Source organism: Euprymna scolopes, chromosome 17, assembly GCF_053919585.1.
Source record: "Euprymna scolopes isolate OS-2025 chromosome 17, ASM5391958v1, whole genome shotgun sequence".
NCBI classification, from domain to species: domain Eukaryota; kingdom Metazoa; phylum Mollusca; class Cephalopoda; order Sepiida; family Sepiolidae; genus Euprymna; species Euprymna scolopes.
Window position 1 is genome coordinate 73,751,888 of NC_136498.1, and position 144,179 is coordinate 73,896,066.

At 33.7% G+C, this 144,179-nt stretch overlaps 5 protein-coding genes across 12 annotated transcripts in view; 3 read left to right on the forward strand and 2 right to left on the reverse strand.

Annotated features, from left to right (window-relative positions):
* Positions 1 to 18,135: 18,135 nt before the first annotated feature.
* Positions 18,136 to 65,029, forward strand: LOC145296794 (T-complex protein 1 subunit beta-like). The gene is made up of 16 exons (XM_080142861.1): positions 18,136 to 18,296; positions 34,276 to 34,353; positions 36,193 to 36,258; positions 37,134 to 37,245; positions 41,892 to 41,968; positions 43,926 to 44,038; positions 46,066 to 46,192; positions 47,283 to 47,358; positions 48,087 to 48,187; positions 49,543 to 49,670; positions 55,032 to 55,135; positions 56,114 to 56,221; positions 59,180 to 59,320; positions 61,797 to 61,900; positions 63,209 to 63,308; positions 64,679 to 65,029. The coding sequence occupies exons 1-16, from the start codon at positions 18,294 to 18,296 to the stop codon at positions 64,849 to 64,851; spliced, it is 1,611 nt and encodes a 536-aa protein (XP_079998987.1). The 5' UTR covers positions 18,136 to 18,293; the 3' UTR covers positions 64,852 to 65,029.
* A 17,678-nt stretch (positions 65,030 to 82,707) lies between these two features.
* On the reverse strand, positions 82,708 to 91,780 carry LOC145296797 (mitochondrial inner membrane protease subunit 1-like). 4 transcript variants are annotated; one of them, XM_080142866.1, is made up of 2 exons: positions 91,753 to 91,780; positions 82,708 to 85,014 (listed from the first exon to the last, which is right to left on the reverse strand). In XM_080142866.1, exon 2 carries the CDS (start codon positions 85,012 to 85,014, stop codon positions 84,541 to 84,543), a length of 474 nt encoding a protein of 157 aa, XP_079998992.1. In that variant the 5' UTR covers positions 91,753 to 91,780; the 3' UTR covers positions 82,708 to 84,540. The 4 variants fall into 4 exon arrangements, with proteins under 4 accessions (XP_079998992.1, XP_079998991.1, XP_079998989.1 ...); XM_080142865.1 differs by lacking the exon at positions 91,753 to 91,780 and adding an exon at positions 89,846 to 89,976; XM_080142863.1 differs by lacking the exon at positions 91,753 to 91,780 and adding an exon at positions 89,595 to 89,795.
* On the forward strand, positions 90,807 to 110,536 carry LOC145296796 (superoxide dismutase [Mn], mitochondrial-like). The gene is made up of 4 exons (XM_080142862.1): positions 90,807 to 91,115; positions 99,265 to 99,485; positions 107,656 to 107,952; positions 110,031 to 110,536. The coding sequence occupies exons 1-4, from the start codon at positions 91,075 to 91,077 to the stop codon at positions 110,174 to 110,176; spliced, it is 705 nt and encodes a 234-aa protein (XP_079998988.1). The 5' UTR covers positions 90,807 to 91,074; the 3' UTR covers positions 110,177 to 110,536.
* A 7,598-nt stretch (positions 110,537 to 118,134) lies between these two features.
* On the reverse strand, positions 118,135 to 137,686 carry LOC145296800 (guanine nucleotide-binding protein subunit beta-like protein 1). 4 transcript variants are annotated; one of them, XM_080142871.1, is made up of 4 exons: positions 127,830 to 127,957; positions 127,123 to 127,191; positions 121,739 to 122,065; positions 118,135 to 121,087 (listed from the first exon to the last, which is right to left on the reverse strand). In XM_080142871.1, exons 3-4 carry the CDS (start codon positions 122,040 to 122,042, stop codon positions 120,423 to 120,425), a joined length of 969 nt encoding a protein of 322 aa, XP_079998997.1. In that variant the 5' UTR covers positions 122,043 to 122,065; positions 127,123 to 127,191; positions 127,830 to 127,957; the 3' UTR covers positions 118,135 to 120,422. The 4 variants fall into 4 exon arrangements, with proteins under 4 accessions (XP_079998997.1, XP_079998998.1, XP_079998999.1 ...); XM_080142872.1 differs by lacking the exons at positions 127,123 to 127,191; positions 127,830 to 127,957 and adding an exon at positions 137,211 to 137,686; XM_080142873.1 differs by lacking the exons at positions 127,123 to 127,191; positions 127,830 to 127,957 and adding an exon at positions 127,968 to 128,056.
* Positions 135,448 to 144,179, forward strand: part of LOC145296799 (uncharacterized) — a 60,817-nt gene continuing 52,085 nt past the window's right edge. Inside the window, exon 1 of one of the 2 annotated variants that reach the window (XM_080142868.1) lies at positions 135,448 to 135,593. In XM_080142868.1, the coding sequence (XP_079998994.1) occupies positions 135,578 to 135,593 (16 nt within the window). In that variant the 5' untranslated portion in view covers positions 135,448 to 135,577. Of the gene's footprint in view, positions 135,594 to 136,517; positions 136,558 to 144,179 lie in introns of those variants that run through there. The other variant, XM_080142867.1, reaches the window with a different exon arrangement.

Below are 144,179 nucleotides of genomic sequence, written 5' to 3' on the forward strand. Positions count from 1 at the left end.
ACAACATCTTTCTTTCTGATCTTCTCTGAGCACCCTTGGAACAAACTTCACACAAATCATCCACATCTTCAGTTCCTTCACAAATAATTGTATGTATAGTTCCCACACTGACGTCAAACTGTGCACTTTTTGTCTCTATAGACACACAACGGTCCTTATCCATGAAATTATTTGGCCAATCAACTGACTTCCTTACCCACACCTCTTATCATCCCTTACAGACTCCTTGCCTTCCTCTGCATCTTCAGTTCCTTCTGAATAATTGTGTAGTTCCCACACTGATCAAACTGTGCACTTATTGTCTCTATGGACACACGACGGTCCTTATCCATGAAATTCTTTCTTTGGCCAATCAACTCTCGTATTCTGACTTCCTTATTCCCCCCACACCCCCACACCTCTCATCATCCCTCACAGACTCTCTGCCTTCCTTGAATCTTTTATGCCACTCAAAAACTGGTGCTCAACTCATGTAAGATGGTCCAAAAGCAGTCTGAAGCATTCCATACATTTCTGTGGCTTTTTTTCCCAAGTTTAAAATTGAATTTTATTGCATATCGTTCTTCTAAACTGTCCACACATCCAAATTGCATTTTTGAAATTCACCAGCTGTGACAATCAGGCTTTAGTCAAGTGTATTCCAATTCCTGCTGTAGCTGTTCATTTGGACCTGAAATCATAAACATTGCAGACGATAGAGATGGATAAGAACTCAGATATGGAGAAAGTGTATTTGGATGGTGAAGCTACTGAGATTGTTCAGAAGTTTGGTTACTTTGTGGCATAATGAAGAAACTCCCTCTTGGGGGAGTTGGGGTTTGCTGTGTTAATAAACCTTGTGCTTGTTGGGTGGCGAAAAAGAAAGACCTTATTATTGAAAAAACATGACGGATGCGGTAACTATTTTCAATCAGATATGATTCAAGCCAAGAGTGACAATTCTTTATAAAACTCAACCAAGTTAAAGCCTTCAGAGAATGCAGGTAGTCAATAATAGTTAAAATTGTCTGACAGCAGAATTGAAAACCACAGTGGCATTCGACTTGCTTTGTTTTTTTTTTTAATGTGTGCATGTTCTCTCTTTCTCTCCCTCCCTCTTTCTTTCATTCTTCTCTCTTATTACTCTATTTCTCTCTCTTTAAAACACAGAAGAATTATATTGAACAGTTGAATCCAGATAGTGGACAAGACAGGTCGCATGCCTTGGTGCTCTTCGTTGTTTCAAAGTTAAAATGCTCCTTAACAGTTAATAATAAAATAATTTTATTTTTATAAAAAAGATGTCTTTGTTCCCTGTTTTGTACAAACGTTCAATTTCAGCAAGTGGTCCCTGCCATCAATGACAATAGAATGCTGCCCGTAAAGATGAGCAGACCCACACCAGTAGATAAAGCTGACGTCAAGTCAATACTAGTGATTCATCTTTGATATTTTCATTGTCCATGTGCCTATTGTTTATTTCCCTCAAAGAGCTAGTTGCTGTTCTCAAGACGTAACAACAGTTAAAGAAACGTCCCCATGACAAACCAAGTAACTCTTCCCGGGTTCACGACCTATTGTTTTCCCTGTTGTTAGAACATGGGGAGCTGGTGCCGTGCCAGGACAGGACAATCATTTCCCCGGAAAATGATTGGGTCATATTGATGCCATGGAATACTGCTGCCATATCTGGGCAGGAGCTGCTAAAAACAGCCTATCCTGCCTTGACAGAGTACAAAATAGACTTTGTGGCTTAGTAGGGGATGCCCTTCCCTCTACCCTGAAACCTCTCTCTCACAGAAGAGACGTTGCGAGCCTATCCTTGTTTTATCGTTATTTCCATAGCAGGTGCTCGTCTGAACTCTGATCCCCCCTCACCAATCTTTCACAAAAAACACCCGTCTAGCTGAATTCACTGTGAAAAATTTCCCCCACTCTTTATCTGTGCCTAAATCAAAATGTGGATTCCATGAACAAAGCTTCTTTCTTAGAACTGCACGCCTGTGGAACTCTGTTCCGTATGCCTGCTTCCCACCTGACTACAACTTGGATGTCTTCAAGTCCAACGTTAACAAATTCCTAATGAACTGCCCCCTTAAGTAAACACTTCATCAAATCTCCACACTAACGTAATGTACTTGCAATAACCCTTATCCCTGTGTGGCTTCCAGGCCATGTAAAAAAAAAAAAAAAAAAAAAAATTGAAACCAGGATACACCCTGGGTTATCACAAAACACAACAGCAGTCCTAACCACTAAATGATTACGAACTATGGTATTACAACCTTGATTATACCATTGGAGCACAGGGTGGGGCAGGTGTCAGGGTGATAGCAAGAGTTAGAAGTGGATGGAATAAGTTCAGGAAATTTCTCCCATAGTTTTTGATGGGGACAATCTTAAACTATTCTCATGTAGTGTTAGTAACACTTCTTCCCATACACTGTTAAGCTCCATGGTTGTATTGATGCCGACATATAGGTCATCGGCCAATTTTATCACTGACCCTTTAATCATCAAGTCGCCGAATACTTTGGACATTAATTGTTCTAAAGCGGATTTAGAGCCTGGGAGACCCATTACCGCTCTTGTATAGACATATACTCCACGGAATGGTGTGCAAATACCAACATATTTCATTGATGATTTGGCCAAGGGTATCTGAAAATATGCTTGTTTCAAATCACATTTGATAATGTATTTGAACTGAGTGATATGTTTGGTGATATCATCAACTTTAGGCATGAGAGCAGGTTGCGGTTTGATATATTGGCCCGATTCAGTAAATGCAGTAACTAGTCGATGGCCTCCTGAAGATTTTGCAACGAGGAATGAAGGACTTACATATTCTGCGGTGATGTTTATGTCTTCTGGTCGCACGAAGATACCTTGCTCATATAGTTTATCAATTTTCGTTTGAAGGAGTTCTAGTTTCGCTCGGTTGTACATAGGGATGCGCCACTTTCTTTGTGGTGGTAGTGGTGTACTCATATTAATTCTATGTTGAAATTTACCAGATTTTCCATTGTAGCATCCTAGTGATGGTGAAAACACCTGGCTATACTTTTTATTTGTCTTGTGGAAGGTGAACTTTTCATCTTGATTGAGGATGTTTAAGGGGCCACAGAAATTTCTGCTGATCTGTCCGATTGCTCAGAGGCCAGAATCAGTGGAGGTGGCTTTGACGTATCACATGTGAGAGGCATCTGAGTAGTATAGCGTATCTGGCATATTTGTTCATGCCGCTTGATAAGTACAGGTATGATTAAATTGTTTGTGAGGATTATTTTGTCGTATTCTGTTTTGGTTATTTTACATTGGATCAAGTCATTATGGTTATCAGTGTGTCTGGGCTCCACCGAAATTGTTTCACTTCGGTATTCTGGTGTTATTGTTAAAGCTATATCTGAACCAGGTAATAAACAGGTTTGACGTGGGATGCGTAATATGGTTGCTGCTCTAACATTAGCGCATCTTTTTATGCTTATGTATTTGAAATTACAGCAATCTCCAAGGTATACAAAATTTGTGTTTGCACGAAGATAAATATCATTTCTGTCCATGAATGGTATACTGCCCAAAATTGTACAATTTAAATCTTTTACCATAAGCTCATCGAAACGAAAGGAGTGTGTTTGTTTTGTGATTGGACATTTTCTGGAAATATTAAAGTGAACCTCACCTGTTATTTCCATAGGAGAGACACCATCTGCCATGTTGGTTTTGTGGGTGGTAGGTAAGATATTCAGTTTGAGACGTCTTGCTTCATTCTTTCTAATTAGGTTACTTTCTGCGCCGGTGTCTAGTGTAACGTCCGCATCCTCTTTGTTTATTTCTACCTCCATACACGGTGACGATATGATGTCTACTCTGTTGATTTTGGGACTCTCGGGTCTTTTGATTTGAATTATCCTATTATCGGAACTATAACACTTTAAGTCTTTGTCATCTTCCTCAGTTTCTGATAAGATTTTGATATCTCCAATTATAGACCAAAGTAACTTTCTGTCTGAGGTTGGCATAAAAAGGCAGTTTTGGAAATAGTGGGTTTCTGCTCCTGATCTATTGGCAGCATAGCAGAGGCAACATTTAGGCCTGTTTCCCAGGCGACTTCTCCGATTTCCTAGCTTTATCGGTCCTTTCCTTCTATAGCTGGAACTAGAGTATGATATGCTGCCCTCTCTATCACCTATTTCTTGTAACAGGGACGGGGCTGCATCACTGATTTCCGTCCTAATGGAATATAGTGTAGAATCTCTTAAGGTGATGGCAAATCTTTGCTTAACAATGGAGGGTAGGTCTCAGTGGATTGCATCAAGCCAAATCATCACTGTGATATTCTGTAAAGTTGAAGTTGGGTGTTCATCATTCTCTAGCTTTGCTCCATAATGTTTGATAGCTGAAGCTTTCGTAATTAGACTATCCTCCATGAACAAATAGCACCTTTCCCAGAGAGCCTCTCTTGTTTCAATGACGCCACATTTGAAACTGAACATGTTCATCGTATTCGAGTCTGTCAAATATTTCGTCTATACTATGTGCCTCTTCTTTAATGAAGGCACTACTAATAACTGGAGCATGAATGCTTATGAAGCCAAGTAGCACTTTTAAGTTAATGGCCTTTTTTTCTGCTGAGAATTTTTTTCCATTGACTTCTTGTTCATCAGCAATGAAGCCTCTATTCGGTGTGCCACTTGCTACACCGCTCCAGGTTTTACGGTCCTCCAAATAACGTTCAAATTTATCTTCATTTGAGATATGATAGATTAATTGTTCATACCACGCTTCGAGGGAACCTCTCGATTCTTGTTCAGTGAGGATTCTCTGTTTAGTACTGAAGGCAGACATGTTTGTTTAAATAGATTAATTGTTTTGGAGGAAAAACTTATAAGATATATTTGTTTTCACTTACTGCATGGTTCCCGTAAGTATTTTTTCTTTTTTGACTTCAGTAAAGGTCTATTTGGTCCGGTTCAGATTCTGTAGCAGCACGTTAATTTCAATAATAGATTAAAACAAACTAATGTGTGCCACGTAGATACGAGAATACACATAAATGTACTAATATAAAATTGTCATGTGATTGTCGTGTCCCTGTATCGCAGTAAAACAACTACAGAAAACTGGTTATATTGTCACTTTCAAAGGGAACTGTTGGTTTAAACCTGCATACAGTTTCTTACTTCTAAATTAGCAAGAAAAGGAACAAATGATTCTCTTTACATTTTAGTCTAGGGATATTGATGGCTATAATTCGAATATTTTATATTGTTTTTTTCCTTCGTTACGACAATCCACCACGTTCACGTTGTTTTCTGATTTGAATATAATGTTTGTTTGCAACTTACTGCGTGGCTCTCGCAAGCAAGTGATTTTTTTTTTGTTTTTTACTGTGCGGTTTGCATAAGTGAATAATATATTTAGTACTTTTTTTTCTTGAAGGTACGTATAATTTTTTTAACCCCTCGCGTTTATTTCTGGCTTAAGCCATCTCCACTCATAGTTAGAAACGGTTTGTAGGAGTACAATGTTCATTTATTACTTTTTTTTTTTCTTATCAGTTATTTTTTGAAAATCGTCTCTTCTCGTCGTTTTTGTAGTGACTCGAAATCTTAAATTACGATGCGGTATTTGTCGTAATTCTTTCAGGGAACAAGTTCCACATTCCGACATGCAATATAATGCGACTTGTAATCCTCATACTTTTAACTTAATATTTCCGGGAAAACTTTTGCGTATCCTTAGTCAATGAGTATGACTGTTTTCATTTGTAGAATGTATTATCGTCGAAGGCTGAATTCTTTTGAATGTTTGCCGCTGCCACCACGTGTGTGGCTTTAAGGTGCTTTTTCTGGGAAAAGCAGATGACAACAATAATCCACATGAGAAAATGATCCCGTCAGAGACAAAGTGCCGAATAGTTAGCAGACTTGAATGAAACACTGCTTGTAGGTAGTGTTGACGGCCTTATATAAGTATGTAGTTCGTATGTAACCGGAGAGCATCTCAACAGGATACATATGCCTATGCTGAATGGTCACTAAGCAGTTATGTAGCAACTATTTTTACTGGGTAAAAAAAACATTAAAAAAATGCCCCACAAAAAAATGCAATCATTTAAGCCATCTTGCACTGTTTTGTGACCTTCCGTCTTGGAGGAGATACAGTTTTAAAAAAATGTAGACAGACAGACAGACATAGCAAGTTTTATAAATGAGATAACTGCTTGTCTAATGCAATTTTTAACTTAGATATAATAAACATCGTCACTTTCTCCTCTGATGGGTTGTTCCATGAAGCAAAAACAGACAGAAATTGCTGGCTTTCTTCTAATGCAGTCGTTTCCAATTGCTGTGCCGCAACATAGTAGTGTGCTGCAGAATGATTACCGATGTGTCGCAAAGAGGTGAGAGTTAGAAACTATTTAATTTCATTTTGTTTAATAAAGACATTATTTAATTTCTTTATAATGATGACATCACTCAATTCAAAATCACCGTATTTCTGGAATCTAACCTTTTCGCATATACTAATTGGTAAGATTTTTATGGTTTATATTAGTGATGGGACGATTAATCAGAATATCAGGAGTTTTTCAAATTATTAAGAATTGGCATCGGAGCTGAATAATTTAATTCAGACCCGATTTCGATAGCAAAACGATTCCTAAATACACAGGTTGTAAGACAAAAATTAATTTTCAAGCTAATCTAACTTTGTGCAGTAGCAGTATTTTCCAAATGTATTTTAACTCTTGCTAATGGTGTGAACTGTGAAAAAAAAAAAAAATTAAAGAATGATCATTTGTAGTTTTAAAATTCAGAAATTAACTGCTTGCTGAATCTTGTAAAATCTCTCAAATGCGTTGTTACCAAGCATATTGTAAGTGATTTATTGCGAAAAGAGTACAAAATATTTAATTTTTGTGATAAGTGTGTCGCGAAAATTACAAAACCTCAGTCGTGTGCTATAATGTAAAAGAGGTTGGGGACTACTGTTCTAATGAGATGACAACACCTTGGTACTTATGCAGTTTACAACCCATGCTGAAGCACATTCATGGGGAGGGGGTGGAGGCTTTTTAACTATTCTGTACTTTCACCTAACAATTTAATAAACAAAAGATACTGTCAAAATTGAATTTAACTTGAAAATTCTATCTAAAAAAAAGTATGGTCCATAAACTGCATAAGCAACGGTATATCTTTCATTGGATTTTCTGAAAACAACAAACTGGTGTTGTGGTGGAAAATTTCTTGAAAACTACATGTAAATTCCTATTCATGCTTTTCATTAGAATCTCATACATCCACATCCCCTGTTGCTTAAATAATGGATAATTATTCAAAGATCAGTGCCAATGATGCATTCAGCATCACCTTGAACGTTTTGAACATCTGCAGACTGATCACAACTTCTGGCAGTTTGTTCCATGGAGCATCGACCCAAACCACAAAAGAAACTGGTCGTTTCAGGTGCAACGTCATTGAATTTCCACAAAGTCCTCTCTGCAGAACTGGTGTAAAGAACAAGAGGCATATTGTAATTGCTGTGTATGATGCTAAAGGTGACGATGAGGTTCCCATGCATCTGCCTATACTCCAGAGGGTACAGGTTTAAGGGCCTTCACCATGTGATTTGTGTAAAGCGTGTGAACTTGCTCCAGTTGTTGGAGAGGGTAAGTAATAGTGAGAGTATAATTCCAATATTTTCCCCAATTCCAATACGATTATTGATTTTGTTCTAAATTCCTGGCTCTGATACAATTACCGATTCCAATTTCAATTTTGATTCTCAAATCGCCTAAAAAGGTAGAATTTCATTTTTTTTTTTAATCTACTGTTAAATGTAGATATTTTCTTTTTAATTTGACAAATTTCTTAATGTTTTCTTAATGTTTAACTGCATGGGTATTATGATATATTTGTGCAGAATCAAGATTAATACATGTAGACATACCTTGGCATCAAAAATATGATTCAACATAAGTTCTCATTTTGATCACTTCTTGATAGGATGTTATCCTGTATTCGTCTTTGTACAATGAGTAGTCAACTTCAATGAAAGTCCATGATAAAGCGTTTATTTATCAACAAAAACAAACCTACTGAACAATTCTTGTTGTTTCTATTTTCCCTTGAATAAAAGTTTATACTTATTTAGTTGTGAAGATGTTGTGTTATCCTTTTCTTGTTCAATATTCTATTTCAGTTAGATGCAACCAGATAGAACTAACCTTTTTTTCTCAATCAACCACATAACCTTTCCAAAAAGATTTTTTTTTCAGTCAGATGCAACTAGGTACACATGACCCTACTTCATCCTGATGTTTTTCCTAACCAACTAACCACATACCTTCTCCATCAAAAGCCTAAACATAATTCAAAGTGTGGTATTTTTGTTTTAATTCAGCCTGCTCCTTTTGGGGGGGCTATATTTTCCCAACATTCAAAATCGACCATGTTTCTTAGTCTGCCCTAATATGGAGGTCATTTCAAAAGCTAAGTCTAGCTATTCTCAAAGGATTTGTGACAAAAGGTTGACTCTCATGATTTTTGGAGAATTTATAATAGTATTATTAATAGTGGCAAGTCTGCTATTCCCCCTTTCTGTTAATGGTCACTAAGGCCAGAGACCACACCACAAAAGTTCACATTAATTTTTTAACATGTATAAAATTTATCTTTTAATGTACAACTGGCTTTCTGTACACCACACTGTTGTTTTAAAATGGATGAGACCAATTTATGATTTAAAATGGATTAGACCAATTTATAAGCTGGGATCATGTGTACGAACGCCCCCCCCTCCCCTATTTTTTATTTTCATCTTTTCAAGTTTTTCAGCAGATTACTAATCTACCAGATCATCAGAATAAATGCAAAAAAGAACATAAATCAATATTTAAAGATTTGTAGACGGTGCTCATTTTCTAATGCAACAGTCTAGTAAATCGATCACCCATTTTAGAACAATTCAACATTTTTAGACCAAATTTTGTGAATTTAGCCTTTTTTTAAAAGTAGTTTGGCCTGTTTGGCCTTTTTTTTTTTAAATTTGACTTGAAATTTGCTCTTTTCCGATTGTTTATTTAAATATAGTTATTTTTAAGTTTCATCATCCAACATTTACAAAGGTTTTGCTCAGACAAATCTTTTTTCTTTTTCTTTTCTCAAATTTGTTTTTGTTTTAAAAAGCAATCTTCAAGTTTCATCACCTGACATTTCCAATTTTTAAATTAACAGGAAAACTCTTTGGTATACTTATGTGTGTGCACAGTTTCTAATACAATAAATCGATCCCCCATGTTGGGATCACTTGACGAGAACTCATAGACCCCTCTTATATAAAAGATTTTTCATTTATCAATCTAAAGGCAATAATTAATGGTTAACGTGCGACAGAGTACCAACTAAAGACTTACTTTTAAAAAGTTGATTCTTAATCATCTTTGTTCCATTACAAAACATCATAAAGATTTCTTCTGTATTTTTTTCTTTTTTTTTTTTACAAGGGAGTCACCACTTACCACGGACTGAAGGCCACTTGAGGATAAGAGTTAATGAATGTAATGTGGTAGTGTAGTAATCATTAATGGTGTAAGTTGAGTAGAATTTGATTATTAAAGGGGAGGGGTCAACACGAATTTGTTTGCATTGGACTTGAAGACTGATATTGTAGTTGGTTGGGAAACAGGCCAATGGAGCAGTGTTCTATAGGTGGGCAGTTCTAGGGAAGAAGATTTATTCATGCAATCTGCATTTAGAATTAGCCACAGATAGAGAGTAGAGGAAATTGTTGATAGTGGTTGTAGCTAGATGAGTGTTTTTTTGTGAAAGTTTGGCAAGATTGGAGCTCAGACAAGTACTTGCCATGGAGATACTGATAGAGCAGAGACAGGCTTGCAACGTCTCTTCTGTAGAAAAGAGGTTGCAGGGAAGAGAAAGGGGCATCACTTACTAGGTTTCGAAGCTGGTTTTGAACTTTATCAAGGCAGGATGGGTGTGTTGAGCAACTCCTGCCTAGATGTGGCAACAGTACTTCATTTTATGATGTACTTGGCTCTTTTTAACTAAGTATAATTAATTCTAAATAAGCAACATGGGTTCTTATTTAGAATTCAACTTAATCAAAGAAAATAAAAATACAGAAAATACCTCATCACGGAACGAAGATGTCATATTCCAAAAATTATGTAAATTGATTGGGTATTTATTTTTATATATAGAAAAACATTTTTTAACGATTTTTAGCGCTTTTCAGATCCATTAAAAGTCTTATTTTAATCTCGATAGTTCGAATTAAGTTGTCTCCCTCTTATTTATAAATAATGGCAAATCAAAAAATAATACCTTGCTTCATAATGAAATATGATTTTTTTAGTTAAAAAAAATACTTTGTTTACATTCTTCATTAGAAACAATTGGTACAGCAAAGACAATTCCAACAACAACAACAACTGGAACAACAAAAACAACACCAACAACAATTATAATTCAAGTTATTTTCGTGATTTTTGGAATATGGCATTTCCATTCTGTGGTGGGTATGTACACCATAAAGATTTTTTTCTGGATTTTTAAAAAAATTAAGTTGTATTCCAAATATGAACCCAAAAGTTTAACATTTATACAGACATATTGGTATTTCTGCAGTTTACTGGCTGTGTTGAAATAAAACATTATTATTTAGAAACCCATTCTTAACATGAGAAGGATGACTTTGTTAAATATTTTGTACTTTGACATAGCAATTTAGTAAACAAAAGATACCATAAAAAATTTTCTTTCTTTTTTTTTTAATTACATTTTCATCCCAAACAAGGCACATTGCCACTTTGATGTAGGGGGCTACTATCAGGGTCATAAGCTACAGGGGTACTATGTGGGGAATTGGGCAGCAAGATGTCGGTTCACGTTACACTTGAACTTCTGCATATCAGTACAGTTGGGGAAGCAGGAAGGGAATGCCAAAGTCTAGGGGTTCTGGGGAAAAAACTACTGGAGTAGAAGGCTTTCTTACATCTAGGGATTTCTACTGTGAAGGGGTGGGATTTTGCTGCTTCTCGGGTTTGTCGAGGGTATTTACGTCGAGGGGGTACAAGTGCTTGCAGTTCGTCAGAGCATTCACCGTTAAAGTACTTGTAGAACAGGCAATGGGATGCTACATTTTGTCGATGAAACAGAGGCTGAAGCTTAGATGACAGTTCAGGACCTATCAGGTTGACAACTCTCTTTTGAACCTTGTCTAGGAGCGAGAGACTAGTAGCAGATGCACCAGCCCAAATATGACAACAATACTTCATACATGGGCGAATGGTGGCCTTATAGAGGTACAGGACACTTTTAGGCGTTAGTAGCTTTCTAGCACGGTAGAGAGAACTTACTTTTTTCACAGCAATCCTGGCAATGCTCTCAATGTAATTTTTCCAACTCATGTTTCCTGTGAACATTAGGCCGAGGAGTTTAAAAGATGTACTTTCAGATAAAGAGTCTTTGACCATTGCTATTGGTGGTAGAGAAGGTTTCTTGTAGTTATTGGAGGAAACAAGTTTAGTCTTGGCAGCATTGAATGTGACCATCCATTTTTGTCCCCATTCCACTACAGATTGGAGGTCATCCTCTAGTGTTTCTGCCATTTCTTTAGATATGTGTTCATTTGCTTTCCTGTCATGTCTGTTATAGAGCGTGGTGTCATCAGCATATATACCCATCTCACAGACAATTTTGTCAGGGAGGTCATTTATGAACATTAGGAATAATAGAGGTCCGAGGATAGACCCGTGAGGCACTCCCGCATTTATATCATATTGTTTAGATGTACAACCTGGATTTTTCTTTTATCTAAGAAGGATTTAATTATGTTAAGTATTCTTCCAGTGATACCGTATGATTTGATTTTCCTGAGAAGACCTTCATGCCATACCCTGTCAAAAGCCTTAGATATATCTAGAGCTACCACTCTACCCTCCTCTGCTTTGTCCAGTGAATGGTATATACGCTCAGAGATTACAGTTAGGATGTCTGCTGTGGAACGGGCTTGTCTAAATCCATATTGTTGGTTGGTCAGAAGTTTAGCATCTGTAAGGTGATGGTTAATTATGGACTCAAATATTTTGGTGAAAAGTGGGAGGAGGCTAATGGGGCGGTAATTTACTGGGTCAGTTCTTTCGCCAGAATTCTTGAAAACTGGCACCACAGAAGCAGTGTTCCAGCAGGCAGGAAAGCAAGCAATGGAATTTAACTTGAAAATTATATCTAAATATAGTAAGGTCCGTTAACTACAAAAGTATTGTATTTTTTCCGAAAGAGTTCAGTGAAAAAAAAAAAATAAATAAAATTCCACCGTGTGTTCTGTTACTTACTATGCATTACATTTAAGTCTACACAAATGCATAACACGTTAGTGAAGTCTTACGATTAAAATCAAGTTCTGCCCATCTTTGTTTACATTCTTTGTCAGATACAACTGGAACAACAAAAACAACCCTGACAACAACAATAATTGGAACAACAAAAACAACCCCAACAACAACAATAATTGGAACAACAAAAACAACCCCAACAACAACAATAATTGGAACAACAAAAACAACCCTGACAACAACAATAATTGGAACAACAAAAACAACCCCAACAACAACAATAATTGGAACAACAAAAACAACCCTAACAACAACAATAATTGGAACAACAAAAACAACCCCAACAACAACAATAATTGGAACAACAAAAACAACCCCAACAACAACAATAATTGGAACAACAAAAACAACCCCAACAACAACAATAATTGGAACAACAAAAACAACCCCGACACCAACAATAATTGAAACAACAAAAACAGCCCCAACAACAATAATAATTGGAACAACAAAAACAACCCGACAACAACAATAATTGGAACAACAAAAACAACCCTGACAACAGCAATAATTGGAACAAAAAAAACAACCCTGACAACAACAATAACAACAATAATTGGAACAACAAAAACAACCCTGACAACAACAATAATTGGAACAACAAAAACAACGCAACAACAATAATTGGAACAACAAAAACAATCCCAACAACAACAATAATTGGAACAACAAAAACAGCCCCAACAACAACAATAATTGGAACAACAAAAATACCCCACAACAACAATAATTGGAACAACAAAAACAACCCTGACAACAACAATAATTGGAACAATAAAAACAACCCCAACAACAACAATAATTGGAACAACAAAAACAACCCTAACAACAACAATAATTGGAACAACAAAAACAACCCCAACAACAACAATAATTGGAACAACAAAAACAACCCCGACACCAACAATAATTGGAACAACAAAAACAACCCTAACAACAACAATAATTGGAACAACAAAAACAACCCAACAACAACAATAATTGGAACAACAAAAACAACCCGACAACAACAATAATTGGAACAACAAAAACAACCCCAACAACAACAATAATTGGAACAACAAAAACAACCCCAACAACAACAATAATTGGAACAACAAAAACAGCCCCAACAACAACAATAATTGGAACAACAAAAACAACCCTGACACCAACAATAATTGGAACAACAAGAACAGCCCCAACAACAATAATAATTGGAACAACAAAAACAACCCGACAACAACAATAATTGGAACAACAAAAACAACCCCAACAACAGCAATAATTGGAACAAAAAAACAACCCTGACAACAACAATAACAACAATAATTGGAACAACAAAAACAACCCTGACAACAACAATAATTGGAACAACAAAAACAACCCTAACAACAACAATAATTGGAACAACAAAAACAATCCCAACAACAACAATAATTGGAACAACAAAAACAACCCCAACAACAACAATAATTGGAACAACAAAAACAACCCAACAACAACAATAATTGGAACAACAAAAACAACCCTGACGACAACAACAATAATTGGAACAACAAAAACCACCCCAACAACAATAATAATTGGAACAACAAAAACAACCCCAACAACAACAATAATTGGAACAACAAAAACAACGCAACAACAATAATTGGAACAACAAAAACAACCCAACAACAACAATAATTGGAACAACAAAAACAACCCCGACAACAACAATAATTGGAACAACAAAAACAACCCGACAACAACAATAATTGGAACAACAAAAACAACCCCAACAACAACAATAATTGGAACAACAAAAACAACCCCAACAACAACAATAATTGGAACAACAAAAACAGCCCCAACAACAACAATAATTGGAACAACAAAAACAACCCTGACAACAACAATAATTGGAACAACAAAAATAACCCCAACAACAACAATAATTGGAACAACAAAAACAACCCCGACAACAGCAATAATTGGAACAAAAACAACTCCAACAACAACAACAACAACAGTTGAAACAACAACAACAACAATAAAGGTTTGAAAAGTTATTCAAACAACAGGCAAAAGAAAATAAATCTCTTTTGGAAGACGTATTATCAAGGACCATAAAATCATCAGGTTCGTGGACTTTTTCAGCTGAAGGAACTGAAAATTTGTCTCGGAATTTAAATATGACCTGGATATTGATTCAACATTTCCAGCTTGTTGTTTTAGGTTTGAAACCATATTAATGAAAAGATGAAAATAATAGTCTGACGAAGAAACAATCATGCTATTATTACAAAAGTTGGGAACAGAAAAAATACTAAATACGGGAATTTAATCTGTCCAAAAAAAGAAAAAAAAGTAGAGGGCATGTCATTTTGCGAAACAATACAAATTTTATTGAAAATTTTCAATAAAAATGATAGTCTATTTCATACGCGATATAAGTGTTTAAATATCGTAAAAGATGAGGACGATAATTTTGTCACATATGCTGATATAGTTAATGCATAATGGAAGCATTTGAATTAACGTAATTATTGAGCAACTCAAGTATCTTATTTTTGTCCGAGGTCTAACAACACCAAAGGAAAAAAAATTAGATCAAGAGTTCTTAGTATAATGGAACAGGACCAAATGTTATGTTGCAAAAAGGATGACAGCGTCTAATAAATATTAAAAATGATAATACTCAGATTGAAGAGAAAAGCATATCACAGATACAGGCTGTAAGACAAAAATCGAATTCAAGTAAAGAAAACAATGTTATATGTAATGTGTCTGGTGGAAAACATATAAAAAAGGACTGTTTATTTAAGGATAAAATATGCTTTAATTTACATTGTAAGAAAGCATCACAGGTTTTTACATGGAAGAGAGTTTATTCTGCAAACAGACCACAGACCGTCAGTAACAATTTTTGGTTTGAAAAAAGGTATACCAACTCACATGGCAAATTGACTACAATGTTGGGGTGTAATTCTATTGAATTATAATTTTAAAATAGAATAAATATCTTCAAAGAAGATAAGTCATGCCGATGGGTTATCAAGATTAATATCTAAATATATGGATCCACTGGGAGAAACAGTAACAGTAATGCTAAGAGACGAAAGTGAATCAACGAATCTGTTATTAAATACTATTAGAGAACGTCCTGTTATGCTAGAAAATGTGAAAAAAAGCAATGGAGAAAGCTTCTCCTGCTTTTTGCCAAAATATTTGAGTCGTTTATTAACTAAGCTCTAATCCATCACCTTACAGCTACTAAATTTCTGACCAACCAAAACCATGGATTTAGGCAAGCCCGTTCTACAGCAGATATCTTAACTGTAATTTCTGAACATATATACCATTCATTGGGGACGAGGTAGAGCAGTAGCCCTAGATATATCTAAGGCTTTTGACAGGGTACGGCATAATGATCTTCTCGAGAAAATCAGATCATACGGTATCACTCGACGAATACTTAACATAATTAAATCCTTCTTAAGTAAGAGAAGAATCCAGGTTGTCCTCGACAGTCATACATCAAAACATTATGGTATAAATGCAGGAGTACCTCAGGGGTCTATCCTTGGACCTTTATTATTCCTGATATTCATAAATTACCTCCCTGATAAAATAGTCTTTGAGATGGGTATATTTGCTGATGACGCCACTCTGTACAGCAGGCATGAGTTGAAAACAAATGAACACATATCTAAGGAAGACCTCTAGTGAATGGGAACAAAAATGGATGGTCACATTCAATGCTGCCAAGACTAAGCTTGTTTCCTTCAATAATTACAAGAAATCTTCTCAACCAATAATAGCTATGGCTAAGGATACATTACCTGAAAGTACTCGGCCTAACGTTCACAAGGAACAAGAGTGGGCTCCTTCTACTGAGTTAGAAAGCTACTTATACTTGAAAATATCCTGTACCTCTATAAGGCTACCATTCGCCCATGTATGGAGTATTGTTGTCACATTTGGGCTGGTGCATCTGTTGCTAGTCTCTCACTCCTGGACAGGGCTCAAAAGAGAGTTGCCAAACTGATAGTTGTGGGAGCCTTTTCTAGTCTCACACAAAAACACGCGTTCACATCTCAAGCTATATTACTTGTCATATACATACGCGCACACAAACATACGTGCGCACGTACATATATTCACGTTCGCGTATATACACTCACATTCACGTGTATACACACACATGCTAATGTACGCACATGTATGCACAGATGGACAATGTCACTTCCCTTTCAAAGGAAATCTACACATGCGCAAAAGACCACCGGAAACAATTATAAAAGCAAGAGACAAGCTATTTCCAGCCCTTTTTTGGACCAGCTCTCAAGCTGAGAGGCTCGGCTAACCAGCTGCCTCCTGAAAGGGAGGCACATGCTCACGCGCATCACGTCCCCTGCGACTATGTATGGGGCACGAGCTAACAGAAAGTATGTACACTTTATACGTTTTCCATCTCCATGGCCTGGATTGACTTTTTCTCATTTTATCATTCTCTCTCTATACTACAATACACTTTCCTCCTCACCAGCTAACGGCGAGAGACGCACACCAAACTGGATTGACTTTCTTTCTTTCTCTCTCTACAACAATAGACTTTCTCCTTCTCACCAGTAAACAGCGAGAGACGAACGCCAAACTAAACACGTGTTTTACCCTTTTCTTTCACTTGTTTCTTCACGAAATAAATCCCAGTTCGTTTAATTCAATTTAACACATACTTTGTCTCTTTCTCAATTCATTTTTCCTTTCCTAATTCAAATCATTTTTCCTATTTTATACGACTGGGGGATATATATAATATATCCACCAGTCCACAACATAGTCGTGTCAGCTTCAACCTCTGTCTCACCGACAAAATGTTGCATCTCTCTGCCTGTTCTACAAGTATTTTAGTGGTGAATGCTCTGATGAACTACAAGCACTTGTACCCCCACAACGTAAATACCCCGACATACCTGACAAGCAGCAACATCCCACCCCTACACAATAAAGATCCCTAGATGTAAGAAATCCTTCTACTCCAATAGTTTTTTCCCCAGAACTGCTAGAATTTGGAACTCCCTTCCGGGAATCTGATTTCCTAACTCTTTACATAGTATCCTTGCAACTTATATCTCTGATAGTAGCCCCTACATCAAAGTGACAACTGTGCCTTTTTTGGGGTGAAAATGGGGGAGAAAAAAAAGAAGGAATACCAAAAACCTTGTCGAGTAGTGGGAGGAATTGTTTTAGAATTTAAAGTGGGGATCAGTCAGTTTTGTATATAAATTTAACATAAAATGATTTCCCATTCCAGGCCATTCTAACGCTTTAAGGTATTAACTAGAACGTTTTACCACTAAGTCCGCCTGAGGCGCCCCTATGAAACTTAGGAAATGCCGAAAAGTCTGATCACGGCAAATTTTGTAACGATCGAAGAGTACGCCGCCCCACTTTTTTTTAGTGGATCTTGAAACCTCTAATAAACTGAGATTGTGTTTAATGTTGCAATCGGTGTAGGGATAAACAGACTCGATAGAATTATCGTAAAAATCTGTTTTGTCAGTAGAGAGCGATTTTTTTTTTTTTTAGAATAATATTTTTTTTAATACCTTGATTCCAATAATTTCACCATAAATATAAAGATATCTTTATTTACAAAAAATAACTAAAATTGTGCTATCCTAGATAATTTAAATCTACATTTAATTAAAACAAATTTGAAAGCATGTGCTTTTTTTTTTTTTTTAATACCGTCAATTTCTTATGTTGTTTCGTTCCGACTACCTTTTGATTTCGTTCCGTTTTTTTTTTTATGAAACCGTTTTCTTTATTACTAAGTGATTTTCAGAAGCCGGTTTCTTCGAGAAAGTTCAGTAACAAATTTACGCATTTAGATTGATACTGCCGGTAAAAACGTTCCATCATGGTAAGTAAAACCAATAAGAATGATTAGATGCTTTTGCTTGGATGTTATTCTGATTAAATGTTAAATATATTAATTTAAATAAACCATTTTGGACTTGCATTAATGACTCAGCTACATTTTTTCTTGTTGGTCACGTTTTATAAATGTACACTAGTATAATATTTGAATAACAACTTTTTTCTTTTTTTTTTTTAGATTTTTGTATGTATTTATTTTTGGTTTTATATTTAAATAAAATTTAATTTTGTTAATTGAGACAATGTGCGATTAGTTTCTTAACTGCGGTCCCATCCTTATATAGCTTTTATCACTTTCCAACGTTTATGTACGTTTTCAGCGTCCTAAATTCTCTCTTCAATTCATACGATTATTCGATTTGTAGATTTTAAAATGACATTGTATTTCAAAAAGTACTAACAAATTCATTAAGATTTATTATCGATTCCTTTTTTAAGAGAAATTGTTATTTTTAGATTTGAAAAAATCCATGAGAAAAAAAAGATGCTTAAATTAACCCTAACACTGAAGTAACAGATACAGAACACTAAATTTCATTTTTTTTTGTCCGTCATCGCTTAGCAACGTATAAATCCTTCTAGACCGAGGAAATTTAAAAACTACAATTCGAATAATCCTATCTTTGAGAAGAAAATTTGGGAGGCTGAAAACGTACTTCGTGCGAAATCGGGAAAAAGCGATCTTGGTAAAAATTAAACTTTTTTTTTTTTTTTTTCCAATCTTTTTAACAAATTAAACATTTCTTGTCATATTTTGTCTATCATTGTTTATTTGTTAAAAAAAAAAAAAAAAAAAAAAAATCCGAATTGTCAATCCTTTGAATATCTTAATAAAAAAGGATTTCCTTTTAATAAAAGCCTTTTTATGCTTGCCATGCCATTTCCAACGCACATTTTTGAAATGAACCTACGTTTAACAGATCATTTAAGTACAAAAATACCATTAATTTTTACAAAAATATTTTTATTTTTGGAAAATGTATATTTTTATATGGCCACCATATATAACGGATAAATATATATCGTCGTTACATGTGCATATTATTATTGCAATCCATTGCATTTACACCCCCCCCATTATGGCTGCCTTAAAGGCCGCATGGTTTTAGTGCTTATAAATTACAATTAGAATTACTAAATTAATGCAATATTTTATTTTAAAAATGTTAAAATTACACAATATCAAGAATAATGTTAAAAAAAAAAAAAAGGAAAAATTCGGCAATGTTATACAACACCTATGCAGTTTACATCTCCACGTGATTCTGTTACTAGACAAAATTACGATTTACGAAAGCAAGGGGGTTCCCAATCCTCTTTTTTTATCCTTTGTATTTAAATCAAATTTCATACACATTCAAAATAAATGAATATAAAAAGAACTTCAGATTCCTAGTCGTATTAAACGTTTCTGTTAACCTTATAAAATCGTTTTCAATCACCTGAGCTTTATTGGAAAGGGGATGCTTGTAAAATTTTATGCTTTGCCCCCACGATGTTAAATGACAAAAGAAGTATTCTATTTTTGGAATTTACTCAGAATACAGACCTTATTTTCAGGTTTTATTTTACAATAAACAGACGTACAAAAATGTGGTAACAAGACAAAAAAAACAAAAAAAAACATAGCGTTCAACAACTTTCGTCGCCCCCTATCTGTGCCCCAAAACTAAACGAAAATTCCATGAGCAGAGTTTCTTTCCTAGAACTGTCAGTTTGTGGAGCGAACGCAATACTGTTTGTTTGCTTTCCGGCTGACTATAACATGATCGTCTTCAAGTCTAATGTGAATAAATTCCTATTGAGTTGACTATTCAGAAAATCTAGCCCTATTCAAGTTCCACCGTGATTGTTCTTGTCTCGCTACCTAATATCTACTTAACGCTTACCCCTGAGTGGCTTCTGGGCCTTGATAAGTGCTGACCCTCCAAGTAAAAAAAAAAATTAAAACAAATATGTAACAAATATCATCAAAGGCTACCTAAAAGGATAAATGTCAACATTTGTTAGGTGGGTTTCTAACTTTTTTATTTTTAAGTCATTATCGAGACTTAAAGATGTAAGACTCAACTCGCGGTCATTTTTTTTTTTCTTGTTCTCTAAACACGTCTTGTTTTTCAAACCGAATAAACATTTTAAAGTAAGTAAAAACACTAAAAACTAAGGTATGGCATAAAGGTCTACTTCACAACATCTCCAGTTATACCATAGCTGGAAATGTCTTAATTATTAAATCATTTCTCTCTGATAGGTTCATGAGAGTAGTGGTTTGATGGGCAGAAATCAAAAGCTCTCAGTATTAATGTTGGAGTTTCTCAGGGGTCCATCCTGAGCCCAACTCTCTTCCTGATCTACATAAATGATCTTCCAAATCACATCCTTACATCATTTATAGACATTTATGTTGACAACACTACAATCTATGGTAGCACATCAAAGACTGTAAATGACCAAGTTCTCTCTGATCTTGAGCATGTGGTACAGTGGGGAAAGAGGTGGCTGGTTACTTCTAATGCATCTAAAACCAAGCTTCATCTCTACACCATCTACGCTCTCATGCCAATCTGGCATCGGTTGAAATGAATGGCTCTTGTCTTGGAGACTTCATGTTTTGACAAGCTTCTGGGCTTGACCTATACTCCTGACCTGAAATGGAACACTTATATCAAATCCATTGCCAAGGCCGCTGGAAAAATGGTGGGATCCTTCTACCGCTCCTGTAGATATCTCACAATTCTCTACCTATATAAAAGCCAGGTACGGCCAATGATAGAGTACTGTTGTTACATCTGGGCAAGAGCTGCTAGAAGCAGCTTATCCCGTCTTGACAGAGTTCAAAATAGACTTTGTAGCTTTGTGGGGGATGCCCTTTTCTCTTCCCTGCAATCTATTTCCCACAAAACAGACGTTGTGAGCCTCTGCTTTATCGTTATTTGCATGGCAAATGCTCAGCTGAGCTTCAATCTATGGTTCCCCCTCGCTAAACTTTCACGAAAAACTCTCATCTAGCCAAAACCGCTATCAATAATTTCACGCACTCTTTATCTGTGCCTAAACCTAAATGCAGATTCCATGAACAAAGCTCTGTGGAACTCTCTTCCGATTGTCTGCTTTCCAACTGACTGCAATCTGATTGTCTTCAAGTCCAATGTAAACAAGTTCTTGATGAACCGTCCCCTAAGTAATCCAATTTACGAAATTCCCACTACTTATGTTTACTACACTATAATCACATTAACTAATGTATACCCATTAACTCTTATCTTCGAGTGGCCACCGAACCTTGATAAGTGATGATCCCTGTATAAAAAAACAAAAAACAAATTTATCCATTTAGAAAGGAGTAAGTTTTCTTGCCTTTGGTAATATTTATTTGTTATATATTTGCTTCTTGACCACTTTTTCGTACCTCTGTCTATTGTAAAACAAACCTCTATATAAATATAATGAAAAATGATAGCCCACTTCCTGAGTAGAAAGTGCTATTGTTCACTTAATTCTTGATCGCATAGTGTAGCACACAACCGGTAACCATTTTTTGTATTTCCGAAATTGAAGCCATCCTATGTTGAAAATTTAATTCCGACCAGAGTTGGGCTGGATGGTCCGAGAAAAGGCCGGTATCAAGGTTGCGAAATGATTGTTTCACAACCCCAACCCGGGAGTCAGTTAACTAGATGAAGAAATATGACGCATTGACTCTGTGGTGAGTTGTTAGACAAGCTCTGAATGGAACCAATGACACTCACATCCTGCAGAGGCCCCTGTCCACAGCATACCTCATTATCACGCCCAAACTTGGAATGGTGCATATACGTCGGCAACCAACTGGTAACAGATAAAGTGCTCACCGAGGTACTATTAGCAACCTACCGTGTCACGTAATACCAATAGATGCAATATATGAAACTACTGGGCAGACAGGGAACACTACAGAACACGGACGACATCTGCACCCCTCAGAATCAATGAAGTGGCGTGCACCAATGATCCGACCACCTCTGGCCCAAGGCATGTTCAATCTATGTCCAAATGCCAGCTCCTACCAGTAACAACATAAAATGGCAGTCAAAGGCGCCTTAGGGTAGAACCAACCTTCTCGGACCTCCACCCCTCCTTGGCATTGGTCCTTCCCTTATTTTTTTTCTACACCTATAAATAAACAAATTGGGTTATCTTTCAGATGCAAGGTTCCTTGTTTACTTGCGATTGTAACGATGTAAGATTCCGTTGTACGGAAGACCAAATCGGCCATAATTTAAATATTTAAATTTATTTACTGAATTTAAATATTTAAATTGATATACTGTTTAAATGATAATATACGTCTAGGATGTTTTTATTGGCGCTTTTCTTCGTATTTTTTAATAACATTTTTTTGCACCATTTACAAGTTTTTTTTTACAAATATTTTTTTTAATACTGTAATAGTAAAATTATTTTAGTAAAATTCTATATTGGATACGTTTTTTTATGAAGTTTAAGTAAAAAAAGTTCACTTTTTTATTATTAAAAATACATTTCATGAAAACACTTATTATAAAATGTTCACGTTGTTTAATTAAAAGTTCTTAATTATAATCTAATAGTTTTATAATTTTGTTATTTTGTTACAAATTTCTAATAAAGATTATTTTAATTTTAACGGTAATTTGGTTTTCATTATAAACTCCGTCATGTTAAAGGCTTGAAAATCACTTTAAATCAATTTTAATATTAAAAAAAAAAGAAAAATCAACAGGAAAAAAATATCGTGTGAAAACATTACGAGATACTTATTCCGTATAATTAATAAATGTATCTTTATTTTACTATTACAGTATTAAAAAATTATTTGTAAAAAGAACTTGTAAATGGTGCAAAAAAATGTTATTAAAAATACGAAGAAAAGCGCCAATAAAAACATCATAGACATTTTGGCCGATTTGGTCTTCCGTACAACGGAATCTTACATCATTAAAACCGCAAGTAAACAATGAACCTTGCATCTGAAAGATAACCACAAAATGGTTACTCGTTATTTCCATGTAGTCAAAAGGGGGCACAAGGGCATTTTCTTTTAATTTCAAATTATAGCGTATAAATAGATGAAAACAACTTCAGTTTTATTTTCTGGCAAATCAGAAGAGTCCTCAACAGTGTTGGCACTTCTACACTATCAGAACGATTTTCGGAAATCATATTACTGAATTTTATATAAAAACAATGGTATCTACGTATTCCTCATATTTTTAAATTAAATTACTAAAATCAATAAGGTCGAAAATTATTTATTATAGAAAATAGAATTTGAAGAAAACAATTGTATTGTCTTATGTAAGACAGAAGAATTCAAAAGGGAGGTAATTTTTCGTTTTGATTTAAACAAAATGATTAACACGATTAAAGTTGTTTTTTTAATAATTCAGTAATATTCAGTTAATTTTGACTGCATAATTTGGAAGCTAACATCGTGTTACAAAGTTGAGTGCAAGATCTCATTTCAATTTGTGAAGCTTTCTTGCAAAGAAAACAAATTAGCAGGAGCAGCAAATAGATTATGGAATTAGAATGGACAGCTCCAACTATGACAAGTAATAGCAGCAGCAGCTAAAACAACAATATTTACAAATCTTTACAAAATACCAAAATAGTCAACTCTAGTTAATTTCCAACAATTTGTCTATCTAACTTTGACCAATCAGAAAAGATTTGCCAAGGGAGCTGGACACCTGCTAAATTTACGTTTAAATAGAGAGGAGCCAAGCTGATCAGGAGACCGGCTTGATAGAGCTTGGCACACGCCGCACAAACCCCTGTCAGGTAAGAACCCAACTTCAAAACCAAGGAGAGCAACCATGTAGAAATGGTATCTTCCTCGCTTGTTCCAATGCACTGAGTAACCGTCTTGTAACGTCACCTGTTTACCGTTTGTACAGCGAAACTCACCCACTCCGCCAAGCGATCTGCTTTTATATTACATTCACCCATGTGAATCTCGCGTGACCTCGCAAGATCACATGAGACCGTTTCTGTTAAATATCGCAGATACCATCTTAGTTTCTCTTTTTTTCTGTCCAATGCGCATGACAGGCAGACATGTGGACATTTCACAGATAGGTTGTTTGTATTTTCGTTTCTATCCCCCCCCCAATCTCAGATAAAAGATGCCAGGGAGGTGGCTGGCGCTCTCTTCCATTGGATGCTTCTTCGAAGGGGCACTGTGCAGGCCTCTTTTTTACTTGCGCTTTCATCCGCAGTATGAGGTTGAAGAACACTGCCTCCTCTGAGAGGCTACTAATATCGGATTCACTGCTTGATGAGGATGGTGCGAACCAGAGCAGTGGTCCACTGGCCTCAGACCCAGAGTCGCTCCCCTCATCCAGTGGTGGTTGCAACTGTGTTGCCAGCCTCGGATCCCTAACATGACGGGGCACACCGTCAACCATGACTGACTGCTGACTCACCACGTAGGTCACTCAGCTCTGTTTATATCTGTCAATGCATTGGCTTCCCGGTGGTTTCACCCAGACAGGATCCCCTGGTGCATATGACCCCCGTCCTTTCTCTTGGTGACTTCTCTATTAGGGTAAATTCCCTTTTCTTGGACTCAATATTGGTAGATTGCATTTGCAGGCGCTGTTCCTGGAGAGACACCATCCTTCGGTGTGATGTTGTACCAATATACAGCTTCTGAGACTGTGCACTGCTTCCTGGCCACAATTCTTTTGACACTGCGATGGCTCCTCTCAGCAATACCGTTGCCGGCTGGCACATCGCAGTTGCAGCCGCACTCCCCACTCCTTCAGGAACTGCCTGACCTGCCAGCTGCAGAAGGCTGGGTCATTGTCCGTCAGCACCTCTTCGGGCGTGCCTTTTTCAAAGAACACAGATGACAACTGGCAAATAATGTAGGAGGAGTGCTGGTGCCGAGTGGTCTCCAGACCATGAAGCGCATAGGTCCACAATCGATGAGGGTGGGGAAGTGATTGCCACTGTAATGTGTGATATCCATGCCCACTCTCTGCCACGTGCCACTCACTCCCAATTGCCCTTTTTCCCACTGTATCGGAGCCGGGTGGATTGATTGATATGCCTCGCAACTTTTCACTGCTCTCTTGACATCTGCCTTTCTTACTTCTGGGTCCACCATCTCTGCAAAATATAGTGTCCGCTTAACCCCTGGGTGTCCGCATTGCCGATGAATCTCACTGATACAATCTGCATCCATATTACATGCGATAGCTGCACATGGCCGTTGCAGCAGCTCAACCTCTCCGGGTATCAGCCAGCAGCCACTGTTGTGGTACTCGTGTCAGCACATCTGTTGCTTGCAGACTTGATCAACGTTACGTCTACATCAGGTTGTACTCTTTGATCGTATTGACCAGGGTGGCGAGCCGCCTTCGTATCACCATCTCATTTGCTGCCCCTGTGATTAGCCGTGCTCTTCCAGTCAATGCATCAGTTATCCACTGATGAGTGCATGCAGAGTCCGTGATAATATGTAGTACCCTGGCTTGCCACTGAAGTGTACCGGTAACTCACTTCAATGTGGCATCAAATTCAGCCAGTTTTATGTACCTAGAATCATTCTCTGGGCAAAGCCAACAGGCATCTTCAATAATGTCATCATCAACCGAATAGTAATTCCAAGGGCTAGTGAACTAGCATCCACCCAGACCATGAATTCGTTCCCGTTAACGCACCAGTTCCCTCGCACAGGGTCATCACGAGTCACCCTGGCCACAGTTTCTGTCAGCATACTCATGAGCGTGGCATCCTTGACTTTATCATCCCATCCCAATGATACGGATGTGGTATGACATTTTATGGCCGCCCCTGCCAACCACACACAGGGAAGTGGCTCACCAGCTTTCCACAAACAGAAAAAACGCTCTGACGAGTGATGTTGGATGGGACTTCCGGAACATCACCACCTCTCCTCCAGTAGAGCCCCTCTTTGGTACCGCTCATACACAGGCCAAGTACTTTTGCCCCGTCTCGCCGATGCTCCAGTTCCTTGAATGTTAGTCTGAAGTTCTCAAAGTGCTCTTTGACCGACTAAACAGACATTAGATACTCATTTACAAAGATATCGTCGATGTAAGATGATGTTGCCTGGCACACAGCCTCATCCTGTTGCCGGATCGTGGGCATAATTGCCGTCATAATGCCTGGTGCCATGTTAAAACCGAACCCTAGCCTGGTTAGACAATAATAAGTTCCTTTAACTTTCACAATCTGAAATGGCCACAGCGCTTTTTCAATGCGTATCTGCAGGTAGGCCCTGCACAGCTCCAGAATTGCCACATCCGACCCTTGCTACCCCCACACCCTTAATTTGAGTGCACAAACATCCACCCTGCCGTGTATGGGTCGACATGTTCATTAAGCTCACGGTAGTCTATGACGGGTTGGACCTTCTGTTTTCTATCTTATGAGACAGCCATCAGGGAAATCAGTCCTTGGCGGGGCCCGAGCTCATCCTCCGGGTATGGAAGCAACCAGCCATTGTTGATCCAAGATTGTAGTTCTTCTTCATACTGCCCCTTGAGCCTCATTGGAGAGGGGATACTCTAATAGTCAGTTCGGTAAGGATATTAGTGGTTGATCGCCAAACCACTTCCAAGATGCTGTCCATGCGTTGGTTTCCCTGTCGTACTCCGCATGAAAGTCAGGCTTGTCCAGGGCAAACGCGTTGCTCATGTCGGGAGAACTGTATCTTGCTGGTACAGATCACAGTGATTCCATCCAGCTGTGTAATCAAATCCATCCCTAGAAGTAAGTCCACGTCCACCACCAGGGCTCGCACGGCTACTGCAGGCCTATCGCCAATGCTTGTGCTAATGAAGCTCACCCTGCAAAATGCCAGTGACCCTCCACCCATGGTTAGCACCGAAATTCTCTCTTTGTACCAAGTGTCGCAACATGCCTAGCACATCAGGGTCTGGGTGCACATAATGTCTACAAAGGCGAGGCATTCATGTCCATTAACACGCACGTTCACTGCGGGCAGCACCTTGTTCAGTAATGATCTGGGGAGAAGACTGGCGCTGTAGCTTCCTCCCCTTGCCCGTTTCCCAGACAGGCACGGGCCAGCATGTGTCCCTGGTTTTTACACTTGTAGCACTGACGCCCGCTAAGCCTTTGAGTCAGTGAGCGCGACGAGAAACAATCACAGGCCAAATGGTTGGGCCCACCACATTTGTAACAGCTTGTAACTGTGCCCAGGTCCTGAGATCCACCCTGTGATGGCTGCACGGCCCTTGTCTAACATTCCTCTGAACAGGACCGCAAGCTTCTTCATTTCTGCCAGATAAACATCAACTGTCTCCCTGGAATGTAACTTGTGTGCCATAAACTCCTTCCATGCAGCAACCAGATCTAGTGCAAATGCTGTGTAGAGGGTGTTTTTGATGCAGCATATGTGCTCCTAGCGAGGCGCATTGAGACCACGCATTCCAGAAGCTTCACACCGCTGAGCTGGCATATCAATTCTGCCTTTTCCACCCGTTCCTGTATTGACTGCTCAGAGCTGCCATCAAACAGTGGAATCTGCTTGGGATCAAATCCTGACGTCATGCCGAAAATAGCTTGTAGAAATGGAACCTTCTTCACTCGTTCCAATGCACTGAGTAACGTCACCTGTTTACCGTCTGTACAGCGAAACTCCCCCACTCCTCCCAGCAACCTGCTTTTATATTACATTCACCCATGTGAATCTTGCGTGACCTTGTAAGATCACAAGACCATTTCTGTTAAATATCACAGGTGCCATCTTGGTTTCTCTTTTTCTGTCCAACGCGCATGACAGACAAACATGTGGTGCTTCACAGGTAGGTCATTTGTATTTTCGTTTCTATTTTCCCCACAAACCGACTTTAACCCTGGCCAGTTTGGCCACGGGTCTCAACTAAAACCAAGAGATAAGTACTACAACTTCACCGGTCTACCACCGGCTAATACTGACTTCTACACCAGACTACTGGTCAAATCTCCAGACAAGGATCAACAAAGCTATCGAAGGTGCTACTACATACACCAGGAGACAGCTTGCCCGAGAGATGAGACGGCTGCAGACAGTCGATATCGCTAACTGGCAGACGACAAATCTGTAACATGTTAGGATCTATAAAGCTGTGAAGCACAGTTGAATAAAGGTCCCATCTAAATGAGATGAAGAACATTTTTAATAACTAGACAACAAATCTTATTCTCTGAGATTGTTATCAAAACCACCCAGCACAAAGAACACATATTGACGTATTTTATCAACAAAATTATTTATGCTAAGTTGTCTTTGAACATTTTTCATTGAAAAGCAAGCTCTTATTCTTCGATATTGTTATCAAAACACCACAAGGAATAACTTCCCCATCTAAATGTAAGAGGAACAACATTTTCATAACAAGTAGACGACAAATCTGCTGTGTTGCTCACCTTAGACTTTTCTTATTGAAAAACAAACTCTTCTCCTTCGATATTTTTATCAAAAACAACACCACAAGTAATAACAATTATTGACATGTTTTATCAACAAAGAAAGACGTGAATCGCCGATAAAGACTATACTGAAATGAATAACCTTAAACAGCAGGGTTAAACTGTTGTTGAACTGAAGAATACTTTATTTTATTTTGCTTTTCTTAAGTTTGTTTTTAAAATAAACGATTGAGTAATCAATCGCTTAAAATTAAAAAATTATATTGTTTGGTTCTTTCTTGCCACCATACGCTTATTCATATGATAATTGTAATTTATTAGAATTGACAAAAAAAAATCAGTAGAAACCATTGTTTTTTAGCTGAAAACTCCAATTATCAACTACAAAATTGTTTTGATAGTGTAGAAGTAAGAGACATTTATCTCACCTGTTTTTGCTCGAAGACAGTGGCAAAAAATTAATAATTACGACAAAGCATATCTTTAAAATTCAACAAATTTTATTCGTTCTATGTTGCAAAAAAGGAAATGCCTAATTTGCCTCTGAAATAGGTTATAGTTTATCTTTAGCAGGAACTGGTAACGGGTATAGCACTGTTCGAAGATGGATCAATTGCAGCTGTTTGAAGGGGGCTGGTATGATGCCTTTTTATGAAAAGATTCAGTTCTCGTCTTGAGTCAACATTACAGAAGTTCATAATGTTCATTTGAAGGAAAAGTCCTTGCTAACAGATCGACAATTCAGACCTTAAAAAGTCTCTCGGAGACTCATAACTTTGCCTAATCACTTAAGCTTAATAAAGTCTCAACGAGATACATATAATAACTTAGACTAATCATTTAGGCTTAAAGTTAAAATTAAGGAGACGAAGGGTAGAAGCACCCAAATGCCTCATATCCATAAAGTTGAGTTCCGTCTTTAATTCTTGCTAGCATGCCTGGAAACTGAAAAAGAAGCATTCAACTTCCTGCCAAGCGCATTGCTCTGCGGTTAAAATGATAACCAATATGATTGGTCTAAACAAAGACAATGGGTGGCCAAATCTGCCAATGAGGCGGTTGCCTATAATTGTAGAATTTTTCGCAGAAACACTGCAGTGTCTGATATTAAACTTCATCCGTAATATAACTTCCAACAAGATGTTCAGTTTCACAAATTATAAGTGGGTAATGTCCAAGATCAGTGCTAGGAAAAATCAAGCTACTGGAGTTATGGAATCAAGATATGAAAAACGAAACCATGTATGTGTTATGAAACAAAAAAATGACTTTTAAACAAACAAAAAAAACACACTTCTGTATTATCAATTAATAAAACAAATATTTTATTAAAAAATTAGTTTTAACACATTTTATGACAAAACAAAAAAACAATATCAAAGAGACTTTCTAATATTCATAATTTATATAATTAAATAAAACTTTATAATATATAATTTTTTTTTGTCATAAAACAAGTGTTAAAACTAAATTAATTTTTTTTAATAAAATGTTTTATTATTTGAGAATACAAAGTTTTTTTGTTTTTTTTTTTCATTAACACAAGAAGTGTTAAAACTAAAGTAATTTTTTTAAATATATGGTTTCGTTTTTTTTTTTGTGTGTGTGTCTTGACTCCGTTCTGTTCTATAATCAATCGGGTAGCTTGATTCCCCCCCCCCAGCACTGATCTTGGACATTACCATTAAGTGAAGGTATAAAATAGTTAACAAAGCACCCCTTCTCCATCTTAAGAATGGCTTTCTAAATAATGTTATTTCAGGATAGTCAGTCTTAACCTGCGATGGTTGGAGGGCTTTGTTAACTAATCTGTACTTTCACTTTATAATTAATAAATAAAAATACAAAACTTGGCAAACCACAACAATAAGTGATCCTAAAACAGGAACTTAGTCTGACTGGGCATTGTTTGCTGTGAATTTTGAGTTAAGGATTCTTTTGGTTTGCCCATTTTCTTTAGACAGCATGGAGGGGGTGGGGCAAGAGGTAACATTTTACCCTTGCACTTTCGTCCGTTAGTTCATATTTTCTTGTCTCTTCATCAAGGCAGAAAAATATAAGGATAGTTTTATATGTGGACCATCTCTGCAGAATGTGTTGCTCTGGATTAAAAAATGCATCTGTGTAGACGGATTTTTTCTTCCTTTGGCTGAGGACTGAACTAACACTAAACTTTATATGATTCGCAAAAAAAGGTATGTAAGGCCTTCAAAAGTGAAGAGTGTAAGGGTCATTGGTCATCCTTAATAGGATACCTACTCTTTCGACTCCTTCATCCAAGTGTTATTGCCTCTATCATCATTTGTCGATCACTTCCACTTCAGCAGTTACTATAAAATCACATTTACTCTATCGCATCCGTTGGACAGCTTTTACTACTAAAAATACTCCCACCCACTCCCATTTTAAATCGGTTTTATTTACAACTAGTAGTTCAGTCTGGCTTTGCTCGGGCTCTATGTACTGTTTATAACTTTATGTGCATATATATATATATATATATATATATATATATTAAAAAGTTTGACTCATGTCCAGGTAACCTACATCCAACATTTCAAGTGTTTAGAGCCAAAATTGGTGGAGGAGGAGTTTGGTAAAATCTGCAGTGATCAAGTCTTTCAACTTTGACCTCTTGGCAGCTAAATTTTCACCCAAAAACTGATTACAAAGCTTTCTGCATGTCTGAATACCCTTTATGTAAAATTTTACATGTTTAGAACTAAAATTGGCTGAATACTATAAACTGCAAAGATAAAAATCTTTTGAACTTTGACCCTTTGGCAACCAAATTTTTGGTCAAAGATTGATTAAAAAGCTTGCCTTATGTCTGAATACACTTTATGTAAAATTTCAAATGTTTAGACCAAAAATTGGCTGAGTAATTTGGTAGAGACCACAGATCAAATTTTTTTAACTTTGATCCCAATTTTGACCCTTTAATATTTGTTTTGGGCTCAAATTAAATTAAAAAGGTTGATCCATGTCTAAGTTACCTACATCTAAAATTTCAAGTGTTTAGACCCAAAATTGGCGGAGTAGTTTTGTAGAGTCTTCAAAGGTCAAAATGTTGAAATTTGACCTCTTGACAGCCAAATTTCTAGCCAAAAACCGATTAAAAATATTTTCCCAAATCTCAGTACTCCTTTTGACAAATCTTGTGTCTGTAAATTGAAAATGCACAGAGTAGTTTGGTAAGGAAATGTACACACACACACGAAATTTTCTAGATATAGATTTCACTGGAACTATCAAAATACACTCAATAAAATCAATGGCAAATAGTAAGATTCTCTCAAACCTTTTTAAGACTAAACTGCCTACTGTTTTCTATTAGGTAATGTCGTTTTTGTGATGTTCCACTTGCATATAAAACACATTTTTTTTGCACCTGATAATTTGTTCAAAATTGCCAACAAGCAGGTCAATCTCTTATGATGCAATGGTGATTAAATGTGAGCAAAAAAAGGTAGTAAAATAAGTAGTGGATGTTTGTTGTATGGCATTCACGCTAGCCAGGTTGAACCAGCTACCGCTGATGGAGGAAGTATCAAGGGAATATTAAATTCACAAGCAGTTCCCCGTCGTTTGTATAGTGCCTGGATCGTGTCTTAAAAAAACAAAAACAATTTGAGGAAGACAAATGCAAAAATAAAAGTAGGAACGTAACATTGCACGGATGCAAGTATGTAAATGCATGCAAAGTGACGTCACTGGTGGGAGAAAAAAAGGGCTATGAAAAAGAACGATCACAAGGGAGACAAGATAATGTTCAAGATCTTGTGAGAGATGTGGAGAACGTTCTAGATCACTTGGATGATGTCACAGCTGTACCAATGAAGAAATATTGTTGCTACAAAGAACAAATGAGTTGGAGTTTTTTTTGTCTTGGTCTTCTTTGTAACTGAAACTACACGTATGTTGGTCCACAGGCATTAAAGGAGGTGATCATATTGGAAGATCTTTATTACCAAAAAAAAAAAATGACACTTTTAATTAGCCAAGAGGCTATTTTAACCAGGGTGAGTCCCAGAAGGCCCCAGAACTATGTCATGTTCAAGCAAGAAAAATACCTGACTTCCTTTTTGTACATGCAAGTTCACAACATGTACCCACATTTTTTTGAATTTCATAATTGTAATTTTTTTTCTATCACCTCTAATCTTAAACTTTAGTGGATGTTTGCAGAATAAAACCCGATCCTGATGAAAATTAAACCCCATGAAATATCTTTGGATGTGTAGTCCAGACCACCATTCTAGCTATGGTGAGAATTGCAAGAAACAACATTTGTTTCTTTTGAGTTTACAGCAAGTCAACGTCGTCAATCATATTCACAAATTTCAACAGTACTGCTTGTGAATCTATACAAGTTGTCATCTCGTTGACAGTGAAATTTTATGCTATCAGTTCAAAAGGGAATACAATATTTAGGGATAGGAAAACCTCTTTGCATTTCAAAGCCAAATTCTCTCATCAGAAGAGGTGAGTAAAGACACATTATACAGAGAAGAAATTTTTTAAGATAGGAAAAACAAGAAAAAGCTATAAAGGGCTATAGTAGCATGGGTTGCTTCTTATTGATTTAGGCCTGTTCCCCCCCCCCCCCCGGATAAGATTGTAATTCCAAATCGATCCTGAACTAATCCAATTGCCAAATTCCGTTTGATTCAGGAACTGGATGGATAACTTTCAGATTACAATCCAATTGTTATCCAATGTAATCCAGTGATATCACTCAAAGACAAAATTTTCATTGATCCTGTGTGACATCACAACCAAAACGAAAACAGCTGTCCAGACAGAATTATCAGGGATCCGATGAACTGAAATATCTTGAAGTAGAAGCATTGCAGTACAGTACAAAATATGATAATCTCCAAAAATAAAAGCAAAACCAGACAAAAACTAAATTGTGCAACTGGTAAAACCAAACAGGAAAACCATGTAAAAAAAAAAAAAAAAAAAAAAAAATTTTTGTTAATAGATAAAATTTCAATCACTTATTTGCACCATATTTTACAAAATGTGAGGTCAGTAGCTCTCTAAATGATTTAAGCATTGGTTATAGGAGGGAAATTATAATTTTTCACAAACTTTAGGATTGTTTTTGAAAATGTCATAAATTGCTATAACTATTTCAGGAAACTGAATTTAAAAATAAAAAACTTTTGACTCCTAAAAATTTCTTATCTAAAATGTGTCTGACATTATTTTCCATCTTGTCTCTCCTAACTCCCATTTCCACATTCATCTGTTTATTTTTTAATACCTCTTAACCCCTTCTAAGAGTTTCATCGTTGAACAACCTAAAAAATCGCCCACATAACAAAACTACCTAAGTTACCCATTTTAACATATTACAATAATAAAAATATTTTGCAAATATCTTTAAAAAAATTGTTTTTTTTTTTTTTTTCATTAAATTTTGCACAAAATCAGTAAAAAAAAATTATGATTGGAAATGTAAGCAGAAGTCAGGACATGGAGAAAACCTTGTACTTTACTGTTTTATTTTTTTTGTTTGTTTTTTACAGGCTTTTATAAACCCACTTAATCCAGTCCAGATATTTAATGCTGGTGCTGAAGAGGAAAAATCAGAAATTGCTCGTTTGGTAAGAATGTTTAAAAATTCTTTAAATATTTTAAATTATTGCATTTTTATTCGTCATGTCCATTAATAAAGAAGAATGCAGCTTGCTTGTAAATTAAAATGGAAAAATACAAATGAAGTAGGTTTTCTAAAGAAAAAGTGATCGATCATAGTTGAAGGCAACATGAAGACTTCCTTTTCATTGATTATTACATTGAGATGTAAGAGAGGGTTTCACTCCTTTTTCTAGGATTACTCCACTTACCCTTGATTCTAATCTTATAATGCTGAGTGTTTGGCAAGGGAGACTATAGTACCATTTTATTTATTTATTTTATTTTTTTTTCCAGTTTAGTATTACTCTGTCGAGGACTGAACTCTGGTCTTCCAGATCATTAGCAAATGCTAAATCATTATGCCAAATCCTTGTAAAAATCAGATATGAAAAAATAGCTTTTCTTTTTAATTATGCAAATCATTTGGGGGGGGGGGCGTAGATTTAAAATAAAATAAAAAGACAGGGCATTAGTTACTATCTTTTCAGGTTAAGCTGAAGACTGATTGATAACTGCAAAGCACTGGAATATTAGAAGAAAATCACCTGTATCATGATTCATACCAGATTAAAAAATTTGGAAATCTTAGCTTTATCTCATTTCTCCTTGCATACAATAATCTGAAGAATTGCAATGGGGATGTGGAAGCAATGGCTAGCAAGAAGAATCATAGATTGGCAGCATAAGAAAATTCAGGTTTGTATTACTGTACACATATTCGAAAAAAGTTGTCAAAAAACAAATATGTAACAAATGTTATCAAAGACAAGATAAGTTACTTTTCTCCCTAACGGGATAATTTTTTGTGTTTTTATTTAATGTAACATGTTTATTCAGCTCGAAAACCATACTGTGTTTACTGATGTATTGGAAAATTCAAAATGGCGCCCGACTCTCTTGTTAACACGGTAAGTTTGGGAAAGGTGCTATAAATATAAAACTAGACAAAATACTGTTAGAAACTTGCTCAATATATGTTACCGTGACATAGGTTGACATATATTCGGTGGGTTTTTAATAGTATTTTGTTTGGTTTATTATTTGTAACACCTTTTCCCAAACTTACCGTGTTAACGAGAGTTGGGCGCCATCTTGAATTTTCCAATACATTGATAAACACAGTGTGGTTTTCGAGCTGAATAAACATGTTACATTAAATAAAAACACAAAAAATTATCCTGTTAGGTAGAAAAGTAACTTATCTTGCCTTTGATAACATTTATTTGTTATATATTTGTTTTTTGACAACTTTTTCGAATCTGTACAGTAAAACAAACCCGAAAATTCTTTGAGAAACTGCAGAAAAAGATGTAAGATCTAGACAAGGTAATGCAAACTTTGGCAAAAGAATGGGTGCCAGAGTAACAGTTAGGAAGAAAGCGCTGAATGAGGAGCTTCGGTACCCCTCATGCAAGTGTTGCAAGGGCCAATTACTCCTTGCCAAGATGTTGGAGAACTGCCTTACGAAAACCCAGAAGCTCTTTAATAGAATCAAACACCCAGTCAAACCAGGGATGCTCTGATTTTTCTCAAGACTGATTAAAGAACAACAGGTATCTAGCATACTGTCTGCACAAAACCTCTCACGTGAAAACCAAGTTCCTTCAAACTAGTGTTTCTAAAAAAGGCCACATCATATCAGTCAAGAATGTGGGGCAGCAGATGAAGGCCCTAAATATGCCAAATAATTTATTTAAAAAAAAACTTGTAAAAGATGTTTTAATATTTGAAAGATTTTTTTTCTCTATCTCACTTTCTTCCTCCAAACAGTTAAGTAAAATAATGAAGTGTGATTTTCTTTGTAGTCTTGTTTTGCCGGCGCCATCACAATTGGTGATCTCATCAAGAGTACTCTTGGACCAAAAGGGATGGTAAGTAATATGCTCGCTTTTCTTTTCAATGTGTATGAAACAAGTAGTTTTTTGAAAACGAAAATGTATTGAGACAATTGTCTGGATAGGAATTTGAAATGATAAAAACAGTCTGCATGTTGTATTTTGTAAAGATGTGATTTTGTTTCATATGGTCATTTTTTTACATAATCTTTGTTAATATTAATGGCAGATCATTGCTAAAATTTAGGATCAAAATATAAAACAATCTTTGATTGTGTACTTTGGGTGGGAAGAAAAAAAAATAACTTTGCACATCACATAAAAACATACAGGCCTTTGGGGGGGGGGGCTTAAATATCTTCAGTATGATTATTATTTTTTTTTTTTTTTTAATTTTGTATAAAAACTTTCAAAAATTGTAATAAAATTAAACAAGTAAATCTTTAAAAATGAAATAGTTTCATATCGCCATTATTTTAAGAAATGTGTTTAGCCTGTTCTTGATCTGCCAGTCATATGGGACATCTGATCTAATTGATAAAAGAATAAAACTCTCTTTCCCTTTGTTCTGTTTTAATTTTAATAAGAGAATATTTTTGTGTCTACATTAAAAGTAAAAAAAATCTTGATTAAATTTGCTTACATGATTATTGAAACGAACGTGATGCATGCACGTTCATTTTTATTATATAAATAACATTGAGAATGTATAAATTCTGAAATGCTTGTTTTTGACTGAAACTTAAAATTATATCTCCACATTATTTAATTTCTAATGTTATATATTTTTAATTTGCGAGCACATTTGTTCATATAAATTTAAAAAAAAGTTTTATTACAAAATCTTATGAAGAAATTTAATATACAAGATTTTTATTTAAACTAATTAACTTTCCTAATTTTCTTTTAAGGATAAAATCTTATTAAAACAAGGCCGTATGGAATCCATTGAAGTTACTAATGATGGTGCTACAATTTTGAAATCATTGGGTGTTGACAATCCAGCTGCAAAAGTATTAGTTGGTATGTATAGATTGTTGTTCATTTTTGCTGTTCATCTCAAAATCCATGCCCCACCCTCTTCCTTAAGAAAATTCTAACATTTTAGAATTTAAATGACAGGAAAGCTTATTTGATTTCTTTAGCTTATTTTTTTATAAGATCTTCTAAAGTCATTTGTCCATTTTGTTTCCATTTTTCTTTTCCAATCCAATTTTATTAAATTTTCCTAGTGTGAATGTGATATGTGCTGGGGAATATATATACACAAAGTATAGAGTATGTATCATGGTGACTGTAGGGAGGCATGGAAGGTCCCAATCAATGGGTTACATGCTATCATTTTAGTACTGGGGAAAATCTTTACTGTTCATTTGATCTCTTTATGAGGATATATAGACATACTTTTCAGACTGATATGAGAATAGGTATGTCGCGCACGCACAAACATTCATCAATAACACACTGGCTATTTACTCTTGTTGTGGTTTCTCATTTATTCAACAGGTGGCATCTCTTACTTCCTGTTCCACATTCTCTATTCACTTCCGTTCTCTATCTCTCTCTTTAGCTCGAATCGTTGATGTAGCTAGATGTATATTCCGTTCATTTCGACAGGTGTAACCTTCGTAAGACGACTCCTGTATACATTCACAAACTTATGTGAACGCAGGAGACACGCACACACAATGAACTTATCGAAACTCTTCCTGTTCATACATATACATGCAACAAACATTACAAGTTAAAAGGCATGCTTATGCGTGTACTCACACACTCGTGTGTACACCAAACACATTTTCTTGTTGTTTTTACCTTGTTTGTTTAATATAATATATTCTTTGTATATACTGTAACTCGGCTTTAACGTCCTCCATTTTAATGTCTCTCCTTTAAATGCGCCTCTCCTTAATGTTTCTTTTTATATGGAGTCATAGGAACATGTATATTTGGCGTGTACAAGTTCGGTGACAAATATCTCTCTCCTCAACATGCTTATCACCTTCTACTAACAGCCTACGCTACAGCAAAATCACCAGATTTAACCTTTTGTGATTTTTTTTTTTTTTTTTTTTTTTTTTTTTTCCCCCAACATCAGCTACAAAGTGTTGAAGATTTAAAGAAAAAAGTTGGAAAATTTTATAATGTTTAGTTTGAATGAACTCTGTATATACAAATATGAGCATATACTCCTACCTAACTTTTTTTCATTCATTTTTGTATGCCCCATCCAGTGTTAACTATTCGTACTAACTCTACATTCCAACAAGAAGCTATGAATGCCTTTAATGTGATGAAATTTCAAATGTTTTTAATTTCAAAATTGTTTGTAATACAAATCTAACGATCAGGATTTCACAATAAATTTAATGAAGGAATACCTGAAAATTCTGAAAAGAATTTTCAGGGAGTCATGTGTGGTCCTCTGGATTTCAAATGGAATAACCGATCTGCATGTTTATTCTTATAGCAAAGTCATAGATTTAAATTTAGAAGTGTGTTCAAAGATATTTTTCAACTGCTCCCTCTGCACTTTTCTTTTTTTTTTTAAATTAAATTTTCTCTTTTTAGTTTGGATTAATTTTAAGCTTTGTTCATATGTCATTCTAGTACATTATTTTTCTTTCATACTATTTTGTTAAAAGATCTTGATGAATGAAAAAAAAATAGAAATGAAAAAGACTTTTGTACAGTATCTTTTTTGGCAGTAATCCATTTTAAAAAATGTTTTATCCAAAAAGATATTTTGGAAAAAGGACAAAGGGTTATCTGAAATATTAAAAATTATATCGACACCTATAAATTACATGGTAAAATGCTTTCCAGATATATATAAATATATACACATAATGCCATAATTAGGTTGACACACTGGTTCTCATTAAGTGATGTAGATGTAAATGTGTCACTCGGTAGAAAAAATACATGAAATGTAATTGAAAATAAAAATCAAATGCATTCAAAATTTGTGAACAATTTGTCAGCTTTAGCAAAAAGTATTTTTGATATTTAAATAAGTGGGCAAAAAATACTTGATACTTTTCCAAATGTCATGTTTTCTATTTAAATAATATCACTTGTTTTAAATGAAATTTATTTTGTCTGTTTGTCGTAATTCTTGTAAAGCTTCACACCTCATTTACATAAGTTTACATATTTAAAAATAATTTGATGTTCGAAATCTATGCCATAAGATTTTTAAAAGCCAATAATTATGAACCACTAACTATAAATATTTGTGTCAAACACCCTCTTGATAAAAAAAACAAAAAATTCTACCTCTAACATCAAGTATGAATGGCTAGCATCCTCCTCCTAAAACTCGGTAAGCTACATGTAAGCGTCTAAAAATTTAAAAAAAAAAAAAAAAAAAAAAAACAGCAAAAAAACAAATCTTTCCTTAAAGAAAAGTGCACATGATTTATCTTCCATAAAAAATTGATCTACTGTCCTAAAACACTAGAATGGTCTCAAAATTAAATTTGTGAAACCAACCCCACTCTAAATTCTAAAAAATTTTTTTTTTTTTTTTTTTTTTATCGTTTTCAGGATGTTTACACATAATTTCCCTTATCCCTATCATTAACCCAAAATCAGAGTTGCAACTTCCTCACTCTCTTATAATTGCACAAAGACCCTCTTAAAACCACACCATAATCGTCTTTAGGAAAAAAAAAAAAAAAAAAAAAAAAAAAAAAAACGCTCAGGATTTATCTCCCATAGAAAAAAAATGCTAGCATGACTCTAAATGGGGAATCATTTTACATTAAATTCTAAAATAATTTTTGTTTATCTTTCATTCAAGTTGTTCACATGTAATTGTCTACAAAAGTAGAATCACATATTTTGGAGAGGTGGTTAAATCGGGGTTAACAGAATGTATTAATCTACAATAATTCCAAAGAAATATTGCAGTATATTCATTTTTAAACAGTCCTAGATTTAGATTTTAGTTTTTTTGTATATAAAATGCATTACAATTCAGCTTTGAATTCACTAACTTTTCTTTTAATGGATACATGGCATTTTTAAGGAATTGTAGCATATTTATGTGCATTTACTACAGATTATTTGGAAACCATTAATTTCTGAAGATTTGCAGTAGCATATTCTGATTCTTCGCACAAAAATACACTTATATGACAAATTTCATTGCTTAATCTTCTGTTTTAACAAAGATATAGCATGTTTACTGAAAAAGTAGTGTAAAAAAATGTGATGAAATGCATATGATCTTAAAGAGGGAAAAATATCCAAACGTGCAAGGCACAAAAATAGTCATAACTTGCTTAATTTTAATTGGATTTAAAAAATTTAAAAACATTCTTTCTTCGCTCATCAAGTTCTTTCTAATATGTTTAGGCATTTCAATTTTTTCATGTGTATTGCTAATTTGAAAAACTGGAAAGGAATTTAAAGTTTTAAGAAATCCAAAACAAAAGAAAGTCATTTTGCATGGATCAAATGAAGAAATTACAATAACAAAATTGTTTATTAGATTAATTTAATAGTTAACTTAATTTTAAATAAGTATTAATTACCCCCCCCCCTTTTTTTTTTAGTGCCCCATATAAGATATAAATATATCAATAACATGAAAAAAATCAACTTCTAGAGTCGGAACAGATTCAATCCAAACAAGTAGATCTTGCTCAAATATAGAGCTCAATATCCTTTCAAATAGAGCTGTAATTAAGAGGCAGTTCTTGTCCAGAATTTCCTCTATATTAAGACAAAAAATAAAGAAAAGTTTCTATGATGTACATATCCATAATAGAAAGAAAATATTGTATACTAAAATCATATAAATTGATCAAGTATTATTTTTAAATAAAAATAAAATTTTATGAGCAACGGAGAAGTGATTGTCTTGCATGTCATTTTGAAAACACTCATGAAATAAAGAAGATAACTCAACAATAATTCAAACTTGCAAGATTTTTATTATAATGCCTACGAATTCTCATTAATCACTTAAAAATGATTTTCTTTATAAAACTTGATCGAGTTACATAATTTTTGAAACATGATATTTTTGTTTTGTCACAAGTGCATATATCATTCAGATTTTTTTCTTATTTTTGTTTTTTAATATGGAGGTAATTCTAACAAGAATTATTTTAATATGGAGGTAATTCTAACAAGAATTATTTTAATATGGAGGTAATTCTAACAAGAATTATTTTAATATGGAGGTAATTCTAACAAGAATTATTTTAATATGGAGGTAATTCTAACAAGAATTATTTTAATATGGAGGTAATTCTAACAAGAATTATTTTAATATGGAGGTAATTCTAACAAGAATTATTTTAATATGGAGGTAATTCTAACAAGAATTATTTTAATATGGAGGTAATTCTAACCAGAACCAAAGGGCTTATCTTAACATTTTACAGTTTTAGGGTAAATCTGATCATCAGAAGTTCTTCTATTGCACATCTCTGAACTCACATTAAAATTTACAGATGTCAGATAAAAATATTTTTCTGAAATCCGGTTTACTATGAAACTTGTAAAAAGTTAAAATAAACATTTTTATCGTTTGTATATAGGACATATTTTAATTGTGTCCAGCAGGATGTTATATGCCCTTTAGAAATTTTTAAATAGTAATCGAAACCTTTTTAATCTTAATTATAATTTTATTTTTGTTTTCTATTTTCTAGATATTTCTAAAGTTCAAGATGACGAAGTTGGTGATGGAACCACATCAGTTGTTGTTTTGGCATGTGAATTATTGAAGGTACAAATGCTACAATTAAATGGATTTATAATTTTTTTTTTTATATCAATTTCGTAAAAATATTATTTTATTACCTGTTTACTAGTTTTTGCCGTTATTTATAATAAATACTACTAAGCGTGTTTTATAAAATTCATACTGTTTTGTCTTTTTTTTAATTATATAATATTAAGTGATTTGAAATATGACTTGTAACTTTGTATTTGAACTTCTAAATATTTGAACTTATATTTAAATAAAAAAAAATAAAATTGTCATGTGAATTTAAAATAAAAACTTTCACTAAAAGCTATAATACTTAGTGATAGGATATCCAAAAATAATTAAAATAAAACTGATAAAATACTGCTTTAAAAAACTAATTACAGAAGTTATTAAAGAATAAAATATGCCAATAAAAAACAAAATGGCATGAAATGAAGTAGATTGAATGCAACATTATTTAAAATACAAATGACTGAATCTTTTTTTTTTTTTTTTTTTGTTACATTGGGAAGATACGTGCATTTTGGTATTAAAAAAAACAAAGTTTTATTTATCTTTGTTTTATGCATTTATTAAATTGAAAACAAAAAAGTAAAACTAAAAACTATCAATAGATTAATTTTGTTTTTTAATGTTTGAATAAGGATTACAAAATTAAAACAAATATGGATTATTTGAATACAAACTACTGTTCTCATCTTATTATTTTCATAAATGTTTTGGCTGATGTAACTTGGCATAACAAATAAAATACTAGGTAAAACTTTTTTGTAATTGACACTCTTCTGTAAGTTAGTTTCATTTAATGTTAAGATATCCAGGGGTTTACTAGGAGGAAAGAATCTACATCATCTAGATTATTTTCTAAGCCCACAGATATTTTTGAACATGAGCATCAAGGGAGGAGCTAAATTGGTTTCGTTTGAGTAGTTGTTTGGTCATGATTTTTGTTTGGGTATCATTATCTATGATAGTTTCAGTTTGGGGGTGGAGTGTTGGGAAAAATGAGTTAGTTTTGATGCCAAATATGAACACACACAATAGACTCTTAGCAGAATCTTATCTAGATGGTTGTGGCCTCAAGAGTATCTTCTTTCAATAGAACCACCATTTGCCCATGCTTGGAGTATTGTTGTCACATCTGGTTAGGGCATCCACCAGTCTTGGACAGGTACCAAAAAAAAAAAAGTCTCAAATCTAATAAGTCTTGCACTGTCAACTAAGCTCCAACCCATTGCCACAGTGTTGCATGGATTTGCCCGTTTTACAAATATTTTAATGAAATGTGCAGTGATGAACTCTCTGCACTTGTATCCCCCACCATCGAAGTACACACCCAAAATTGAGAATTTTGGCTACAAAATCCCACCCCCTTACTATAGAGGTCCCTAGATGCTGGAAAGCCTTCTACTTTAATAGTTTCTTCCCTCAGATTCCTAGACATAGGACCCCGCTCGCGTTACCTGCTTCTCTAATTATTAACCTATAGAAGTTTAAAATTTAATGTAAACCAATATCTCACTAATCTTACATAGTTCTCTGTAAATATGGTCCGAAATAGTAGTCCCTTATGTCCAAATGGCAATATGCCTTTTTTTGGGATGCACATGTGTAAAAAAATAAAAAAAAAAATAAAATAATAATAATTTTGTTCAAAATTCTGTGTAAATTCCTGAGTTTGACAAGTTACATTGGTTAAAACGTTGTGAAAATAACACTCAAGAAGAGAATAGTAGTCAGAATAATCCAAATTATCAATCCTCATTTCAAAAATTCATAAACAAAATATAAATATATTAGTTTTTTTATGCTTTTGATCAATAAAGTTTTAATTGGGTGTGGACGACATCATCTAGACTCAAGACTACATAAGCCCATAAAATTGGAAGAATTATCTTAAATAAAATAGAGAAGAATTGGAAATAACAAGGTTTGATTTCTAGATATGTTTATATTTTCAATCTCTTTAAAGGAAGCAGAGAATCTTGTCCGAATGAAAATTCATCCACAAACCATCATTGCTGGTTGGAGAAAAGCAGTAGCTGTAGCTCGTGAAGCTTTAGAAAAATCTGCCGTTGATAATGGGTGAGTCGTATTTCTCTATAAAAATGCTTCTACTTTCTACTTTTCTGCTTGCTAGATCTACATAACATGGTATTTATTAAACTTTGGAAATCTTTTAGTTTAGTAAAGAATGTCATGTTCACTTTAAAAAAAAAAATTTGAGGGGAAAAGTATTGCATTGTTAAAATAATGGCTTATAATACAAAAATTTATTCAAAAATAACTATTCAATCATTGCTAATGTCCTGCAATGCTTTAATTTTGATCAACGTAACCCTCCTGGTTTGAATCCAAAAATTTGGAACAGACTTCTTAAACTTCACTGAAATACTCAAATTGAGAACAATTCATAAATTGGTGCATTGATCAGAATAAATCATAGTCAGGTGGAGCAATGGTTGTGACTCTGGGCTGAATGCCTCAAAACTTCTACACCATCCAATTATTTTAATGCAAACGTTTTTTTATCAACCTAATATATGAAAATATAGATCAAATTCTCTAAATATTTCCCTGGTGCTACCAGATCAGACTCTCTGAAAATACTGGGCTTCCTGACCTAAAATGCATCAAACGTTAATATTTTTTCCTTTCCAAAACTCAATCATGTTCTGTAGTCAAAAACAAAAATTTTGCTCTACGAAACAACCAAACTCGATGAATAAATATTTTAAGATATAAAGAGCTTGAAGCATAAAAACTTTTTTCAAAATTACTTGATTGAATAATCCGAAAAGTGTTGATATGCCATAAAACAAACCAAATTTTTTCAATCTAAATCATCATTTCTGAATTCATCTCATTTATTATGATGAATAGCATAATAGCTGTTCGCAAGCTTAATTTAATTTAATCGTGACCAATGCATTTTGGAGGTTCAATGCTTATTATCTGTACTCCTATAAATTTTTTTTTTTTTGTATTGATACTTGATATTAATATTAAAACCCCTTTTTTTTAATTTATTTCAAAAGAAAATACACTTTATTATATATGGGTCATGGAATTGCATTTATCTGCAAAAGATCTAGCTATATTGCATATTCTTTTAAACTTTCATTTTAATTAATTCCCTATTAGTTTTTTACGGTTTTCTTATGGGATGATCATCTTAACTATCACATGTAATTATATTCATGCAGATATTCTATATTATTTATACTTGCGTATAATGTTTAAAATGGTAGGAAACGGATATGAAGAGAATATTTCAAAAAGTGGGGGATCACCTTTACATATTAATTTAATGTAAAATGAACATAGCTCGGGCATTAACATCAAAGGAAAAAGTAAATCATAAACTAAACATTTTGGTTTCGATTCTTGGTGGTAATGCACGAGCCTTTTTTATTTTTTTTATAAACTTTTTCAATCATTACTATATATTGGGTCCAATATAATATGATAATAAATACAAAATCTGCAGTAATCAAAATATCATATTTAAGCGGATTTTACGGCTGGGCAATCTGCTAGTGTTGTATAAGCATGTTTTTAAATTCCTCATGATTCATCCAGCATGAAAAATTTGATATCATTTTATTTAATCATTTTGGAGCTTATAAGTGTTTGTTTTAGCAGCACTAGCATGAGTGTTTTACTCCCCCTCCTCCATAAATGATATGCTGGCACCTCAAGGATGCTTCATACTAAATTTTGATGTCAAGTAGTTTTGGAACCTATAAGCGAACAATAGGAAAATGCTGAATTATAAATTTCTTATGTATTTCTGATTCAAAGTTGAACTTAGTCATGGTTCTCATATTTATATTGAAAAAAAAAAACAATTTGTTTAATTATCTTAAATGTGCATCTTCAGTAATATCTGAAATTTGAGAATTACATTCCCTTACAATTCATTATGAAATAGTTTGTGCACAAGAATGAATATTTGTTTAGTGATGAAAATCCCATTTTCAAATTGAAGTGTGACTGACAAAATAACCCAGAAAAGCATTACTCATCAGTTGTGTGCATCTTAATATCTGTTTTATATTTTGATTATAGCTTGGTTTATTTAAAAAAAATTGTTTTTTTTTTAAAATCAGAAATGATCCTGAAAAGTTCAGCCAAGACCTTAAAAACATTGCCCAAACAACTCTAGGTTCAAAGATTCTTGTTCAGCATCGTGAACAATTCTCTAATCTTGCTGTAGACGCCATCCTCAAATTGAAGGTATGTATATTGAGCTTTTTATTGTACAGACATCGATATTAAAAGCCCATTTCTCTATTATAAAAATAAAATCAACTTCCTAATATATTCAGGAATACAGTTGCTAGATCTGAAAATCTGAGGGTGGGTAATAAGGACTATATTTAGTTTTATGTAAAGAGGGTTGAAGGGGGTTGTTACAATTAAGATACCTTCAATTTTTGTGAAATTCTTTAAATTTCAGTTTCTTCAGAGTATTTTAATCCTTTGGACCCTAACCCAATTAAGCAATAATTAGCCAAAAAACAATAGGTGATTAGCAAAAATTATTTGATAACGTATTATTAGGTCAAAATATTAGCTGCGTAGTCTTTTTAGCTATGTTGGTAGGGCCGGTATATTAGCCGTGTAGGGGTTAGAAAAGTGAAATGAGTTTTAGGGGGATAACTTTGGATAATTCAATAGTATTCCTCATCTTTCAGTTCATTAACCCTTATCTTCAAGAGGCTATTGTCCCTGATAAGTGGTTACTCAGTAATAAAAAAAATAAATTTAACTAATGAATAAAGAAAGATGTTTAAATACTAATGTTATTTCTGTCATGACATTCAGTTCAACATCCATTTTAGATGCTGGCATTTTTTGAACGGTTTTTAAAAAAATTTACTTCCAAACTAACTTTAGTCAGGTTTTTGGCCCTCGTTTTCTCAAATCTATTCGTATCACCTCCTCCCATGTTTTTCTTGATCTTCTCTGAAATGATCCTACTATTGCAATAACTTTACATCTACTGACTCTAGAACTCTTAGCCATTCATTCAACCATAGCACATACCAACAAAGTTCTGCACACAGTCCCTATACTCTCTATATTGAATATTTCAGGTGTTCAAGTGGAACTTATTTTGCATTCAAAGTTTCCTTCAACTTATGACATTTTGTTTTTATAGTATACTATCAAATAAATGTATAAGAATTCAATGAAATTTGTAAAAAAAAAAAAACTTGTACTAACTTGTGATTTTGTGTAATTTCTGTGTTTTTTGAGGTTGTTTAAAAATGGCCTCATCTTCTGACAATATTTGATTTTGTTTTTGTTTCCATTTATTTAGGGCAATGCTGACATAAGTGCCATCCAAATCATCAAAAAATTGGGTGGTGGAATGGCTGATTCTTATTTAGACCAAGGTATGAGTTGCTTTTATTTTTTAATAACGGAAATGTTTAAATAGTTTTAAAAGAAATATAATAATATTTGTATTGGGGGAAATGAAAGAGAAATTTTTGTGTGTGAAAATTAAATAATTCAGACACCATTTAAACTTTTGCTTTTCTATAAATATATTGATATATCTACCTATGATTAATATGATCCTGCTTGAATCAATAAAAATAGTCTATTATATAAAGGGCAAATCTTTGTGTATGTCCGCTAAAAACTTTCATCAACCACATCGAAGCGGCACAAACCTCATACTGTTAGAAAGAGTGATCTCTTGGACACGGTATTGAGAAATTAGAAAAAAATTGTCAATTATTTCATGTAGAAACGTTTTGTTTGAAAAGGGGTTCATGTAAAACTCATGATTTCAACGCTGTTTGTAAATCACGCATGCGCCAATGGTGAATTCGTTTTTTCGTTTTTAAAAAGCTAAATTTGTGACATACTATGTGTGTGTCATGATCTGGTCGATAATGTGTTCGTTTATGAACTTAACTTTTGCAAGTTCGCATCCACCATACTGCTTTTTTTTTTTTTGCTTACAAAAGTTTGCTTTCAGTTTCACATGCAAGTCTTGTTTTTTGCTTTTTTATTTAACTGTATTTTATGCTTCATTCTCTTCTGACTTTAATGGTCCTCTCAGTCGAGAAAGGGCACAAGTATGATATCTAATCTCATTTTTTCTTTCTTTCAGGTTATCTTCTTGATAAAAAGATTGGTGTTAATCAACCAAAAAGAATAGAGAATTGTAAGATTTTAGTTGCAAACACACCAATGGATGCGGATAAAATCAAGGTTAGTTTCTTTTGGTGCATTAACTTCAAATTTATCATTTCAAATCTGAGGAATATTAAGGCTACCATAAAATTTTTAATTTTGTTACAAATTTTAGATATTTTAGTTTTCTATTGGTGTTATCTGTTTTAAAAATGTTATGTCAATTCTCCATATATTCTACAGTAGACCTAATGGAGTTAAAAATTTATTGGTATATCCTTATAGTGGGATCATAAAAAAGCTAGGTATCTCTTGTAAACAATCCTCAATTCTAATTTTGTTATACAGATAATTAAAATAATTCTCTGTATATTCTGTGCTCTCAACTAGTTTTAAATACTTATTTTCTGTTTGAATGTCCATACAAGGAAAAACAAAGTAAATGATCATCTGCAAATTCAGGTGAACAGAAAAGCAGTAAATGAGGAAAGTATGGGACATAAAAAGCAACAAAACTACCAAAATGTTAGAAAAGATTTTCTAAATAAAGAGTAACAACTGGGAGCGAGTTGAAGTGAACGTTAAAAAATATTTCATTGACAATTATTTTTATGATAAGAAGAGCATATTTAAATTGTTACAACTTTCAATAAATAAAACTTGATTTATTGTAACAGTTTTAATCATTTTACAATAGTCTCTGACTATAAAAATAATTTCCAGCAAAATATTCTTTCAGTAAATTTGATTGTAACAATTAAATCCATATTGAAATAAAAACTAATGCAGGCATAAGCTTTTAAACTTTGTCAACACTTCAAAATTCAGTTTTGGAACAATTAATTTTAAAATGGATAGACTAAATTATTTATTTGGCTCTTTGTCTAGGATTCACCCATATTTAAAAACAAAAATAAAGAAAAATTTGTATAATGTATGTACTCGTTATGGAATGGAAATATATTTAAAAAATGATGTAAATTGATCAAGTTTTATTTTTAAATAAAAAAATTACAAATTTTATGATCATTCAAAAAGTGACCATGTCGCCATTTTTAAAAACACTCAACAAAGGGAAATAACTCGTCAGATTTTTGTAATATTTATGAATTCCCATTAATCTCTTGAAAATAATTTTTATAAAACCTATCTGCTCAATTTATGTAATTTTTGGAATGTGATATTTTCATTGCATCATGAGTACAGGTATTTTTGTTTTTTAATATAGAGGAAAATTTTGACAAAAACCATTTATTTTAACAACATAAGTTAATTTTTAATTACCTTTGTATTTTCAGATTATCTCATTTTTAAGAAATAGTTCTAGAACTAACATATAAACATTAATAAGCATATTATTATACAAATCTACATAATTTTTCTTTTTTTAGGATTATTTGATTGAAAAATTTTTTAATCTTTTTTCTTTTAAGGTATTTGGTTCTCGAGTAAAGGTAGATGCCCTCTCTAAAGTAGCCGATCTTGAAGTTGCAGAAAGAGAAAAGATGAAGGATAAAGTGAACAAAATTTTGAAACATGGCTGTAATGTCTTTATCAATAGGTATGTATAGATTGTATTATATATTAATGGGGTGGGAAGAGGCTGACCCATTGAGTTTGATTGAATTTGTTTGAATCAGTAAAAATGAAGTTTGCAAAATCAATTAAATTTACAAGAAAAAATCCCAACTGAAGTTTTTTTACTGCTTGCTAAATATCTTTCTCGCTTTTCTTCTGTATCTACTGGTTAAATACTATTACTGCTTGTGATATTTCCTTCTGTTTACGATGGATAATTCAAATCTATGATTGGCTAACCTTAAAGTAAAGAGTGATGGAGGTGAGTGTGATAGAAACCATATAAAATCAGATTGGTCGATTAAACAACAAACAGTGAAGAGAGTAAGAATGATAGACAGAAATGTCAATGAGTTACAAATAACAGGTAATTAGAAAAATTAAAATGGAATTTCTATCAAACATAACTCAATTTCAAAGCTAAACTATTTTAGCATGAATTTATGATTGAAAAAAAAAATATGAAGAACGCCTTATGGAAATGTTGAAATGTGTAAGAATAGATAATTTACAGCAGCCAGTGTAGTATGACCTTCTGTGCGAATAGGCGATCTTTTGTGTTTTAGTATCACTTATCTATGCTTGTATGAAGCATTATACACTTATTGGAAACTATGACTCTAACCTGAACTCGGCTTCTATTTTTCTGCTGATGAACCCACTCAGATGCTGAGGTTCATGTATAAAAAAAATGGTTTATTATAAAAGGAAGAATCACAGAAAATATCAGAAAGAGGTTACTTTCATACATGTGAGAGAGAAAGATGGATAGAAAGCTCATCCTGCTACTCCTAGTTATATTGTGTATCATGGCACTGTCAGGCATGCCTTGTGGAGTAAGAGCCAGAAAATCTTCATCTGGAAGTCGCATGGTTTCATCAATTTCTGTCTTGTGTCACTTCTAACCTTTAAAGCATCATTTAAACTTTTTGATTCAAACAATGCAGTCTCTTTAAATAACATTTGAGGATGATGAGAATGAAACAGAAACATCAGATACAGATTTCAAAACTTTACTAGAATAACGGGAATTGTTTGGTGAATCTTGAAACAATTTTGACGTTAAAAATGTTTATAATTGCAAGTTGTCCTCACCTGATCATATTTGTATTTTAAATTGTGATTAAAAAAAAAAAATAAATAAAATAATAAAATTAATATAAATTTTTCTTAATAGACTACCCAATATTTTTTTTTTAATTGTCATTAGAGCCATTTCATTGGTGAAGAGTAATATAAAACAATGTTTTGGTTTTTATGTGGAATTCTGTATTTTTATATTTTAGCATATAGGAGATATAAGTGAAGGTTTGGAATTGAAAGAGCAAAGAAGCTGAAGAAATAAAACTTGAAGATTAAGTAGATCTTCATTCAGTCAATTAGTACAAAAGATTAATATTATAACAAATATCAATCAATACATGGTGTGAACTAAAAAAATTTTTTTTTTTTTTTTTTTACATAGGCATCACCATTTATCAAAGCCAAGAGGCCACTCAAGGATAAAGGTTAAAGAGTGTACAGTAGACATTGAACAATATAGTAATCATTAGTAATGAAAATTTGGTAAATTTGATAACTTATATAGAACGGCTCATCAAGAACTTATTTACGTTAGACTTGAACACAACCATATTGTAGTCAGCAGGAAAACGGAAGACAATTCTACAGGCGTGCAGTTCTAAGAAAGAAGCTTTGTTCATGAAATCTACGTTTAGGTTTAGGCACAGATAAAGAGTGGGGGGAATTATTGATAGTGTTTACAGCTAGACGAGTGTTTCTTGTGAAAGTTTGATGAGGGGGGACCATAGATTGAAGCTCAGTTGAACACCTTCCATGAAAATAACGATACATCAGAGACAAACTCGCAACATCTCTTCTGTGAGATAGAGGTTGCAAGGAAGAGAAAAGGATATCTCCTACGAGGCTACAAAGTCTATTTTGAACTCTATCAAGGCAGGACAAGTCCTTTCTAGCAGCTCCATCTTTACTAAAAATGTAATTTAATGAGCAGTTTTTAATACATCTTTACTAAAAATGTAATTAAATAAGCAGTTTTTAAAGGTATTTTTTTTTTTTTAAATCTTTTTGAAGTTTCAACATATTACAACTGATGTTCAGCTTTAATTTATATATGTACTAATTTCACTAAGATGTAATTTTGTTAAAGTTTTTTCCGATTGAAATTTAACATTTGAAGTTGAGATATCACCAGAATCCACCTTTTTTTTATGTTAAACTCCCCTAGTGAAGTTTCAAATGAGGTGCTCCGAGCCAGACAGGCAAAGACGCCAAAAACAGTTAGAATGTGGTTTGCTAGTAAGCACATGTTCATTTCATCATGTTATTTCAAGGGACAATTGTACCAGAGTGGCGAAGTGATATCACTTAGTCGACCAGCTCAAAAGATAGAGCAGGGATAGGAGAACGAAGTACCAAAGAAAACGGATATTCAAGTCACTGACTGCTTTTCCTCTGGCACTAAGCACCTCATAAAATTAATACTTAAATATCAATACAACAACAAATACTTAAAGAAAGAAGCCATCATTATTGACAGCATGGTTACATTACTATAATAATCTGTAATTAAAGTTTCGATTTTTTAGCATATGAGCAATATAATCAAAGGCTTACAATTGAAACAGAAATTAAGCTGAAAGAAAGAAAATCTGAAAATCAAAAAGCTCTCCACAAAGTCAAATTTACCAACTAAAATGAAAGAAAAAAATCATAAAGCAGCAAAAATGAAAACTATCAGAAGTTTAGTAGCTCAAATTTTATTAAAGTTATTAATCTTCATTTTTAGTTTGTTATATATGTACTGATTTCACAAAAGTTTTTTTTTTTTTTTTTTTTTTTTTTTGCAATTAGAATTTGAAAAATTTGAAGATCAGATATCATCAGGACCCACTGCACAGCATTGTAGCAATCCTTAATAAATTTTTACATTATCACCATTTTGATATCAATATAAAATATTTTCAGCATTTGTTTTTTTTTTTAATTGTCACTTTCATCTATGAAAGCAAAAGTATTAGCATCTATGTCTTACATTTCTACAAAAATGAGAAACATAACAATGACCAAATAACTGATTCAACTCTTTGTGATATCTGTACTTGGTATAGTTTTAATGGATAATCTAGTTGTTACAAAAAACTTGCACTAGAAAATATGAAATTACTACCTGACCGAAGACATTAAAGCAGATAATCAGACCTGTACATCGAACACATATACTTAAAGTGAAAACTGCAGCTCATTATGGTCAACTGGTATTTTAAACTAGCGGCTGCGCTGTGTTGGCACACACAATGCCAAATCAAACACAAAATTGAGTACAATCAACATCATCGTACCATCAACGCTTACCTTGTGAACTCAGAGTATGGGAAATTCCCATATGCACAAAACAAAATCGCTGAAAAACAAAAATTTCCTAACTAAGGGTAAGGATAATGAGTAAACATTGGATAAAATGATGGTTAAAATTATTACAAACTTGTCAGAATTCGAACCTGAAATCTTCTGATCCATAGTCAGACACATTATCCATTGCACAAGTCCTGTCCGTATGCCGAAAGATGTTACCACAACTGTATACAGACAGTGCTAAATTCCGTTGACATGGGCAGGTAACTTTTTCAGCAATTGCACGAAACCGACCAAAAACCTTATTTCTGGCTTTTTGTGTGACTCTGCGTTATTCGTTATGAACCATATATAGATAAGGACAATCTAGGGACTCGCACCTTTTGGTGGGGAAAAAGAATTTTTCAATTCGGTGCATCCATTTGAAAGTTTTATTGGTGTACACACACACACACATAAAGAAACACTATGAATTTTATATAGTATAGATAAATATAGGAATATTCACAATAAATACATATAGTATTTAATCATAATATAATTTATTATAGTACAATAATCCACATAAGTGCATTATTTATATAATAAATAATCCATTTATAGTGGATTATTTATTATATAAATAATGCATGTATATATTATTTTTATATAAATAAAATATACATACATGCATTTTGAAATAATTCCAGCTTCTGTAGGAGAAACCAATGATACAGTTAAATAACATCCAAAATAAGATTTTAAAAAGTAAGTTAGTCAAAACTGCATACTTTTGCTTGACAATATAAAGGATGGGGCTTACTTTTTCATACTTTTTCAAGGTTATCCTATGAAAAACATTAACATAAAAACAATCTGATTAGTGTTATTAAAGAGCCTTAGATCCAAAGTCAAATTTGGATAGTGCTTCCAATCAAGCTGTTTGAAGATATTGGCTTCTTGACCTAAAATGCACCAAACATTGATCTTGCTGCTTTTTCCCCTTTGCAAAACTCAATCATGTTCTGCAAAGTCAAAAACAATTTCCTCTTCAAAACAACCAAACCAAACACCATAAATATTTGAAGATATTAATAACTTGAAGCATAAAAACTTTTTTCAAATTACTGCATTCACTATTAACCCGAAATGGGTTGGTATGCCATAAAACAAAACAACCAAACCGATTAAATTTTGTAAAAATTGGAAATTAAAATTCCATCAAAATTTCACAGAAGGAAGACATGGGTTCATATCTTATCGCAAGTTATTAGTGAAACAACTGCAGTACGACTATTCTATACATTGTATGACACGTAATGACTTTAGGTTTGGTTTGGTTGTTTTACGGCATATCAACCATTTTCTGGTTATTTCATGCCAAATCCAATTATTTTGGAAATAGTATTCATGTTGCATCCAGTTATTTTGTAGGAGATTTTTCAAGTTCTTTGTATCTTCAATTGCTAGTTTTGCAGTGTTTGGTTGTTTTTATAGTGGATTTTATCTTTTTTTGTTCCCTACTCTGCAGAACATGAATTTGCAATGGGAGACGGAAAAGGGTTACAGTATTAATGTTTGGTACATTTTAACTTAAGAAACCTGTCAGGAAGTGGGGGAGATAGAAAGAGAAAGGGGAAATTGGAAGAAGGAAAAGGTGGGTTGTTGTTTTTGTTTTTTGCAGAACATAATTAAGTTTTGCAAAAGGAAGTAGAAAACCAAAAAGCATCAATCAATATCTTCAAATAGCCTGATCTGGTAGCACCAGAATGAGTTTAGGAATGGCTGCACTGTGTGGTTGTGTTATACACAACGATATAATTTATAGTCATTTCTCAACTTCAGAAAGATGGGTTGAACATAAGTTTTTAGGGGTTTTTTGCTTTCTTTTTAAATGAAATTTAAATTTATTAAGAAATAAAATATGAAGAATAATTTTGAACATTTTTGATGTATTAAAAAAAAAAAAAAACTCTAAATTTAATTTCAGGCAACTTATCTACAATTATCCTGAGCAGTTATTCTCTGATGCTGGAGTCATGGCTATTGAACATGCTGATTTTGAAGGCATTGAACGATTAGCGTTGGTTACAGGTAAGCTGGTATTTGTTGCTTCTTTACACATTCACCCTTGCACACATTTGTTTCATGCATGTATGGGGAGAAAATATTTTTTTATCTTCTCATTACTCTATCCTACTAGAATGAGGAATTTTTTTTTTTTTTTATCGGCAGTTGAAAGTGCTTATTTTGGGGTGAGTTGATTTTCCCAGCATTAAAAACTGATTTTTGTGTTGAACTTTATTCTCGTTGGAAGACAAGAAAACTGAGATTTCACTAAATAAGTGTCTCCTCTGGTTCAGGTCCTGGATATGACCTTAAACTATATCCAGTGGTGAGGCTCCAGCTTGCAGGCTTTGGGGAGTGTGGAGCCACCCTTTAATTACCATTGCTCCCAGGTCCACTCTGACCCGAAGTGGTAGTACCTGTTAGGGTCCCAACTATGGGTTAAATAAAAACAGATTGTGATTGACTCTCTCGACCAGTACTAATTATCATTTCCTACACTGATGATTCAGTAAGCATGAAACACTAGTGCTGTAGATATAATAGATATAAAAAAAAAATCAATATTTATTGAAAAATATTATGTATCAGCTCTTACCTACCCAGCATTGTCCAGTAGCGTATTTACTTGTAGTCTTTTTTTTTTTTTTTTTTTTTTTTTTTTAACACTTATTTATTTTTCAAATGTATGTAACTCTGTATGAATGAATGCAGTTACATTCCTTAAGATGGCAGTTATTTGAAAATAATTCTTACTTAGGCTAAATATTTCTTGAATGAATTAAATCGAATTGCATTTTATTCTTTTTAATAACATGAAAAAATGGACAGACCAGAATCAAATATTGATTTTATAGAAAGCTATCAAAAGAAATGATAAAGAAACTGGCTTTACTTTATATATTATAATAATTACTGCTATGTCTTTTTCTAAGTGTGTATTAGTTTTTCAACTGATAATTATTTATTGAATCTAACCTTGTTCTTGCTTTCTCTTTCTTATAGGTGGTGAAATAGTGTCCACTTTTGATTCACCAGAATCCGTTAAACTTGGTCATTGTGATTTGATCGAAGAAGTCATGGTTGGAGAAGATAAATTGATCAAATTTTCTGGTAATATTTTGTTTCTTTGTAAAGTGCATCCTATATATTTGTAAATGTCATTATCTGATGAAATCTGGGAATTCAATGAGCATGTTATATATATCTATAAAAGTGACAATGCATATATAAGGACACTTCTCAACATATATATTCAAAAAGAATTTTGATCTACAGACTTGAAATTTGGTATATAGGATCTTCAGACTTGTGGAAAACTTTTTAATTGGTTTTCACCTGGAAAAAAGGGCTATTAAAGGGTTAAAATTTAAAAATTGGTGCGTGAGGGAGTGTCAACAGATGTTTACTTGTAAACTGCTTCAAGACTGTGCAGGTGTGAAGCATTCACATTGTTAAGAATAAGTAGGTTTGAAAGCACTTTTTGAAGATCATGTCAAACTGGCTTTTTCAGCTTAAGTATTTAAAAAAAAAGATTTGTTTTTTTTTTACTTACAAGAAATGAGCTGTTTCAAAAAAAACAATGCTTGCAAAACAAAAACAAAAAACGGAAAGAAACTCTTTCCTTTTTTTTTTTTTTTTTTTTTTTTTTTAGGAATTTAACATTACATTTAATACCAGGCAATGGGGTTACATCTTTTAGTGTGTGTGTGTGTATCTCTTCTATTATTAATTTATTCAAAATTAGTAATAGTATTGGAATGTCCTATTAGTGAATGTCTCTAAAAATAAAATTGATGCAGACAACAGCAATAAAAAAAATCTCAATTATAAAAAGAAAAAGGTTGACTACATGAGATGAATGAGGGGTGACTCAGTTGAAATGTTCAAAATAATTGAGATTTTCAAATATAAACTTGTTGTTAATGGCTTCCTTCAAAGGCAAAGCATTCTAGGACAAATATATGAAAAAAATCCAACTAAATGTAATATGACAAAGTTTGTTCCATGTTGTAAGGTTATATAAATGGCATGGCAGGCAGACATCAAAGATAGTCCAGTGTTTGAACCTTGTGACTGGTTGTATAGCTTTAGCCACACGGATGAACCTTATTAAGACAAAACATAAATAAATAAAACTGTTATGAAAAAAATATTTCTCTTTACACTGAAAATTTATTGGCAAGAATGAGTCCAAAAACTTAAATCTATCATACAATTACATTTTTCTAATAAAATATTTTTGGAGTAAATGACTTAATCAGTATAAAAATATAATAATTTTAATAAAATTAAATAAAAATGGTAAAATAATGAATTTATAAGAACATTTCTGAGGTTTGGGTTTATGTGATATTCTGTGAGACTTTTTTAAAAATTGAAATGGTTATTGACTAACCCTGCGTTAGTCACCTGAGTGTTCCAAACATTGTTAGTCCTATATGGTGTTTATACATCTCAATACAAAAATGTTTATAGTGTTATTATTTTGTAAAATATAGTTATTGTGCTGGTTCAGCATATATATATATATATATATATATATATATATATATATATATATATATATATATATATATATATATATAGTCCCTGTTGAACAGTTTGAATCACTTGTATGTTGTTGATATTAATATAAAATAAATTATAAAACTAAGGAAAAATGGAGATATTACATTAGCTAAGCACGTAGTTACAAGACTGAAAAAGTAAAATTGTAAATAATATAATAATCCCATCAAAACTTATGATAAAGAAAATACCAAAACATTAATTCCTTATTAAATATTGCAGAGTTATATTACATAGCTTAATGATGCATAATATGCACTTATGTCTACAAATTTTCTTTTTGACTGGAAAAATACAAAAATGTATAAATCATACAATTATACTTGCATTAGTCAGCTGAGGTGACTGGACACTCCAGAAAGACAAAGCGATGTGTACCTCCAAGGAAAGCAGATACCACGTGTGCTATACCCTCATTGAGTCAGGAGAGTACTGGGAGGGAGGAAAAGAAATAAGTTGCTAACAAGGAATTATGAGCACTTAAGCAAAATTGGGGTGACAAAACACCTTGTGAGACTAACGCAGGATTAAATGGGATTTTGTATTTTTTAAAATTATATTTAATCATTACAATATTTTGGTTATTAACTTAATTGAACTAAATTAATACAAAACCATAGTGTATTTGTAAGGTTTTAATCTCTGTAAAATGATTGGATGTCAATAGCTTCCAAACAGAAAATTTGCTAAGATTTTTGAAGCTCGAAATGACTTTCTATTTGACAGTTTCAATGTTTCCAAAATCCATTTTATAAAGTGATACTTTTTTCTCAACTATTAACAACACATTAAAATGGCTTCCTTGTTTATAAAGAAACCAAATACGTTCTGATGAATTTAATTACATAAGATTTTTCATTTTTTATGCTGTCACATTTTAAAATATTTTCTGTTTATTTTAATATTTGAATAATCTCTGTATATAAACTCTATATTTGTATGTGTGTGATGCTTGTGGGGTCATATAGAAAGAAATGTAGAATCTACATAAAATCTAAAATTATATTCTTGTGTAAAATTTACTAAAGAAGACAATGGAAGTATTCTTGAATCTTCAAGTGCATCCCTAAGAGAGCTATGACAGCACAACCTCCTTAAATCTCCAAATTTATTCTATTTTTATGAAATTTAAATCATGTATATAAATTTGGGAGGGGGGGGGAGACAATAGAAGGATCACAATGTTATGAGCATAAGGAAAAAAGTACATAGCAGTGATTGTTTTTCAATTCAATGCATAACCATCAAAACTGACACGGGAAGTAGTTTGATAATTTTATTTATAAATTTATTGTCGCTATGTCATTATGAAATGTGTACATATTTAAAAATGAAGTCAAGAATCTATTAAAACCTTAATTTCTGAATGGAAGTAAATTTTTTAAAATTTTAGAATATTTGTAACCATGTTTAAGTTTCAATAAATTTGTTTCAATCATTCATCTGTTTAGAATGGATTTTTAAATCTATTATCTCTTTTTGTTTATTTTATTCTTCCAGGTGTTGCTCTTGGTGAAGCTTGTACGATTGTGTTACGAGGTGCAACTCAACAAATTTTGGATGAAGCTGAAAGGTCATTACACGATGCCCTTTGTGTTCTGTCACAAACAGTCAAAGAAACTAAAACCATATGTGGTGGTGGTTAGTATTTCAAACAAATTCGTTTGAATGTTTTTTGTTTATGAATTTATACTACATTGTTTTTTGTTTATGAATTTATACTACATTGTTTTTTGTTTACGAATTTATACTACATTGTTTTTTGTTTATGAATTTATACTACATTGTTTTTTGTTTATGAATTTATACTACGTTGTTTTTGTCCTTCACACATTGACATTCACACTATTTCAGTGTTATATGTACATAGTTTACTGGAAAAGAAGTACAATAGTTAAATGTTTAATGAAAGTAAAAATTTTAACAATTTTTTTATAAATGAAAAACTAATTGAATATAAAATGTTTAGAACTGTGTGTATTAAATAGGGATTGGATGATTCTGTCATTTTTACCGATTTTGTTCTCAATTCCAATGTAATTACAGATTCTGACCTAGCTCCCTTACGCCCAAAACATTACAGCACTAAGAGCATTAAAGATCTCTTTGAAATTATAAATGAAAAAAAAATTCTAAATTACTTGAAAGAGGTAAATCTCTTCTCCAAAATATAAATTTACCTTAACAACAAAACAAAAAAATTTTCAACCCAAATCCTTTACTGAACTTCCTCCAAACTCACCTCGACATACTGGAAAATAAAGAATACCTACTCTACTAAGACAAACCCCAATAATAAAAAGAAAAACACAAAAAACAAAAAAAAAAAAACGCTTATTTGGCCTTAAATGACCATGCAACTGTTGATAGGCCAATAAGCCGAACAACCAACCAACAACAGATTCTGATTCTTTTCAAATCTCTAAATATTTAGGTATAGAGTTGTTCTTTCTTAATTTTTGGATTACCTTAAAAACCAATGTAATATATGCAAATGTAAAAATATCCTTGTGCAGGGTGAGCTATAGATTTTAGTTTTACATTTTCAATAAATTGTCATTAGGACCAGCAATGGAAAATTTTGTTTGAAAGAAAATCAAACAAAATAATTATAAGAATCATTTCTGAAAAATAAGCACAAATTTTCCAATTACAAAAAAGTCCTGATTTTCCTGATTTCAATTGTCTCAACACTAGTATTAGATTATTTGTATTTTTAGTTACATGCATGTGTACAATACAAATCTGTGATGTTTTTATTTACTTTTTTAATCTAAATTTTTTGTTATTTGAATATTTATTTCAACTAAGAAATTCTACAGTGCTTTCTACATCAGTCTGTATAATTTCTTGTCAATATTTCGTTTGAAATAATAAATCTCTGTCAGGATCAATACTATAAAAATAAAAGTAACTTTTATAAAAATGATTTTCAGATAAATATTCTTTAAAGTAAAACGAATGCCATGTTTTGAATATTTTTTTACTATTTTACTCAACAACAAGATGACTTGATTTTGAAACAGTTTGTTTTAAAATAACATCAAGCACATATGAACATGAAATGCCTTAACATGTTTATTATTAGAATTCATGGGGAGTATATATATATATATATATATATATATAGACAAGCTTTTCATCCATTGAGGACCAATTAGTATAGATTCAAACAACAGGTCTACCTACAAATGGATCTAAACTTTGGCCATTAAACCCCCTAACTTGTAGGTCAGCATATATATATATATATATATATATATATATATATATATATATAATCTTATAATTTTACACATGAGATTATTAAATTTCTATTCTATTTTTATGCTTGCAATATTTGTCATGCACTATGAAAATTTTTATTATAAACTTGTAACTAATGAACATCACAATTTATAATAGATTTTTAACTGCTGTCAACATCATTTAAAAAATTTTGTTACATAGGATCTTGGGGGTACATCATTTTTCTTATTTAAAATGTTAATTAAAAGAAACAAGAAAAACATAAATTTTGGATCCATTGTGATGACTTTTGGAAGATTCTAGAACAGGGGTCTCTAAACTTAAGCCTATTGGGTCAGATCTGGTTCGCCAAAGTCTTTAATCCAGCCCACAGAGCTCTTATGGAAAAGGTAAAAATATGAAAAAATTTTTCAGTGGAAATGTATGATGGTTTTTGTTTAGAAAATGATAAAGAATGAGGTTTCGGAGAAGTAATTTCACTAAAAAGCAAAGCTAATGAGCAAAATGGTATAAAACATATTAAGTGATTATTTTTCATTTTTATTTTGACCTGTGTGGCTTTAAGAAGTTGACAATATGCCCCCCCCCAAAAAAAAATCGACCTCCAACCATGAATATATTAAACTTGCAACGTCTAGAGTGAAAAAGAAGTAGAAAAGGTCCTTGTCCACTAGATTTCGAAGCCAGTTTTGTACCCTGTCAAGACAGGAAAGAGTACTCATAGCAGCTTCTCTGCAGATGTTGCAGTAGTACTCCATCTTGTGACATATTAAAATTTGACTTGTACATTTTTCTCACTGAAATTCTTTTGTAGTTAACTTTGAATTGAAAAAAATATTTGAATGTTCATTTTCTTAAAATTTTTTAGGTTGCAGTGAAATGTTAATGGCTGAAGCTGTTGCTAATCTTGCGGCCAAGACTCCTGGTAAAGAAGCAGTTGCAATGGAATCATTTGCTAAATCACTTAGAATGGCAAGTTTTTTCTTTTTATATTTTCTATCAATTTCTGCAGTATTTTAACACTTTATTATTTTCTTTGATTACAATTCCCAACTGTGTTCCAAGTTTAAAGCGGCCATTATTGTGAAATATTTTGTAACATTTTTATGTCTGCTTTTATTTTACTTTTCTTTTAATCATTTTGACCCCCCAATTTATCAGATAGGGACCTATATTCTCAGTGGTGTCTGTTAGTCCGCATGATTGCCAGTCCATTAGTTTTTCCTGAAATTTTTCCACAAATTGTATTTCATTAAATAGATGTGCACAGTAAAAAAAATAATTTTTTTGCAAAAATTCCTGTTGTGTCTCCAGGGGCTGAATAGATTCAAAATGGCCAAAAATGACACTTTTTGATTCATCCATTAGATTTTTTTGAAACTTGGCCAAAATGTGAAGCCCATTGTTCTTAATATAAATCCAGCATTAGGTGACCCTGGCAAAATTCTGGTTCACGTCCCCAAGGACTTTTAGTACTAAAAACACCCTTTTTGTGGCTCTTTTTTCATATTTCTCAACAAAAGCTTGATATGTCTGACTATATAGTGGTTTTTCACTGTGATCAACTCAAATATACATGTGTTAAGGCCTGAAACTGCACCGTTATCCATTTACACTGGCATTCGGCATCCCCAGGGGCTCAAAAGATGTAAAAAAATGTCCCATTATAGCCAAAGATTACACTTTTTGCCCCATAGCATTTAATCCATCCATTAGATTTTCCTGAAACTTGGCCAAAATGTGGAGGCCATTGTTCTTAATATAAATTCAGTATGGGTGACTCTGGCAAAATTCTGGTTCGCATTTATCTGGGACTTTTAGGCCTAAAAAAACATGCCTTTTTGGAGCTCTTTTTTCATATTGCTCAAAAACTTTATATGTATGTCTATATAGTGATTTTCCATGTGCTAAATTCAAATATACATTCTTAAGGCGTGAAGCTGCACTGTTTGTCCATCGAGCTCAAAAGGGGTCACAAATGCCCCAAAATTGCAAAAAAATGACACTTTTACCCCATAATTTTTGCCCCATCCATTAGATTTTTCTGAAACTTGGCAAAAATGTGAAGGCATTATTGGCCCTTCATACTTCTCACATTCATCGTTTCTTCACTATTTTTTGTGGTGTCATCTCACATGCAGCACCAGAGGAAGACCACACATGCGCAGCTTGTTTATTCTTGTCTGCAAATCTCATTTCATCTTTAGTATTTTGAGGAATTACACCTTCCTGCTCTTTTAAAGAAAAATATTTTAATTCTTTTTATGTTTAAATTTTTAGATTCCAGCAATCATCAGTGAAAATGGCGGTTATGATAGTTCGGACCTTGTTGCTCAATTGAGGGCTGCTCACACTGCGGGTAAAAGCACTTACGGCCTTGGTAAGTTAAATCACTCCATTGATTCTTGCTTCAGAAGAATACGGTTTTTAAACTTAATAAAAAAAAAAACAATTTATTTTATGTCAAATAAAAAATTTTAACATAGTTCTTTTGGAATGTATACAGTAATAACACTACTTATTCATGTATATTTGTTATATATACATGTATATGTAATAATATCAGAATAGGTATTTGCTACATAATGAGATTAACTAAATAGTTTTATACCACTTTTATGTCCTAACAAACATTAAAATAAAGATATGTTACTTATGTCTAGAATTATTATTCCAATTTTGATCGAAATGTTTACAAGATTGAATCTGAAGAAACAGAAGGGAATATTACTTGGAGTCTCAAAACTATGGATCAAATTTAATGGAAATCAGAAATGTTCAAATATTTTGAATGGGAGTTTATATCCATATTATGCTTCTTAACATGTCTTCGAAATGCTCCAATAAAATATGTTTCAATTGATATTTAATATCTATGCTGAACATTTTATCAACATTGGGGCTATCTTACTTTTCATGGGTTTCTAGTCCCTCTCTGTATAAAAATAAATTTTAGCACAATTTGAAAAGTTTTTTAACCTCAGCAAAGACCTAAACATTTATGCCAGACATGTCTTTCCATGTTTTTTTGATACATTAGAATTCTCAATGACATGTTTATTTTATCAAAACAATATAAAATCAAAGATTCTTTTATTTTTATTTATATGTGCTTCGTCTGTTGGAATGATAAAATCCACCTTATCATCCTAGATGATGGATGGCTTGCACTGGGAGATTATTTAAATTGAAGCTTGATCCAGCGGCAGGACAAGGTCTAGACAGCTGGCGGCCAGGTGGGATGCATGGAGCCTTTTACATACAGCACCTAGTATTCCCATAGTCATCCATCTGGTACTAGTCAAGCTTAATGTTAACTTTGGTGATCTAACAAGAATATGCCATATAAAATGTTTATTTATATACATAGTGCATACCTTACATAAGTGGATATTATTATGGGAAATCAGGTGTTCATGTTGAGAGGAAAGAATAATGTTTCTGGTTTACTCCTCATCGCTATAATTACTGGATGACTTTTCAAGTCATGTTATGAAGCAGTGGAAAGGCTGACATATGACACTTTCATCCTACATGACTTCCAAAAATATTAAAAAAATAAATAAATATTTGAGAGAGCCTGCTTATTTCATCTAGTCAAATGAAATGGACATATTTTGGCATTCTATTAAAAATATAATTTGTATCGGTTAAAAAAAAAATTATTTTCTTAGAAAAAGTTTAAGATCTTTACTTTTCTATTGATGAAAAGAAAAAATGTATTTAATTGTATCTTTCTTTTCTCTTTAGATATGACCAATGGTACTGTGAATGATATGAGAACTCTTGGAATAACAGAATCTCTTCAAGTAAAACGCCAAGTCTTATTGAGTGGCTCAGAGGCTGCAGAAATGATTTTAAGAGTGGATGATATTGTCAGAGCTGCACCGAGGAAACGGCAACCAGATATGCGCTCTCACTAATTATAATTAATTAAACATCTGACATCAAAAGCAAGACATTTTTTGTATAATTCTTGGCATATTTTCACTTTTTTGTTTTTCTTTGCTTATATATTACTGATACAAAAATTTATAAAATTGTGATTATAAATGTTTATCATTTCAACAAAAAAAATAAACATTGAAAATAAGACCAAAATTTTGTTTTGTGTCATTTAATTTGTGAAATTTCTTTATTCAAAAGAATTATTCAAAACAAGAACACTTTATATTCATAACTTGATGGCAGGGTTCTCAGTGAGCAAATTCATTACTTACTAACTTGAAAAAAAGTGTGAAAAATAGTTTCAATCCTTCATAAAGTGATGGTCATCTTTAAAACAAATTGATTTTCCATATATCACTTTCTATTATATTCAGAAACCTTGAGAAACAGGCGCATTTATTTAATTTTTAATGTTTTCTAATGATTGCTGCAATTAGCTCAGTTGATCAAATGAAAGATCTGACTGCTTTAGTTACAATTTTTTTTTTCCGAACCAACTTACAAAAAAACTTGTATTAGGTTGGTGCAAAACTGTTATTTTTTGGCATTAAGTTGAACGTAAAAAAAAATGACATTTTGCACCAATGTAAACATGGTAAAGATTTATTGTCAAGAAGTAAACCTGGATTTTTTCATATTATATAGTAAACATTTTATTTTCATATTATATAGTAAACATTTTTTTTCAAATTATATAGTAAACATGGATTTTTTTCATATTATATAGTAAACATGGATTTTTTCATATTATATAGTAAACATGGATTTTTTCATATTATATAGTAAACATGGATTTTTTCATATTATATAGTAAACATGGATTTTTTCATATATAGTAAACATGGATTTTTTCATATTATATAGTAAACATGGATTTTTTCATATTATATAGTAAACATGGATTTTTTCATATTATATAGTAAACATGGATTTTTTCATATTATATAGTAAACATGGATTTTTTCATATTATATAGTAAACATGGATTTTTTCATATTATATAGTAAACATTTTTTTTTCAGTTTGAATTTAAATATTTTCTCTTCGGGGGTGGGGTGGGGGCTTTGTTTTAGTAGTGCTCTGGAGGCCTCCTTATTTTCATGTCTAAATATCTAGTCTGACCTTTTGTTGGTGTTGCTTGGGAGGCAATCCAAAGTGCTCAGTATCCTGCATAGAGCAGGTAATAACACAAAAGTAAGATTACATTTGGTTTTAGTAGTGTGCATATTTCTCATGAAGTTTCTTGGCGGTAGTAACCACAGGCGGACGCCAGTCGCAAGTGTACACTGTGGGTGTGTGCCCAGGAACGGATATCCTTGCCGCTGATTGTCAGCAGACGCAGAGGGATAGTCCAACCATGGAGCCGCCGATTATCGACAGTCGTTCCATGGGTTTGAAGACAGGTTGCCGCAAGTTCCTTGCAGACGCAGACTATCACCAGGCGCTGCCGGTTGCTGGCAGACGCAGCTGGATTTAAGAGCAGACGAACAGTTATAGCGCTGAACACTCGCTTGCATTCCCGCTCATTCGGTGTTAACCGATCTCGACGCTGAACTTATTTCGGGCCCGCTCATCTATGGCCTGTCTCGTTGGAGACGTGACTGGCTGTTGCTCACTCGGGATCTTGCCTCCGATCGCCGGGCTTGGGCCGCAGCGATACGAGATGTGCATCTTCATGAAGCCGACTCAACTCCTCCAGGTTGAATGTCGTTTCAAATACAAGTAAGTAAATTTTAGTAGTGCTTTGGAGATGTAAATGTTACACCTACTATTTAACGATTTTGTTTCTATTTTGATCATCCCGAGCAATGCCAGCTAGTTAAAATCCAAACAATATAATGATAGATGCATGTCAATGATATGAAAAGTCAGCATCTCTGAATTGGAACAGAGGTGAACCAAGACTGCTGATCTTTTGCATAGGATGTACTTGATCTCTTTTTAAATAGAGCTTTATAATATTTAAAGATAAAAGCCAAAGAAGATGGATGAATAAATTAACATTTATGTCCCCAACATTCTCTAAAGAATATCTTGACTCATCATTAGACTATAAAGACATTTAAGTACTTTACTGACTTTGTAATAAACTTATTCAGTTTCTTCGCAAGGTTTCTTACTTCATTGTGATTAGCTTCCAGCTCACCTGAAATAGTGAACTGTCCCCCAGAAGATGAAATAAGTAATACAACTACGGTTATTTGCATCGTACACAATCAACACTGTTTCTATCATTAGATCGTTATTAATCACTAACCCAACACTCCAAAGCTTACTCACATCAACCAAGATTTGCCAGCCCATGTCATGGATAGTTAGATGATACACATGCAGTGAGTGAGAGGGTTACATTCCTTGCATATTATCTTTTATAGATTTGAAATTTAGCTTAAATAAAATAATTCCAAGTGTCTGCTCTTAAGACAGAATATTTTCTACAGAGTTTCCGTGAAATTTTCTCTTTCAAACTTCCAGTGAAATATTTTAATTAAAGTAAATATATCCGATTGAACTTGGATTTTACTACAGGGTGAAACGATAAAATTGTGACCCTAGAAAAGACATGATTTCATTTCCATTTGATGAAAACCAGTTTTTTTATTTATTTTTTTTCCTTTTTTGTTGCAGACCATCTACTAGTTGGCCAATTGTGTACAAATCCCAAGAGCGATAGGAGCCTTCTATCATGTCTGAAAGTGACAAAATGTTAAACATGCAAGATAGATTTGCCACTGTACAACTTATGCTCTCTACCAATTCAAGTTATGAAAATAGGACCATTGCCAGCACTAAAACGCATCGCTGGGTTGCCACAAATAACAGGCGTGCCCATGGTGATGAAAACAAATTTTCTGGCCACATCATGCCACCTCACATTTTGAAAGTCAACACCAAAGTATACTTGGATATGCTAAAGAGTGTGGTGATCTGGTGCAATCAGGTGGCCACTGGCCGACCCTGGGTGTGACAGAACTCGGCGCCGGCCCACAAGTCCTAAGAGACTTGGACTTGGCTTCAGGAGTGCTACGACTTTGTACCCTTCTCTCACTAGCTCCCCTCCTTCCCTGACCTGAATCCGCTGGACTACTTTGGTCATATCTCAAGAACATCACCAACATGACTTCCCATAATACCAAAGCCAGCCTGATCGCCACCATTCTCCGAGCTCCCGTCAGTGCTTGTGGAAAAGCTATTCTTTCAGTTCCAGACCCGTAATGAGGCTGAAGTCGGCTACATTGAATAGATGTCAGCTCTACTACATAATTAAGTTACCGGAATTGATTTTTTTTTTTTTTTTTCCAATAAAAGTTTTAAAATAGAGCTGTAGTGTTGTTTTCTTTAAGGCGACAATTTTATCGTTTCATTCTGTGGTTATGGAGTAATTCTAGTTTCTGATTGACTGTACTAAAATTGTTTCTAAATAATTAAAACAAAGGCCTACTAACAGAATCTTGTGAAAATTCCACAATGTCTTCTATATCATCCTATAATTTATCTCTCCATATCCCAGCATTGCCTGGGTGTTTGGAGGTATGTTGAGAAAAAAAAAAAAAAAAAAAGCGGTCAATTTTTTTAACTTGACCCCTTAACATTTATTGTTTTTGGGCTCAAATCAAATTAAGTTAGATCCATGTCCAAGGAACCTATATCTAAAATTTCAAATGTTTATACTCAAAATTTTCGGAGGAGTTTGGTAGAGTTCCCAAAGGTCAAGTCATTGAACTTTGACCCTTTAACAGCCAAATTTCTGGCTAAAAACGGATTACAAAGATTTTCCCAAATCTCAGTACCTTGTATATCAAATTTCGAGTCTGTAGACTGAAAATTGACATAGTTATTGCATAGGGAAATGTATACAAACACAGACATGTTCACTTTTATAGATATACTAGCCTTTCTGCCCGGGTGTTTGGAGGTGTATGTTGAGCAAAAAAAAAAAAAAGTGGTAGTAGGAAGGCAGGCTCGAACCCGTACCATGAAGGAAAAAAAGAACGGGAATAAAACTTCACGTCTTTGCTGTTACTACCACCGCCAAACCGGAAGTGACTTATGTTTAAATTAAAGCTAGAGAATCGAAAGGAGAGGATGACTTTCAAAAATATTGGCAAAAAAGCGACCCCCCACCTGTAGAAAAGTGCTCAGTTGAAGGTGAAGATATTAATGTTTCTAGCCAATTTTTCGATATTTGTCGTCTGAAAGGTCGAACTTCAAAACAACACTAATTTTGTAAAAATCCATCGCCTCTGTCCAAAGTTTTAGGCAGACATACATACATAGATACATTTATATATTGGTAAATAAAAATTTTTGACCCAAACCGATTAAAAAAAATCTTGTCCTATATCAGAATACTCTATGTAAAATTTTAAATGTTTAGACCAGAAATTGTCTGAGTAATTTGGTAGAGACCGCAGAGGTCAATTTTTTTGTTTTAACTTTGACCTCTATTATGACCCCTTAACATTTATTGTTTTGGTCTCAAATCAAGTTAAGTTAAATCCATGTCCAAGGAACCTATATCTAAAATTTCAATTTAGATCCAAAATTGGCAGATGAGTTTGGTAGAGTTCTCAAAGGTCAAATGGTTGAACTTTGACCCCTTAACAGCCAAATTTTTGGCCGAAAACGCTTTATAAAGATTTTCCCAAATTTCGAGTCTGTAGACTGAAAATTGACAGTTATTGCGTAGGGAAATGTACACGCACAGACACACAGATACGTTCACTTTTATAGATATACTAGCATAGGTGCCAGCGTTGCCCGGGTGTTTGGAGGTGTATGCTGAACAAAAAAAAAAAAAAAACGGTCAATTTTTTTTAACTTTGACCCCTATTATGACCCCTTAACATTTATTGTTTTGGGCTCAAATCAAGTTATTAAGTTTGATCCATGTTCAAGGAACCTATATCTAAAATTTCAAGTGTTTAGAATCAGAATTGTCGGAGGATTTTGGTAGAGTTCTCAAAGGTCAAATTGTTGAACTTTGACCCCTTAACAGCCAAATTTCTGTCTGAAAACCGATCACAGATTTTCCTCGAGTCTGTAGACTAAATATTGAGAGAGTTATTGCACAGAGAAATGTATACAGACAGACAGACACACACACGTTCACTTTTATATATATATATATATATATATATATAAATAAAAGGTTACCTTGTTTGCCTGTGTGAAGAACGGTCTCTACAAAACTACTTTATCAATTTTTACTCTGCAGACTTGAAACTTGATATATAGGCGATTTTGACCTGTGAAACAAATTCAGTTTGGTTTTGAGCTGGTAAAAATAGCTGCTAAAAGATCAAAAAGAACAAAATTGGAACTTGGCAGACATAAGTTAACTTAAAGTGATTTTCTACACAAACGCAAATATAAATTTATATATTAATGATGGTTAATTTTTCCAGTTTTGATGTCCATCTGTTGTTAGCTCAAACGGTAATAAGGCTGGAGCACTGCATCTTTTGGTTTCAATTTTAGCACCCAAGACAAATTCTTTTTTTAAACTTCTGAAATCACTACTATATACCGGGTACACTATAATAATCAATGGAGAATTGGCTCTATAAAAATAAATATGAAATCTACATGGATTAAGAATATCATTTTTAAGTGTATTTTATGACCGGGCAACGCTGGGGGGGGGCCTGCTAGTTATTAATAATATTCCTTTTGAAATAACCTCTCGGGCATGTATATATATATATATATATATATATATATATATATATATATACTAGCAAAAGTACCCGTTGTTGACTGGGTTCAAAAGCAGCCTACAGAAAATGGACTCTGATTTATGAAAGTATGATAGGTTATGAAAAGGAAGGGCTGTAAAGAGATAGCTTCGAATTTGGGGGTATCAAAACCAAAGCAAAATATGATGAAAGTAAAAATAAAATAGATAAACCCCATAATTTATTATACCATACCTGTTCACACTGAAACACTTATTACAATATTCTGTGGATCTATATTAAAAAACCTTGTTAAACTTTGTGACATATTTCCATTCTATGGAGGTCAGGTGCGAACGAACATCCCATAATTTTATTATACCATATTTCTTCAAACTGAAACATAATTATCAAAGTATACTTACGCAGATAGATATGAAAAGTCTTTATTAAAGTTTGTGCCTATTTCCATTCTATGGAGACCAGGCGCAAACGCAGACCCCACAATTTTATTATACCATCCCTATTTAAGTTAAAACATACTTATCAAAGTATTATTATGTACATCTATATCAAAAACACTTGTAAATGTTTTTTTTTAATTTTTAAATTTTTTATTTCCATACTTTGTGGACCAGGTGCGTACGCGGACCCCACAATTTTAATGAATCATCATTATGCCACATCAAACATACCCATTCCTGTGTCTCGATACATCTTCTATCATTATATGTGATCCGTTTTCTATAATAGTCAACCATATAGGAGCCTATTCGTGACCAGACACACACAGACGTTCAGCTTTATATTATAGATATACTCAGAGGTAGAATTGGTAAAAAACAGGATAAAGAGTGCACAATACGTTAGTAGAGCTGAGTATGCTTTTTATTTTATAATCTCAAGTATTAACGCAGTCCATTACAATTGTTTTCGCAGACAGAGGATTTACTGTCTGCTTCTTTCTTTCTATCTCCTCTTGATTTTATATAATTATTTTTTTCTCTCTTTATATTTCTCTTGTTTTTTTAATATCCACACGTGTCCCCCTCAAAATTATATCTTCTTCCCTTCTCATTTTGACTCTTGCCATCTAACGAAGCAGACAATGAATCCCTCTGTCTGCAGAAACAATTGTAATAAACTGAGTTAATACTTGAGATGTAAAAAAAAAAAACATATATAATACACTGCAAATACCCACCAAAAAAAAAAAAAAACTAACATTTTTTAGTCTTAATTTAGATATTTATTTTATAACCAGCTTTTAATAAATTAATATTCTGTAATATACAGATTTTCTTATTTATACACAATATTTTCATCTGATGTCGTCGGGTTAGCGAGCATACATTGCAATTTGATTTTCCCTCAAAAATCAAGGAACCATAAAAATGTTTTTGTAACGGCACATTTTTAAATGAATAAAAAAACAAACTGAATCTATTGTATTATCTTTTAATGGGGTGGATACTGTAGTACTAGTCTTGTTGTCATAAAACAATCCTCCCAGGAATTACCTCCTCCATTTTTAAGAGTAACCCTCCTTTGGGGGAGGAGGTAATATAATATCTGTTCTGTTGTTATTAGACCATTTTCCCAAGGAGTACTTTCTCCTTGTTTTAGTGTGGGGGAGGGGGGAATAGTGTAGTATTTGTTTTTTGGCATTATAACATATGCACGGACATTAGCTCTTGTTTTTTTTTGATATATGCTCGTTCCTCATGATATCTTTCCATGATTATCTTCTCCATTTTGGTGCGGAGGTGGGAGGTAGTGTACTGTCTATTCTATTGTCATCATATTACCCCCCACCTCACATTAATTCTTCCTTTAACGAGGTGAGAGTCTTTCACCATGATACCATACTCTCAGTCACTACCTCCTCCTTGGTGGCCAGTGTAATATTAGGTTGGTGCAAAAACAATATCGTTTTCTCACATATGTTACTTTTATATATGATTTCTGAATTTTTTTTTTTTTTTTACACAGTGGCCACCGCTTATCAAGGCCCGGAAGCCACTCGGGGATAAGGGTTATTGCAAGTACATTACGTTAGTGTAGAGATTTGATGAAGTGTTTACTTAAGGGGGCGGTTCATTAGGAATTTGTTAACGTTGGACTTGAACACATCCAAGTTGTAGTCAGGTGGGAAGGAGGCAGACGGAACAGAGTTCCACAGGCGTGCAGTTCTAAGAAAGAAGCTTTGTTCATGGAATCCACGTCTTGATTTAGGCACAGATAAAGAGTGGGGGAAATTTTTCACAGTGGATTCAGCTAGACGGGTGTTTTTCGTGAAAGATTGGCGAGGGGGGACCAGAGATTGGAGTTCAGACGAGTACCTGCCATGGAAATAACGATAAAACAAGGATAGGCTCGCAACGCCTCTTCTGTGGGAGAGAGGTTGCAGGGTAGAGAAAAGGGCACCCCCACTAAACCACGAAGTCTATTTTGTACTCTGTCAAGGCAGGATAGGCTGTTTTTAGAAGCTCCTGCCCAGATATGGCAGCAGTATTCCATCCTTGGATGTACTTGGCTTTTATATAGATAGAGAATTGCATCATTAGTGAGATATCTTCTGGAGCGGTAGAAGGATCCCACCATCTTTCCAGCGACTTTGGCAACAGACTTGATGTACGTGTTCCATTTCAGATCAGGGGTAAAGGTCAAACCCAAAAGCTTGTCAAAACACGGGGCCGAGAGCCATCCATCCCAATTGATGCCAGATGGGCATCAGAGCGTTGATGATGTAAGGATAGGAGTTTGGTTTTAGATGCATTAAAGGTAAGCAGCCACATCTTCCCCCACTGAACCACGTGCTCGAGATCAGAGGAGAGAGAATCAGAGAGAACTTTGTCATTTACAGCCTTTGATGTGTTGCCGTAGATGGTCGTGTCATCAGCATAGATGCCAACGAATGATTTAAGTATGTGTTTAGGGAGGTCATTGATGTAGATCAGGAAGAGAGTTGGGCCCCGGATTGACCCCTGAGAGACTCCAGCATTAATACTGCAGGCTTCTGATTTTGCAAGGTTTTCGACAGCATGGACAAAATTCCAACCCACACAATTTTCTTGTTCCAGTTCAAACTAGGCTGAAAAGCTGCCAAGACAGCTTGTAATATCAATGATGTGTTCGGCCCAGGAACTCCTAACGTACGTGTGGCATAACCATGGTTCAAGAATTTTAACAACAATGAAGAGAGCCTTGAAGATGAAGATGGTTGTGGCCAGCCGACTGCAGTTGATAGCAAACATTTGAAAGCCTTAATTGAAGCCGATCCTTGCAAAACCACATGAGAAGTTGCTGTTGAACTCTAGGTTGACCACTCAACAGTCATTTGCCATTTAACGCAAATAGGGAAGTCAAAAAGGTTGAATAAATGGGTGCCGCATGAATTAAACAATAATAAAAAAAATCATCGTTTTCCAGTGTCTTCTATGCTCCTTCTGCACAAAAATGACCCATTTCGCGAGCAGATTGTGACATTTAATGTGAAGTGGATCCTCTATGACAACCAACAACATTCAGCACAGTGGTTGGATGTCGGAGAAGCTCCACAACTCTTCCTGAAGCCGAAATTGCACCAAAAAACATTGTGGTGACTGTTTGGTGGTCTGCGGCCGGTCTCATCCATCACAGCTTCTTGAATCCAGGCAAGATAATTACAGAGGAGAAGTACTGCCGACAAATTGATGAAATGCACCAGAAGCTCCGTATGCCCGAGATTGGTCAATATGAAGGGACCAATTCTTCTTCATGACAACACTCGCTCACATGTTGCTCAACTGACCCTGCAGAAGCTGAACGAATTGGGCTACGAGACTCTGCCTCATCCGCCATATTCACCAGACCTCTCGCCCACCGATTTTTCAAGCATCTCAACAACTTTCTGCACAAAAAATGCTTCAAAAGCTGAGATGATGCCAAATCGGCCTTCAATGACTTCATCGTTTCCAGAACTCTGGATTTCTATGCTAATGGGATAAATAAACTTGTTTCTCATTGGCAAAAATGTGTCGATTCTAATGGTTCTTATTTTGATTAATAACGTTTATTATGAAAGGAGTTATGATCTTTTGAAGTTGAACGTAAAAATTGACATTATTTTTGCACCAACCTAATATATGTCCATTCATCAGGATATCATCCTAGCAATAATATGCACATATTTTTCCTACTCTTAAAAATAAGTACCATTGTCAGTTAAATATTCTCTGAATCAATAAAAGCAAATGCGTCTCTTATTCATTTAAAAATTGTAACAATTATTAAAATTAAATATTCTTCGTCATAAAAATAATCGTCAGCTAAATATTTTTTGAATCAATAAAACAAATGTCACTATTTAAATGAATTTATTTAAAATTAAGGTACTTACGCACTTTTGTTACCGTGCAGAAATAATAACATTTAGAAAGCCATTCTTAACATGGGGAGGGTGTTTTCTAACTATTCTCTACTTTTACTTAACAGTTAATTATAAAAGATATTGTAAAACTGGAATATAACTTGAAAATACTATTAAAAAAAAAAATAGCGCAGTAACAAAAGTAGAGAAATAAAAAGGAACAAACTGTATTATGTGTTCATCAACGTTTCATCTTTATTTCGAGACTTCCTCAAAAGTGCATAAGCACCAAAATTAGTTGTAGTTGATGGGACAATGTAATTGGATTTTGGAACAATTCATTTTAAAATGGATAAAGTCAGAACTTTTTTACCTTAGTGACATCAGATTAATCACCAATAAACCAATCTTTTTTTATTATTTTTTATTTTTACATGTATGTGAAATATGATAATGTTTGTACAAACAGGAAATACCTTAGTGTATTATGATATAAATGTTATATTTTATTAGTAATTTTGAAAAATATTTTTGGTGCAGGGAATGGAGAAAATAAGGACATACGAGGTACCTTCAATAAGTTTCCAGCCTTTTTTTTTTTTTTGTACAGGCATTTAAAATTGTTGTAAACTCTTGAAAATTCAGTATGTTATTGCTATATATCTTATGAGATGACTGACCAATTTTTTTGATTTCAGGTTGAAATGAACAGCTACAGCAGTAATTGGAATACACTCTACTAAAGCCTAATTGTCACAGCTTGTGAATTCCAAAAATGCAATCTGGATGTGAGGACACTTTAGAAGAATGATATGCAATAAAATTCTGTTTCAAACTTGAAAAAAATACCAGAAACGCATGGAATGCTTCAGACTACTTTTGGGCCATCTTGCATGAATCGAGCATCAGCTTTTAAATGGCATAAGAGATTCAAGGAAGGCAAAGAGTCTCTGAGGGATGATGAGAGGTGTGGGAGGAGTAAGGAAGTCGGAACACCAGAGTTGCTTGACTAAATAAAGAATTTTATGGATAAGGACACGCAATTATTTGCAAGAAACTGAAAGTTCAGAAAATTTGTGCAAATTTTGTCCCAATGCACTAATCCACAACTCCATCCATGTCACAAACTATTTGATTAAGATGGGCATCAAGACAGTTCCTCATCCATTCTAGACCTTGCTCCCTGTGACCTTTGGTTATTTCCTAAGATCAAGGAAAGTCTTAGAGGCTGTCATGATGAGACAATTAAGGAGATGAAAGGGTCATTGACACACTTACGTAAGAGGACTTCCGCGGGGCCTACCAGTTGTTGAAACGGTACAAGTACATTGCAGCCGGAAAAGATTCTGTCGAAAGGGACTAAAGTTACATGTGTGTGCTATTAATAAAAGTGATGATACGAAAAAAAGTCTGGAAACTTATTGAAGGCACCTCATACTGTTCCATTTGGAAACTTATCTTTAGTTTTTACTTTTTTGCCCATAAAATACTGAATGGATATTTGCTGTTGTCTTAGATCTAATAAAAAATGAACAATTCATAAGATTAAAATATGCCCTAATTTAATGCAGATGATCAAGGACAGTCTCAAATAAAGATGTCTACAGTTGCACGCAAGTAAAATCATGACATGCTATTATTCTTAAAGAAGGTTCTCATGGTTTTGGTCATTTAATGAACAGCTATTAGCAACACTTGCAAAGTACTTCAAGCTTTCATAAAGCCTACCAAAAAAACACCAGGACGTCCAAAGATGGTGCAATCAAGTAATAAAAGGCTTCAAATCACCATCAAATTTCAACTTTGAAACTTATGAACAAGCCATCAGTTTCTGAATTTTTGAGATGAGGATTGATAATTTGTACTGTTTGGATTATTCGGACAACTGCTCTCACTTTTAATGTGATTCTCACAACATTATAGTCAATGTAACTTCCGACCTTCTCCAGGTGTATCTTATGAACTCGATAATATGCATGGAATTCCGTACAGAACTCTTTATTTAATTCATGCATGCCCTTGTTCCATCAGCCATGACTGCATTTGTTTGGTTTGTTTGGTTGGTTGTTTTACGGCATATCAACCCTTTTCGGGTTATTTAATGCCGAATCCAAACATTTTGAAGAAAAATTTTTTTTAATAGAATATATTTGTTGTTTTCACATCGGTTTCTATTTAACCCATAGTTGGGACCCTAACAGGTACTACCACTCCGGGTCAGAGTGAACCTGGGAGCAATGGTAATTAAAGGGTGGCTCCACACTCCCCAAAGCCCACAAGCTGGGGCCTTACCACTGGATATAGTTTAAGGTCACATCCAGGACCCCCATTGAGGGACTTTTACCCTCTGCAGGGGGGGGGCAGTTGGCGTATTCTAATGCCCCACTGACAGGGCCCATGACTGGATAGAAATCCTAAATTATTTGCAATTGTATTTTAAATGTCACACATACTGATGATTGAACCTTCAACCTCCAGAAGAGTGTAACTTATGATTGAATCTTACCAAGTACTTTATCATATTTATTACTACAGATTACTAATATAAGTAAAGGCTTCTGTTCAAAATTCCATGCTGATTCACGAGTTTAATAAGATATACCTGAAGAAGGTTGGAGGTTACATTGATCAAAATGTTATGAAAATATTACTGAAAATGAAAAGTTCAAATAATCCAATATGAAAGCTTCAAAATTAGATGTTCCGACAAAAATGACTGGAAATCTTGTTAACAGCATCATGCGTTAACCAGGTTTACAAGTATGCAGTTATGATGACTGCATCTTTAGGAGTTCTCTTGTAAAATAACTGGAATCTTTTATTAAATATACTTGTAATGTAATAACTGGAATCTTTTATTAAATATACTTGTAATGCTATGGTGTAGCAATTCTTTAATCCTAGCTGATTATCTGGACGACAGCTGGAGTATTATTACTATGTAGATAACATGTTTTTTTTTTTGTTTTTCTTTAAATTTTTTATTACATTTTTACCTCAAACAAGGCACATTGCCATTTTGATGTAGGGGGCTACTATCAAGGACATAACTTACAGGGGTACTATGTAGGGAATTGGACAGCAAGATGTCGGTTGACGTTACACTTGAACTTCTGCATGTCAGTACAGTTGGGGAAGCAGGGACCCGGAAGGGAATTCCAAAGTCTAGCGGTTCTGAAGAAGAAACTACTGGAGTAGAAGGCTCTCTTACATCTAGGGATCTCTACCGTGAAGGGGTGGGATTTAGCTGTTTGTCGGGTTTGTCGAGGGTAGTTACATCGAGGGGACACAAGTGCTTGTTATAACTTATTGCTCAGTGGATAGTGATGCCTTGATTTTCACATTCAGACATGTTGCTAAACATTCATCATGCTGAAAAATGTTTCATAGAATAAACAAGAACATAAGTCAGTCATTAAACTGCATATCTCCATCTGAAAACATAAGTGTAGGCCATCCAAACTATTATCTTCTCTATATTGTACAAAGTATTCCCAAAGTTATGCCTTGGAAATGTTGATAACTCAAAAAACTATTCATATAAATTGAAATTCAAAGAGCATCAGAAAGATACATCAAATTTTGAAAAATTGGTCATTGAAAATCCATCCATAAATTTCAACATTGACTAAACTTGCGAAGGTTAAAAGTTCATATAAGATGTGGAACTTCATTGGTTAAAATATGGGTCAACTAGCAAATCTGAAATGAATAGAACTGAGGTTATTACTAAAAGTATGACTTTCACTTTTGGTGATACCTTATACTTAGATATCCCAAAATTAAATCAGTTTTAAGTTAAAAACATGGCTGATATTTTGACCATGTATGGTGACGATTGGTCAAGCGACGTGGACGCTAACCTGTACACACGGTATAGATAAACAAACTCAACCAAAGACATAACCTCCATCTTGGCAGAGATAATTCACTATAGTGTTAGCTGAAAAAAAAATTAAATAATATTTTATTCATGACTTACGCACAAACACATTTGAATGGAGATAATGAACAGACAATTATAATCTATGCAGTGAACACGTGCAAACACAAGTTCACATTGTTTAAAGTTCGATCAACTTTATATAGGATGATTTGATCTTGTTATTAGTGTGAGAAATGATCCCAATTTTCACAATTCATTTATTAAATGTAAGAAATTTCAGAAAGGATCCACAAGATTTTGGCCAATATTATTTAAATCCAAATTTGAACTGAACGCATTATTCATTCCATGGGATTAAACTATTTATTGATATTTATCTTCCTCCCAGATTAGGGGTGATGTGACACGAGGGTCGGAAAGTGGGATTAAAGGCTAATGGCCTAGAGGAAGAGCACACTGGCCTTCAAAAAATGCCTGAGCAGGCTCATTAGCATTATCCAGTAGTGGCACCCCAGGCGATTAGCAATAAACTAACCCTTTCTCAAAAGAAGGTAAAGCCTGGGAGAGTGGACTCCTGAAACTGTACAGAACCAAAGCCATACTTCAGTCAACAGGGTAAAAGGCACCTCAATGGCCTAAATTCTGCTGTCTTTGGTGTCAAGAGAAACTGTTCTCATTTTACTCTTGTAGAAGTCAAATACCTGCAATAATTAAACATGAAATATCCCAAAGCATGGAAAATGGAATGCGGATATATTACCTCTGTGGAATGAATAGAGGATTTTGTTCAAAATCACATTCCTAAAAAAATGCCACCTCATCATTATATTGTATTTGGTTTAACATCTGTTTTAGATTCTAGCAATTTCTTAAAGCCATACAAAGAAATTGACTTCCAAAGTAACCCATCTCTGGGCAGATCCTTGTTTATCCCTAAGACTGATTTTTTAAAATTTATTCCTTCCTCTCATTCTTGGCCTTCTGTGAACTGAATCTGCTTCCTCAACTGTTCTACATCTATCAACCTAAAAATTCTCATCCGATTTTTAAAAATGATTATATGATCTCTTGTCCAGATATGAGCTTCCTCTGAGGTCATCAGAACTAAGTCCGACAAAGGCAGAAGTGTATAGTATAAAAACAATAAGTTATGGTGATCTTGTTGGGGAGAAAGGACAAGCTGAGGAATTTGACTAGTGCTAAGTTTAAGTTTCGGTTGGAATACTTTAAAATTTATTTTTTTGTTTCTTAGTGAAGATCAAATTTGTAAAAGAATTCTTCTTAGTCTTTGGAATTTATGTTTTAAATTCAATTAATTGACTTTGGTGCCTCTTTCAGTCTTCTTTTTGAATTGACTGTCTTCTGGTGAACTCTCCAAGTGTTTGTTCTTTTATTGGGAACTTTTATTTGAAATGAGTTTTTTTAAGTTCATTTTGTATCACATTTTTCTTATTTCTTATGATTCGTTATGCAATGAAAACCTTCGTTACATCCTCACCTCCTAAATGTCACTCAAATATAAAGAATATAACCGTTTTAATTGTTTATGAAAAAGTGTAAGAAAATGGAGCTGGATGAAAACTCAGATGGCAACAAAGTATATGTGGATGGCAAAGCTATGAAGTTCAACGACAAGCTTTGTTACATATCATTTAATTAATTGGAATGCTTATTGAAGCTTTGTTACATATCATTTAATTAATTGGAATGCTTATTGAAGCTTTGTTATCTTGGCAAATAACATTGGAACACAGAATAGAGCAGGTGCTAGTGTTATTGCAAGAGTGAGGAGTGAATGGAGTAAGTTTAGGGAACTTCTGTCATTACTAACTAGCATAGCGTTACCACCGTCAACCTAGAGAAAAGTATATCCGGCATGTGTATGCAGTGTGATGATGTATGGAAGTGAAACCTGGTCAGTAAGGGTTTCATCGAAAGGAAATATTAGAATCATACAATAGACATGCAATGCGAATCTTACACGGGCTTACATCTGATGAACTCCAAGAACATTTGAACAGTTATAGGGAGATGTGTGCAGAAATGGAAACTTTGTTAGTTTGGTCACATTTAAAGAATGGATGAAAGTCCTTAGAGGATGTAAAACAGTTAAGCTAACAGGTTCAGTTCACAGGGGAAGGCCAAGGAAAATATAGGAGGAAGTAATAAAATGAATTTGAGTGAAAGAGGGATAAATAAAGACCTGACCAGAGTTAGTTTGGAAGTCAATTTCTCAAAACCAGTTAGTGCAGATTAGAATGTAAAATATATGTCAAACAGATGCTGATGATGACAATCATGAATGAAAATAGAATTTGCAAATATTTGTTGACTCCCCTCAATTTCTTTTAAATATTCCATAATTTATTTAATATTCCATCAGCAAAGACCTCATTGTGTCACAGAAACAAGATTTAAAAATTATTATTATTTACAAAATAAATAATTACACATTCACAATTTTAAAAATTTTACATTTTTATTCTATTTTCAAATTTCTAATTTTTTCAAATTAAAAAGAAATTGTTTGATTGTTTTTTTTAAATAGAGTCTGCACCAGCTTAAAATTTTCTTTTAGATTTTTAAAGCCAAAAACAGCTTTATATTTATTATTGATTAGACATTTTTAGAATATGGTTACAAAAAAGAAAAAAAAAGAAAAAAAGACTTGTACAATCATAGTTAAAATTTGGTGGACAAGTAAGGCAGAGAGTGAAGTTTATTTGTACCACATATGATTGTATTGCAGAAATGATGATGAATTTTAACAACAATTCAATTTCATGGGTGTCGTTTTATTTTTAGTCACTCATTGAAATCAATATGAACCAAACATCAATGATAAGCACCACATTTTTTTTTTTTAAGTATTGGAAGAACAAAAAATTATTAGATCACTTATGCTGGTAGTATCCATTTAATGAATAATAAGAAGAACACCAGTCTTAGGACAGGCAAAATTAATCTCCCAAACAGAAACAGATTAAAATCAAGATATGATTCTATGCTTCAAGTTTAGAATCCTTATTCCAATTTTGATCAAAATTTATTTCATGTTTTTGATTAAAGAAAATGTCAGCTTAAGTAAGCTTAAGAAATTAATATTCAGAACATCTTGCTTTATTTCTGACTAATGAGGGAGTGTGTGTGGGAGCTTGCCTGGTTGTAAAATATGCTTAAATATATTTTAATTCCTGCAGATTTTGTATTTATTATTACAGAGCCAATTCTCTATTGAATATTATTTTGTATCTAATATATAGTATTGATTGATTTCAGGAGTTCAAAAAAATGACTTGGGTGCCATAAGCTAAAATCAAAACCAAAACATTTAGCACTCCAGCCTTGTTCTAATATGCCTAAAACCTCAGCCAGGGCTGCCAATAAGACACCCCCAACCAAAAAAAAAATCAATCACCTACTATTCATGGATGACTTCAAGCTATATGCCAGATAGATAAGAAAGATTTAAAATTAAACAACTTCAGTCTATGAATGAATTTGCACATGCACAAAAGTAACAGAAATATGTTGGTAAGTTGAAATGAACTTGATTTTGCATTTCAACTTGCCGACATATTTCTGTACACATTATTCATCCATCCAAACAAAGATTTTACTAATTATAAACTATCCTTGGTGTATGATTACTATTTCCTGTAAATTTCAGTGTTATGTGACCAGTAGTTTAAGAGTTTATCAGTTAAATATTTTTACACAGACACATACATACATACATCTGCTGTTTCATTTATATAGATATATTAATGATTATAAATCAAATTCAATATTTTATATCTTCAAATATTTATTCATGGTGTTTGGTTTGTTTGTTTTACCACATATCAACCCTTTTTAGGTTATTTAATGCCGAATCCAGTTATTTTGGTAAAAGTTTTGATGTTTCAAATTGAAGTTTATTTTTAAATATTTGTTCATAGTTTGAATGTTTTCTTTCAAGTCCTATCAATCTTTTTGGGGGTTATTTGTTGCCAAATCCAATGATTTTGGTAAAAGTTTTTTTTTCTTATGCTTCGATTTTTTTTTTTTATCTTTAAATATTTGTTCATGGTGCTTGGTTTAATTACTTTCTTTTACCTCACACCAACCTTTTGTTGGGTTAGGGTTAGGGTTGCATCCAGTCATTTTGGTAAAAATTTTTTTTTTTTTACTTCAAGTTCTTTATATCTTTAAATATTAGTTCATGGTGTTTAGTGGTTTTGTAGATTGTTGGTTGTTTTTGTTTTACGGCATATCAACACTTTTCAAGTTATTTAATGCCGAATCCAGTGATTTTGAAAAACAATTTTTTAATAGAATATATTTGTTTTTTTTTTCAAGTCGATTTCTATTCAACCCATAGTCGGGACCCTAACAGGTACTACCACTCCAGGCCAGAGTGGACCTGGGAGCAATGGCAATTAAATAGTGGTTCCACACTCCCCAAAGCCCGCAAGCTGAGGCCTCACCATCGGATATAGTTTAAGGTCATATCCAGAACCTGTTCTGTAGAAGAAATTGTTTTCGTTTTCAGCTTTGCAGAACGATAAAGTTTTGCAAAATGAAAAACAACAATATCAAGGTTTAGTGCATTTTAAATAAGGAAGTCAATATCAATATAACAACCTGTAGTTTTCCTATTATGCTAATGTTAAGATTATCGGTAATGCATTTACTATCTAGACTAATGCCGCTAACTAGAACAAAGTTCGATTTTTTATACATACAGATAATATTGTCTTTAAAAATTTTTTGGGTATTTTTGTTTTGAAATTTTGTGTTTTTTCAGCTTTTTGTTAAATTTTTTTTACTATATCATCAAGGTGTTTTTGAAAGGAGTTTTTTCTATTGTAAAAGGATATGTTTTTGATAAGCGCCATTAGATTTATTTCAAAGTTGGTTAATATATCCGTGTATGAGGCTGTGTCTTGATTCTTAAATCCAAGGAAATCCCTGTGATAGTCATTCGTATCCTTTCCCTTGAAAAAGAAGTATATATATATATATATATATATATATATTAGCGTTGGGACGATTAATTGGAAAAATCAGAATTTTTGAGATTATCAGAATCGGAAAAATGTGTGTCTATATTCCGATGTCAAAAACAATTCTTTTAATGTTTTTTTTTTTAGATTTAGTTTAAAGCAAAATCTTCTACTGCCGATAGTAATGATGAAATAATAAATATTTATTGATTTTAAACTACGAGTGAAACTAAAACCGCTAGATCATCCCCACGAGTGTATTTTTACGTTTGAGAAAATATCTGCATATTTAGCATATTTTTTTTTTTCACAGTAATTAGGAGGAAATTAAAACTCTATTGTTAAATATTTAGAGATTTATAAAGAATTGTAATTGGAAGTTGTATCAGAATCGGGAATTTAGTAAGGAATCTGTAATTGTATCGGAAGCAGGAGAAATATTGGAATCATCCCATCATTAACATAAATATATATATATATATATATATATATATATATATATATATATATATATATTAATGGTGTTCTATGGATTAAATAAAATGTTCCGTTTGAAATTTCATACCAATTTCTGAATGCGACAAAGATTCTCCAGTTCATCAAGGCACACTTAAAGAAGGTCAGAGTTTACATCAACCAAAATGTTGTGAGAATAACATCCAAAATGAGAACAGTAGTTTGAATAATGCAGATGATACAAATGATCAATCCTCAAGTAAATAACTCATAAACATACGCAAGAAAATAATTTTAAAAAAAATTCAATCCAATGCTTTTGGGAAAGAGATCTTTCCCATGTTAACTAAAGGCCAAATTTTAAAACAGACTCTTCCTCGAAGGAGTCCGTATGGAACCGGTCCATAATTTCGGGAATCGCTGGAGTTCATCTTGTTATCACCTTCAAGCCATACGTGACCTTTCGGTACGTACTCGAAGGTGTTCTCAAACTCATTGTGCACATAATCGCCTGCGAAAGCAATCAGTCTTTTGCAGACAAAGACTCGGGGATTTTCAGGTGAAACAGATATCACCACGTCACCTTTCAAAAGTTTATCTTGTCTAACAGTGAAATTTTCAGTGAGGACAATATCGCTGTTAGAAATGGTTGGTTCCATTGATGCTCCAGAGCAGTAGACAATGCTGCCAATGTAAGTTGTTATGCAGTGAGCAAAGCAACCAACTTGCGTCACTGTAAACAAGACACTTCTGACTGTTTTCCAAAACTTTGGTTTCATCTGAAAGATACGAAAAAATATCAACTGTAACAAAACTATTGAAATAAAGTGGTATTTTTTGAGTGGTAAGGCACAAATGTGAAGTAATAAATTGGATGAAAATGATTCTGCGAAGGGCAAAAATGACAATTATGTATTATATAAATAGAAAAATAATTGACAAAGTATTCCATCATCTGCTGCTCTATTTCAATGAAAAATCTTTGGCATAGATCAACAATAATTATGTATCCATATTTTTTTTATTGGAAATCACTCCAAGGCATGAAGTCATTTGCTGTAAGGAGCTAAACAAACAAACAAACAAACAAACAAACAAATCAACAATAAATGTTAGATAGATAGATTCTGACACAGAAAACAACAATTTACAACTGTAGAAAAATTTGTAAATGTCTGCTGTCTGAATGAAGGTAATAAACATAACTCTTCTCAAAATATTTACGAGGCAAGATAAGAGCAAGAGTTACTTTCCTTTTTAATATAAAACTGTTTATATATATATATATATATATATATATATATATATATATATATATATATATATATATTCCATGTGGTATATAACAGATCCCAAAGTAAAAATCAATGGACTTATAAATGGGAAATATTCAATGGACAGTTGCCTGACCAAATGCAGGGGCACATAACTCTGCTCTCCAAAATGCTCTTTATGATCAAAGGAGTTATTCCCCTTTAAAAACTACAGAATTGGGACGAGATTTTCAGAAATTGTAAAATTGAATTTCACATGAAAACAATGGTATCTACGTATTCCTTATATTTTTAAGATGATTATATCCAAAAATTACAAAAATCGATAAGATAGAAAATTATTTATTAAAGAAAATAAAAAATAAAATTTGATGAAAATGATTGTAAAATACAGGAGAATTCAAAAGGGATGTAATTTTCTGTTCAAATTAAACAAAGATGGCGGCAATTTTTCACCTACTAACATGATTAAAGTTGTTTTTTTAATAATTCAGTAATATTCAGGTAATTTTCACTGCATAATTTAGAAGCGAACATTGTAACTTATTAGAATTGACAAAAAATCAGTTGAAACCATTGTTTTTTATCTGAAAACTCAATTTATCAACTAAAAAATCTTGTCCCAATCCCAATAATGTAGAAGCACCCACTTTTTCCTAGATATAATCTGTTTCATCCAACAACCATAATCATTAATACTAAGTGGTAGCACGAATCCTAAATTGGATTAGTGTAAACAATTGTTGCATCTTTAAAATTCATCAAGATCCATACTAGTGCTTAAAATTTAAGTTCTATCCTTTTGCTGATGTCTAGTAGTTCATTCTTCTTTATAGCCTATAGCTTGCTTAGAGATGGTTCCTTCAAAAAATCTTCCATTTCCTCCATTTTTCCACCTAACTCTGCCTCACTTAAAAATGCTCAGTTTAGTATATTAGAATACACTGAAATCTGAGTACAGCTCGATTATGCAGGCAAAAGAAGACCGGCTCATTGGGGAATATAAGCGCTCCAAAACCAATAAACGTACATCTCGGCTCAAGTTCCCATATTACATCTTTATTCAGAAATCTGCATCAATTTGAGTAGGGAAGTCCACTAGCAAAGATGCGCTACCCACCTCTCTCCAATCAAATGAAAAACTATGGGACAAAATCTTCAAATGATACCAAACTTTGTATGACTAATGGTCCTATATTCCTTGAAGAGTGACTGAAAGTGACAATAGTGAGTTGGTAGGTTAACACAATTTTGCAGACGCAAATGGAAGAAGAACATGAATCTGAAGGAAAATATGTTATGTATTTTTTTTATTCTTTTATTATTTTTATAAACTCCACAAAGTAACGAAGAAGAGTAAAAAAAAGAAAATGAGAAATGAAAGTCAAAGGTCAGGATAGAAAGTTCTTATGGTTGTGAAAATCCATGTGCGCTGATGTGCTCCAATTTGAAAGTTAGTTGAAGTTCAAATTGAAGATTTTGATAAAAATAATAATCCAACTAGTCCTTCCAAACAATTGATAAAAACACTGAGGTCAAGCAAAGAATAAAGAGAACTCCGCAAGCAGCCCTTTTCTTTCCGACGATATGTACATGCGAATAATATCCTCAGATGATCGACTTGAAAATACACAATTGCTCTTTTTTCTTTCCCTCCTTTTATTTTTCAAGAAACAAAAAAAGTCCATGACTCGCAAACAACAACCTTATACTGTTCTTTAATGCATCGAATCCACAACTCTCAAATAATGGTCTCACACCTTCCCTTAATATGTCAAATTCACGACTCTCAAATAATTTTTTTTTTTTTTTTTTTTACATGGGGGTCACCACTTATCAAGGCCCGAAGGCCACTCAGGGATAAGGGTTATTGCGTCTACAGTAATCAATGAGATAGTATTGTAGTAATCATTAGTATTGGGGGTTTTGTCACAGTGTCTTACTTAAGGGGGCGGTTTGTTAGGAGTTTGTTTATGTTGGACTTGAAGATGTCCAAGTTGTAGTCAGGTGGGAAACAGGCAAGTGGCAGAGAGTTCCACTGGCATGCAGTTCTAAGAAAGAAGCTTTGCTCATGGAATCTACGTTTGGATTTAGGCACAGATAAAGAGTGGGGAAAATTATTGACAGTAGTTTCAGCCAGACGGCCTTGCCTTGTATTCTGCCCTCATAGGGAGACATAAATATTAATAAATGTGCCGTTCTTTCCTTTCGAAGATGAGGTTGTTTCCGGTCTCCACGTAGCTTTCATCAAAATCATTCCTTTGTTCTGATTTTCATAAAGCAGCATTCTGTTTCCGCTTACTGTCTTGTTTTACAAGCGGGCAACTTGGAGAAAAGGACTTGTTCACTGTTTGGAAGCCTCAAACTGCTGATTTGATTTTTAATCATTGCTGTTTGTACATGGCCCTTCTATACCCATGCCTATTTACGCACATAATGAAAGGGTTAAGCTGGTGTTTTAAAAATAGTTCGGACTCGTGAGATGCAAGTCTCGATTATAATAGCGATGTCTGATCAATCGGTAATTCGGTATCATTCAGGATAGGACCGTCACAGGATTCTGCTTTGTCAGAAACGATTGCTAAAAGGTCGTAGAGACACAAATTATGCAGAATGTTCAAGTCACCCAAATTCGGAAGTTGTCCTGAAAAACATGAAAAAAAATCCACAAACTTGTTTTGGTCGCTCATAAACATTACACAAGATAGAAGAGGAGATGAAAAAATGCATGAACTGTTAGAAATGGTTGAAATGAGAAAGCTGGATTACAACTTCCAAACTTCTGGTGTAGCGCTACCAGGAATGGTGACAAGGCAAATCAGTTCCTTCATTTTTATTGCTCTTCAGTATTTCTATTGTGAAGCAATTTATTGAAATCTATATATATAAAAGGCAAAATGTGTGCAGGTTTCATGTATGTTCAGCAAAGACTTTTTTTGGAGGGTGAGCTCAGTCGGGTCACTCCTTCTTAAAACTTTTTATATATGGTCTAAATCATAATATCTACAAGTTACGAATGGAGGTCGCGTTTATCTTTTATTTGCCCGACTTTTACACGCTATTTTCGAGATTTTTTCTTTGTTTCGCTTTTCAGTATAAAAAAGTGAAACTGAGTCCACACCATCAGTTCCCTGGCACTCGGGGCAGGGACATCCACAAAGCAGAAGAAACAATTATTTTATAATTCAGAGTGGGCAATCCGTTTCATGTATAAATTTACATAAAAGGATCTCCCATTTCTGGAGCGTTCTAGAATTTTAAGATATTTAATCATTTTTTTTTTTTCTATCGTGTGCTTCTTCTTTTGTTATTTTTGGTGGAGATCTATTTAAGTGATTACGTGTGGTTTTATTACCTTGTCACTCGGTCTTAGGGTTAATGGTAAAAAAAAAAAAAATGATTAGCTACTCTAAAAAGTCAAAATGCTCTGAAAACTGTAGATCAGTAACGTTAAATTTATATACAAAACTGATCCCTTACTCTAAATTCTAAAAAAAAGATCCTTTTTGACAAATTTCTTTCTGACAAAATTTTACAGAATATTTACATGTAATCGCCTAAAAAAAGTAAAATCACTTTTTAGGTGGCGGGGAATAAAGCAGATGGTATTAATCTATAAATTTACTAAAAATAAAATCTCACTTTTCTATTTTTCCATTGACAGCGTGGGGGGCAATAGGTAAAATTTTACCCAGCTTCTTTCGTTGAATTTTTAGGTAGACAGAACCTTTTCTTACGCTTTCGAAATACGGTGTACGCCAAATTTGTTCCCGTCTAAAAAGGTTGCCTTATATTAAAAACTTAAAAAATACTTTAAATAAAATTTAGTTTACAAAATGAACACACCAGAATCGTACTTTCATCATATGATTTGCAATGAAGTTATTAAATTAAGTCAGGCACCGTAAAAAAAAAAAGAAAAAGCCTGACTCTTTAACCAACACTGAACTTAAGAAAGAAAACTGTTTGTCATATAATTGATTTGATTAGGTTGTTAAATAATGGAAAAGATGATAGGTTAGAAATTTAACAATAAGAACAATTGTGATAAATAAATAAAATGCTTATATTTTTGTCTATTTTACCTTGAAGAGTCATTTGCGGTCGCAGTCATTATCAACGAGACATGCTCTTTTTAAAATGCGAAAAGATATACTGAATTATCTCCCCTTAAATTTTGATTACACGCTTATGCAAACATACAAATCTATATTAAAACTTCAAACGTATTTCCTTTTAATTTTAAAAACTCATTTTTTTCGGCTTTATCATAGCGATCGAAGTGCAATATCTGTTTCTGCTGACCCCATTCTAATTAGCTTGTTGATGGCCTGACCTGTGAATCAAAATGATCGTTGTATTCGGTTCTAGGAAGAGGGTTTCATCCCAGGAATCACTTCTTTGGAGAGGAGGGGGGGGGATCGCTTGAGATGCTGCTTTTATCTGAAAAATGCTGAAATTAAAAAAAAAAAAACTGATTTCGTTGTGTTTGAGAACATCTCCCCTATATTAAAAAATAATAAAAAAAGAAAGAAAAATAAAGGAAATCTGCATTGTGTATTATTATCTGTGGCTGAAAGAAAATATCGTATTCCAAAAATTAAGTAATTGAATGATCAAGTAGTTTTATTTTCAAATAAGAGAAAATTTTCTTGTTAACCAAAGGGTGACTATTTTAACAAAGAGGCAATTCTGGACAAGCATCTTAATGTACAAGAGAGAAAAGAAAAGGGTGCTTTGTGCACTTTTGCCACCGCGCTGTTTTTTAAATAGTTTTTTTTTTTTTGTTTCAGATTAATTTAAGCTTCACGATATATATTTTTTTATTATTAAATTGTTAGGTGGAAGCACAGAATAGTTACAAAACATTCTCCCATCCCCATGTTAAGAATGGCTTTCATTATTTCAGCACGGTGGCAAAAGTTTGAGAACATTTTTCGATTGTGTAGATTTTAGAATCCCAAATTCACATTTTAATTTGGTACCGTGCTACTAGGAGAGCTCCCTTCGATATAATGCTAAAAAACCACATGGAGTAGAAACATGTTTCAGCGAATCTGGCGTTAAACAGCAGTAGTGGTCTGTCGGACCACCACCAGTGCCACTCGCTTCATATTTATTAAACACTTTCAGTTACTTTCGAGTAGTACCATTGATCTTAATTTTGCTTCTTCTGGTAATTAATCTACTTAATATAATTAAATGAAATTAAATGAATAAACGATAAATGAATTAAATTTCAGCGGAACTTCGCTGAAATTTGTGTGGCGCTACAAATAAACACCGCTCCAAATTAGTAATTTTACCAGTGTAGTGTAGGCTATCGGTATTCTAATTTACTCATATAAATTACGAATTTTATTTTATTTTGTTTGTTTTATTTACATCCAGTTTGAAGAAGGAATAAATATAAACTAAAACAAACATTTTTTTGCCGATTATTAAGTAATGTTTTGCGGTGAGCAGAAATGGCGTCACGTGTTGAATGTCATTCGCACTGATTGTGTTTTGGTGCATTATTTTTGAAGGAAGAGAGACGTACGTCCTACCCATTACTCGCGGAATATGTTCTTTCCTCTGTTAGCATCACGATCTGCCTTGGCCAGGTAACATTTCAAAATTGGGCATTTTTATGGATGATTCATTAATTTCTCCTCTCTTACAGATTTAATTTATATATAAAAAACATTAAATTGCCCGATAACCCCCCCCCCCAAAAAAAACCGAGAGTGTGATTTACAAATTGGGTTGTGTTGTGACCTACGTTTTCGGCGTCCTAAATTCCCCCTTTCAAAATAATGTCTATTCGATTTGTAATTTTAAAATTACATTGCAATTTGCAACAAAGTAAAAATATTCATAGCTTGACTCTTACTTTGTCATTCTCTTTGGCTAACTTTTAATTACTAATCCCTAAAAAAGTCCTATAATGGGAGAAAAAAGGCCGGGGTCTTAATTAACCCTAACTCTAACCCTAAGGAAGAAATACAAAAAAGACGATTAGAATCACGTTAAAAACTTAGTAAAAGCGATGTATGTATGCAAAAAAAAAAAAAAAAAAAAAGGTACTAGCGTCGTAAAATCGATATTAATTCTTTATAAGTATTTTTTGTTGCTACATTTTAAATTGCAGTCTAATTTAAAAAGTACAAATTAAATAATCGTATAGAATCTTTTGGAAAGAAAAAAAATTAGAATAAAATAATCGGGCGCTGAGAAAGCGTAACAAAACTCCTAAATTACCTCGACTGTTTTTCTTATGACCTTTCAACCTATGCAATTCATTTCACGATTAATATGATTAGCAATTATGAAATGCATATTAATTTTTTCAAAACATTTGGATTAATTAATAATAAAAATAAATTTCATTTTTCCATCAGTTATATTGAATTAGAATATTGATTAAAAAAAAAAAATGTTTTAGAACGACACCGTCAACAAATGAAAGTGAAATTAGAGGACATACTTAAATTTGTTGGTTGTCGGCATATCAACCCTTGTTAAGGACGTTTTATGGTAAAACTGTATACAACTCGTTACTTTTGTAAACGTTTATTTTTTTTATTTTTATTTTTTTTCATAATAGCTAACAAAAGAGATGAAAAAAAAGGGGGGTTGTATTACTGTACACATAGAGTCGAAAAAGTTGTCAAAAAACACATATATAACAAATATGTTATCAAAGGCAAGATGAGTTACTTTTCTACCAAACTGGATATGTTTTTTTGTGTTTTTATTCAATGTAACATGTTTATTCAGCTCGAAAAACATGCAGTGTTTACCGATGTATTGGAAAATTCAAAATGGCGCCTGACTCTTTCTTTAACACGGTAAGTTCGGGAAAAGGTGTTATAAATAATATACTAGACAAAATACTATTAAAAAACCACCGAATATATGTCAACTTATTTCATGGTAACATATATTGAGCTAGTTTCTAACAGTATTTTGTCTAGTTTATTATTTATAACACCTTTTCCCAAACTTACCTTGTTAAAGAGAGTCGGGCGCCATTTTGAATTTTCCAATACATCGGTAAACACTGTACGCTTTTCGAGCTGAATAAACATGTTACATTGAATAAAAACACGAAAATTATATCCAATTTGGTAGAAAAGTAACTTATCTTACCTTTGATAACATTTATTTGTTATATATTTGTTTTTTCACAACTTTTTCGAATCTGTGTACATTAATACAAAACCCCAAAAAGGTACTAGTGCAGAGAGTGATCCGGGCGTAAATAATGTTATTATTTAAAAAAACATTCTTAACATGGGCAAGTGCGTTTGAGAAGTTTTATTACCACGCAAGCAGAAAAGCCCAACATATAAAATCAACAGTAGGTTCTTTGATATAACATGGGCACGTTTGAAATGAATTTCTCTTTAAAGCACAATTTCACCATGACGTTTTCATTTTAAACTTAAATTTAAGCTATTATTACCGCACAAGCAGAAGGACATGACATATAAAATCAACAGTAGATTCTTTAAGACAGAGGTGTGTTCAAAATGTATAGAGCATAATTGAAACATGATATTTGACTTTTGCATTTTATAGTTTAATTCAAGCCATTATATATGAAAATAATTTTATAAAATCAACAGGTTCTCTACAGTGCAATGTAGATTACAATGTACAGAATGGAATGATAAATTTGTCGCCCTAAAGAAAACAACACTACAGCTTTATTGTAAAACTTTTATTGAAAAAATCAATTCAGGTAACTTGATTATGTAGTAGAGCTGACATCTATTCAATGTAGCCGCCTTCAGCCTCAATCACCGCCTTTTTTTTTTTTTTTCTTTTATTACATTTTCACCCCAAACAAGGCACATTGCCACTGGTGTAGGGGGCTACTATCAGGGTCAGCAACTACTGGGGCACTATGTAGGGATTTGGGTAGCAAGATGTCAGTTCACGTTGCACTTGAACTTCTGCATGTCAGTACAGTTAGGGAAGCAGGATCCTGGAATGGAATTCTAGGGTCTAGCGGTTCTGGGGAAGAAACTACTGGAGTAGAAAGATCTTTTACATCTAGGGATCTCTACTGTGTGGGGGGTGGGATTTAGCTGCCTGTCGGGTTTTTCGAGGGTGTCTGTGTCGTGTGGGCACAAGTGTCTGCAGTTCATCAGAGCATTCACCATTAAAATACTTGTAGAACAAGCAGAGGGATGCAACGTTTCGTCGATGGGACAGAGGCTGAAGCTTAGATGCCAGTTCAGGGCCTATCAGATTGGCGACTCTTTTTTTAACCTTGTCTAGGAGCGAGAGACTAGTAGTAGACGCACCAGCCCAGATGTGACAACAATACTCCATACATGGGCGAATGGTGGCCTTATAGAGATACAGGATACTTTCAGGTGTCAGTAGTTTTCTAGCACGGTAGAGAGAGCCTACCTTTTTTGCAGCGGCCCTGGCAATGTTTTCAATATAATTGTTCTAGCTCATGTTTCCTGTGAACGTTAGGCCAAGCAGTTTGAAAGATGTACTCTCAGACAGGGAGTCACTGGCCATTGCTATTGGTGGCAGAGAAGGTTTCTTGTAGTTATTGAAGGAAACCAGTTTAGTCTTGGCAGCATTGAATGTGACCATCCATTTATGTCCCCATTCCACTACAGATTGGAGGTCATCCTCTAGTGTTTTTGCCATTTCTTTAGATATGTGTTCATTTGTTTTCCTGTCATGCCTGTTATAGAGTGTAGTGTCATCAGCATATATACCCATCTCAGAGGCAGTTTTGTCGGGGAGGTCATTAATAAATATCAGGAACAATAGAGGTCCAAGAATAGACCCCTGAGGCACTCCCGCATTTATGTCACACTGTTTAGATGTTCGACCGTCGAGGACAACCTGGATTTTTCTCTTATCTAAGAAGGATTTAATTATGCTAAGTATTCTACCAGTGATACCGTATGATTTAATTTTCCTGAGGAGACCCTTGTGCCATACCCTGTCAAAAGCCTTAGATATATCTAGAGCTACCGCTCTGCCCTCACCCGCTTTGTCCAGTGAATGGTATATACATTCAGAGATTACAGTGAGGATGTCAGCTGTGGAACGGACTTGTCTAAATCCATATTGTTTGTCAGTCAGAAGTTTAGCATCTGTAAGGTGCCGGACTAGAGCATGGTTAATTATGGTCTCAAATATTTTAGCGAAAAGTGGGAGGAGGCTAATGGGGCGATAATTTGATGGGTCAGTTCTTTCGCCAGAATTCTTGAATATTCGTACCACAGAAGCGGTTTTCCAACAGCCCGGAAAGCAGGATTCATTAAGGCATTTGTTGTAGAGTTTGGAGAGAACTGGAGCTACTTCGGCTGAGCACTTTTTTAATAGCACAGCTGGGATAAGATCGAGTCCACATGCTTTTGAAGTGTCAAGATTTTTTATGATAGCATGTACTTGAGCAGGGGTGATTTTTAGATTGTCTAGTGTGGCGTCTGTCCGCAAAGGAAAGTCAGGCAGGGGGTGGTTGGAAGGGTCCAGTGTGGAGTTCGAGGCAAACCGGCTGGCAAGCATATTAGCTTTGTCGGTTGCTGAGCAAACAACCTCGTGATTGTTGGTTAGTGGGGGAATTGTTGATTGCCCATTATTTACTACACTGTTGTAGATTTTCCAGAAGTCACGATTTCCCAATTTTTGTGCTTCGATGCGTTTTTTTAGTGGTTTCAGTAAATTCTCTCTTGGCTGTTACTATTTCTTTCTTAACGTTATTTCTAGCTTCTATGTACTTCTGTTTGTTTGAACTGGACTTATGTCGGTTAAATCTGTGGTATGCATGCTGCCTTTGAGCAATGGCAGTTGCACAAGTCGAAGTAAACCATTGGGGAGAGTGGGGCTTGCTATAAAATTTCCGCATGGGAACATGTGTTTCCATTGCGGTTTTGAACCATTCAGTGGTCTCATTTGCGCACTGTTCAGCAGGAAGAGAAAAAATATTTCCTCATGGGGCATCTCTGAAAAGATCTCTGGATTCCCAGTCAGCCTTTTTATAATATCTTGTTGTTTTGGGCACTGGCTCTTCATTTTTCATTCTTCTTCATTTCTACTATTGTCACTGCATGGTCAGCGTTCCCGAGTGGGCTGTCAGCATTTGTTGTACAATCCTCGGGAACTGTAGTCAGAAGCAGATCTAGAAGTGATGCTTGTTGTTCTTGCTGGTCAGGGAAACGGGTTGGAAACGTAACTATTTGTGATAGGGAGTGAGATATAGCAAAACTATGTGTTGTGCTGCCCGCTGCATCTGTGTGAGTAGAGAATTCAAGCCAGTTTTTGTGGTGAACATTAAAGTCACCAAATACATGGACTTGGGCACTAGTGTCGAGGGAGAGTGCTGTGTCTATACTGTCAGAGACTTTGTTTATTATGGTGCAGTCCTGGGTTGAGGGAGAGCGGTAGAGAAAATAAAAGTAGCTAATGTTGTGTTGTATGTTTAGTCTAAAGCACATAAAGGCTTGATCGTCTGTTTCTAGGTTTGTTTCTCTAGTCAGGGGGAGGGTGTTACGAATGTAGACTCCAAGTCCGTGCATATGTCTGTCAGAGTCCTTACGGCAGAGTGGGAGATAGCCAGGCATGTTAAAGTAGTTAGAGGGGATGGAGGAGTGTAGGTTAGTCTCGCTTAGTGCTAAGATATCCGGGGTATTTGTTAGGAGAAATGCTTCAACATCAGCTAAATTAGTTCTAAGCCCACGGATGTTAGTGAATGCAAGCCTCAAGGGAGGAGGCAAGTTGAATTTGTTTGTCCCTAGCCCTGGTTTGAGCTTTTTTTTTTTTTTATTGTAGTGTCATCATGTTTTTAAAGAGTTTCAGTTAGGTGAGGGGGAACTGAACAAGAGGTTATGCAGGATATCAGACATGCAACACAATCAGACCATTGGCTGACCTTTCTTCAACTAGGACTGTGGCCTCGGGAAAGCCCATCGGGGATGAGTGCAGGGTCTCTTTCCATGCGCAACATGGCACTACAAACAACCCGATATTATACAACTGTTGATGGAGCAGCCGCTGTAAGCGCTACCAAAGAGTTAGGGCACCTGTACTACCAGTCGGAAACAGCAGCCAGGAACTGTCAATCCGGTACCCTCAGCCCATCAGAAGAAGATCACCTCAATCTAATTGCACAGGCATGCGTGGTACTCAAGCACTCCCAAGTGCCCAGTTATGAGGGGTGGGATGTGTCGGGAGTGGGGGAACGGCATTCAATGCCCGAGACAAGAAACAAGATCTACCACTAAGTGTTTTGTCGATTCACCTGTGATAGTGTCTCTGCGCCTGACTAATAGGCAAAGAAGGAGTATGGAAGCCGGCGATAGACAGAGCCTATCTACTCTTTAAGCAATTTAGGTTTGCAGACCGGTAATTTGTTTGAGTCACCAGCTCTAGGAAGGTTGTCGTCCAAGACTGGAGAGGCCTCCCTCCCCTTTGGTTTAGTTTCAGAGTTTTCCTTCTCCTAGACGGGTGATCTGGGAAGATCTACTGGGTCCATCAGCCCTGAGAGGGTTTGCTCCGCGCCTGGGTCCTACTCCAGGAATTTTGCCCAGTCACTGTATATTTAGGTTTACGGAGGTTAGGGTGTAGGTGCAGTACACTCAGGGTGTAACTGGAGGTACATTTTAGGTCATGGTGTATTTCGTATGTATAATTAAGTAATATATATTTGGGTGAGTTTTCAGTAGATGCAAATAGGAGTTGTCAGTGTTTCCACTATTCAGGGGGAGATAGTTTCAGTTTTCTTGATATGGATCCGCAACTGGGAGCGTGCCTTTTCCACAAGCACTGGTGGGAGCTCAACGGATGGCGGCGATCAGGCTAGCTTTAGTGTTGTGGGAGGTTATGTTGGTGATGCTCTCGATGAATGACCAAATGAAGTAGTCCAGAGGGTTCAGGTAAGAGGAGAAGGGAGAGCCAGTGAAAGAAGGATGCAAAGTCGAAGCACTCCTTCTGAAGCCAAGCCTGGGTCTCATTTTGAACTTGTGGGCTGCCGCCGAATCCTGCTGCCACCTGATTGCACCAGGGGATCACCACACTTTTCAGCACATCCAGGTACACTTTGGTGTTGACTTTCAAGCTGACTTTAAAGATGTGAGGTGGCATGATGTGGCTCTCACTTGAGACCACACCAAAGACCATGACCGTGGGGTCATCTAATGCGTTGAGATGTGCCCTTAAGCGTTGAATCATCCAGATTTGCATTTTGAGGGTGCTGGCAATGGTCCTGTTGTCACAACTTGGATTGGTAGAGAGCATGAGTTGTACAGTGGCACATCTCCGATCTCGCTCATTGAACATTGTGTCACTTTCAGACATGATAGAAGGCTTTTGGGATTTGTACGCAACGGCCTAACTAGTAGATGGTTTGCAATATAAGAAGAAAACTGGTTTTCATGAAACTGAATTGGAATCATGTTGTTTTTTTCTATGGCGACAATTTTAGTGTTCCACCTTGTATTGTAGACTAAGTTACTGCGGGGAGGCATGTGAAGCTTACTCCTAATACACCATGGCAGGTCCCCTGACTTAGAGCATGCAATCAATCGATTTGATTGAAAAATGTGTGATTTTATTGATTTTGATGACAATAAAAATATTGGAAGTGTGGAACATTCGTTGATCAGCATTCAATTTCAGGCAATGTCAGGTCTCCCTGCTAGTTATATATTTGTTTCCTGACCACTTTTTTGGTTTGTTATCTGTAGTAAAATCTAACCAATTTTTAAAATTAGGAACAACTTATATTAGTAATGTCTACAAAACAATAAAATGCCGAACATTGATTGGATGGTGGCACAATTTCAATTGGCTACCATAAAATAAACCATGTTAACAATTGTACAAAAACGTCATGTTCAACCAAACTATAGGCCTATGTTTTTATATTTTTGTTTAATTTTTAATGTTTGAGCAATTATTGAGGTTCACTATGTCCCCTGCTCTCAGCAGTTATTCTTTTTTATTCTAAGTTAACAGAAAACTTTTTATTAAATTAATTAATAAAACGTTTTAAAATAGAACACACAAAAAACACTTAAGGGCGTTTATCATAATAGACAACAAAACAAAAAGGCGTGAAAAAAAAGTAAATATACAACAAATAAATGTTACCAAATGCTAAGTTACTCCTCTGCATGCCTCGATAATGTTTTTGTGTTTTAAATTATTGTAAAGTGTTGTTTACTTAAAAACAAATAAAGTGTAATGTTTGCTGAGTTAGAACGAATAAAAATGGTACTGTTCTTACAGCCAGTTTGGAGTCTCAATAATCGCTCAAAAATCAAAACTTAAACAAGCTGCTGGTAAAAATATATCTCATAAAAGTCACCAATCATGTGAAAATGTAATCTACCAGTATTTTGTTTAATTTTCAATGTTTTGAGCAGTTATTAAGGCTCACAATTGGCTGTAAGGACAAATGTTATGACTGTTCAAAGATATTTTAGTGGTCATTTCATCAGATATGATACTGACACACTAGAACCTAATTCTCCAGATTTTTATCTGTGATGTTATCTCAAAGAATGTCTATCCAAACAATCTTTAGATTATTCCTGAACGGAAGAGTCATCCAGAGACCAAATCAGAGCAACGTCGAACGAATCGAATGCGTCAGTGGTGTTTTTTGAGTCACCTGGTAACATATACAAGATTCTCAGAGTTTTAGTAGTAGACAAAGTTTAAAATTTTGGAGCCATAAACCTTTAAAGATGTTTTGTTAGTGAAAAATCTACTTTTTTATTTTTTTATTTATAGATTTGGCCTTGGCAAGAAATTGTTAGCACCTGCGAGTTCGAGTGGGATCACCTCAGCTGTTCATTGCAAACACACTCTGCCTGATCTACCATATGATTTTAATGCTCTGGAGCCATACATTTCTGCTGATATTATGAAATTGCATCATCAAAAACATCATGCAACGTACGTGACCAATTTAAATATTGCTGAAGAAAAACTGGCCGATGCCGTCGCAAAAGGTAAATCATTTCTTTTTCTATCTTCTATGTTTACTTGGATATTATTTTCAACAGAATTTTTACTATTAGTTTTTTTCTACACATTTTGACTATTTCATAGCCATTTTGAATTTTCCATTTGTAATGAATACAGTATTTTCATTGGATGATCATCTGTTTTGATTATCCAGTGAAAATGAATAGTGAATCTCTGTCAGTGTAGTGCACCTGGCCACTTTACACAATTATTTAATTATTTTTATTATGATAATATGTTAAGGCAATTTTATGTTCATCTAGAAGTGTAAGCCATGTTTAGTTTCAGAACAGTTACCAATGGTTCGTTGTTCTACACAAGTCCTGAGAGGTGACTGGTTTGCAGTAGACAGAACAGTTGCCGATGGTTCGTTGTTCTACACAAGTCCCGGCAGTTGACTGGTTTGCAGTAGACAGTTCTCAAGTTGGAATCCACAGAGCAAAAGATTCTTCCCTGTCGAGACGAAAAAAAAACATATGCGAAACACAGAAAGACTTAATATTTATGGAGCAATTCTGGTTTCTGATTTGTTGGTAGCAGAACGTGAATTAATTTGATTCATCAGTTCCTAGCAGCATCGTTTATAAATAGAATCTCCCGACTCTGCGGAATCATACCCTATTATACAACAAATATTGTAACATCCTCCCTATTTTTTTATAATGGGGAAATCCCTTATGTTTATTCTGCTTAAAAATAAAAATATATTTTTATATTCAATCATACATAACAAAATTAGAAATTATTTGGATCTTAAAATTTTAGCATGTAAAAAGACACCATTTTTAATTGTGTTCAAATGTCACAGATATATATATATATATATATATATATATATATATATATATATATATATATATGTTTACAGAAAAAAAAAAGAAAAATGGAACGTATTCTTACCTTAAAAGGGGATGGGTTTTTGAAAAAGAAGTCGTTTCTTAAATTTGATTATGCACTTTTGTAAAAAAGAAAGAAAAAGAAAACGCATACATATATACATATAAATAAGTATATATAAAAATAAACATACATGCAATATGTACCTGTTTAAAGAGGGTTTTTTTTTTTGTTTTGTTTAGTTTTTTCTTTGTTTTTTTTTTTTGTTAATTAAAATAATGCAAGAAAAAAAAATAGGACATTTTTGAAAAGTAAGAAAGAGAACTAATGTGCACAAAAAATTAAAAGTCAATTGTAATTTATGCGCGCCTTAAAATAAGCATGCAAAAAGTATTTGTCGAAAAAAAAATTGCACAGAAAATATGTGAAAAAAAAAAAAATGATGCAAAAACTATTTATCAAAAAGGAAATTTACAAAAAAAAGGTTTAAAAAATTTTTTTTTTTATTTCAGTAAAAGTATTAGTTACGCATTAGTAGATTAAAGTGTTAATACAAACAAAATGGATGCAGTTTAACGTCTTGCCCAGGACTAATTTTTTATTTATTTTATTTATTTATTTTTTAATATATAGAAATTTATATACATACAGGCCCGTGAAAAAAATTATTCAGTCGAGTCCCCCAACAAGTTTTTGAAGAAAAACGCTTTAACTTCATTTTTGTTGAGAGTTTCGTGAATACATCAGCGATATTTTGTTCTGATGATATGTAATTACAAAATAATGGATTCGTTTTTTATGAAATGGTGTTTTATATGTATATGCTTAGATCTTTGGTTGATTATCGTGTTTTGTACTAAGACTATACTGGCTTGATTATCACAATTAATTACTACGGGGCTTTTAGTTAATTCTGGCTCTAAAATAGTCTTCAGGATATTTTTCAGGTAGAGTGCTTCCTCGGTCGTGTGTGTGATCATGATAAATTTTGCTTCACACGTAGAGAGAGATACAATCTCCCATTCCAAATTTTAATAGTATTTTGTCAATGTATCTTATTGATTCATCGTAATAACTCCTTTGCTTTGAGTAAATTCTATTCCCAAAAACCAGGATATTTTGCCAAAATCGGTCATTTTGAATCTTTTACTTAGTTTAAGATTGGTCAACATTATGTCATAATTTGATGCAATTAAAATATCATCGACCCACAGAACCAAAATCAGTAGTTTATTGTCTTTGTGTTAGGTATATAAACAGGGGAAAACAGCGCATTGTCTAAATTGTTGTTTAATCATATAATCATGAAATACTGCATTCCAACACTGAGTACTGCTTTAGACCGTACAATGACTTGTTAAGTCGCCACACATTATTTTTATTTTTCATTATAAATCCCTCTGGAGGGGTAATATAAATTCCACAGTCTATTGGGGCATTCAAATAAGCATTTTTCACTTCCATTTGAAGGATGTTTAGGTCATATTGCGATGCGATTTGCAATAAAATTTTGATTGTCGTTAGGTTTGTGGTAGGTGAAAACGAAGAAAAATATTCTATACTGTAAATTAGTCTTCTCTAGCAACAAATCTAGCTTTGTACTGTTCAATGCCTGATGCTGTAGTCTTTTTTGTAAAGACTCATCTTGTAGAAATAACATGTTTATCTTTTGGGAGAGGTATTACCATATAGGTATTATTTTCGGTCAAAGCTTCTATTTCTTTTTTCATGGCTATTTTCCATTGATCACAATGTTCTGAATTAATTGCTTTGTTAAAGCTTTTTGGCGTGTTTTCCATGGAATAGCAATAGTCGATTTGATAATCTTTTATATTGTCGACTACAAAAAAAATCGGGTCACCTTCTATTTCTTTTGGGATATCTTTCGACTTTAATATCATCATCATCATCATCATCATGGATACTCTTATCTCCGTCATCTTCATTGTCTTCATTTGTTTTAATAATTTGAGGAAATATAATTTCATCCTCTTCATATGACGGGGTTTCGTCTTTACAATTAAACGTGTCTGGAAATTTTACACATCAGATTCTTTTTATTTTATTTTTCTCTGGAAAAAATACTAAATTGGCTGGACTGTTTTTATCGTATCCAAGAAATATACCTCTGTCGGCTTTAATATTTAATTTACTCTTTTTATCTATATGTGAAGCAAGTTGAACCAAATATATGCATTCTACTTAATTTTTTTTTTTACCACAGAAAGCTTCATATGGGGTTTTAGATAGTGTTTTGTTAAAGCACCTGTTGCGAATATAGGCAGCCGCCATAAGTGCATACGTCCAGAGGTTTTTAGGGAGTTTAGATTCAATGAGTAGGCATCTTGCCATTTCAAAAAGTGTCCGCCATGTACGTTCCGCAGTCCCGTTTTGGTGTGGTGATCTAGGAGATGATTTTTCATGCTTGATACGATGGTTAATTAGTAAAAGTTCAAAGTCTTTATTAGTGAATTCCGTACCGTTGTCAGAGCGAATACACTCTACTTTACCCTACAGAGCCATGTCGGCTAAATATTTTTTAGTTGCTAGCAGGATATCAGATTTGTTCTGTAAAAAGTAAACCATTATTAAACCTGAATGGTCATCTACGAAATTCAACACATATCTATAATGTTCTCTAACCATCGGTTCCACGGGACCGTTTAAGTTACAATGCACCATTGATAGGATTTTTTTTGGCCTTCTTGTCTGGTATCTTGCTTTGATAGTTTATTTTTCCTTGCATACAGACGTCGCAGTTGAAGTTTTTTGGTTTTTGTATTTTCATTCCATCAACTACAGTCGGCAACCTTTTGATATCAGGATATTGCAGTGTCCAAGAATTTTATGCCATGTCTGTAGATCATGGCAGGCGGTTTTCGATGGGACTGTGCTATTTAAGTAATATAGTCTTCCATTTTCTTTAATGTCGAATACAGTTCTATTTGGGTACACCAGTTTTGATTTGAGCTAAAGTGTATATTTGCACATTGTTTAGAAAATATATTTTGTTTAAATTTTGGGATTAGAAGAGCATTTTCTAGAATACAGAAACATAATTCACCTTTATTGTTCCTTAGCGAGATTTTAGCATCACCTCTTTTCAAAATGATATCATTTACTTGGCTCCCGTCAGCTAGTTCTACAAAATGATTTTGTGGTTCAAAGTTGGTATCAAAATTGATAAAATCAGATTCCTTTGTAATCACATGTGCCGTGGTACCACACTCGACAAGAAAATTATTATTGTTTGTTGAAGCGTTAAACTTACATGCAAATAAAAATGTCTGTTCGCTAACGGAACTCTCCACATTTTTAATGGAGTTGCCATTTTGAGTCCTGTATCTACATTGGAAACTCTTGTGATTAGGTCGTCCACAATTATAGCAAATAATTTTTGTACTTTTCAGCAAAGTTGCGGTTTTTATTCCCGGCATGGGTATAATTAAATTTTGGTGTTTTTATGTGTGCATTTTTAAATTTCATGATATTGGTAGATTCGTTGTTTTCTGTGATCATTTTTTCAGTTTCCTCGTAACTTCTGAGTGCTACCTTGAATTGGCTAAAAGTCGTAGGTTTTTCTTTCTGGGTTATCACGGTGGTAAATGGCTTGAAATCACTTTGTAATCACTTAAGGACCATGGAAATTAACAAACTGTCACTTCACCAGATATTTTTAAAGAATTTGCAGTCGTTTCAGCTCTTATAATATAATCAGTAATGGTTTTGGCTTCCATTCGTTTTAGAGAGGTCAGTTTAGTATATAAAGAAATAATTTTGGGTTTTCCTTTCGATAAATAATGCTCTCTCAATATGTTCAATGCTTTGCAGCCATCATCCAGGGCTTCTCTCATTACCAGTGATAGACTTCGGTCATCTAAGCACTGTAGTAATTCCGCAAAGACAGTTGCGTTCTTTTCAATGAAGTCGGGGTCGTTTCTGTTTTCAGGTTGAGTTTGAAGTACTTTGTGTAGCTTTTAAACTCGTAGATATCCTAGAAATTTAACTTGCCACAATTCGAATTTTGATTCGGATCCATCGAAATAGACGCACACTGGGCCCATAACCTCTAGAAGTGTAAGCTATATTTAGTTTCAGAACAGTTGCTGATGGTTCGTTGTTCTACACAAGTCCCGGCAGTTGACTGATTTGCAGTAGACAGTTCTCGAGTTGGAATCCACAGAGCAAAAGATTCTTTCGTGTCGAGACGAAAAAAAAACATATGCGAAATTGTTACAGAAAGGTTTAATATTTATGGAGCAATTCTGGTTTCTGATTGGTTGGTAGCAGAACGTGAATTAATTCGATTCGTCAGTTCCTAGCAGTATCATTTATAAATAGAATCTCCTGACTGTGGGGAATCATCCCCCTTTATACAACAAATATTGTAACAGTTTGTACGTATGTTATTATGTTTCGTCCTTTTTTTAAAAGATGGATCGCTCACGATGCAATGCAAAAAAAGTAATTTTTAAAATTTCATCTGATGTGGCACGAACATGACACTTTAACTAAAATACATGTTCTTAGCTATTGAACTAGGATCAAAATGTAATTTGCGTTTTGTCAAAAAATGGCATAATATTGTGGGGTCTACATACGTGCTGAATAACAATAGAATGGAAATATTTTTAAGTATGATAGCAATATAAAATAGGTGAAGAATACAATTGTGGAATTTCCATGGGTCATGCAAGTTATTATTATAATTAAATCTTGCTGCTTATGCAGTGTGGGGCATGTATGATAATCATATTACAATTAAAAATTACTCGATATACTTATATATATCAAGCAAAAATAAATATCATCATCAAAAATTAGGAAAAATTATTTAAAAATAAAAATTAGTTTTCATATTTTGCCAATCCACCATTGATAGGAGCAGAAATACTCGTAAATCAGGGGGAGATAAGTCAATCATTTAATTAAGTAATAACGAATGGTGAATTGGCAAAATACGAAAACTGATTTTTAATTTTAATTAAAATACTATTTAATAACTTTTTTTGGTTTTACAATATGGTTCAATTATTAATTCAATAATCAAATCATATGATAATTAATTTGGACTTTATAAATCCTATTTAAAAATTTAATCATCATTTTGAAATATATTTATAAAATGCAATGGTGGAAATCATCAATGACGTCACTCTAATATCATTACAGATTTCAACTATTAAAATATCAGATCTGTTCTGCTAGTTACTCTAATATGATACTGGAATAATCAAATTTAACTTTCAAAATTTTTTTGTTACAAAATTATTTATATTTAACAAAAAGAAAAGAAAAAGGCATAGTTTAAAAGAATAATTAGTACAAAACTCAAAGTAAGACAACGCTGGATAAGTCCAGGTTGTTATGTAATCAAGTTATTGGGAATCTATCAGAAAGGCAGGCACACTTCCAGTATCATCACAAGAGTTGTCAAAAATGTTGGGTGTTATACAATCTCAAGCTGTTTTAAGGACTCCAGTCCCAGATCTTTCCACAGAGTTGGCCCCCGATGCCCTTCCTATAAGTGGGTATGCCCGCAAGATGGCAGAGATTTGAGATCAAAGTTTTCCTTCTCTTATATATGTTGTCTTCCCTAACTGATGAGTCACATTTAACAGAGGTATTGATTTTCAGATGTCAAGTGACTTTCTTTCATCAGTCGTAGCAGCAGCAGTTTTCTTGGGGTTTATATCTCAGCCATTCTAGTAGGGGAGGTGATGATGGCTAAATGATTAATGACACAGACTGATGACCTGGGTGCCCCAAGTTTGAATCCAGTTTGTTCCACAGAAACCCTTTCACTTAGCAATGTTAGAAACCTTCATGTGATCTCTCTAAGAACCCAATGTCTTTTTAGAAAGAATTCTAACTAGAAAGATATCTGAAAACTGAATACCATCAAAAATCGGATTCATATCAAATAAATGAATAATGCTCAACAGCTGCAGCTATTGTGTCGGCATGCCCAGTCATACTTGCGGGCATAAACAATAAAATCAGTTGAACATGGCTTTTCCATAGTAAGTGTGACTGACAAACATGTGGATGGTCATCACCTCTTATGAGATGTGTGATTATATCTAACTCATCATGTACTAGTTTATAGTCGGCTAAAGTCTTCCTTAATTTTCTTCGCAATTGTTATTGGGAATGGTGACAACTCCAAATAATCCCTTCGCTTTTTTTTTTTTTATCATGTCTGTATCTCCCCTGAGCATGATATATTTTTCTATTAAATTTTATCGAAAACACCTTTTTCCAATCCTTTTTTTTTAATTATTATTAAGAATTATTGAAAACAGTTTTGCAATCTTCTTTTTTCTTTTCTTTGATAGCCATCTGCAAGAATTCCTGCTGTGGTGGAGAATCAAAGCCAACTATTTGGGGAATATTATGTATTGGCTATGTTTTTTTTTTTTATATTTGATTTATAAAAAAACTTGATAAAAAACCGTAAAAATTGCACATAAGGACTAATTTTGTTACTTTTATTTCAATAATTTCATAAACATATATTTATTATAAAATTTCAAATAAAAAACTTAATTTGTATAATTTTATTATTAAAAATGCAAATAAAGACTAATTTTGTTATTTTTTATTTGTATATGTTTCAGCAATGCCCTTTTTTAAATATTTTACTTCAATAAATCATAACAAAAAACAAAAGGTACTATTTTGAGTCGTCACTGGTTCTATTAACAGTCACACAAAAAATTAGGGAAGACTTTAGCTGACTATAACCATGTAATGTAAGTGTAATAGATCAACCAGCAGGCAGGTTAACGGATATGCTCATCAATATCAGCCACATTAGCAGGCTAGGAGTTAGAATTAATTTTAGAGTCTGTTAAAGATATACACTGTAAAAGACATTTTATAAACAATGGTGATCTTATCCACATTACCACCTCTCGACTATAATAACCTTGATTTATTATATAATCTTATTTACATTTTTATCTTTAATTAGTTATGGCTTTTGCTGACGATGAAAAGCATTCGAAATTTTATCAGTTATAGTTTTTATTTGCTATAGTGAAGTTTTATTTTCCTTTCTTTTATTTTAAAAAAGAATTCTATTTTGCTTATTTTAAAAACTACTTTTTATATTTGTTTGTAATTTTGCATTTTTAAATTTACTTTCTTGATTTTAAAAATTTATTTATTTATTTATTTTTTTACTTTTTAATTAAAAATATTTTTCTAACTTTTGAAAATTGTTTTATTTTTACATGTATTGGGTTGGTCAACTGTATTTCTCGCCTTTTGAAAATGACACTTTATTTTTCTGTATTTTTCTTTTCCATTTAGGGGACACATCGACAATTATCAGTCTTCAGCCAGCTCTTAAATTCAACGGAGGAGGACATTTGAATCACAGTATATTCTGGGAAGTGCTTAGTCCACATGGCGGTGGTGAACCTGAAGGAGAATTAATGGAAGCTATCATAAAAGATTTTGGATCTTTTGAAAAAATGAAAAACGCTTTAGTGAACAGTTCTGTAGCTGTGCAGGGTTCTGGATGGGGTTGGCTTGGTTACGATACTGCATCCAAACAGCTGAAAATAGCAACCTGTGCAAACCAAGATCCTTTAAAAGCCACAACAGGTGAAGCAGTTTTTTTATTCTCATAATATTGAATTGGAGATTGCCGTAAATTTATGTAGTCATTTTGAACATGTTATGCATCAATGACCTCCCTAAACACATATTTAATCATTCGTTGACATCTATGCTGATGACACGACCATTTACGGCAACACCTCAAAGGCTGTAAATGATGAAGTTCTCTCTGATTCTCTCTCCTCTGATCTCGAGCGCGTGGTTCAGTGGGGGAAGATGTGGCTGGTTACCTTTAATGCATCTAAAACCAAACTCCTATCTTTACATCATCAACGCTCTGATCCCCATCTGGCATCAATTGAAATGGATGGCACTCGTCTAGGAGAAGCCCCGTGTTTTGACAAGCTTCTGGGTTTGTCCTTCACTCCTGATCTGAAATGGAACACGTACATCAAGTCTGTTGCCAAGGTCGCTGGAAAGATGGTGAGATCCTTCTACCGCTCCAGAAGATATCTCACTACTAATGCAATTCTCTATATAAAAGCCAAGTACATCCAAGGATGGAATACTGCTGCCATATCTGGGCAGGAGCTGCTAAAAACAGCCTATCCTGCCTTGACAGAGTACAAAATAGACTTTGTGGTTTAGTGGGGGATGCCCTTTTCTCTACCCTGCAACCTCTCTCCTACAGAAGAGACGTTGCGAGTCTATCCTTGTTCTATCGTTATTTCTATGGCAGGTGCTTGTCTGAACTCCAATCTCTGGTCCCCCCTCGCCAATCTTTCATGAAAAACACCCGTCTAGCTGAATCCACTGTGAAAAATTTCCCCCACTCTTTATCTGTGCCTAAATCAAAACGTGGATTCCATGAACAAAGCTTCTTTCTTAGAACTGCACGTCTGTGGAACTCTGTTCCATCTGCCTGCTTCCCACCTTACTACAACTTGGATGTCTTCAAGTCCAACGTTAACAAATTCCTAATGAACCGCCCTCTTAAGTAAACACTTCATTAAATCTCCACACTAACGTACTGTACTTGCAATAACCCTTATCCCTGAGTGGCTTCCAGGCCTTGATAAGTGGTGACCAACGTGTAAAAAAAAAAAAAATGTTGCATGCAGAGTTTTCCTGTAATTTGGTAACCAATCAAGCAGAACCTTATTTGATAGGAATTTTCAAAGGGATGCGAATAAGAAGTCATGTTTAATGTCCGTGTTTGATCTGTGTCATATGTAGTACAGTTTTTTTTTTGTTTTTTTTTTTATAAATTTCTAGTATTTTTTTTGTTAGTGCCGTGCCTATTGTATTCAATATCCTATTTTCATACAATCAAATCTTTTCTTTTATCAACTGTTTATTTATGGTTTTTCACAGTGGTCAACTAAAATATATATGTGTTAAGGCCTGAAACTGCACCCTTATTCATTTACACTGGGATTCAGCATTGCCAGGGCCTCAAAAGAGTTCAAAAATGCCCCAAATGGTCCAAAATTACATTTTTTTGCTCCATAGCGTTTGATCCATCCATTAGATTCTCTTGAAACTTGGCCAAAATGTAGAGGACATTGTTCTTAATATAAATTCAGTATGGGTGACCCTAGCAAAATTCTGGTTCGCATCTGTTTGGGACTTTTCGGGCTAAAAAAATATGCCTTTTTGGAGTTCTTTTTTTCATATTACTCAAAATCTTGATATGTATAGTGATTTTCCATGGTGCTGAATTCAAATATATGTCTTCAGGCATGAAATTGCACCATTTATCCATTTTCACTGCGATTTGGCATTTCCAGGAGCTCAAAACGGGTCACAAATGTTCCAAAATTGGAAAAATGACACTTTTTACCTCATAACTTTTGCCCCATCCATTAGATTTTTCTGAAACTTGGCGAAAAATGTGGAGGCAACGTTGGCCCTTCATACTTCTCACATTCATCGTTTCTTCACTATTTTTTGTGGTGTCATCTCACATGCAGCACCAGAGGGGGACCACGCACATGCAGCTTGTTTTAACTAGCTTGTTTCCATGCTTATTCACTAATTCCATATATTTTGTTTTAAATTTTATTTCATGTTTCAAACTCTTTAATATAATCATATAAATTCTTTTCAAACTCTATTTTTAGGTCTGGTTCCTTTGTTTGGTATTGACGTATGGGAACATGCATACTATTTACAATATAAGAACGTTCGTCCTGATTATGTGAAAGCAATTTTCCATATTGCCAACTGGAAAAATATTGCCGAAAGATTCAGCGCTGCTCAAGCTTAACTCTTTATTTGTTTATGCATATTTTTTTTTTTTTTAGTTACATCTGATATCTGTTCATATCAGAGGAAAAATTTTCCTATGTTTTATACAATAAAAACAAAAACCTCGCCACAAAGAAAACAAACTGGTTTTCAATAAGTGATTTTATAATTAGAATGAAGATAAAAACGATTATCTGTAGATTGCATGTCCTTTTGCAATTGGTGATATTGTTAAAACCAAACTTCTGATGAATGTGTCTGAATCAAATTAGCAGCTAGAATGCATCACCACTTTTGTTTCGAGCTGCTGCCTTTTTTATTTTTCATTTTGAAAGAACTTCTCAAGAGTTCAAGAATAAAATTGGGTGCTTAAAATTTATTGCGTGTGCAATTTTTTTTTTTTATTATTTGTTTCGTGTTAAAATGTTATGGTTGTATAAACACTAATATTGGGACAATTAATTGGAAGTCAGAACTTTTGAAGGTATCGAAATCAGTATTGGAATCAGAAAAATTTGTGCCTATTTTCTGATGCTAAAAACGATTCTTTTAATTGTCTGTTTTTATTTGATTTTGTTTAAAGCAAAATCCACTGCATATAATACTGTAATGATAAAATAATGAAAATCTATCGATTTTTAAACTGCAATAAAACTAAAAATTGATTGGAGAAAATATCCGCATAGTATTAACGTGTTTTTACGGTAATCGTGAAAAATTTACAACTTTATAGTTAAATATTTAGATTTATAAAGAATCGGAATCGGGAATTGTCTCAGAATCATGGTGGGGGAGATATTGGAATTGTCCTATCACTAATATACACACATATAATGAAGGGTACGAATGCAAAATGTGATAATTATTAAATTGCTATTACATAATGTGATGGATTTCATTATCCAAACACGCTCCAAATCATTTTGTTAAGGTAATCCCTGTAAACATATGCCAGGCTGCATGTTTTAGTGATGTATGTGAATGGCAGATGTTGCAGATGATAGATGTCTGGTTAAAGTAAAGTAGGAGAGCATAGAAGAAATTTAAAATATCTCTGATTGTGAGTTGGGCTGCACAGAAATTGTATTATGTTTGAAATCAAACAAGTACCTCTTTAAACAGGAATCATGTAAAGATCAACTTACTAGAGAAAATTAATGTTTCTACATGGTCTCCAGATAAACCATTTTGAATAGACACCGACTAGCCATTATCTTGTGGATATCTCAAGTAATCAGCTTCTGAGTGGTTGAATGGTAATCACTGAGAAAAACCAATATTCAAGATTTTCGGTAAAAGTACATATATTTCAGTCTGTAGGTGAGAGGGGGTCAGTAAGAGCCTGTCCTCTAGTAAGGCAGTCAGTTGGAGATTCAAGGAGCAGTTTTCTGAGGGCTGGTGGTCAGTTGAACTTGTGGCCCTTTGGGCTCTTATCTTTAGAATTTTAATTGCACTTGTATTCTGGTTTGGTCAATCAAAACTCATTTTGTAAGTTTGCTGTTCAATCTAAGAAAACGAGTTTGATTTTAACCTAAATAAAAATAAACCTCTGTTAATTGTTTTTTTTTAATTAGTGCAATATGAGTATATAAGCATTAACTTTTCTATAATGTTATTAGCAGGAATTGAATGAAGATCAACGGATGTTTCACACTTCCATATTTTATTGTCATCAAAATCAGTGATTGTTATAAAGAGCACGTGAGGCAGCTTTTTTTCCCTCGGAATCCCTGTTATACCGTGTTTTTGAGTCAGCATGTGAGGCAGCCTTCTTTTTTTCTGGTTCTTTGTTATAAAGAGCACGTGAGGCAGTTTTTTTCCCCTCGGGATCCCTGTTATACCGTGCTTTTGAGTCAGCACGTGAGGCAGCCTTCTTTGCCTCAGGATTTGCATGATACTTAATTTTTATTATTTCAGCATTTTTCTGATAGTATTCTTTTTGCTCAGATAATACCTTGACTTTGTTTTTTTCATAGTCTATATTTCTCTGAGCTTTTTTACTACGTGCTGACTTTGGCATTTTTTATTAAATGTAAACATATAACACTTATGTGTATCTTACTATAATATCACTTATCTTATAGCAAGACAACTCTCGTAGAATTGAGATACTGCCCCGTCACCAATAGTTAAAGTGTGGAACGGTATATACACCAATAGTGTAGTAATCTTTATATGAAGTCCTAATCAGTGACAGTGTGAGGTTACTTGGTTAATTTATTGTAGTTTATTTTAGAAAACTTACTTGTTTTTATTAGTAGATTGTGTATAGTAGCCACAATATCTAGTTATTTTTGTGGCTAGGGCTTGGAGTTTGATTCTTTTTGGTCAGCTTCCAGTGAGTTCTTAGAAGATGACTTTCTTGCAGTTTCTTTTGCGGTTAATTTAACGGATTTCCTTTGGCGTTTGGTGAGTTCTTAGAAGAACTGGTCTGATCTACTTTTCTTAGCGAGTGAAGAGATTCAGCTGCATTTAACAATGGTTGCTATAGTGTATTTTTGCGCATGCGTGAGAATTTCAAGTTTCCTCCTTATTTTTCAATAGTTTGACAGTAGTCATGTGTCTTTCTGCCAAGAGCGACAGACGTCAGTGTTAGCCGTGATCGTCTAGAGGTTAGGACCCCACGTTGTGGCCGTGCTAACCTAGGTTCGAATCCTGGTCACAGCATTGACATTTTGTACATATTTTACAGTTCAAAATCTGAAGAATTATTTGTTTTTATAACATTGTTTTTTGACGTCGTACTTGCTGATAGGTTACTCTTATAACAATTTTGATCAACTGAGATAAAGATTTTGTGGTTTCATTAACGCTGGTGGGTTACTGTTTAAAGAAAAAACCTTAACGTTCACCTCAAATATTCAGATTCCAAGAAATATAGGCCACTGGCAAACTGGAACGTCTGTGAGCATCCGGTGTATTATTTGGAGCTGTCCTTTTGAGAAAAGTTCCGTGTTCGAAGTGGTCTGTCTACATTGGGTATATAGTGTTTAAAACTTGTTATTACACGTAATCTTATTTAATTATGGAGTTAGCTAAAAAGCGATGGGTCACTGCACTTCTCCGTGTAAAGAGCAGTCAATTGATGCTTGAACTGTTGTCAGAGACCGTTCGTACACCGAGATACATCGTCTCAAAAGAAAGAAGAAGAAGAAAGAACAATTGGCCATTTTTGTACCCTTTTTTTTTTTTTTTGCTCTCTTTTGACATTTTAACCGACGTTCTGACACTCGCTGGATTCGTAAGACGCTTCTCTGTAAGAATATGTGCTTTTTGAAACTTATAAGTTGATTTTAGTTGAGATTTGGATAGTTTTGTTTTGTAGGCGTATATAGGCGTGTACGGGTCATCCCTATATAGAGAGTGCTACCGCCTCTCTGATACAATCATACAATTGTTTTAGTTCTTTACTGATATTTTTGTATATACTTCTCTGCATATGTTTTTGTTTTTAATTTTTATACCGGTAGGGACTCTCATCAGCACTAAATATGCATAAAAAAATCAAATTAACAAAAGTCACATTGACCTGTAGACAAATCTTGCCGACAATGCAATACATTTACAATTTTGCAAGTTTTTTTTTTTTTTATAGCCTATCATCGCATGCTATGTGCCATATACATAATCATACATTATTCAGAATAATTAGTATAAATGATTTCAAGAGTTACAGTACAACTATTTCAATAAATGCACTAACATTTGATATTCATATTTCCATTATTTACCTTCATATTAATAATTTTTTTTATTCTACGTTACCCAGCCATATTTATTAAAATCCACTGTCAAGCTATCTCAATGAACTTTGTGTTATTAATAGCTATATTTTAATACAAAATTGCAAATTTTTTATTTTAATAGCATAAAATATATATCATTTACAGACGGTTGTCTATTTGTAGATTGTGTGTCATTTCACAGTTAGTTGGCCATATTGTTAACCAAAATTCTGATGAATATGTCTGAACCAGCAGTCAGAATGCATCACCACTTTTGTTTCCAGCTGCTTTCTTTTTTTTTTTTTTCTTGGAAAAACTTATTTTTGAAGAGTTCAAGAATAAAATGGATGCACAAGGAGCAATTACTCACCACCAAAACCCAAGAAATTATCCTCTTGTTCTCCTCCTATGTCTACTACTACTACTCCCTCTATTCCTCTTCTCCCACCACTTTCTCTTTCTTCTAATCACTTCTTGTCTCATTCACTATGCAAACAAACATACAATATTATTAGAGTTTTAGTAGTCTATAGGGCTATGACAACAGCATTTCCTTGTTTTGATTCTCAAGTATATATCCATTGATATCTTATATGTTTTTATGTAGAGTGATGTGGTTCTCGCTTGATTAATTGTATCTGACTGTGTCGGATATATACTTGAGAGTCAAAACAATGAAAAGAATATGCTGTTGTCATAGCCCTAGTAATATATATGACATAATCATGTACACACATCGTTTCCTGTTAGATCATCAATGTTAAATGAGGGTGAGCCTGGTCAATACAAGATGGGTGACTATTTAGAAATACTAGATGCTGTATGTCATATTCCTTAATTGGGATATACATGCTAACTTGGAACTGCATGTGAATTTCTATTCTCTACGGTGGAAGTTGGAATGTCCGATGCTGGGAAAACTCCATAAAAAAAAAAATGGTATTTCCAGTTATCTGAATATGTAGAGGTCATATGTTTAAAAAAATCCCATTGTCAACCTTGTAACAGGTTTGATTAGTATTGACTTGAAATGAAATCGTTTCTTCTCTTGCCGCTTGATGGGTACCAAGTGCCGTCCATAATCTGTTAAGCAACACAATGTAACACTTCTTATTGACTGTCAGCTTTTCCCAAACCATCATTCTCAAACTAAACCCGTCTAATTATGCCATGTTTTGATATGGTGATGCATACAATGCACTTCACAGTAGGCAGTGGCTTCTAGATAATATGGTGCGTGAGGTCCCCAGAATGTAGAGTTCTTGCTGAGAATCTGACCTCATAGTGGACTTCATCATTGAACGGTGTTCATCAAGAAGGTTATAGTTCTTTTAAGTGACAACAGCATTTTCTTGTTTGATTTTAAAACGATATTCTATTTTCTATCAACCCTGAAAAATACAGATATTTTTATGTACAATTTTGACAGCAACAAAAATCCAATGAATCTTTTGCAATATAAATTTTGAATAATACAACGAACAAAATCATGGCTAAGACACTGTTGCATAAGAGACTCAAAAAAAAAAAAAATTGTATTATTTTTAGATTATTCGGACTACTGTTTTCATCTAAAGTGTTATTTTCACAATAATTTGGACAATGTAACTTCCAATCTTCTTCAAGTGTACCTTATTGAACTCTGAAATCTTTCAGCTGAACTTGTGCAAATAAAAAAAAATCCCTATGGGAAAACTCATGCGATTCCATAAAAGTGTGGAAAATTTGATAAAGGTGGTGGTGGCGGACATGCCATCCATTAAAAAGTAAGGTTAGAACAACATAGGAAAACCATAATACATGGTTGGTTGTTGGTTGTTTTGTTTTACGGCATATCAACCCTTTTCAGGTTATTTAATGCCGAATCTGATGATTTTGAAGAACGATTTTTTTAATATAGTATATTTGTTTTTTAAGTCATAATCTATTTGACCCATAGTTGGGACCCTAACAGGTGCTACCACTCCGGGTCAGAGTGGACCTGGGAGCAATGGCAATTAAAGGGTGGCTCCACACTCCCTAAGGCCTGCAAACTAGGGCCCTCACCATCGGATATAGTTTTAGGTCATATCCAGGACCGACATAATACATGGAGATATTGAAAAGTTGGATATGGCCGACTACATATGGAGGGAAAAAGGAAACGATCTACTCCGAAGAAACAAAGAAAATTTATAGACACAGAAGAACAGAAAGTTGGAGAATAAGATAACTCAAAGAAGCAATACATATGCAGGGCAACGGTGACCTAAGCAGACTTATTGTAGAATTTAATAAAATATGGGAACCATTAATTATAAATAACTAGCAGGACCTGTGTACTGGTGTTGCCTGATAGAACTATAACAAAGCCAGAACAGATCCAATAAAGGAATCTTATCCCCTGAAAACAAATAATTAAACTCTGATTGGTGATGGGGACCCTGGGAAATAGCGGGCACTGGTGGCCATTGCTAAAATGAAATCATCTGGCTTCCACTATCAGGCATTGTCTTGCAGTGGTGGCTAGCGAAAGCCTCTGTCTGTCATTGTCAGCACTGGTGGTTACTGGTGATTAGTGCTGGTTTGGGGTGATTACTTACAGGTAATGGTGTTTACTGGTAGGCACTGGCTGCCATTGCATCTGGCAGTCACTGACAGCATAATCAGTGCTGACCTCCATTGGACTGCTCCGAACTCAAACTGTGAAGGACACTAGCATCCACTGGCTATACTTTGTTAGATACTGATGGTCACTGGCAGTTAGCGCTGTTTTGAGGTGGTTACTTGCATTTACTTGCACTGTCTGCCTTGACTATCACTGTTGGTTCCTGGAGTTTACTGTATCGGAATTATTTGTCTTCCACAGAGAGCACTGGCATTTTGAGATGGTTAGTTGCATTAAGCGCTGGCTTTCTTTGCAACTATTGGTGATTGTTGATCATGACTAGTGTGTGCCTCTGTTGGACTGTTATGAAATTAAATTACCTGTTTTCAATTGTCGGGCACTGTCATCTGGTGGTGAGCACTGGTGGTTATGAAGGTGATTAACAGTAACTTTGATTAGTGCTCTTTTAAGGTGGTGACTGACTGTCACTTCATGACATGAGGTGAGCACTGGCAAGAACTGCTGTTCTGAGATGGTTACTTGCAGTGTCTGGTGCGCTATATCAAGCAAAAGGGAATAAAGTAGGTGACACTGCTATCACACTGAATATAAACAGAACGTTTTCACAAGTAAACAAATGAATAATATAAGAGTTTTAAATAAAAATAAGTTTTACTTTTTAAATAAAAACTTATTTTTATTTCAAACTCTTAACTTATTCATTTGTTTACTTGTGAAAAAATTCTGTTCATATTCAGTGTGATAGCAGTGTCACCTACTTTATTCCCTTTTGCTCGATATAGGATTAGAGAGTATTAATACAACTAAACGACAATCCTGCCCATATATATATAGTAATATGTAGTTATAAATAGTAATCTATAATGATAAGTAATAAGATTGTGTATCTAAAAATTAAACAAAGGTTTAATGCCCCCAAAATTTACACAAAAATTATTCAAAAGGACCTGTAGCATAGTGGATAAAGTACTAGGTAAATTAAGTTTTAAGTGACACTCTTCTAGAGATTGAAAGTTCAATCTTCAGTGTTTGTGACACTTAAAATACAATTAGATTACTTAAGACTATTGCCCAGTTATGGCCAACAGAATGAGAACATGCTACTCTCGTAGATTAAATAAAGTGTTCCATTCAAAATTCTGATCAGATTCCAGAGTTTGACAAAATACATCTGAAGAAATTTGAAGTTTACATTGGCCGAAACATTGTGAAAATAACACTCAAGATGAGAACAGTAGTCCGAATAATCCAAATTATCAATCCTCATCTCAAAATTTCAGAAACATAAAAACAGCTTTTTATCTAAATGTTTTTAAATTTAAAAAAATCAGAATTATAATCAGTAACTGTATCAGAGTCTGGAAAAATGTTGCAACTGTCCGATCACTAAACGTTATGAATAGGGCTGTGACGAGCATATTCTTTTTATTATTTTGACTCTCGAGTATATATCAGTTAATACTTACATGTTTTTAGATAGAGTGATGTGGTTCTTGATTGATTAACTGTGTCTGATATATACTCGAGAGTCAAAGCAATGATAAGAATATTCTATTGTCATAGCCGTAGTTATGAACCTCAAAATGGGTCACGTTTATATTAGGCCACCCTGTAGATGGAAGAATAAAATACAAAGTTACAGAAGAATATGAAAATATCTGGCATTATTGTGGATTAACATTTTCAGTTAAATCATAACCCTTCCCACTCCCAAAAGGTGAGATTCTACTTCTTTAGATAATTACATGAGAACACCCTGAAAACTTTGGCAGAAAGAAAAAATTTTAAAAAAGCAATTATTTCAGAATTTAGAACAGGGGATCAATTTTTATATACATTTAATGCAAATAATTGCCAATATCCCGACGATCTAGTATTTTAGGACAGTTGACCAATTTTTTTTTTTGGGGGGGGGCCATGAAAAATAAATTCTGTTCACATTTTTCTCTAAGGGGTGTTCTACTTTAGGAAATTACATACGATTTTACCACCTTGCCAGTTAAACTTAGGGTTAGCAGCAAAGCTTTTTAATTAACTGACCTAAAAAGCCCCCGAATGGCCCCCAAAATATGGAGTCATTTTCCTTTAAATTTATATATGAAACTAATGCCCCACTCTAAATTCTAAAATAATTGTTTTTCTTTCTGACAAAATTTTCAGGATGTAATCGCCTAAAGAAAGTAAAATCATTTTTGGAGGAGGGGCTAGTGATTTAGTTGAGGATTTTAATCTACAAATTTACCAAATGAGTTTATTGTATTTGTGAAGTACCTTTTCAGGTGCTCCCCCGAAAAAAACAAAAATAAAGAAAAATCTGTATGATGTGACAGAAAGAAAATATCATACATCAAAAATCACATAGATTGATCAAATAGTTTAATTTTAAAATAAAAAACTAAAATTTTATGGTTAAACTATGAGCAATGAGCTTGCGAGGCCATCTTGAAAACTGATATGTCCTGTGAAAGGGATATATTCGTCTGAAGTAGCTGAGTGGTCTTGTTCACTGTAGTCATGTTATAATCTGGTCAGTCACCTTACTGAACAAGTGTTCATGGTTGAAGCTGGTATTCCTAGCGTGAGTCTCATGGCGTACCTTTCGATATCTGTTCCAGGTGGTGCTATAAGCCAGTATTTATGGCTTTATCAGCCAATCATATTCTTGTCAAGAGGAAGAACCTGGATGTATTCATATTCATTACATTAGTATCCGTTCGATGCACAGTTAAGGATTAATAGAAATTAAAAGTATTTAATACAAAAATGAGCAGAAATTTAATGATATGGTTAACCATGAATTTGGCATAAAGCACTCATTCTAAGACAATGGGTTGAAATCTCTTGTCTATATATAACTCCATAAATCTTTTATTTAATCTAAATGAATAATAGAGCTAATAATAAAGCCTTTTCATTTATCACTCCTATAAACTATCAAGATGGGTTAATGTTACTTCAATAATACAAAATATATATCGAAAAACTGCAAATATATATATATATATATATTTATATATATATATATATATATATATATATATATAAAGAAAGTTCCTTTATGAATAATTTGCATAACTATTTTTTTAAATAGTTCATAATAAAATGATATTTAATATTACTTTGGAATTGTATTGTCATTTTTTGCTATATATATGAAATAGTTTCATCGATATCAACAGTAATTAATTAAAGTGATTTCATAAAAAAAAATTGGCTGAAATTTTGTATGGACCATTGTTACAAGGTGCAGTAAGCTAAGTATCATGGTATTTGATATATCCCACAAAAGGGATATATTCGTTTGAAGTAGTTGAGTGGACTTTGCTACTGTTTCATGTAATGATCTGGTTAGTCGCCTTGCTACTGAACGAGTGCTCATGGTTGAAGTTGGTATTTCTAGCATGAGGCTTGTGGCATACCTTTCGATGTCTCTCCTAGATGGCTCTACTGGCCAGCATTTATTGGTTAATCAGCCAATCATATTCTTATAAAGATCAAGAACACAGATGTACTCATATTCATTACATCAAAAACAATCTGAAAAAACAAAGGAGATAACTCCAAATAATTCAAACTTCCAAGATTTTAAAAAGCCATTCTTAATATGCCCCCTGCATTGGAAAAACTGAAATTGATTTTCTTCATAAAAATAAAACTACTTGATCATTTTACATGATTTTTGATTTCTTATTTTTTTATATGCACGTATCATCCTTATCTTTATAGTTGTTGTTTCACGAAGTTTCAGCCAACTATTCCTCTGGCCTTTATCAAATTACTCATCTCAAAAAGAATTCCAATAATTAAATAATACATGATTTTTGGTGTATGCTATTTTCTCTTTATCATGAGTACATACATCATTCAGATTTTTCTTTCAAAGAGGTGAGATCTGAACCCCCCCTCCCCTTCATAATTGTCTGTATTTTGTGTTATCTGTAAATATCCCACAAAGTGATGGCACCATCTTGAGAACCGGCAGCCAAATAATTGTCGGAAGAAAATGTTACATCTTTTATGCTTTTTTTGTGATGACTTAAAACAGCAAGCGGTTTGCCATTCTTTGCTTGGAAAACCCGAATTTTTGAGTCCCATCCAGCTGACACCAGGATCTTTTCGTCATTCCTCAGTGTCAAAGAATTTATTCCGTCATTTGTCAGATAAACGTTTGGAAGTTGTACAAAACCAGATTCTTTTGAAACTGACCATTGTGCGAGTTGCTTGGTAGCTGAGCCTGACCATCCATGTCCCGAACTACCGCAACACAAGCACATCACCATTTCAGCGAAAACCAACATACTATCAATAATAGACATTTCTCTCATGTCCCATAATGCAACAGCACCATTTTCGTAGCCGACGAGAATTTCATTCTCATTTCCTTTTATACTTCTAATAGCCATACACATGCCATATTTGTTGGTGTCGTCCTTTTTCTTGGGATTCAGTTCACAGACTTTCTTTTTATCCATCAGGTCAAAGATTTCAACTTTTGATTCTTCATTGTTGGAAGGCACAGCTACCCATGGATTTGACGCCAGATTTCTTGGGATTAAACAACCTTTGCAGAAACCAAACGTACAAACTGGTATTTCACCTATAAATAATAATAAAAAAGAAGATATGTTTATAATCACATGGATACACTGGCCCTTGAAAAATCAGCAAAGTTAAGCGATGTTAAGCCTGGTGAATGGATGATCATTTAGAAAGGCCAGAAACAAAAATCATTTCAATTTCATAATTCATATCCAAAAATTACAAAAAACAATAAGGTAGAAAATCAATTACTAAGGAAAAATAGTTTTTGAAAACAATTGGCGAAAATTAAGTTTTGCTAAAAATACCCCAAAAAACAAAAAAAAAAAAAAAAAAACCCCCCGGAGAGAACAAGGGAGCTAAATATTTATTTTTAAATTTAAATATCTTTTTCACTAATAATTAATTTTCTACTCCATCGTTTTTTGCAATTTTTGGATATGTTCATTATTGCAACATGACAATTAATTAGATACCATTGGTTTTACTTGAAATTCGATACTTCAATTTTCGAATTTAATTATTATAATGAAAAAATACCCCCTTTTATTTTTCAGTAGGAAAGGGAGATAACTTAAAATCAAATGAAAAAAAATCTAAATATGAGTTGACATAAGTTATTTCCCTTACTTTGACACTCTAAAGTAAAAAAAAATAGGGCATGTTTACTAACCACGTAACTACAAGGGAGCTGTTAAATTTTACTGACCTATGATTTTCCACGTCTTATCTAAAGACCAGAATACAAGTCGTCCATCTCTTCCAGTTGTAAGAAGTTGTTCTGGGAACGTGTCAAATTGGTCTATCCATAACACGCCTCGTTTCTGATGGGCACTCGGAAGAGCTGTTATAACTCGTTTCACGTTTGTGTCCCAAATGTCAATATCGCCATCTTGGTTTCCTGCTGACAGGAGTTTCTGATGGGATGAGGAGTGCAGGTAAGATAAACAGTTCACTGGACATTTTTTTTGATTTTGCAGAATAAATAAAGGATCTGGCGCCGGTTTATTCATGATGGACAATTTTTAGACAGGAACTGAAATAAAAGAAAATATTTTTTTTAGAAATAAAATGTCAATTAAAAAAAAAAATTAAAAGGCAACAAAAAAATATTGATGTATATTAGTGATAGGACGATTTCACTATTTTTTCTTGATTTCAATACAACTACAGATTTTAATTTATTTATTGCGGGCTATTATCCTCATCTTTCTTAGTTGTTGTTTCATGATGTTTCGGGACCCATGGCACAGTGGATAGAGACGTTGAATCTCTATGGTTCCAGGTGAGAATTGTCTGAAAATAGCGATTTTAATCCTACCCAAAAGCCGGCCAAGAGGCTTACTTGGCCAAAACATGGTGAGACGACAACAACTATGGATGGCAGTAATTGCTGAGAATGCAGTTAGGAGATTCGCAGTTCCTATCCCGTCGCGGTTACCACCTGACAAAGGCTAGAGGAATCGTTGGCCGAAACGCTATGAAACAACAACTAAGAAAAGATGAGAATAATAGTCAGCAATAAATTAATAAATAATACTCATCTCAAAAATGAATTCCAATTAAAGAATATGATTACAGATTTCATTCAAAATTCTTCATTCTGATACAATTACCGATTCCAATTCCTTTCAAATTTTTAAATATTTAGTTATATTTTTAAACGATCATAAAAGTCTGTATTGTGTGCATATAGTTTCACAATAGTAAAAATAAACTTATGAGGGGGGGGGGGGTAGGCATACATTAAACAAGTTGATCTTTCGATTTTTGTCTCAAATGTTTTACCTATAATTGATTGAAAATAATTATTTGATAACTCATTGTGAGAGTTTCATCTATGTATTTTTCATGTGTGATATTTTTAGCTATTTATCCACTCGTGCCGTTTTTACTGTGCCATTTTTATTTCTGCAATGTTTATTATGCCATTTTTACATAAATTTGTTATTCTGATATATAGATTTTAATTTTACTGGTAGTTTAAAAATGATAAATGTTTGTCATTTCATTATTAGCAGAAATAATGGAAAGTTTTAAGCAACAAAAACAAATTTAAAAGAATCGTTTTTGAAATCAGAAAATGGCTCAAATGTTTCCGATACTCCAAAAAGTTATGATTTTTTTCAATTCCTGATTCTAATTAACTATCACAACACTAATATATATATCTAATATATAAAAGGCTATATCTTTGCCTGTCTGTCTCTAAATGTTCAAACTCTAAAACTAAAAGTCACAGATCGCCGCTAGGGACCTTAAATGATTGACTTTTTTACGGACTGTTTTTTTTTATGGGTCTTTAGCTGGTTAAAATATTTTTCAAGGGGTCAAAAATGAAAAAAATCATGAAACATTTTGTACATTCATCTTAGTTCATTTAAAATTTTTAATGAGTTCATATGCATATAACATTGGTACAACTTTGAATGCGACAATTCCGGTTTCAATTCTAGCTGATGGCACCCAAATACTTTTTTTTCTTTTGAAATCACAACTCTATAATATACACAAAATATGCCCCCCCCGTTAGTGTGTGTGTGTGTATATATATATATATATATATATATATATATATATATATATATATATATACATTTAAATAACGGAGTAGTCACCAACAATGTGTATTTTTTAACATTATTTTATTATTCCGTGTCTTGGTTTTTCATTGAGAATTATGTTTGGATCATTGTAATAATGTTTTTAAGTCATTGAAATCATTTTTACGCGCGTTTCAGACGTTCTGTGTAGCGTCCAATCACTAATATATATATATATATATATATATATACATACATATATATATATACATACATACATATATATATATACATACATACATTATATATATATGTATGTATGTATATATACATACATACATATATATATATACATACATACATATATATATACACACACATATATATATAAATTTGTCATCCACATACAGTACTGTTTCATTGTATCACAACTCATCAGTGTGGCTAGATATACACCTTTCCCAAGCCGTGGATCGAACCTATGATCGTTGCGTTGACAATCAACAGCTCTAACCATCAGACCACAAATTAGTGCTGTAAATATTTCTCGAGTGTGCATTAAATCCACACCCACCCGTCGCAGACAGTGCTCAAACCATCATTTGTTAACAAACAAATAAATAGTGGGCCTGGCCGAGGGACTTTTAGTTTTATATATATTTTAATAGTGTTAAAGAAGATCAGATCAAATCAATACACAATGCTTTGCTGGATTTGCTTTACTGATTTGCATTTGTGACTGATTTTGGAAACTGAATGGATATACAAAGATAATCAAACCGTACAAGACCTTCAGGTATTTTTTTGTTTTGTTCATACGTCACATCACTTCAACACCTAGTTCCCTGTATAGCCTTCTTATACTCCTCCATATTTATTTCATATGTTTTCTTGTATCAATAATATGCAATACAGTACATTTTGGGTGTTGATAAGTGTAGGTCTCATTAATAAAATGCATATTCAATTATACAATAGGGACTGTTAGAATATCTCCTTCGTTTAGATCGATTTCCACACACATTTTGGATATTAATTATTGTTTTGAAATAAAACTTAGAGTTCTGATAGTAACACAGTATCAAATTGAAAAGTGAATTTGGGACGCTAAATCGAAAAATTACCTCAAATCTGTGGTTTACCTTTTCTTTCTAGATGTACATTGATTAAAAAGATAATTTTTCGTTTTAATTTTTATTTATTTAAAATCAATGATGGTGGAAAATATGTTTTTAAAAGTATTGTTTAACTCTTTAAGTTCAAGGTGATTTTATTACTATGAAAGAAGAGGTTGACCCATGAATTTGAGTCTCTTAAATTAAATAAAAATAACATTTAAATTTGACTAATGCTATTATTACTTTTTTTTTTTTTTTTTTTTTTAAATCTGTGCATTGTAGTAATTAATATCATTTAAAACAAGTGAAGCATGCATCGTTCCCCGTGAGTGCACAGTGAACGAAGCATAAAAAACTGACCAAGTTCAGCAGTGTGCTCCCCCCCCCCATTTAGCCTCAAAAGTCCCCAGGGGGACGTTAAATCCTGATGAAAATGAACAAACGGTGCAGTTTTAGGCCTTAACATATGTAAATTTGAGTTCTGCACCATGCAAAAAAAGAAATGACTAAGTCCACCATTGCCCCCCCCCCACCATTTAGTCCTAAAAGTCCTCAAGGCCTTAACATATTTAAATTTGAGCTCAGCCAGCACCATGCAAAACTGCTAAATAGACATACACAGAAAATTTTGGACAAATATGGTAAAATAGTCCCAAAAATGGAGTATTTTTATTAGCCCTAAAAGAGCCCCTGGGGCACACCCAAGAGTTATTGCGACAAACAAACAAAATTATATAGAAATCAGAAAGTTTTATAAAAATCCAAGGCATCAATTTTTTTAATAAGCACAAAAGTGTCAATTTTAGCCATTTTAACTTGAAAGGCATCCCCCAAGTGGGGTAATAGGAGCTTTCCCGGAAAATCCGTTCTGTTACTTTTTTTTTTACTCATATCATGTTTAATGTTTGTGAGAAATTTCAAGGCGTAGTTATTGAGAAAAGTGTGGATAGACGAACGGACAAGGGTGAATTTATAGGTGCACCCTCCTTTTATCGGGGGAGGGGACCAAAAAATTTTTTATAAAACAAGTAAAATGTCTACAAAAATATTTGCATAAAACCGCAGTTTAATAGTCAGAGTGTAATGGATTGAAAAATTGTACACATGCGATAAATATTGTTTTATCTGGTTTTCATTTAATATTAGTTAAAATCTGTTTAGTTTTTTTCTTGTAAACAACAAGTCGCCACCGACAATCTTCAGTCATATTTGACTCGAGAAAGTCATGTCGTTCTAGGCAAATTGTTCATTTATTTTTCTTTTAGTGGATTTTATTGAGAAGACATTAAATAAATAGGAAGGCATTTTTTTTTTAGAAGAGAATAAAGTAGGCAGAAAAACAAGACAGCAAACAAAACAAAAAAACTAAACCTAAAGTTAACAATATTAATCGCGCCCATATAATGTTTAGCTTTTACTTCGGCAGTTAAAAGGTATGTTTTTGATCTTTCCTTTTGCCTTCTCTATTTACTATTTTATTCTGATAATATTTGTTACACAATTCTCTTGTAGCAAACTAAATTCATCCTAGGTTCTGGAAAAATTTCCATAAAAGTGAATATGTAATTTGCGATTATGAACGTGTTGGATATTTATTTTTGATTCACAGTTAAAGGGAGGTAATTCAGAGCCATGATTCAGAAATAAATATCTGACACGGGCAGAAGATTACGTATTCAGCTTTTTGTAAATTTGTCAGCCCTTTTGATATTGCATTGTCCTCCACAAAATTACTCTGGCTAACCATACGGTGAGTATGGTGCCTAAAACTAAACACAAATTCCATGAGAAAAGTTTATTTTCTTTTCTTAGAACTATCCACCTGTGTGGAACTGGAACAGTAACAGCTGACTACAAAACGGTAGCTTCAAAGTCCAATGTAAACAAGTTCTTATGGAGCTCTCCTCCTCTTAAATTATCAAATATAATGAAAAATTAATACACATACTTAATTAATGTACATACGACAAATATTGTTTTATCTTGTTTTTATTAAATATTAGTAAATTGTGAACCATTTCGAGTTAAAATCTAGTTAGTATTACGCTTGTAATCTTAAGAACAAACTTGAAATGTGAACATATGCTGCAATAACCCCCCCCCAAAAAAAACCCTAAACAAAACAATGAAGTCTTCATAAAAATGGAAGTTTCACTTCGTATTAACCGGTCTCCGTTCCAAGTTTTAGGTCCACTAAATCACAGAATGTTTATGATGGATAGTGTCTGCTAATTCCCCCCCCCCCTATTTCATACGTAGCCAAATTGATTGTAACGCCAATACGTTCAGCATGTTAGAATCTTCTCTCTCTATATATATATTATATATATATAGTTATAGTTACTACATATCGTCTTTTCGATACAATTACATGGGTCGGAAAAACTACGTGATTACTACTTAAAATGCAAAAGAACAAAAACTTAGCTAACCATATTGATGCGATAAAATTTGGTAGCAAGTTACAATAGAAAGTCGACTACAAAATGAAACTCGGCTTCCTGAAATAGAAAACAAAAAAAAAAAATACAGTTGCTAATTTATTTACATTGCATTAAAAATATTTTTTTACTTTTATATTTTCATTGTTTTTGTTTGTAAATTGTTTTCTAGAGTTATTTTTAAGTAACGATTTACACAATCAAAAAGTAAATTTCGAAAACAATAATAAATTGCAAAAAAAAAAAAAAAAAAAAAACATGAAACAAAGTGTTTTTTAATTTTCCGTTTCAGGTTCCCGGATTTCATTTTGTGTGGTCGCCTTTCGGCTGTTGGAAAGAATTTCTGGATCTTATCGAGCGAGCACATATCTGTAGCCTCCATGAGGCTGATCTAGATGGACACACTTGTTTCAGTTTTAATGAAACTAAAACTTCTATGAACTTCTCACACATAACCAGAGTAAATCGAAGATATTCAATTTGAATGTAAAAATTAATTCCATAATATTTGTTGAGCATTATTCGTTTTACACGGGAAATAACAGAAAAATAATTTGAAGTAAAAACGTAGTTATGCAGAAAAAGACATTGTAAATAATAAAGCGTCGACTACACACGAGTAATTTTTTTTTTTTTTTTTACAATGTACCACATTTCTTTGCACTTTCAGCGAAATAAATATTTTGATTAAAATTTACATTTAAAGAGCTTTCCTGGCGTAATTCTGATGAAAAAGTGATAATTATGTAAATTTATATGGTTTAATTTTTAATTCGTCTTCGAGTAGAACATGTTTGGGTTTAAGGTGCACAAAATATAAATAAAACGACACTCACACGCACGCTGTCGGTGCAACAGAAATTTCGTCCCCTTTTTAGATTGGCCGAGCGATTAAAATATGTTTTTGCTATCGCGAAAATATACGCGCATGCGCGCGCGCACACACACACACACACACACACACACACACACACACACACACATATTAATGTTGGGACGATTAATCGGAATCAGGAATCGGAAAATCGGAGCTTTTTGGGGTATCGAAATCAGGAAAATTTAAGCCTATTTTCTGAAGCCCAAAAACCGATTCCTTTGGTTATCTATTTTATTTTATTTTTATAAAACATCTTCCACTGCTTGAAGTAATAATAAAATAATGAATATTTACTGATTTAAACTTCCAGTAAGATTAAAATCTCTAGATCTGTAGAACGTAAATGTTGTGCATTTCTCTCCTAATAATTACTTAAATAAACACAAGGCCAAACGACATTGCTTTTAATAAAACAATAATAAAGGGTTTATTTTAAAAAAGCGAGATTGTATCGCAAACTGGAGAGAAAGAAAGAAAATGTAAATGTCTGTTTGAAGGTGTCTCGTCTGCCATCAGACTGCAGTCGTCAATAAGTAGCAGTGGGAGGGTTAATGAGAGAGGTCTGTATAGGTCGCTTGCTGGCGTCTCTCTGATGATCGCAGCTAAGATCCCAAAGGGCTAAAAATAGTTTGTAAGGGGACAGCTCAAATCAATGCGCCCTGTCAACCGATTGGCCAGTGTGGCCGAATCACTTTGGCACCGGGCATTGATCCGCTTATAGTAAATAGTTTGTTAACTGCTACATCACCCCCTGCTTAGGTGAAAAGCCGATGAAGAAAAATAAAAAGTTAGCAGTCTTTAGAAAAATACAGAACACAAGGCAACGTAATGTCTGGAAGTTTATGTTGCCGAAGAAAGAATATATAAAGGGGTAATGAGAATAGAAAGTTCCAGCTAAAATTTCTTTCTTTTTTTTCTTTTTTTTTTTTTTTTTTTTTAAATAAACTGAATTTACGGAGGTTTAAATATAGAAAGTTTTGCATAATTTTTTAGCCCAATGTACACAGCGGCCACTACGTGTAGTCGTGACATAGTTGTCATTTTCAGAATTCACTTCAGGTGTTTGCTGTGTGAATGTAGGTGGGATATGTGTGTTTTGTGTTTCTGAGTCAAGAAAAGCTCTTTTCACTCTATCAACAGATACTGTTTCTTTTTTGCCCCTAATATCCACGGTGAAAAGTTTAGAAGTGCATGATAACACGCGATAAGGACCAGTATAAGGCGGTGTTAGAGGGGCTTTTACACAGTCTTTTCTAAGAAACGTGTGTCCATGAAGAAATGTCTTTGGGGACCGAAGATTTTATGGTCTGTTCCCTAGGTTTCATGGTTGGGAGCTTACTAAAGTAAGCTTGTGTCTGTTTATAAACAGAGCTGGATCTGACAATCCTAGTTCTATCAGGATCAGCATCTGACCTGGTAGTGATAGAGGTACTCCATAGACAAGTTCGGCTGGAGAGTATCCCAGGTCCTCTTTGATAGCTGCACGACAGCCAAGAAGGACAACAGGTATGTATTCGCTCCATCGCTGTTGGTCAGGGTAAGCGCGTAAGGCAGCTTTCAATTGTCAATGGAAGCATTCTATCATCCCGTTTGAAGCTGGGTGATAGCTTGTTATTCGAATACGTTTGATCCCTAAAATCCTGGAACAGGTGGGATTCAAACTGTGCTCCACAGTCTGTGGTAATTGTTGTGGGGACTCCATAGAGCGATATCCAACCCAATATAAGGGCTCGCGCTACAGATTCAGCTAAAATGTCCTTTAGGGGAATAGCTTCAGGCCACCGTGTGAAACGGTCTATGCAGGTCAGGAGATAAGTAAATCCCTGGCTGGCCATGGTCCAACCAGATCGATGTGAATATGGTTGAATCGAGCATCTGGGGTGCTGAATGATCCCAGGGGTGCACGGATATGGTTGTGCACCTTTGACTTCTGACAGGAAATGCAGGAACGTGTTCAGGCAGTGATGTCATGCCTCATATTAGGGCAAAAAAATCTAGCTGTAATCAGCTTCATTGTGGCTTTGCGTCTGGAGTGTGCCAGATTGTGTAGTGTGTCAAAAACAGCTCTACGATTAGTCATGGGAACAAACGGTCTAGGTGAATCTGTTGAAGTGTCACATATGATCTGCATGTCAGAAGTAGGCACGGGCAGATACGCGAATTTGCAAGTTGCGAATTCAGGTGACGACAGATCCAACGTGTCCAGAGACTCTGCTGGTCTAAGGCCATTTGTGGTAAATTGATATCCGAAGGTAAGGACAGAGAATTAATAGGGAGACGGGATAAGGCATCTGCTATAGTGTTCTGCCCCCCCCCCCGAGATATGTCGGATATCGCTGGTAAATTGCGAAACAAAATCCAAGTGACGAGTTTCGCGAAGTGAATATTTGTCCGGCTTAGCACGCAGTGCGAATGCAAGCAGACGGTGATCAGTGTAGATCACAAATTGTCGGCTCTCGAATGAATACTGAAAGTGTTTCACTGTGAGGTACATAGCCAGGAGTTCACAGCCAAACGTGCTGTAACATTGTTCTGCCAGTTTCAGCTGCCTCGAAAAATATGTGAGGGGTTGTAGTTGTTGTTGGTGCTGTTGATGCAACATTGCACCTACAGCTGTGCCCGATGCATCCACAACCAGTGAAAACTGGGCATCAGGCACAGGATGTGCAAGTAATGTGTGTGTTGCTAGTTTCTCCTTCACTTCTTTAAAGGCTTTTAGTTGAATATCATTCAGTGAAATCTGCTCATTTTTCTTCTTCCTGTTACGTAACAAGTCAGAAAGAGGAGACAAGAGATCCGCACAGTGTGGGATGAAGTGCCTGTAGTAATTTAGCAGGCCGAGAAAGTGCTTTAGTTGGCGAAGTGAAGTGGGTGGTTTAAGGTCTTGTAGAGCCTTAACCTTTTCAGGTAAGGGAGATATACCCTCTGGGCTGATGATATGGCCCAGGAAAACTAACTCTGAAGCATCAAAAACACATTTACCAGAGTTAATTCTAACCTAGGTGATAGATTTACCAGATTTTATTAGAAACTTAGCTCCCTCTAAAAGTCATTAAATATTTTTTTTTGCATTTTCTTTTAGTAGATTAAAAAAATTGAAGAAATTTTTAACGATTTTTATGTAAATATTAGTACTGGGGCATATTGTAAGCCAAACACGTCTCATCGTTTGCTGGTGTTCCGTGACCGGTGAATCACCGATGGTGATAGTTCCCCATATAATAAAATGGCAGCATCGTTTTACAGAAAACCACTTAATTTATTAAATAAAAATTAAGTAGAATGTTATAATTAAAAAGAGACGTATAAAAATCCATGGGTGTGATGAAAATGCTATACCAAAATGTTGAAGCAATCAGCCTAGTATTTTTTTTAGATTATAGGTAAGTAACAAACATACATTCCCATTTTTATTCATACAGAGATAGATATAAGGAAATTTCACATCATAGAATATTGGGCTATAAAGTCCAGATGTCGAATTTCTCATGGACCATATTTGTCGACATGTGTATGTAGAGCAAATGTTAGAGGTTTATGATCCGTATAAATGGAAAATTTTCTGCCTTCAAGGAGATGTTTAAAGTGCTTAATTGCAAGATAAATTGCAAGTAACTCTCTCGAGAAAGTGCTATATTTAGTCTGAGCTTTGTTTAACTTGGCAGAGAAGAATGAAATAGGGGTAATTTTTTTGTCAGAAATTTGGTGAATGACAGCTCCTACTGCTATTTCTGATGCGTCCGTCGTAAGTGTAAGTTCCGTTGTATCGCTATCTTGGATATACGTAAGTTTAGTGAAGTTTGCCAAAGCAGTTTTCGATTGTTCAAACGCCTGTAGTGCAGGTCCTTCCAAAACTAACTGTTGGTTTTTGGTTCATTTTTTTAACAAGTCCGTTAAAGGTGTGAGTAACATGGAACAATTAGGCAAAAAGCATCGGTAATAGTTAATTATGCCTACAAAATCGCGTACTTGTCTGACAGATGTCGGTAGAGGGAAATTCGAAATAGCACTTACTTTTTCAGGCAAAGGGGAGATTCCATCCTTGTCAGTTAAATGACCGAGAAATTGAACTTCCTGGTGGCCAAAAACACATTTATTGGTGTTTAGTTTAAGACTGAAATGTGACAGTCTTTTGAAAGTTTGTTCCAGGTGTAACCGATGTTCTTCAAGGTTTCTGCTGGCGATTAAAACGTCGTCCACATATGCGAATATGAACGGCAGACCTCTGAAAACTTCGTCAATCAAACGCTGGAAAGTTTGACGGGCGTTTCTCAACCCGAAAGGCATCCTTAGGAACTCATAAAAGCCAAATGGTGTGGTCAGTGCAGTTTTATGAATGTCTTCTTCCGCGACTGGAATTTGAAAATATGCCTTAACGAGGTCCAGTTTGGAGAAAATTGCGGCGCCTTGGAGTCCATTGGCGAAGTCATGGATATGAGGAATAGGATATCTATCTGGAACAGTTTTCACGTTTAAGCGTCTAAAATCTCCGCACGGGCGCCATGTGATGTTGTCAGCTCTCTGTACCATGTGGAGTGGTGATGACCAAGCACTTTTCGAGGGCCGTATTATTCCCATGTGGAGTAGGTTTTGAAATTCGGATTTTGCCAATTTGTATTTATCCGGTTTCAAGCGTCTGGGGGTTGAATAGACGGATGGTCCTGTTGTCTTAATATAGTGCTTAGCGCTATGTTTGATTGGGTCCGTGTTTTTAAACGGCTGGGAAAGTTGAGGAAATTTTTGGAATAACCCGCGGACGTGTAAATCTTCGGGTAGGGCAGTGCTGATTCTGGTGGTTAAAAATTTCGAGGTAGTTCCTCTCACCGAAATCTTCGTTTCGTTGTCTGTCAATGTGTGATGAGTCATGTCAACAGACAGGTTGAAATGGGCTAAAAAATCTGCCTCCAAAATTGAAGTGGTCACGCTGGCTATGGTGAAATTCCAGAAAAAATTCCTTCGCATTCCCAGGTTTAAATTTAAAGTTTTTTCGCTAAAAGTGGGTATTTTTGTACCATTGGCGGCTTGTAGGTTGTTGAAAAATTGGGTCCCTGTTGGGTGGCCATGCGGTGTCGGCATGACGCTGATTTCCGCTCCGGTGTCTATTAAAAAGTTATATCCATGAATTTTGTCACGGATATAAAACAGACGACCTTTTTTTTGTGCTCCAGCTACAGTCGTCGTTGTTACTGGCTGGAAGGTTCGTTTCCCTGTGCTGGTTTTTTGAATGTGCAGGGTGTAGTGCATTTCCTCGTGTCGACACCGAATCTCCTGTGGTAGAAACAAACATCTTGTCTATGTTGTGACGTGGATCGGTTCCTGCTTGAACTTCTTCGCCTGTAACTTCGCCGCGTGTCATTGTAGTTTCTGGGATAATGTTGACGCATTTGAAGTGCGTCGGCTAGCTGCTTCGAAAGCTTTTCAACCGCAGACTTTAATTCTGCTAATTCCTCGTCTCGGTTTTGGTCAGGTTGCCGAATATTTAATGCCATGGTTTTGTTGTAGAAGTCCGTCTGTTGAAGTTCCATTTTTAAAATTTTTTTTTAAAAACTTTTATATTACTATTTCTTGTGTGTGGTTTGAAAATGTTCCTCCTCGTGGTCGACAAGTTTTTTTTTTTTTTTAGGGAAAAATTATTTTTCTTGCGTGCCGTGGATTTCTGTGGGCGAGTTTAGTTTACCGCGTGTTTTGTTCAAACTCATTCATTTCATTTTAAAATAACGGGGTCACCATCGTTTGTTGCGGACCAGGATATAAAATACCTTAACTCACTACAAAAGAAAATAATGAAACGAATGGAATGAAGGAAACAATAACTCAATTGCTGGATGAAATTAACATGTCGTTTATTTTCTGTCGAAATTAAAATGGTTTAGGTGTAACACGTGTTCATTCAGGCATTGACGACTACATGTGTTGAAAAGAAAAGGATGAAGTCGAGGACGAGGAAAATAGAAAGAGAGTGTTGCCTCAGCAAAACCATGCGTTCATGATAGCAGTCGTCCACGTGGAAAAGTCTTCAAACCAAGAGCTATGGACACAGAACTTGCCTGGTTGACGAAACCAGGCAAAAGGGAAGAAAGAGGAAGTTGAATAGTGTCGTGAACTTTTATATCGGGGTGAGTGTTCTGACTGCGCATGTCCAGAATTCCTTTCAGGGGAAGTGACGTTTCGCATGTGTGCATACTTGTGCGCGTATGTGTGCGTACATATGTGTGTGTATGAGGATGTGTATATGCATGCGTATGTGCGTGCGTACATGTGGGTATGTATATTTGAGGAAAAACATGTTCGAACATGTTCTCGTGTGTCGTCGAAGCGAGAAGAAAGGAAGAAGACTGAAGTGACTGAATGAACGAAATGAACTGAATTAATTGAATTAATTCTAGAAGACTGCTTGATGTGTTTTTATACATTTTGGGCAAGCTCCCAAAACAAGATTGCTACTGCTGATATTTTGGTTTTTGGAAAAGCGTTAAAAAGACAATCTTCTTAATTTTCTCATTGGTCGCTTGTGTCACATGATACTGTTGCCAGAAATATGTTCATTTTACTTTTGTTGTTGTGCGAAAAATGTGTGGGCGTATTTGAAATTGTGCCGTTGCTGGAAGAACTTATTTTTGTGCAAAATGCGCGGAAAAATTTAAATGAATAAAGGTTTGTTTATCTGTGCACAAGTGTGTGTGTGTGTGTGTGTGTGTGTGTGTGTGTGTGTGTGTGTGTGTGTGATTGCACAATACCCATCCTAGGTTTAAAAAAAAAAAAAAAAAATTTTTTATTGCATTTTCACCAAAACAAGGCTCAATGCCTCTTTGATAGGGGGAGGGCTATTATCTGGGACATAATTTGCAGGAATACTATATAAGGAGTTGGGCAGCAAGATGTCTGTTTACATCGCACTTGGCATATCAGTACTATCAAGGAGCAAGAACCCGGAAGGGAATTCCAAAATCTAGCAGTTCTAGAAAAGAAACTATGAGAGTAAAAGGCTTTCCGGCATCTGGGGATGTCTACTGTATAGGGGTGGGATTTTGCTGCTTGTCGGGTTTGTCGAGGTTTTTACATCGAGGGGGCACAAGGGTTTGTAGTTCAATGGAGCACCTAGCATTAAAATACTTGAAAAAATAGACAGCGGTTAAGTAAAAGGATTTCATATATGTGTTGTACAATACTCGTCCTAGGGTTGGTAAAAGTTTTTTTTTTTTTTTTTTTTTTTTTGCTCGGGATAGCAAATGATAGTCACCAGTAATTCCTCAATATCCTAAGAATAACAGGTATTTTTAAACGCTACTTCTTTTACTCTTCGTTTTATACGCTCCCGAGCAAGGCTGGGTAGCCTTGTTAGTTAATAAATAAAAGATAGTGTAAAAATTGAATTTAATTTGAAAACCCCATCTAAAAAAAAAAAAAAAAAAAAAAAAAAAATAGCGCGGTTTGTGTAAGTACGTGAAATTAGTAAGATACACATAACCATATTGGTTGTTGATCAGCGCAAAGCTCGGATGTTTATTAACAAGAAACTATTTTAATGTGTCACCGTCTACTGATTATCGAAAGTCATTGAATGGCATCATGGCGAATAATTCAGGTATGTTTATATTGTTTACACTTTTTTTGTTGTCTATCAACTATTTGGGGTATCAAAAAACCTAATAATTTAAGTAGATATATCAAAAGTCTTTATAGATAGCTATATCATCTATATATTTTTAACATTTGTAATCGTAGGTTTTAAAACCGTTAATCAATTTCATTGCTTGGCTTGACACACCAAACAATTCATGTTTAAAAAAAAACGATATCTACATAGTAAACACCGCATCATGATTAGTTTCTCGTATGTTTGAAATGTAGATAAAGTAAATCCATGTTATTTTAAGAAAAAAAAATCACGTTAGAATAAAATATGTTTATATAAGAAATTTAAATACTTATATTATCTTAAAAAAATAAAATAAAATACTAAACTTAAATGAATTCATTGTGAGATTTGGTCACAAAATAGGGGGTCAGTTTATTTTGGTCGTTTCCATGAACTTGTAATTCAATTTTAGTCTACTTTTATTCAAAACAAATCTTATCGTTTTCTTTTCAATATGATTTCAGAACATAAACATATCAAGACGTATAATTATTTCGTGTTTAACTGTAAAAATTGAATTTATAAATAACAAAAAGCAAGCAAAAACAAACAAAAAAGCCTCACCGCGTTTCCCACCCGCACTTTTAACAAAACTATGAGACAACTTTCAGTACTTATGTAGAATACGGTTCGTGCTGAAATAATAACATGATTTTAGGGTGCTAATCCGCGCTATTTTTTAAATTGTATTTTAAAGTTTAATTAAAGTTTTATGATATGTTTTTTGTAATTCAATTGTAAGGTTAAAGTACAGAATAAAGCACCCTCCCCTCCTCATGTTAAGAATGGCTTTTTAATCACGTTATTATTTCAGCACGGATCAATGAGTACCTTAAAAGGTACCGTAAAAATTGAATTTAACTTGGAAATCTCCTATTAAAAAAAATGGAACTGGCCGTATTTTGCATAAGTATCCAACTTTTTATATGTTTGTTTTTCTCACCTCACGCGACTTACTTACTAGGTGCAAGTCTAGAATTCAGCCTAATTAAAAAAAAAAAAACAAAAACAAAAAAACGCAGAAAAATCTTTATGGCGTACGAGCCTGTCACGGAACAAAAATGTCATATTCTAAAAAATCAAACTAAGAAAATAAAATTTTGTGACGAAGAGAGACTTTGTGTTTTGATCCACCATGTTTAATAAAGGGAGATAACTTAATTCGAATTAATGAGATTTTAAAATTATTAGTAATCGCCAAAAATGGTAAAAAAAAAAAAAAAAAAAAAAAATGGCGCTTATGTACCTATCTTACTGCGCTGTTTTTAAAAATAGTATTTTCAAGTTAAATGTCATTTTTACGCTGTTTATTGAATTGTTAGGTGAAAGTTCAGAATAGTTACAAAACACCCTTCCCTCTCCACGTTAAGAATGGTTTTCTAAATAATAACGTTATTATTTCAGCGCGGTAACATACTTGCATAAGTACCAAAAAACTTGATTAATTATGATTTTGGAAATCTGACATTTTCGTTCCGTGACTGGTTGTGGTTCGTACGCAATAAAAATTTTTCTGTATTTTTAAAATTAGGTTGAATTCTAGATAAAAACATTATTACTCACTAGAAGTTTTAAGCTATCATCAAAGAATTCTCGGTAAATTTTCAGTTGGATCCCACCTCAACATTTATCAATAATGACGATTTTTATAGGTGTTGTGTTCGTGTATGCTGAAAAAGATTAAATATTAAGACATTTATTTTCGGACTTTCAGTGGCCACCCGCCCCCGCCCGTCTGCCATTTTGTTGTTTTATTTTTGCCGCGCGTGCGCGTACAACAATGGTCACCCCAAATCAGGGGGAGAAATCATTATTTTAAACTATGACCGAAGTATGAAATAAATAACAAAAAAAAAAAAAACCCAAAATCAAACTCGATATTAATTACTCCTCGAAAGAACTATAAAAAAAGTAAATAAAGAAAGTGAAAGGGGACATATATCCGTAATTGGGTACTTGCACAGTTTAATCAAGACATTAAAAAATGAAAATATCGAAAAAGGTTATATTATACGTATCCGTTTTGGACTGAAGATCTCCGAAAAAACAGAAATTTCGTTTAATTTGCTCGAGTAGTTTTTTATTTTTTTTTATTTTACAGAGGAAAAACACGTTTTTATGAAAGCGCGTTGAAGATAGCCATTTTTTTAAAAAAATGTTTTGAACACGCCACGAGGAGATAACTCAGTTTAAAATGCCGACGCCCCCTCCCCATCTTTAATACTAGCTTTTCTTCCTAAAAAATCGAACCTTTTGCTCCGTATCATAAATTGTTTTTTCGCAAAAAACAAACAAAACAACAACAACAACAACAACAAAAAAACTACTTGATGACATTAAGTGAAATATTTTTTTTTTTTCGGAGAACTTCATTTCATAACGGATACGTACAATATAACCTTTTTTTTTTTTTCCGATATTTTCCTTTTTTTAATCTCTTGATTAAATTGTACAAGTACCATTTTTATTATTAAAAACAGAAAATTACATATTCATAATTGTTTAAACTGGGCGGAGAGCGGAGGAGAGGAGCGCAGCCGCAGCGGCAGCGCCATTTGAAAACCAAAACATTTATTGTATAAAAATATATCAAAATATTATACTTATATCAAAATATAATTGTAAAGACATCGAAAAGTTTGCGTAAGAAAATATAATTTTAATAAAATAATTTTGTAATTTTTTTGTTATTTATTTTCTACTTCGGTGATAGTTTAAAGTACTGATTTCTCCCTCTGATTTTAACGACAGGTACCCGAAAAAATGGCGTCTACATTGTCGGCGATAAACTGTAGAAGTACCGAATAATTTCCCAACTGTTAATCTCTATTATAATTTTTTATCCACTTCTTACCACTACTTTTTTTTTTTTTACTATCACTTTGATTTGCGATCATTTTTTAAAAAATAAATTCTAATATTTAATTTTTAATTCTACCCTTATTGAAATACAATTGTATTTTTATTATTTATAATCTATTTAACTCCTATGTCTGCGAGTGCATCCAGTTTTTACTGTTACTCATTTTTTAACCACTATTTTGCTTCCTTACTTATTGCTCTATATTTGGTACTTCTACAGTTTATCGCCGAAAATGGAGACGCCAATTTTTTTTTTCGGGCACCTGTCATTAGAATTAGGGGAAGAAATCAGTATTTAAAACTATGGCCGAAGTAGGAAATAAATTACAAAAAAAAACAAAAAACAAAACAAAAAAAACTTTATATTAATTACTCTCGGAAAAAACTATAAAAAAAGAAAATAAAGTATCCGTAATTGTTTAACTGGAAATGTTTCGATTTAATTAATAAAAGCGGGAAAGTTTTTTTTTTCGTATATATGTTTTTATTATTAAAAACAGAAAATGAAAATAACATATTCGTAATTATTTAAAGTGGGCGGACGCCATTTGAAAACCAAAACATTTATTGTATAAAAATCTATCAAAATATAATTGTAAAGACATTTATTGAAAAATCTGCGTAAGAAAATATAATTTTTATAAAACAATTTTGTAATTTGTTTTGTTATTTATTTCCTACTTCGGTCATAGTTTAAAATACCGATTTCTCCCTCTTATTTTAACGACAGGTGCCCGAAAAAATAGCGTCTCCATTTTCGGCGATAAACTGTAGAAGTACCCTATTTTTTTTTAAAAATCTTATTTTGTTATTCTAATTATATTTACATTCTAGTTGATTTTCTATTTTGCATTTGATATACTTTTTTAATTACTTTCCAAATATACCTTTTATCTTTTCTAAACTTTTTTAATTACTTTCCAAATATACCTTTTATCTTTTCTAAACTTTTTTAATTACTTTCCAAATATACCTTTTATCTTTTCTAAACTTTTTTAATTACTTTCCAAATATACCTTTTATCTTTTATAAACTTTTTTTAATTACTTTCCAAATATACCTTTTATCTTTTATAAACTTTCACTATGCCTGTACTTTTTGATTATTTTATTTTTTTTATTATTTATCATATCATGCACATTTTTTATTTTTATTTTTCACTATAATTAACATAATTTTTCTTATTTTCTATAATTATTTTTATCAGTATCATCATTTGTTATCATTAATGTTATTTTTAATTTTATCGTGGTAAAATTTATTATTGTCACAAGTAAAGAAAATTAGCTAACAAATTTTGCGCACTGATTTTTTTCCATACCTTGTAAAATGAAAATTGATAGATATATCATTAAAAAACTACTGTGTTTGAATATATGGTTAAGTGTTAGTTTTACTTATTTAGAACTGCTTTAAAGCTTCACCACTCACTCATTTTGCGATCAAATTTCAAACAATTTTTACAGTTCAAAGATCACCTTCTCAGCTATATTTTGAAATAAAAATTTCAATTTTCGTTCATTAAAACAAAAGTTATAATAAAATTACTGGTGTTCAAAAGTCTTCAGAATTAGTAAAGAATGTGAGAGACGGTTTCTTCTGATTGGCTGTTGGTTACCATAGCAACTTTTTCGTCGTCAACACCTTCATAAATCATAGCGGGGGGGGGAATGTCGCTCACATGCCATCTTATTTAGGTTATATAGAGAGAGTTAACAAAAGTGAAACTCTTTGCTGTGCTAGAACTGATAATATTTTGCTTACATCATCCGTTAATTCTGCTTCTCTCTCTTTTTAAAAATTTTTTTTGTCCCTTTCTGTTTATTTACTTACGTCTTTTATTTGATTTTTTTATTTAGTCAATTTAAGAAGTTGGTAATACTTTTTTTTATGGATTGTTGACAATGTGTATTTCAAAGCAAAGCCTGGAAAAATTACATGCAAAAAATGCGAGCATGAAAAGTAATATGGTTAAGATTTAAACATGGAAAAGTAAAGGACTAGTTGTTAAAACTGGAAAAGAAAAAGACAAGATATTCTAGTAAAAAACATAATAAATTTATAACTTAAAATATTGCAGTATTAAGAATTTTTATCTAATGTTAAATTGAATTTTTAAAAAAATTCTTAATGTTGCAATATTTTAAGTTATAAATTTATTATATTTTTTACTAGAATATCTTGTCTTTTTCTTTTCCAGTTTTAACAACTAGTCCTTTTACTTTTCCAAGTTTAAATCTTAACCATATTACTTTTCATGCTCGCATTTTTCTATGTAGTATACACATACATGATGAAAATAATGGAAATATTATTCCTATGAAATAGAGAAATAAAAAAGGAACAAACCAAGTCATATGTTCATCAACGTTTCGTCTTTATTTCAAGACATCCTCTGGATCAATGAAATTAAGAAAGCAAAACACCAGTACAAATATTTGAAAATATATTTTTGATGTAATGAAATATATGACCCTATTCCATTTCAGAAACGGAAAAAGTCATTGGAAATTCAAAAGAGTGGGCATAGCATTGTGAAAGAGTAAATTTTTTTATAACGTTATATTACCGTTAATATATTTAAAAAGATATGATGCAATTTATATTCTTTTTGGAACAAATATGTCCCTCATAATTCAAGTATGGATGTGTCAATGACATGAGTGTATTTTTGTTATGTAATTTATTGATTGATTATATGTATTAATTATTATAGGAGATGTTTTCTATAGTGTGAGAGAGTTAACCTCTGTCTAAAATTAAATGATGTTCTTTTAATAGAAGTTTACTTATTAATAGCAATACATTATAGAAACCTCCACATTGTTTGAATTTGCGATAAACACTGATTCCAGAAGTCTTCATCGTGGTTTATCTTCTATATATAATAATGTGATTGCAGAAATTCCCCTCTGGACCAAATTACGCTAGGTTTGCAGTAACAAATTTATTATGTCTAAACTTTTACCCACCATCTTATGTAACTTTTGAACGCCGTTACAAACACATTTATTCGTTATAATAAAATCCCACCTTTCTTCCTATGAGTGACATCATCATGATTGCCAAGATCTATAGATGGAGTAGTTCGTATTTTCCCCTCTACCTGAAAAGTCCTCCCACTCTCCAGGAAGGACTGGGTAAATATATAACCATTATAACTATATTGATCTGACACCCTTATTAATTGCATTAAACACCCAGACACTTACAACTACCATTGCACTTCACTATTCCAAAATAATGATTTCTCCCCAATAATATTCTGCCTATTCACATTAGCTGCGACCATGAAATTCTATTATTCCGGATTGAACACTAATATACAAAAAATGAATGCCGCAGCCCTTAATCAACATGGCCGATCAATCGGCACACATTGCCTTAAATCATTTATACTTTACTATCGTCGCTTTTCCTTTATTTTACAGACTGATTTTTAGATTTATATTACATTGCACATGCCATTACATATTATTAGGATTAACATTATTACTTACACATTGTTACATTAAAAAAAAAACATTGCAGCTTTCTTTATATCATATCCGGTTTCTGTGTCCTAAATTGACTGATGCTAAAATGAACTGATCTATTTTTAAATCATTTATACTTTACTATCGTTTATTTTCCAGACTGATGTTTACAAAAACTAACTAAATTTAGTTAAAAGTTACATATTTTCACATTCTAAGCCTGAATTATGTCCAGATAAATTATCATTTTCATTACTTTTCATTCAGTTTGTATTTGACTACACTTATGCCAGTGTTTTTTTTTTTTTTTTTTTTACTTCCTTTGTCTGTCAAATAATTTATGCCACTAAAGTACAAATTTCCCCTTTATTACATTGTCTACGGATATACTTATTTGTTACATATTGGCTTTTATTTTTTTAGTTCTCTTTTCAGAGACACTGCTCAGACACTAACTTTTCTTTTTGTTGTTGTACTTTTTTACCTTACCACCAACTAGACTATTTCCTTTAAACTGAAGACTTCTATAGGTTTTAGACTATGCTGAATAAGACAATCTATTTTAACATTAGCGGAGATAAGTAGTTTTCAAGATATAATGATATACATTATGCACTGTAATTCACTACGATGTTCTTAACATGAGGAGGTTAGGGTGTCTATTCAGAAACCTATTCTTAACATTAGGATATTGGGGATTGACCACCAACAACAACCGCAGTTTAATTTTTTTCGAGTAGGGGATATGCTTCAACCGGGCAATGCCGGTTAACAGGTCCGACTAGTTTGAAATAAATTTAACTATTTTTGCTTGTTTGAAGGTAAAAGTATGATTATTCTGCAATGAATGAGAGAATAATGCATTCAGAGAATTGCTAGTTTTTGTATCTCTTATGTTCATTGAGCCTTTTCTCTAATCTGTGTTGGGTTTCACCAATGTATACACGATGGAAATTTTGGCAAGGAATCGTGTATAAGTCTGCATGGGGAACTGGTTTGTTTTGGGGATGTTTTGTTGTTTTTAATGTTTGTTTTATAGTTTGTGATGTGGTTTCTATGATTGGAATTCCTAGTTTGGGTATATATGTGCATATATGTATGTGTGTATGTATATCTAGATGTAATATGTGCATATATGTATGTGTGTATGTATATCTAGATGTAATATGTGCATATATGCCTGGATGTAATATGTGCATATATGTATGTGTGTACATATATATCTGGATGCATGTGTGTGTGTGTATATATATATATATGTGTGTGTGTGTATGTACTACATTAGATGATGGTATTAATATACTCATGAAGTCTGTTTCTCTAGACCACTCCCTCCTTTATTAACAAGTCTTCTGTGCAATCTTTTTCAGAACAAATTTCTTGTGTTGACACCCCCTTTTCTCCTTTATAGATAGTTCATTCATTTCTCCTTTATAGATAGTTCATTCATTCGTCCACACACCCTCTCTGTCTTATGATTCTGTAATTAACTCTTTTCCTCTCAACTCAATAATCTCGTTTACACCGGATTTTGTTCTTCCCTCCTTTTTTCCCTTCTCTTCCTATCTTTCCCTTCTTTTTTTACTTCCACTTTCAATGTCTGGAGTTAAAATACAACATAACCCCTCTTCCTCTCCCCCTAAATTTTAACATGTTTTATTTTTTAAACAAATAGTTCTCTCATCTTTCATTTAAGAATCGGACTTCTTCAGTGGAAGACAAACTATGTATGTCGTCTTATATATATGTCTATATATATATATATATATATATATATATATATATATGTCTATATATATATATTCTTCTTATGATAAATATTTAAAAAATTTAATTACTAAGAAGTTTGGGATTATAACAAATTTGGATAAACATATATTTAATTATTCTTCTTATGTTTTGTCCAATACGGAAGAATTTGTTTTATCTGCTGGCTTACAATTTTGCATTCCTCCCCTTTATGTTGATAAAATTTCAATATTTAGTGAAATTGAATTATTATATACTCAATTAAAACACCATTCGCCTATCTCTATTGATGAATTAACTAGTGTTAAAATTCAGTTGGGCGAATTAGGTCGGAGGTTTTCTGCCATAAATACTAAATCTAGTGATTTTGTTTGGCAGAAAAATCATTTTGAAGCGGCAAAATTAATTAGGTCTAATTCCGACAATTATCTTTCTCGCCCGGATA

Excerpts from the sequence above, each read along its gene's own strand:
- LOC145296794 (XM_080142861.1), top strand. Across the intron at positions 47,359-48,086 it reads TGATTCTTATTTAGACCAAG|GTTATCTTCTTGATAAAAAG; the intron begins GTATGAGTTGCT and ends TCTTTCTTTCAG. Across the intron at positions 61,901-63,208 it reads TTGCTAAATCACTTAGAATG|ATTCCAGCAATCATCAGTGA; the intron begins GCAAGTTTTTTC and ends TTAAATTTTTAG.
- LOC145296797 (XM_080142866.1), bottom strand. The coding sequence starts at position 85,014 with ATGAAACCAAAGTTTTGGAAAACAGTCAGAAGTGTCTTGTTTACAGTG.
- LOC145296796 (XM_080142862.1), top strand. The coding sequence starts at position 91,075 with ATGTTCTTTCCTCTGTTAGCATCACGATCTGCCTTGGCCAG. Across the intron at positions 91,116-99,264 it reads TCACGATCTGCCTTGGCCAG|ATTTGGCCTTGGCAAGAAAT; the intron begins GTAACATTTCAA and ends TTTTATTTATAG. Across the intron at positions 107,953-110,030 it reads TCCTTTAAAAGCCACAACAG|GTCTGGTTCCTTTGTTTGGT; the intron begins GTGAAGCAGTTT and ends CTCTATTTTTAG.
- LOC145296800 (XM_080142872.1), bottom strand. The coding sequence starts at position 122,042 with ATGAATAAACCGGCGCCAGATCCTTTATTTATTCTGCAAAATCAAAAA. Across the intron at positions 121,088-121,738 it reads TAAGACGTGGAAAATCATAG|GTGAAATACCAGTTTGTACG; the intron begins GTCAGTAAAATT and ends TATTATTTATAG.